The sequence below is a fragment of the Nesoenas mayeri genome (genome assembly GCF_963082525.1).
Source record: "Nesoenas mayeri genome assembly, chromosome: 4".
NCBI lineage: Eukaryota > Metazoa > Chordata > Aves > Columbiformes > Columbidae > Nesoenas > Nesoenas mayeri.
The window spans coordinates 45145402-45289580 of record NC_137540.1 but is presented as its reverse complement, the minus strand read 5'-3'; positions in this window follow the sequence as shown (position 1 = coordinate 45289580).

Sequence of the window (144179 nt, the reverse complement as noted above, 5' to 3'; positions counted from 1 at the left end):
GTTTTTTTATTCACAATTTCTCTTGTACCGTATGTAAAACTATAACTGAAACTTTATAAGCACAGTCAGGTTATATATGCATTAAGAGCCATGATGTAATCAGAGAAGCATAGTTTTGAGTCTCTGTAACAAATGGAGTTTAAATAGCAAAACATAACCTCCAGCAATGAATGGGTTATATATGCTTACCATCAACAAGTTCTCTTTTCTTTGAGTCCTAAACAAAAATGTGAGTTATTGGAATTTGTAACTGTATCTTGAATTTAATTAATCTCAATGTCTTCTTTATAATGTGCATGAAGTCAATTGGAGGCACTGAAAAATAAAGAAAACCTGTTGCTACTCCGAAGCTTCCTGTAGTTTCATCAAATGACACCCTCCTTTTCTTTCAAACAAACACGTCATGTCTTCTTAACTTCAGGCAGGATATTTCATTTTAACACTGTTGTCTAACAAGGGAGCTTCTGCTGGTCTTTGAGAGAAAAGCCAACGTGTAACAGAGGCTTCTAACATTTACACGTGTACAGAACTAGACTTTTTTTTTTTTTTTAATGATGGGAATAATTTATTGATCTTATGATCAATTAAGATGAATATTCTTATTTCCTTTTTATTATTTACAATTTTTAATCCAAATTTTGTCTTGCAAAATGAAGTAAATTATACTGACTAACAGTACCTGTATCCATAATACAAAATTTTACATTGTGACAAAATTGGAGAGGAACTGGAGTGGATAATGCCACAGTTCAGTTGTAATTCATTCACTGAGCCAGTCTTTTACAGTGTGTAGATTAATGACATAGTCTTGGAGAAAGTAATTTTTTATTCTGAAGGAGAAGTCACAGCAAAAAGTAGTGTCTTACTTGAAAGTAACTTTCAAGAGGGACAAAGAAAAAAAGAGTCAGACAGAAGGGCAAGGATATCAATAGGTTTTTCTTATTAAAAATCTTCAGAAACTTGAATCATACAAGAAAATAGGCTGGAAGGGACCCCTGGGGGTCATCTAGTCTAACACCTTGCTCATCAAAGACTAATTGTAAAGATTGACTTGGTTCCTCAGAGCCTGGGCCTATTTGGTATTGAATATTTCCAAGGAGGTGTGTGGCTCAACCTCTCTGAGCACTAGGTGCAGGATACAAGAGGCAACAGTCACCTGTTGCAACAGGGAGAAGTTTGACATGAAAAAAAAACCCAACATAGTATATATATTTCCCAAGTCAATCTTATAGCTCATGAATTTGGATGCACATTTGGATGACAAACAGAACCAAAATTTACTAGTGATGCTTAGGAGACCCAGACTCCATTGCAAATCTAAATCCAATACCTGGACACTGTTGGAAATTAGAGCCTTCAGTCAGTCTTCTTTGTGTCTATGGTTCTGTTATAGGACTAAGGACAGGCATATGCTGAGCTCTGTCTCAACAAATTCTGGTTTACAAAATCTCTCTTCAACTCTCTGCCACACATATTCCAAGGGACCAGCTCTCAACTGATTTAACATCTTACAACAAATGGTGCCTTATGTCATATTCCTCAGTGCATCTCAGCACTTTCACAGCATCATGGAAATTCAAGCATTCCATTTCAGTGTGAATGTAAAAAAGATTCTCTGAAAGAAGAAAGAGAGATCATTACCTGTCCTGACAAGAAATATTGAAAAAAAATATATTTTTTCCTTAATATATATTTACTATATTATTATATTTTTATAGTATTATGTATAGCAATTTAATCATTGTTACTTTAGCAATATTTCAACAAGATACGTTAACCTTCTATACAGTCTTGATTTTCATTTGTGAAACAAAAAGGATGATCAGTTTAATGGAACTACATTTTTGTGTGTGTGTGACGTAAATGACACAGAATAACTGAAGACTCCTGATTCATCTTTCATGTTTGGGTGTTATTCTAGATATGAAGTAATCAGCTTCTTTAAAAGAACAGAAGCGGGCAGGAGTACTAAGCGACTTTTTTTTTTCACTAGAATGAAATGTTGCTAAACCTACATGCCTCTGCCAAATCTGAGCAGGCTATATTTTTTTTTTTTTTTTTTTTTAATTTTCTCCACTATTCTTCTGGCTATATTCTGCATTCTGCATGTTTTTACTCCTGCTACTTTAATTTCCCACGTCTCTATATTTTTGCACTCTACTTCATACTGCCTGTTAAAACGATCATCATTTTAATAATCAGCATTGATACTGAAATGTTATCTTTGGAATTTTAAGCTCAGATACCACGGAGATTAATGGGATAAAGGGGAGCTTGTTGTTTAAAACTGTTCACCATTCATATTTGCAAGCGTCACATGAATGAAATGGTTAAAAAGGTAAGATATTCAGGATAATCTGAACAGATTCCATGGCTAACATAAATATATCTTCAGAATATATTTTTGCCACTTGCCTTAATATTCACCTATCTGATGGTTCATGGAATCATAAACTAATAAACAATGTCTGTAGAACAACAAAAATCGCAATGATTCACTGATTCTTTCTTAGAAACATTATTATCTCTGTGTATTAGAATCACTAAATAACCATTACAATCTGACAAGCTAGTACACATTTTAGATTCCCTTTCATGCCCTTACTTTTCACTGTTTTACTAAAGAAATCAATTTAGGACTAAAATTTTCAGGTAAATAATCCATTTGACTAGCTATGAGAAGACTCTCTTTGGTATGTTGCTGAGGAGCCAGATGGTTTTGTACTCTCATTTTCTAGGATCTGCTAGAGTCCTTGCCCTGAAGATCAAATGCTACTTCAGATATCTACTTTCTGAAGCATTTTTGCAATATTCCACCTACCCACTCAGTCTATACTCTTGTATCTATAAACACTATACATTTACAATTCCATTCAAAAGCTTTAGTACTAAATACATTTTTTTTTCCTGAATTTTACAAAATTATTTGCATTGTTATTTATGAACAGCAAAGTTAGTGCTGATTTCTAGTAAAACTGGCCCTGATGTGACAAACTCAATTTTCACAAAATGCGTTTTCCCACAGTGCCTAATAAACTTTTATCTAAATTCTGGTGTAGACCTTGCAGGAACAAAGTACTACAGGCATGTTTTTCATCGAAATAAAACTTTTTGTTTGTGCATTATCATTTAACACTCTGAAAGAACTGACTCAATTTTAGCCACATTTCTCCTATTGACACTAATGGGAGTTGTGCACCTACTGAAGTTTACAAGCCATTAAATACCCAGAGGAAAAAGTAAAACACTTCTGCTTCCTGCTGCTGTACCCTAATTCAGTAAAATTTGCTGAACTTTAGTTGTGCTGATGTCAGTGGAAGTTTTCCCACTGGTGTCAAAGGGGCCTGAATTTTACTCAGCGTCAACTACCTTTATAGAAACAGTTACTATGTTTTTGGTAAGCTGTTTAGTTCCTTAGAAAGAAATAAATTGAACACAGAGACTTTTGGGCCAGGTGGACCATGAGCTAACCCAGCAGGAGGCAAACTCAGCCTTTCTTCTTTGGCCAGAAAAGTTTTAGCACGGGCATATGCTGAGCTGTCTGAAGGTGCATTGAGTCAACTACATGACATGGGTGAAAACAGAGGTGTTGGTCATCTGTGTAATACCCATTGTTTCCAATGTAGTATGTTATGGCTTCCAGTTACAGCCCCTGAGAGGGAGCTGCTGTGCATTTCACACTAGACAAAATGGCCCTTGTTATTGTTGCTCCTTTGTGGAATATTCACACCTCACAAACAGGCATAATCTTGTTTTCATGCTAAATACTTAGCAATGCTTTCCGGTCAAAATAAAATGCTCTTCCATATTTTGAAAGGGTTTTATTTTCATTTGTTTCTTCAATATGTCTGTGACGCTCTTTCCCATGTCCCATTGAAAGGTACTTACATTCATCTGGACAATAAGGACAATGTGTTCTCATACAGGCCTGAGATTTTGTCTCTTTGCCATCAGCAATAATATCCCACCAAGCTGAAAAAATTGAACAAGTATTGTTTCATCTTGACTTTACATGAAGCCAGATGAAGTAGAGAGGAGTTGAAGGACCAGGGATACTCTTACGGTTTATTCACCAGAAATATCTAAGCCATTTTTGGTGTCATAGGCATACTATATTTGAAGATTAGCAAAATAATTTCTTTTAAGTAATTATAAAGTCAATGTGAATCACTCCAAGCCTCAGAATAAGATACATTTTAGAGTAAGAAAGTATGTATTTGTAAAATAAAGCTGACCGTCATGTAGGATACATGTTAAAATGTGTGTTCTATCATAGTTTTGAACACAAACCGTGTCTTTTATCACCTTTTCTCAATTCAAAATACAAGACATAATCATCCATCAATATACGATGAGGTATACTGACAGAGCCAATTATATTTTAGATCTGTGTAAAGAAAATATTACATGACAGAGAGCCTGCCCAGATACTGGCATAAAAAAATTCTTTTACTTGACCAATTATAGCAATAGCTACTAAATCATTCTCTTGGTTTGTATTTGTATACACATTACTAATAGGTAACCAGTGAAATTCAAAGCTTAGAGATTAGATGAATCTTAAATTAAATCATAAAATCTAATAAAAAATAAATTGTGAACTTTACACAGTACTGTTTTGATTATCCTGGAATATATTTAGTGTTCATTGATTTTGGAGTGGGTGAAATGGAAAGCAAAAGCTGCAAGTGCTGGAACAGCTCAGCAGCTTTCTCAATTTATAAATTGACATTGCATATAATTTACTAACCAACTGAGGCAGTGGTTGATTAATTATTGGGATTTTTTTACACTTTTTCTCTAAGTTTTTATCTTTCTAAAGTATTAACTCCTATTTTTCTTCTGTGCTTTTTTCCTCCTGGTTCAAAGATAAAATTTAAGTGAAACAAGGGGGAGCCGAGAACTTCAGAAATTTTAGGAATATAATCCAGAAACATTTTAATTGCAGTATGAAGTATTAAAATATTTTATTCTGTAATATCCATTATATTTGGTGGTCATGGTGAGGAATTTTTCTTCTAATTTGAAGTCTTTTGAAAGATTTTTTTCCTAGAGGAAATCCGAGATTGCATTGCTTGTGTGCTAGGTCATAGTACTAGGTACACACTCTGCCTTTCCTAACAGTGCCATAGGAATGCAGGGAAGAAATCTAAGACAAAATATTTCTGTTGCAGGCAAGTTTATTGATTGTGTTTTTAAATAGGCCTGGTGATCCATGGAAAATAGACATATTTTAACATTCACATTCTCCATCTGAGCTATGGTGAAATGTCAGCTCTACAAAATGTTACAATATACCACATTTTCAAAAGAAACACCAGGCACTTTTTTTTTTTTTTTAAATTTTTTATTTTTACTTTCAGCATTTGCTCATAAGTAGAGAATTAAAGAGCCTTCTACCCATTGGCTGCCGCAAGGTTTGGGCAAGTAAAAGATTAGTACCAAGCAGTGGCAGTTCTATGGTTTGTCTGGCTCTCTAACAGTTCAAGGCCATGAGCACAGAGAGACCAGGTCCAGGTTAAGTGCATTTTCTCCCTCTTTCCCACACCAAAAGATGAGGAACATGCTGGGATGTTTAACAATCACATTAGTGAAGTCAGATATGAGATCTGTAGGAAGGGAGCCCAAAGAGGGCAATTTATTCTGCTTTTGATTAAGTACAGCCCTGGAACTGTCCCTGTGAAAAAACAGAAGGTAAAACAGAGTTTAAATATACCTGAGTTATGGACTGCCCTTGTCCATATGCCTATATGCTTATTTTCTGACATAGAAATATGACACACTACACTGTTGTCACCAAGTGAAAAACTTAACCAAGACACATTTTAAAATATTATTCTTCTCTTTACAAAAGACACACTGCAAGACCCCACAGCACTGAAAAGTATAAATGTTCAGATGTATTTTTGTACAAATGTAGACATTTTCTCTCTGTTTAGCACCTTTAACCATCATGCAGTCACCAGCCAAGGCTAAAGGCAGTATTACTTGTTTTCTTTTGTTAGGTTTTTGTTATTTAGGGCAGAAAGCAGTTCTATATTGTAATAAATACAAAATATTTTAAATACAGTTCTTTTCCATAACAGGCAGACAATAATAGATCAAATGTGGTTTTCATTCATCCCAATTGAATTCAGTGTAGTTAGCTAAAATTCAGTATCTAAATCACAATACATGAGTAGTTGCATTTTAGGGCCTATTCTGCAATATGGGGTAAATTTGAATTATTCAAGCATATTTGAGTAATGTAAAATCACCTGCAAATATTTGTGTTCTTGCAGTCATTCTAAAAGTTAAACATGCACACATATATCCTATATTTTCCTATACTTATAAAATATCTGTATTCACAGTTATATAGCATGGAATATATGCAATTATGAGTATACCTGGAATATTTATATACACACAAATACAATACATACTAACTACATATTTATATATTTCTACAATCCTTATTTTTATTTTGTACATGTATATGTATGAGCATGTATGACTATACACATATTCAGAAAGAATTTATTGATCTGTAAAGCTGCATGCACACAAACATTATCCAATAGTAAAAAGATCTTTGTAATAATAAGAAAACTGTCTAATTGCATTTCCTAAGTGCTTTGGACTGCTTCTCTTCCACTTGTAGTGACATGCTGGGTTTACCTTTAAGGTTTTAAAGCTGAGAACATGCAAGCATGGACTTAGTTTGTCACTTACTGTATTATTTGGAATATCTTGAAACAGACACATTATTCTGTAGTCCAAGCTTATATTTCAAGAGAATTTATTCATGTGCATACACGTTGTTTTGAAAGTGAAATAAAAATAATTCAAAAATTATATATCCCTTTGTCTATTAGTTTTTTGCCTATTGGAGAAGTATCCTGACACATTGCTGGGTATCTTACATTTGTTCATACTTCTCTTTGCATCCTTCCACTTGAGATCGAGAGTTTGCATGTGTACAGAACAAGAATGAGAGAGAGCTCAGATGAGGCAATTATGCCCATTCTGCAAATGAGAGCTCTAGTCACTCCTTCCCTACATAGGAGAAAATTCAACAATTTTGACTAGAACTCAGTTACAATTTTGTCCCTTCCATGGAGCCAAGGTCATGTAGTGTTTCACAAAGGAATCATAATTATTGAAGAAGCAGTTCCCTCACCACTAAGTTGGTTTGGTTATCAGGAGAAATATAAGAAACTCAACTCTTTCCTGGAAGTGTCTGTGCTTAGCAACTAACTCTGTTAAACTCAGTATGGTCTGCATTTTCCACATACCTTTCATACTTTTCCCTTTTAATATGTTCTGCAGCTCAGAAAAGTCGCTTCCCCTCAGCCTACAGCTACAAGCTACTAGTCTGGAACCAAGATTAAATGTAAAAAATGTCAAATATAATGAAAAAGAGTGGAGGAGGAGACTGGATGGCTTAGTGGAATGAAATGGTTTATGAAGTCTTTCAAATCTAACTCACTGCTCTGATTCTTCTGCACTCAGTAGTCACTGGGATTTTTGAGCATTTGATAGCTGTTCAGTGATCTATGCTTAAATAAGTTGTTAGTCTCAGCTGAGCTCCTGGTGACTGGTGTCCACATTGCAGAAAAATGTAGCAACTGACATCGAGAGAAATTTACATACTCATAGGTGATATTAGTAAAGAACTAAAAGGTCTGAGAATTATGTATGCTTGTCCAAAAGGAATTTATACATCCATTTCACCAGGATGTTATTAGAAATCACTGAAGATTACCAATATTATTTTGAGACCCTTTTCTGCTCTTAACAAATTACCTTAAAATGCCCTTTTACATTTAATCAGATTTCAAGAACTGTGGAAGACGGTGACAAGTATTTATTTGCTTTCCTCTGATTACCTATGTAATTTCAAACAAGACACAAAGATAGAGGTGGCTATCATGCAGAATTTCTGCAATCTAAAGGTCAATCTGTGTAAAATGATTTTTACTATGAAAATTTTTAAAATACCATCATTTACCATTTACCAACCACTAAAATTATTTACACCATTTACTTTAGATACAAATGTAATGTTCTGAAGTGTTTACTGACTCTAACTATTCCAATTTCATTCTTTACAAGCAAATAAGGATTATTGTTGTGAATGGAAGAATAGATTCTTCAGCTTAAAAAGTAATACAGTCTGAAGATTGCCTAAACAGGGGGTTTAAAGTTTTTCCATTTTAAGAAGATATGAGAAGATGCATTTCAATTAAAAAAAAAAATAAAAAAATTAGTAATTCATCCCAACTTTTACCAGAAAGTGCGGAAAATGTCCCTTGATTCTATAATAGTTCCCACTGCATTTGGTTACACTAAAGAATAGGATAGAAAGCTACTATACATGTAACAATTTTTGTACTGCTCTCAGAAATTTTCCAAATACCCAAGGCATGCAAAGATTACCCATTTGTTTCTTTTTATTTTCTGTATTAGTGTCAGCAGTTCTGCCTTTGCTATTACTCTCAGTCTTCTTCCTTTTTTGGTACTTCTCTTAACATGTCAAGATTAATCACTTTCTAAGATTTATAGGCCAGTTAAGATTCACAAGGAAGTTCTTCTAATTCTTTGCTGTATACCCAGGTAAATTTCTTTATTTACTCTGCAATTTTTAGATGAAACATTTAGCAAGACTGTAGCATACAAACAGGAAACATTTTAACAGACAGAGAGGGGTGTACTTTCATCAAAATGACAATGGAGAGAAATTTTTCACTCATGTTTTAAAAAGAACAAATATACTATCTGTATTCATCCACTTCAAAGCCTATTTTTCAGTAACTGAAATAGATCTCTGGATGTTATGATATGTCCAGAGGCTCTCTTTAGGAAATTAACCTTTAAATTGCAGTTCTATCATGTTTTGCTGTCATATTTGGTGTGACAAAGCAGGCAGGAAAATAAATCCAGTTTTCTTATTTATTCATGGTTTCATTTTCATTTAGTTTCTGGCAAAGAACATCTCTCCGTGTCTTGCAACACTTTCCTAGAATTAACACCCCCTACTGGTTTCTCCTGAATCTTTCAGGTACATTGTGTCCATTATCATTATTTGTGGTATTTCTTTGTTTTGATTTTTTTATTTTTTTTTCCTCTCTCTCACTCTTTTTTTTTTTTTTTTTTTTTTTTTTAGGAAAGCCACAGCGTTGTATCTGCTCCTCTACCAATTTTGTTGTTTTATACAATTTTTTGGTCTATTGTGAAAAAGAAAAAAAAAGTTTTGACCTTAAGCAAAAGTAAGAAGTAGAAAAATAAAAAACATTCATCAAAGAATTAACTCCAGTGGACCCAGCACAGCAGAAGCAGGAAATACATTGTATAATGATAATGTAGTATTGAAACATGGTCAGATTTTTTTTCACCCTGGTGAATACTGTGTAGGTGAGTCCCAAGCCCTGACACAGCAAAGACAACATCTTTTCTTGCAGGGCTGGTGATACTGAATGACGATCTGCAGCTTTGTCTTTGTTGTAGGTAGCATTCTATTTTCTATTGTAGATAATAAATATAATTATAACGTATAGAATACATGTACATCAACAGGGCCCTTAAAAATAAGATTCACCTGACCTGAGAAATCTGTGATTTGTGAAGTAATCTTTTTACAACGTGAAATAAACAGGATAAAGCACCACCAATCAAAAATCCATTTCTTCCCCAGATTAAAATAGAGGCAGGACAAAACAGTGACTATGCAAACTAGGCTTAAAGATCAGTTATATCTGACTGCAATGCCAAGGCTGGCCTAGAATACAGAGCAGAGTATGGAAACAAATGGTGGTTGTTTGCATCTGTATTAATACTTTGCCTACTTGTTACTCTGCATTATCTGAAAACTAAAATAATCAAGGAATAGGGAAATAATTTGTTCATATGAACTCCATATGTTCACATTTATATGTGCGAAATTTTTCAGTCTAGTAAATGATCTTTTTAAAATGTATTATGTCATTCTCTTGTGTGTTTCTTCACATCATTTGTTGAGAAAATTTGACTAAGCTTCCTTAAGTAGAATAATCAAGAATCAATTAGCATGACAGCTTTAGAAATAATTCGTGAAATGAAGCATTTCTGCTTCATTTTTGAAAGAAAAATATTATCAATGTTAACCATCAACTCACACTATCTCCCATTCCTTGTGCTTTGCACTGTCTCATCTCTTTTTCTATTCCCTTTGTGCCATCGAAGAATTCAGAGGTTGTCTCAGTATTGTGATCTGGAACATTCAAAGAAAGTACATGATGCTTTGCATACAGGAAACAGAATAATATTAACAAGTATGCAGCATGTGACCCTGCACTGGACCTAGCAAGGAAAATAAACTAGAAAACTACAAGTAAAGCTACAAGTAGAATAAACCAGAAAACTAGAGAATTCAAATCACAGCACTTTGACATTATAGTGTCTTCTCATCATGTAGAAACAGATTGTTGCATGTATAGATGGTTGCCCATGCATCTAGGGCTTTATCTTCAAATTATGTGTTTCAAGCTGATGTATCAGGGCCATCCCTACTCCAGTGCCTAAGAGAAGGAAAAAATTGAAATTCTAGTTCAGTACTGGGTAAACACTTCCATGTGGCCTGACTCCAATACCAGCACTTCATTTTAATGATAACAACAGCTATGGTGTTCATTCTAAAATCCTTAAATGTACTTAACAATCTGTTTATGCCTAGAATGTAGTGAGTTTATGGGGACAGCCAAATGAAACAGATAAGTGTGTTATGTAAAACTGTATTCTGAAATGTTTATTTTAGCAGTTAGTATGCATCTGGAGTAAATTTGCAGACTGTTATCCTCGAGTTTCATGCATTTTAAATAAAGTATATTTATTTTAATTTAGAAGCACACAATTGTGTGGGAAATAGAAAGGGTTTGACATCACAATTGTAAATTGAGCATTGTTTGAAAAGGTGTAGTCATCTTAAAATCATCATTAATATTTCATGCTACTAAATTTCTCTTGCATGCAGGTCGCATGTTGTTTCAGCCATGGATCACCAGCTGCAGCTATCAAAAGTTTATATTCATTCATGTATTAAAACTTAGTTTAGCACAGTGGCACTATTTCTCCCTTTATCCAATAAATCACTTTCTGGAATGAAATCAAGGAATCAGTCTGCCTTATCCTGAAAGTGCATGTGTGTTGCAAGGCATCTATTTATCTTTTTGCCACCATTAGCACTTCCAAAATGTCTATCACGGTTCTACTTACAAATGCTATTTTTAGATGGCTAGTCACTATTAAAGGCACTGTGATTTTTCTAATTGAACTATTTTTTACAAAATTCATAATAATATTTTGTAATGTCATAAAAGAAATAGCTTTTATCTGCAAATGCTTTCTCTATACAGGACATTTACTACACATGGATTGCTATAGTAGATATGAGAGCTAGGTTCCTCTCAGCACTAGTTTTTAATAGTAAAAAAATAGCTAGACTTTTACCAAAATAGTTTTATGAAGAGATATAAGGACAAGAACTTGTATTATTTGTAATACTATTTTCCTAGATAAAATTAACTTATTTGAGGAAAATAAATTGTTTAATTTAATTTGGTTTTGAGACATTCGGATTCAAGCAGGAGATTCTGTACTATATTTCATTATCAAGTCCAGAGTCACGGGGCTGAGATGTACCTTTCACCATGAGTAGTAAATTGGTTTAAAAAAAAAAAAAAACCAAACCAAAAACAGAAACACTCATAGCACAAAAAAGTAAGTCTCCTTTTTCTCGCTTTCATCTTATTGTGCCCATATCTTACTCCTCTTATAATTTATCACTATTTAGTGAAATTTAGTCCAGATAGAATAATTCAAGGTTAGCAGTGTTTTAAAGTTGAGTTAGAATATTATTCTCTTTAAACACTGTTATAAAACAAAACCACTAACCTTTTGTCAGTGTATCCTGTCCTGAAGCAAGTAGAAGGAATTTTGTTGACTAGATTTTTTTATTTTTATTTTTTTCCTAAAGGAAACAGATTTATGACGTTCAATAGGGGTCTGAGAAATGTGAAGAAATTATGGATGCAGGTATATTACCTGGGGCATATATATATTCCATGGTAAATATTGGCAGGAAACAAACACATGAGCTAAACAAGCAGTAAGTGAAGACAATCATGAGAACACAACTTTTGCTTCACAAGTTTTGCTTCCTGGTTACAAGAAAACTGTTTCAGGGCAGAACTAAAACTCTCCAACATTCACTCTCTCTGAAGAATGGAACTTGATTTTACGGTACAGAAGCTGTGACTTTTACCCCTAAGGCACAAACAGCTTTGATACACAAGAGAAAATATGAATGCTTAAGGGGCAGAACAGCAAGTTCCCTTTCATTAAGAAACTGGCATGCATATAATGTAAATCTCCTCTGGGTTTTCACACATCTTGTTCTCAATGGGGAAAAAGTGTGTAAGCTTCTCTGAATGAGGAAAAAGAAAATATCATTTGAGGCTAATAGGTAGCAAACATGGCTCAGCAGTAGCAGTGGTGACTAGATAGATTGAGAAATTTGTATCAACCTGACTTTCCTTTTCAAATGTCAGTATAAGACTGATGGTACTAAATATGCAATTGTACAACACTGAAAATAACAACAACAAACAACAAACCAACAAAATACTTACACTCCTATATATATAACTATAGTCTTTATTTGCAAATAGACCATAGATTTCAATGACATTACTGTTGTTAACATACGATAGCATCTTGTGGGATTGAGACTAACGTAGTTCATCCTGAAGCTAAAAAGAAAAAACAAGTCCTTTTAAAACAAATATATTTTATTTTCAGTTTTAGCTGTATAAATTGATTTCAGTGGACAAATTTAAGAATCATTCTACAAATCAGAGTCTAAACTTATGGAAAATCATAGGGTGGAATTTATGAGACTGAATCAACAAATTTTCAGAAATCTTTTTTTAATGACAGGAATTTTTATTTTGATAGTCTGATCTGGTTGAATAATTTAAACACAAGTCTTTTTTTTTAAGCAATGAAAAAATATGTTAAAACATTATGATTTTGGGGGGGTGTCAAGTGAGCATAAAAGTTTCAAAAGGTCTGGGAACAAAAGCTCTTTAATGTTCAATGTTTTCCAAATGTCACAGATTTAGGAAAAGGTTTTATGAACTCAGAACATGACTTGGAATTTAGTGAATCCTTTCCTTCATGAATAATTCCGTTGTTGTTTTCCAGGGACCTTGAATTACAAAACATGCTTGTCTACCTGGGGTAGTACATGTTATGCAAACAATGAAGAACATCAAGAAAGAAAACTTTCTATGCTGTTGTTGTTCTTTCTAGAAACATAAATAATTCCAGACTATTCACCAGTTACCTTAGAGATTAACTAGTCACTAATATGTCAGGAAAATTAATTATCCTTTCTTCCTAAAAGGGAAGAAAGGGCTAGGGGAAAACGTAACTACAGTATCTCGAGTGGTGAGACAAGTCTCCTACTTGATACATTAAAAGAAAGCAAAACTATTTTCTAGGTATTACTATGTCAGTATAGGATGGTATATTATCTTCATACATTAAGGTCAGGGAATGACTTCTTGCTTTACACAGGAGACATTTACTGTGACTTATTCATACCAACCACCTATAGTGGAACACCACCTACCACTTGATTGGGGTTTCTTATGCAAACAAAAAGTAGAATCCCAAAGAACAAGGGAAGGTCATGCTGTTCCAGAATATATTTGCCTACCCTGATGTTGAGAAAAAGTGGCTTGGAAATGTGAATCACAGGAGGAAAAAAAAAATGAATTGGCAGTTTACCAGGGACAAAGAAAGCAAAACACCAACAATGGAGAAACTAAGCTTCATGGAAATTACTGACATGAATCAACTGTTACTCAGCAAGTACCTCTGTGACTTTAATCAGATGCTAGGAAATGTAAAATCAGACTGGTTCAAAGTTTTTTCTCTAGCCTTAATTTTCATGGGTCTAACTTTGCATTCCTGAAGATAGGCGCACCTAAGGCTCAGAAGCCCCTAAATAAAAATTACAGATAAGTGTATTTGTGCAGCAATACAATATCAAAAGAGATATCTTTATCTAGATTTTAGTGCCATTACAATGAAATAGGTTAAGATTAAACTATAATTAAAAAATTAGTTATATATAATTTTTTTGTTGTTCCTACAGAATGCTACAGTTCCTAAGATTTTTTCCTGCAATCCTTAATCTCTATTTTGAATTACTGGGGGAAAACTTAGTGATTTAAATTACAACAGGGACCCACCAGACTGACCTTTTCCCTTTGTTGTAAAATGAATAAACTCTTAAAAATCTCAAGTTGTTCAGTGAGATAGGGGAAACATTTTGAAGATTATAATTGCTGCAGTCCTTGACTGTATTTGTGATTTCTTGTGCAAACTTTTCAACCTTCCTAAATTGTCAGGAACAGAGCTGCAACTTCAGCACCTGGCAATGGTGCTGCCTTTAGACTTAGCAAAAATAGATGTTTACTTAACACAGCAGAACATGAGGGAGGCATCATGCATCCCCACCTACTTAGTTTTGTGATACAAGATGATACAAAGACTAGGTAATTTTGCTTTCCCTTAGCAGCAGCAATCACCGTTATTGCCCTCATCTTCCCCAGTCACAGCAGAGTCACAGTCTGATTCCCCACCTGATGTCCAGTTTGGCACCAAGCACAAGTCTGTAAGGTGGAAATTCAGGTTCAAGGATAAGAGAAAGCGGGGTAATGGTCTGCATAGTGTTGGGAAGGTATGTTGATTCAGGAAAGGGACCTTGCACCTAGTTATTCAGACCAGCTTAGCAAGGGGGATATAAGGAGGTTATTGTACCTTTATTCCCTCAAAATACAGACCTCTCCCAACTCCTGTCTCAGTGTTCAAAACCCCAACACTTCTTTCCCCCCTCATCAAACTTCAAGGTCTCATTGACTTCCCCCAGTCCCCCTCCCCATATCCCTAAACTACCTGACTTCTCTATGCCTGCCTAGAGGCACACTCCCTCTCAGCTCCATTCTCCATCTCAGATCACTTAGTTTCACAAAATTAGTTTTTTCTATTCCATGGACACCTCATTTTGTCTTGACTCCTGGGATAATGGAATTCAAATTTGGTTACTGCTGAGAAGCTTGAGGCCTTCTCTACTTAGAAAATAGTGAAAGTCACACAGTATTTGGCAGTGAAATTGAAAACTTATGAAAATACAATGAACTCAAAATGGGTAGGGATGTCATGTGGGTGAAACAGGAATTCATTACACAGTGAAGATGGGCCCTCTTCTTTGTCAATACCAGAGCAGTAGAGCTTACCAGCGAAGATTTTGTGAAAGTGAGTTGGAAGCCTGTGAGATGTGATATCTTTGCTCAACAAAGACAATGGTCTAATACGATGGTATGAGACCTTACTCACCATGGGGCAGACCATAAAACTTTATTTTAACTGAGTTCACTGTTTCTAAATATAAAACTATCTGCACCTCTTTGGAAGCCTACTTCAAAGCATGCTGAGTTTAAGGAGCTTTTGATATCCTCCTAGTGTTACTATTATTAGTGATGCTGATACTCCTAAGCAGTAGTGGTAGTAATACACAAACTTTTCTTAACACACCTCCCTAAACTTTATAAATAGTCACTATCTCCATTTTGTGTCAGAGGAAACAGAGGCACAAAAGCTGAATTTCAGCCAGAGGATACATGTTATAGAAGTGGCCTGTCAAGTAGAGTTTTATGGACTAGTATGCAAACAATATATTGTGTTAAACTAGCTGAGCCAAGAAACAGCTAATAGGAACTGACAGTCTGACTGAAAGGTAACTCGAGTCAACCCTGCACAAATAAATTTCTCTGAGGTTCTGTAGGTAAACTCCCTTGGATTTTCTTATTTGCCTGTATTTTTGAATACGTGTTCTAAATGTTCGGAATATGTGTTCTGAATACACGTATTATATATTCTGGAAACTAATCTCTCTTGTGTCTAAGACCACCATGAAAAATCAAAGACATAGTCTTGAACATAAGGGATGATTTTGCCTATTCAATATGAACATGAAATAGTCCACTTTGTTTGTTGTTTTAGTTATTCAGGGAAAATATAATAAGAATCTAGTGTTCCAAATAAAACACTGTAAAATAAACTTTAATCTCTGAGTCATTGGAAAACATTGTTTATAGTTCAGAACACAGAGAACATCCTGAAGTGACCATCCATCATTGCTCTGAATTGCTAGAGGAAATAGAAATAAAATAAGAAATCATTCAATGATTTTATATTAATTGCAACTCCAACAGGGTCCTACCACAATCAAAATAAAAACAGTCTGATGGAATTTATAGATAGGTAGTATGGAAAACATATTTCAAGCTGTATTTTATGTCAAGATACAAAAATCAAATTTCACATCAATGGTGTAATAAAATAGTACAAAGTAGCTGATGAAAGCCTAACTTAGTTCCAACACAAGAATTAATCACAATAAACATATTTCTTATTTCTACATCTGTCATCCATTTTTAAAACCAATAAATCATTTAAATATGGATTTAACTCTTCCTACAAGTTCTTACAGTGTTATGCACTGGACTGAAGGAGAACTTTAACAATAATGCACTTTTCTGAATTCAGAATTATAAAAAATGGATTAGGAAATTAGGTTATGCTTACATAATTGCTGTGCACAAATACAGCTGACAACAAAACAGCTGGTCTTTTTCTGGCTGGCGTTTCTATCTTCCACAGGCTTGTAGTCACCTAATCTTCTGTTTTCCTAGGAATGGGTGAATGGTGCAGATTAAAACCTGCTCAGGTAAGAAAAGTGCTGGAATCTGAGGGCAGAATGTAGATATCTGTGAGTTAAATTGGGCTGCAACTTGAGTGCTGAGGGAAAGGCTGAGATTGGTTGCCTCTTAAGCACAGTCTGAGCCCTACCAGACATGGTGGAGATGTCAAAGGCATGGTCCTTAACGAGGAGCAAAAAATGCCCAGTGGAACGGGCTTAATGACCTCATCAACACCTCCGTGAGAAAACGCTCCCCACTGATTTTTTTTTTTTTTTTCTATGTAATAAAGGGTTTGGAGGAGCGGGAAAGGGCTCTGGAGGAAAGGAAAAAGAGGGGGGCTGGGAGGTGGTGTTGAAAGGCCCATATAATTTTCATCCTTGATCATAACTGAAGGGAAGCCAGGAAAAGTCAGAAGGATCACAAGTCCCAGCAAAAATAATCAGATTATGATTTCATTACTAAGATTTGCATAGCCTTGATAACAGAGGTGATTAGAGAGTCAGCGTTAAACTCACTTTATGGATCTTTATTTCAGAATTTTAATTCATTCACTCTAGCAAATGTTAACCTTTTGTTTTATTATATGTATTTCTAAGGGAAGCCTCTTAAAAGTTCTCTAAATCCTCATTCAAAATTATACTAACTTTTAAAAATATTGTGATTAACTATAAAAGTGGAAACACTTTTCAGTGCTTATATATAAATATTTAATAATTTGGCAATACACTAGCTGTATTTATTTTTAATTTTGTAATGTCTGCATTTTTAACTGTTTAACATGCTATTCTTATGTTGGAATCATGCATTCAGTCTAAGCATTATAAACAACACTGTAGACAGTATTCATCACTGTAAGACCATGTGGAAAAAAATCCTACAATCTCTCTAGTTGTTATAATAATGATGTTGGTTTCCTGTTAACTACAAGGGTAATTAATGAAGAATTTGGCTGAACTGCACATACCAGGCAGCTAAGATAATACTTTATGTACACATTTCGCTACAGCATAACACACAATACAGGGCTTGTGTTCTTATTTCTTACTTTGAAAATCAATCAGGTCACTAGGCAACCAAAATATTGAGCTATAACTATTAGTACTTTGCTGAATAACTATTAGCACTTTGCTGAAGCTGTGTGTAATTTTATTAATTCTTCTGCTAGTGCTGTCTGTCAGAGATAGTGAAAATTTCATTACTGTCTCTGAATACATTTCATGCATTACAAATGAACAATCAATTAAGCATGATTTTTTTCTTATTCTTTTTGTCCCATTTGTCCCTAGACTTTATTAATGTTGTGTCTGGCATTCCCTCTTCCCTTCAATTTTAAGTAAACATCGGTCTTTTAAAGAAATTCAGCTTTTCCTAGTCTAGAACAAGCTGACAAATTAAAAAGAAAGTACTACCTGTTATTCACATAATATTCTGCATAGCTGCTTTGTGATATACTCTGAGATTTAGGAATGAAAGAATCTGTATTTTGTTTTGTTTCTCATATCTGGTTGCACACTTCCAAAAAAGAATCTATTTTAAATGCTAAGACTGGCTATAGTAGAAACAAACCTTCAAAAAGGAGACTAGCAAAAGCTTTGACTGACTCTGGTCAAGATCTAATACGAGTAACTTTGAGTCTTTCTTTCCAAGTGAGAACATATCTAATTTTCATCTTCTATAATGTATTTCCATCTCCATTGTGCAGAAGCAAGGTTTTATCCACACTCCTTGTCATGGCAAGCAGCTCCAGCTGTAAAGAAGGGCTCCAGGAAGCCTTGCACACCTGCAGATTGTTTGATATGGTTGACAAATGCTTCACATTTCACCCTTCTACAACAAAATGCCAGAGACAGTGCAACACCGAGATTTGCTAATCTGGAAATCAAGACTCCTCACTTCAGCAGCCTGATAGTCACTGTAATATCATTCATATAAGTATACTGAGAAAGTCAAATGGAATACAAAGATAGGAAGATTCCTGTTCAGTATTCCAAACATGTTTGGGTTTTTTCTTTAAAAGTACACTATTAATAAGCAAAGCTGCCAGTTAGTCTCAGTATCTGACACTAGCATGGATTTATAACAAAACAAGCAGCCTCCAATGGCATTCAGCCATGGGGTCAAATTAATCATCTTCTCAGAGACAACAGAGAAAGCGAGGATGTACTAAAGGAAGCAAGGTCCAGGTACTGTGGACTTACAAACTACTAATCCTTTGTTAGAGACACTTATAAATTATTACAAAAAACATCTGCTGGTGGCCAGAACAAATCAAATACATGCAATGCAGATGAGTCTGAACAGACCGTCTACCAGCAGAATTCACTCTATTGAAAAAATAACTAAGGCTGTGTAATGTTTGAGTTCAGTCATGCATATACTTTTGCAATATAACTATTATAAAATATGTGCATCTAGAAGAGAAAGGCATAAGCAAATCTTTTCAGTGCAAAACGTTAAACTCTTCCCATGTAACTGTGTAGCTTGTCTGATGTGTATTCTGGTTCAAGTTCCCCGGGCTGTAAACCCCTGGTCTTTGTGAACTACTTTCCATTATTGCTCCAATTCTCATACTGTTTACGATGTGTCATATAGAAAACATGCCTTGAATTAAAAAAAAAAAAAAAAAAAAAAAAGAAAAAAAAGATGTCTGAGCAAGTTCTTCACTATATCAAGCTTCTTCAATATTATAGAGCAAAGTTGCTTCTAAGGACCTGTTGGTGATGAGATTGCTTTACAAATATATATATTCTGTCATTGTGCCAAAACTAGCAGCCCATTTAATTTTCAGCTCCTCTCAACTGCAAATGAACACATTTACAAGCACATCTACGTTGTCTGCGAACTATCCATCCCACATCAAGCAACTCCACTTCACACAAAATTATTCCATTTACTTTTAAGACAGTACAGGTCATGCACAGCCATGATGGAACTACCTCTTTCCTCTTCTTATTTCCCTGTCCAAAGCCCCACCTCTCCACCATCTGGAAGATTTTGCCCAGGGCAAATGGAGCACCTGTAGAAAAGTTGAGACAATGTTTGGCAGAAGCATCCTGCTCCTTGCTGCTACCCAGTGAAGGATAGGCAGCAAGCATTCATCATGCAGAAAGACTTTTCTGGGTGGAGATATAAGGAACACAGTGTTGCAATAGGCATTCGAAGGTCTGAAGTGAGGTAGAGGTGGTAGAGGAGGTGCTTCTGGAACATTGACCTACTTATTATACTTCAGTCTGCCACTTGTTCAGATTCCTTTGTTACTCCATAAAATAGTAGGTGCAGAATACCTTTTTATACCTGTACATCAAAGCCATTATTATATCATGGTACCAACTATATAATCTCTAAAACCTACAAAGAAGAGTCATCTTCAGCCTTCAGACAAAATGTTTCATGAGGGCTATTGTGTCCCATGCCTGCGATTGCCAAAAGGCGTGTGAATAATGAAGTAATTGTTTCACTTCCCAGTGTTTGTTTGTTTTTAATGAAGATAATGTAATTTTAGTTCATAATTTCCTTCCAGAAATTAACTAGTATTCTTTGTGAGCTGTTGCTAAGTGCAGTTTCCATCACTACTATTATCACCACGACTACTTTCTGAATCGCTCTTTGAGTCACTGTTTAAAGAAATGATAACATGTTTTAATCCTATTCTGGTCTAATTTAAGATAACATGAAACACTTCCTTGCAGTAGTAATTTACTATTTAAGGAAAAGAGGATGAGATAGTTTGTTTACTATATCTTACCTTTCTGCTGAAGTGAGGATGTGAAAAAAATGCTATTGATGTGAAAACATCTCATATTTAAATAAGAAGAGATAAAAAATCCATTATGTTGGCCAAGTAAAATGGTGAAAGTGACATAATGCAGCAGGAAAACCCTGAGAACTGGCAGCCCTACACTGCCCTGTCTGTTCTATATTGGTTAAAACATTCAGCTGGCAGATGGGATCAGGGAAAAGGAAGATTTACCATGTAGGTGATGTAAAGTGTAACAATTCCCTATCACAAGAAATTTAAGAGAACTGGGGAAATTTTGTTATTCAGATCTGTGAACAGGGGAAAGAGAGGTTTGGAACATTTAATCAGAAAGCTTGATGAAGTGAAAGATGTAAGCTGTTCCTTAGATATTCAACATTCCCACTGACTTAAATGAGAACTTGGCATGAGCAAGGGATGCAAGCTAAGACATGAATTTACATGCTTAGAGTAAACACAAGGGAGTGGGAAAGCTCCTGTTGTTCCTTGCAACGCAGAACAGTTGGTGAGTCACAGTTCCCTTATTTGCAATGTGCCTCATTTCTATTGTTAAGAATCAACTTGTTCTGAAAGAAGGGACTGGACATTGTTGCATTTCTCCTGTCTCAGACCATGACCAGCTTGCCCCAGCAAGGAAAAGAAACACCACATCTATATCTGGACCAATACATTCATAACATGTGGTTAAATTAGTGCAATATTCAAGTAATATAACTTCTCATTAATCCTTTTTCTTCTACACTGTTTTGCAGATTCACTATGAGAATACGAAATTAAAGTTATACACTCTAATGTGCAATTTTAATCAATTGAAAATAACTTTTATAAAATGCGTGGCTAGCAAAACTTTCACTGCATATATTATACCAATTCTAAAAAGCAGTATAAATTCACAGTATCTTTTAATTCTTTTAGCTGTAATGATTTTGGATGAGACAAAATGTCACATAAGGGGATAAACTATTTATTCCTTTTTCCATCTAGATTTCCACCCCCAAAGGTACTTGAGAGCCGTTACTTTTGTTGTATTCTTCTAAGAATGAAATGGAAGCTCTTCTAAACAGATCAAATGGAAATGATAGAGTAGCAGACCACAGGGAATTAAAATAGCTTTTTCCAGAGGGGGAAATCCCTATGTCTTCTATATTCATACTGTGCTTAATACTTGCTATGAGCAGTATTTTAGGATCCATGGACTAAGGGGACTGTAATTCTTTGCACTCCCTAATCTCACTTTTAATCCCCTTGACAACAAATTTTATTTGCTATATATTAAACACTGAACTCATTAGTGGGAAGATAATCATACCTATATACCCCTGTGTGGTGTTTCATGTTTGTGGGTTTTTTTTTACAGATGTGGAGGTTTTGTTTTGTTTACAGCTCTGATGCCTATTTAAATTCTTCTTACTGTACAAACCCCTGGCTTTACCATGTTTCAAGTCCACTTAGTCCCAGCAACATTTTTCACACAGCTCACCTATTTGATCAGTTCAACTGAAAATATCTACCAGTTAGGATTGCAGCCAGTTTTCTAAGCTGTCTACCAAACCTTTAACAAAAGATTATCCTAAATCTGCTTTAACAGAGAAAATTAATATGGATGTGTAAAGTGACATCATTTGTTCATTAGTAATAATCTGCTAATTTATTATATTTTCTTAGAGACAAACAAGCCATCTTCCCTATCTTTCAAAAGAAATTCTGTGAAGAGAAAGATTTAAGTTTTAAATACAAAGAGGACATCTGACTAACAGAGATACTGAGTGTTATTATGTATATATCTAAGATAAAAACAGATTGTATTTTATGACCCAGGTAGAGGTCTAATTAAAAAAGGTGTAAAGAAATTATTTTTGGAAAGGTTCTGATTGTAGACCTGTTGGTTGGGGCTTGGTTTGATGCTACCCCACTGCAAACCAACTTGAAGTGTGAATATGATGCATGAGCTTCTTCAGAATTCCACAAGTAACATGAGAGGCAGTCAAAACTGCAGAGGTGACAGCTGTGCCAGTGGCATGTCACCTGTGAAAGCTAAAGCCTCCGTGAAGCTGGCTGCTTCAGCCAGGGACTTTGTGCTACTTGGCTAATGCTGAATAAGCTAGTGAAGGCAAGAAATGAGCCAGTAGCTATGCTTGTTAATGTTTCCTGACTCTTTCCATTCTAAAATGCTGATTTTAGTACTTTTCAATTTGCCAGTTGGTAGACATTTGGGCTGAAATGTTCCTCAGTGTCTGCTCAAAGGTGGTTAAAATGTGTTAGAATGTGTTTTTTGCCAAAACAGTCCAGTCATTTCTGAGAATGAGGCTAGAAGTATGTTTCACTCATGATAATAAATCAAAAAGGAGCAGGAGGGAAGAGGATGATAAGGGAAAAATTATTTAAAAAGTTAATATAATTTGAAGCTGTAGAGTGATATTTGGCAGCTGGGGATAACAACATGGGATGAAAATTGAAATTTGGCTTTTGTTGCCATTGTAAATTATAAGGTTCTGGAGAAAAAATATTCAGGCTCAGCAGAGATTTCGTATGTCTTAAGCACAGAATATTAGTCAAGGAAGGAGTGGAGGAGTGGCTACGTAACGTTTTTCTTGTATATGCAACTCTGATATTTTAAAGTCAGGAGTACAATAAGAGAAAGTAAGCAGAGTCTGTTGAGCCTGGTAGCAAGAACAGCTATTTCAGTCATGTAGGGGCAAAGCATGGAGCTGCGGGGAATAGGTGCAGTGAGAAAATGTATCAAAGGGATCAGGCACTGGGACACTTGGACTTTATAAAGTAAAAAGGGCAGAAAAGTTGGGATTTGTGTTGGAGAATGTGTCAGAGGAATTTAAGGAATAAAGATTGTAATTTATATGATGGAGAATATGAGGCTTAGATAAGAACTCAAGCATTTGGAATACAATAAGATCAGCAAGTAAAGTCTTTGAGGAATTGACAGGAGAATCTGTGACAATAAAAATGTACTGTGTCCTTGAAATTGGAAAGGATTCCAGCACTCTGAACTGATCCTTTACTATATTAGCTCAGATTATCGGTAGTCTGTAAAATGATTCAGCTTTTCCATCCATAGATGTAAGTATTACTAATAAATGTGTGTGAAACTTTTCCGGTGGCATACTACAATTAGTCATGTTATAAATCCAAATTTGGTAATACTTGAGTAAAGATTACTTGAGCAACCTTAATTGTACACGCCCTAAGGGCACATACTAAGAAAAAGAAATATTACATAAGAGCATGCTGTTTGTCCTTCAGGAAGCAACCCTCATTCAGTACCCGAGATGGGATGATTTTGGGACAAAGTTGTGCAGTACAGAGGATTGCTGTGACCTAGATGCCCCATTTGCAGCAGAAATTGGAATATGTATAGTGGTGGAAGCAAAGATAGTAGGGCGTGGGGGAAATAAGACGTTAATGAATAATTCAGTGCCACCTTGAAGAACAGAGTAAATCTCTGCTAACTTTTTGCAGGTGGCCACAAGTTATGTCTTTCCCCGTTTCCCATTGCCCTACCTGAGACTGTGGCCTTCTTTGCAGAAGTACTTCTGAACTCGCTCAGTGGCAGGTGAAGGTAATAGAAAATATTTGAATGTAGCAGGAGTCGCACAATACTAATTTTTGTAAAAAATGTGCCTTGGTTGACTTTAAAGGATACTCTCAGTTCATCAGTCCTTTTCCTGTTTATGCCGGGCCCAGACAGGTTGTTAGAGTAACATTATTTATAACTGTGAAGAACTCAGAAGTCAATTTTATAGTCTGTAAGTTTTATATAGTATGATTGTCACAAGGAACATCAAGTAAAATGGCTAAGATATATCTAGTTTTCTTCTTTCATCTTCTTCCTAGCAAGGGAAATGTCTAAGGTGTTTTATTTTGAATTTTTAAACATGACTGAATGTTCACATATGTGGTTATTTGCTTTAAAGAGACAAGATCAAAGACAGAAAGTGGGGAGCTAGGGGTGATTTGGCACATCTGTCCACAGTCCAAAGAAGTTTTTGTTCTCTACAAAGAATAGCATAAGTTTGAAGCATAGACATTTCATGTCTTGTCCACATCTTCACCAAGAACTTCCTGGTGTATTTTATAGGTACAGTATGTACTGCCAGAGGTCTTATAGCCCATATGGCCATATTTTTCCCCATGTAAATTTGACCACTGGAGAGGGAAGGAGATTGAGTTTGATGGTGACAAAAAATTGCAAGGATCTGTAAATCTGAAAGTCCCAAATGCTTAAGACTTCGAGACCACATAATGGCATTACTACAGTTCACCTGGAACAGACAGAACATGATAACTCCAGGACAGGGAAAATACTGAATTATGTGATCTTGAGCGAACTACAGGAATAAAAAAAATAACTGATAACTTTGAAAGCTGCTGCTAGAATGAAAGTTTGTCATTTGAAAAATATTTTCTTGGTGGATTGTTTTTTCTGTTGATATCTTCAGCTATGACCAACATAGGTGATAACAGGATCATAGGACTAGTATCTCAGAGTAGCTAATTTTAACGCCCACCGTTTGTTTTGATAAAGTAGAGTTTTCATAAAACTACAAGTAAAAAAAAAATAAATGTTAAGGTAAATGAGAATGCAAACAACAGATGAAGGGACACGGGAGTGTAAGGAAAAATAAGAAGAGAAAAATATTATCTACCTCTAAAATAACCCCACCCAAAGATACCAGTTAATTAATTGTGATCACTAGAAATGAAAGCGGTTGTCAAATAGATTAAAGTTAAAATTAAATCTTTTGCAACTAAAATATTGGTTGTCTCTATAAAGAAGTGAAATGTTTAAGTTCTGGCATAAGAAATTCAGACAACATGAGGAAACTTACAATACTGATGCAGAGTGTCAAGCTGCATAGCAAAAAAGATAATGAGAATACAGAGAAGAAGAAGAAAACACAAGAGGGACATAAACTGTCAAGATCAGGCGTCTTTTTTTTTAAAAAAAAAAAAAATAATAAAAATGAGTACCACTGTGAGAGTAATGCTGCCCCTTTAGAATGCGATAAATTTAAAGATAAATTTAAAGATGTAAACAGGAATCACATAGATGAATTGTCACCTTGATATTTTAAAAAGGTAGAAAAAAAATTACACGTATCAGAGGGCAAAGCGGAAAACAGTGAATGGGGTCCACTACAGAATTGTGAGCTCATATTTGCATACAGAAAGACATTTGGAAATACTTCTGGAAACTCTGTCACTAGGAGTGACTTTAACTTCTCAGATACGTATTGGAGAACAATTGCTAAAAAGAAATTAATGTTTCAATGGTCTTGGCCTCAGTAACCAACAAATTTATATTTGCCTCATAGAACCATACTTAGTTATTGCAGACTATGTTTGTTTGACCTTAGTAAGTAGCAAGCACATTGCATAAAAAACACCTGTAGAAAATAACCTTGGAAAGATTTATCATGTGATAATTAACTTTAAATTCAATAGAAGGAAAAACACAAACTAGTCTTTAAAGCTTTTGATTCAAAGTGAAGACTTCAATAAAATAGTTTTCTATTTAGTGTAATTAAGCAGAATGAGAAACCCTGTTTTCCATTCACAGTTCACTATCTGAAGAACATTAATTTTTAAGAAGTGAAACAAATCAAATCAAAATACATAGGTGCAGAAACCATGTGGAACTAAATTAGAGGAGTGAATGTACTAAAAAAAAACAAACAAAGAAACAAACAAAACCCCACAAAACACAAACAAGCAAACAACAACAAAAAAACCACCACAACAACAAAAAACAACCAACTGGGAATAACAAAAAAAAAAAAAGGAAAAAAAAGCCTAAATGAATTTAAAATGAAGCTGATTAGAAAATTATGGTTTAAAGGTCATTACTTTTAGGATAAGGAAGAGTTTTCAAAAGTCAAAGTGAGCTAGATTAAAAAAAATATATATATAAAATTCAACATCTTTATACCTCTATAAATAAAAGAGAACTGGAATGAACTGAAAAACAGTGTACAGTGAAGTTTGGACAAAGATTAAGGAAAGTCTGCCTGTGGCCTTATGCTCAAGTAAATTTTCAGTGAGGTCACAGGGAAGATATGAGATACAAATTACCATTTGATATGCAGAAAAAACTTTAAGTGCTTTATGTATGAAAACTGAGAGGGATTGTCATTATTCCAGTATCATGAGAGTACTGGCACAGTATTGCACCTCCTCTAGTAGAGCCACAAAACCCATTAAGTTTCAGGAAATGCCACACAACAGAAAAAATATTAAATGTTACACTTGTCCAGAAAGTAAAAAAGAGTGATCCTTACAACTGTGACTCTGTCAGACTGGTCTGAGCTATGGTTTACAACAGGAAAGAATGAAGGAACAGAGGTATAGAGAAAATGTGATAAAATGCAACCTGGGTTTGACAAAGACAGATTGTGTCAGACTAACCTCATTTCCTTTATTGAGGAGATAATTGCTTTTCTAGACAAGTGAAATAGGTCTGATATAGATTTAACCTACTTGCAAGTCAGGAAAACATTTGACACTTAATAGAAAATTATTAGTTAAGCTACAGAAGATTAGGATAAGAACTGAGAAATGGATGAATAAGAAACGGAAGGATCAGTGACAACACTGTGACACAAAGGAACTACAGTGAAATGCATGATAAATCCCAAGGTTGATACTTGTTTTTTTCCAGTTGTGATCTTGGCTTAAAAATGGGAAAATATTGATGAAATTTGCTAATGGCATGATTCTGAGAAGCTTCATGAGTCCTGAAGAAGAAATGGTCTCAAGTACAAGGTTATCAATACAATATAGACAACTAACTACACAGTAGTGGAGGTGTATTGTTTGATGGCAGATGTCATAAAATAGCTTAGAAAAAACATTAGCAACTGCACTTCAGTCCAATTCATTTTAAAGAGGTGTTTTCTCCTCTTTGTACTGTTGTTTTTACTGTACGACATTTTTTGCCTTGCTTTGGGCTTTTTGTACTTTAAGAAATAGCTTCCCTTTCTTTTTTATATATTTGAATTTGTAAATAAATAATTACACCCTTTCTTCAACCAGGCCAACAGTGGCCTCAAAAGCAGAAAACAGTAATTGGCCTGTAAGAAATGTAACATGATGCTATAAAGAAATGTAGTAGCTACTCTTCCTCTCAGAATCTGATTTTATCACCATTCATCTGGCAGAATGCAAAGCCTCCTGCTAGGAGGGAAGTAGGAGACTGATGTTTGTATGAAACAGGAACACAATTCCACTTAAAGGAACTTCACCATTCCAGGAGACAACTGACCACCTATTTATTCAGCCTCCTTATATTTACCCCAAATATAATTTTTAAATTGTTTCTCTTTCATTTTCATTTATACATGAGATCAGTTTAACTAATTGATCTGATTGTGTTTGACCACTTTGTGTTTTCTTGTTGGTTCTGTATACACTTCTGTTGACTGAGTGATGATTTAATGGCAATACTGTTACTATAAAATACTAATCTGTAATAAATCATCTTGCAAAATAATTTTAGGATTCATGACTAAGTTAAATAAAATCAAGTTCACTATTCAACTGCATATCACATACACATAAATATATTATATAAACATGTGTTTCATTTATTTTGATGCATCTCATTATTCTGAACCCCTACAAATGACAATGTTGTCCTTTTATTCCCAAATAGTTTTAAAATTTTGTATCTCTGCCTTCCAAAGACTTTGAATATTTCTAATCCCCTTAAGAATACTTGAAAAAACCCCAACACAAACAACATTAAACTGGAAAACAAGCCATTATGTAAAAAAGTTTCTGTCAATTTTATGACTATTTTTAATATATACATCTCTCTTTTTAAATTGGATAATCTTTTTCTGCAGCAAAATGGCCATTATCAAGTAATGCAATCTAAAGCACATTTCTTTGATACAGAAGATAAGATACATGCTTATAGATTCTTTGGAGTGCTAATGTAACTAACTGAGATTCATAAGCAGGTCACTCATTTATATAAACTGTAGTAGTGAGTTCCAAAAGACCCTAGTAAAGCTAGATGTCCAGTTAATTTTAATCAGCTTTAAGTTTCCAGCTCCCTTAGGCAGCTTTCAAAATGTCAACCTATAATTACAAACAGGCTGGACCAAAGCCCACTGAATTTAATGGAAAGTCTCCCATTGATTTCAATGAGCTTTTGGATCATTGACTTCGCTCTTTGCACAAGTATTTCTAAAGGATTTGTATGGTAAATACCACATATTTTAGAAACACTGCATCACAAAGAATATATTCACTTTTCAGTGTATTGGACTGTTCACAAAATACAGAAAAAAAAAAAAGGAGTATGGGAAGCTATATCACTGCAGAAATACTATAAACTTTGTTATTAAATATAACACTAAAAATAAATTAAAGCGAGCCAATTGCACTACAGAGCTGGTCAGGAAAGTTTTACAGGATTTTTTCAGCTGAAAAAAAGTAAATAAACTAAACCAGAAACTTTTGCAACGAATGGCTGACTTTGAGGAATGTAGTTATCAGTAAGGAATGTTATTTAAGGATTTGAAAAGGTCAGGATAGTTCCTGTCAACATTTTCTAAGTAACAATATTGGCTTTGGTTTCCTCTGTTTTTGAACTTTAATTATAGAAACACAGGTAATTCAATGGATTTTTTGAAATTATTGAAAGAAAACATTTTTTTCTAACCTGAAAGTAAGACATTTCTGGGTTTTAGTTGATCAGAATGTGTTAAGTTTCAGCTTTGCACAGTAAAGTTTCCCTGCATAGCACTCTTCAAAAGTTTAGCTGTATATATTACTAACCTGTATTTTAACAGCTTATAACTCTACCTTTCATCCCTAGATATTCAGTTATCATTTTGCTGCAGACACACTAAACGCCTTAAGCATGAGTTGTTGGCAAAGTCACAGACAATACAAACAAAGGTGATTATACTGTGGAGCTCCCCGTGAGACAGCAATCCAAGCAGGTGGCTCAGCCCCAGGAACACAAAATGAGAGCATGACACCTGGTTTATCACCATGTTATAATAAAATGCTGGTAGCCAAGTGCAGAGTCCCAGACAAGGAGTTCAAATGCAGGATCAGAGAGGGTTTCACATACTTTTGGAAAACAGAAAGGAGGAAAAAAAAAAAACAGAAGACGAAGTGGAACACCACAAGAAATAAATACAATTAATATAGAAGTAAACTATAGAAGATGAGTCATAAATCTTGTATAGTCACTTTGAAAAAGGACTCAGCTGGAAATTAGCTGACATTAGGAAACAGAATGGTGCAGTGGAAGGGAGCTAAGGAGAGGCAAACTTCTGGCTCTCTTCCCTTGAAATGGGTAATCCTGAGAGTAGATGACAAATAAAAAAAAAAAAAATGTAGCACAGACAAATGCTAATGGCTCTTCTAAAGCTCAGCCTTCTAATTAGCTTTGCCTTATAATTAGCTTATGCAGACATGCACACACACATGCACACACACTGCATCCAAACAAAATTATTGTGATGAGGCAAGTAAAGCTGTCAAACCTGGGAGATTTAACCATCAACTGCCATTTAATGTATCACTTCAGGGTACCCTACACTGTTGGTGGGTTTCTGTTAGATGGAGATTTGTTATTGAACTAGCCAGGCCCAAAGAAATTTCAAGGCCAACTTAGAAAGCTGAAAACAGGACCTGCTGTGGGAGTGAGGCAGTTCTACAATAACAGGGCCTCAACATGACATAAATCAACGGACTTATCAGCAGTGAGACTCCAGCGCGTGGACAGCTCATGAACATAGATGATATCCAATTAGTGAATGCATGCTTGGAACGTGGACGCGTGATCAGAGAATAGTTGCATATATAAGGAGGTTTTTTTCTATAATAAATGGCTTTGTGCGATTCACATTGAATCAGAATGCTGACTCCTTTATTGTTCTAACACTACACAAAATGAAATGCAGATCTGCTGGAATCACATTGGGAGGAGAGAACAGAAGTCAGATATATAGAGAGGAAAAAAAAAAAAAGGAGAGGTGCATTACATAAGATTTAAAGTTGCTCTTAAGATGTCACTGACTGCCAACGTGATCTTTAGTGCTCAGAATGAGTGGGACTAGGTGAAGCCTAAGTATCAGTATACTTTTAACTCAAAGGACAAAGAGACACTACAGTCTTGTCATAGTGGTCTTTTCATAAATGGTGAAACTGTTCAAAAAATATCAGATGAGAGATTTCCTTGAATCTGTGCCTAGCATGATATTCTTTTTTGTTGTTGTTGTTTATAAATAAAACACCTTAACTGGAATAGCCAATAAATGTCCTAAATTCTAGAAAATATGAGATCAAAAGTTAGTGAAGATATACTACAAGATTTTGATAGTCCTCTTCAGGTTTTAGCTTGTTACCATTCTTGAAAAACAAAACCCAAAGTAGGGAAATTACATTTTTTAAGCTTTTTTATTGTTCAAAATAATTTGACTTTGATCCGCAGTATAAATAAATGTTCCTTTAAGAAACTGAAGAAATCGGTTTTTTGAAAGACCTGTTGCAAGCCGAAAAGGTGATTTTAAGAAGCATAAAATGCATAAGAATGCATAAGAAACTTCTCTTGGACTAAACCAAACCAAACAAAAACAAAACAAAATTTTCTTTGTATAAGGAAAGCATAAAGCAAACTAAACAAGATGGTCTGCAACCCACATCACTGATAATTTTTAGCAGTTCAGAGCAGTGATCATTTTTTCTGCTAGGCAGTCAGAAAATAATAAGGATGAATTTTTTGGGGGACTTCTTGAAATTACCTTAGTATGAACAAAGCATATTAACAAATAATTCAAAGCAAAAGTTGAGCTAAAGGATGATTTGGTGGAAGATAGCAGTTGGAAGGTTTCATGGTCATTCAGTAACATACAATCTCACTGCAATCTTGTCATTCCCAGAAGAAACAGCGTTAGCATTTTAATCTGGATCAGGCTTGTGCTTTTGAAGTGAAGCTCCTTAATTTCCTCCACATAGGACATTTTGCTGTGCATTGTGAAGTAGTCTAGGAGTGCTGGAACAGATAAAGCTGACCTGAAAGCTTCTCCCCACGAGTGTGCACAATGAGTTCAAACTGCAAGTGGGTGTTCAGTCCTTGTGATCAGGAGACAGCCAGCCCAAAACCCACCAAAACACAGGCAACTAGATGACAGGTTCTCTGCAGCAGATTTTCCCATCCTCAGACTAGCTCCCATCATGTCACTCCACTCGCTAGTGTAGGCAGAGCCTTAAAAATCCATTGGTACAACCACTAACCCGACTGGCAAAGAATACATATGCGTTATTGCACTGTACTGTGTAAATATCAGTGAAATACCTTTCTGTCTTTGACAGAGATGGTGAAGCTGGTCTTCATTTTAAGGTTTTCACAATGTGTTCATAATGGCTTTGCAGCATGAACAATAAAATAACAAGAAAAAATAACCTAATGTTTCGTTGTTACATTTACTGTTCATTTGAAACAGATTAACTCTGAACATTTAGGCAAGTCAAATACGTCTTCACTGAATTTTGAGTATTTGTCTTATTTGGTCATCTAAGTATTGGTCTTGTTGTTTGTCTTCACCAGCTGTAAAACAAGAAAGTTGCTTTGTCTACACTCTGTGTATGTGTGTGGGTGTGTGTGTATGAGTCAGAAAGAGCAAGATGAGTTTTCCAAGTGATCATTTTCAATTCTTTAGGCAAAGACAGGGGAAACACTAAATTTGATCTCAGATTTATTGTGTAGTATCTCCACTTTTACTATTCAGTCAAGATTATTTTCCCAAAATACAGCAGGTTTCTACCTAATAAAAAGCGGTTAAGGAAATCCAGTATAAAATCACAATGATGCATTTCCAAAGTTTCCACCTATTCACAGTAAATCACAAGTAGGTACATGATTATGGTTTATTAGAGACTATTTTTATTCCAGATAGAATGCTGTGTGTTCTCATAATCACATCTTTGTAGTAGACTGTCAATTTTGACATATTTTTGTTAAAAAAATCAAAACTGTATAAAATCAGACAGTACAAACAACATAAAATGGTATTGTTCTGTTTCTATTGAAATCCTGTTTCAAAATTTATTGCAGATATTAATAATATAAGTAAAATATACAGAGCAGTGATAAAATTTTCATTTACATTAAAAATGTAATATCTGGTTACTTAAAAGTTTTTTTTTGTTTTGTTTTGTTTTTTGTTTTGTTTTTTTCTCCAAATAATTCATTAGTAGGAATTGTTTTATTTTTATGCCAGGTCAGAATAAAACTATATATATAATGGAATTTTTTACAATGCAGAAATGGCAGATTCCCTCAGGCACATATTTTAATTGCTATCCTTTTAAGAATGCATTGTTTTGAAATACTTATATAAGATTATTTTTGTTTCCTGCACTATTATTTAAGGTTTATGCATCAGCATGTTAGTTCTAGATGCAAACTGGCAGCTGACCATCATGACTTCTAATAAATTCATTTGTTCTAAATTGTTCCAGTTCATTTTGATCATAGGCCTGAGAGTGCAGCTTAGCTATAGTACCTTTTTCACTGATTTTCATGGCACTCGATCTCTTTCTACCCACTGAGGACCTACTCTGCCTGGTTAACTGTTTAACGTTGTCATGAAATGGAAATGATTACACTGGATACCTTATTCTACAAGTAACAAACACAGGCTATGGACTAACAGCTTTCACTTCTGCAGTCATTGAAAAAATCACAATGTAATCAACCGATTCAACATCATATCTTTGCTGGCCCTTCACATAGATACATAAAATCCAGTGGAATCACAATGTCCCACATATTCTTTTTAATCTAGCAATCTTATGGAATGTTAGTTATATTGATACTGTCATTCAGTTTATCCAGCTTTTTCTTTCCCCTCTCATTTGTAGAGGGTCATATACTCTTTTGGTCCTGATTGTGCTCCTTATTTACTTGTCCTTCTCAAATGTCATTCTTTTTTGGTTGTTCTTTGCTGCCTTTTGCTGGCTTTTTTATTGCTAACCTAGCCTCTATTTATGTAAAGAAACCCAGAATGGCTTCAAAATTGTGTTATGAGTAGTTTTAAGTAGGCTTTTTTCTTCTCAGTTCCCTATCCTAAGTTTAAGCACTGGTTCCACCTTGTATCTTACAGCTGTCCCTCACTGTGCAGGCTCCATTTATTCCAAATAGTGTCTGTCTAATACAAAAAGTTTAAGCCCTTAGTCCCTTGCAAGGATTTTCTTTCCCTTTAATATTAGTATCATGAAGAAAACACCATGAAGATTCAACTTTCTCATCACCTATGAAAAAGGTTTATTATGCTCCTCCCTTGACCTGGTCTTTCTTCTGTTATTAGTAACTGTGTGTAAATAATCATTATTATCTTCTCAAGTACTCCCTAGAGATTATCTAGGTATCATAAGAGCTCTCTCTTTTGCTCCTAACAGATTGTATCGCTACATGCTTAATGTTTCCTGGTATCTTAAACTCAGTTATTCATGTACCTGGTAGTCACCTTTCTGGGCTACCCTTTTCTATCATCACAGTTATTAAGATCTTGACATCTCTATCATATACTACTGCTTGTGAGATTCATTGTATATTACAAATCAAGAATCCAGTACTCTGTATGTGTTGCAAAATGTGTGCAGTGGGTTCATAAAGGCTGGCTGTGAACTAGTTGACCAATGTCATAGTTAGGAAGTGCATTGTTCTTGATATTAGTTTCAATATTTTGCTAGAGTTGTCTTTGCTTTTACTTTTTAACTTTTGTCTTTTTCTTTTGGTCTACCTGTGTTACGAACTCATTTCCTTACACAAGTGCCAGTAGTTATAATTTTTTAGAATTTATATTATTTTCATCTTCTTCTCCAATCAGGCTGATTGTTTCTGGAAAATCTATTCCTAGTGTAACATAAAATGCTAAAACCATGCCTGAAGATTTTACATAAGAGGTGACTCTACTTTTTCATGGTATTCACAGAGATTAATGTCCTGAGGCGACTTATGAAACATTGCTATTCCTTATTCCTAAAATTTGTAATCTATTCCCAAGATACGCAATGCATATGTATTGTCTTACTGATGTCAAACCAATGAGAGTTTACTATTTTTTCTTTATTATAAGCCCTCTCAGTTTACCAGGCCTTTGTCTCAGTAATTCAGTGTCTCTATTTAGTTGTCTGTTAGTGCATATAAAAATCTCTATTCTTCATTAAAAATTCACAAATGAGGATACAGTTACATGTAACTTAGAGGAGCAAAAGACCACAATGTATCTAGTTGTTTACTTTTAGTATTCAGGGTCACAAAGGAAAAATATTCTTGATATAAGTCAAATTAAATATCTGTAACAAGGGAAAGAAAAGCCTTTCTCAGTGCTGTTTCACTGATGGAAATTTTGTGTCTACTCATGAAGCTACAACAGGAAATTTAGACAGTCCAGCGGAATATAAAACAAAACTAGTGCCATAGTACAACAAATAAGTATATAACCAAAACACCACCATTTCATGAATAAACAAATTACTGATATACTCTTCAAGTGCAACATTTTTAGAGCTGGTCTTTACTCTAGTTTTGTGTATTAAATACACCTTACATAATTTGTTTTATTATAACTATATCCATATAGTGTTGTCATTATTTATGAAAATACTCCTTCTATAAAACTTTCAGTACCACATAGCACGAATTTTCTACAAACCTGAGAGACAATCCTGCTTCAGTTGCTACTTCCCAGTCCAAAATAACTGAAAAGCAATGACAATCAAGCTCCAAGGCATGACATCTGGTAACAACCTGGATTCTGAACTGCTGAGCTTCAAAGAGAGATAAAGAAGAGAAGTCAGTCTAATAACACTGCTTGGTGGCCATGATGGCAACAGATATAAGCCACATTTCAATACTCTGTGCAAACTTAATTTAATATTCCTACTAAATCAGCTGTTTCATATAGTGAGAATAATGAAATTTCACCATGTTGTTTACAATTTATACACCATGTGATCTAAATGATAATGAGGATTTACAGTTATTATTTTGCAAAAAAAAAACCTGGGGAAACTGGCCATTTTGTCCAGCGCACATTCAGAACAAAAAGGTGATAACCCGGGAATACAAGAAGACACTCTGGATGTCATTGTGCTTCCACCTTCCAATCAGGTAGTCGTAGTAAGTCATATTTCTCAAGGGAATAATCTACATTAATTTCATAATTCATAGATTTAGTTTAAGTAAATCCAAATGACTTGGGATATATACAGCTCTGGAGCAGTGAGGAGAAAGAGAATTTAGACATGACTTCAATTTTTCATCAGAGGAATCTGCTATATTGCTTGTTAAAATTGAGTTCTGCCTCAAAGCCTGCAGAAATGCATCTGCTGAGTATATATCATTTAATAAAGCCAACCAATCTGGCCATGGCAGTTTAAGAAGTTCTACTTCTAGTAACACAGTCAGTCCTTTGGACAGAGTTTACTTCCCTGAGAACAGAGCAGAGGAACTGAACATGTTCCTGTACTCAGCTGCTTTGAAGACACTTCTCATGTCTCATCACAAAGGGGCAGGGAAGGCAGGTTTGCAATTAAGATACAAGCTTTTTCATTGAAGTTGTTTTGCAATTGTATCGAGATATGTGAGACACATGTTACAGTCTTGTTATCCTTTTGATCCTGACTGGTGTTTGGCAGTGGCAAAACTTGACATGGTAACTGCATGACCTTTGGGTCAGCTTAAGATTCACAGAGTCTGTCTATCAAAACCTTTATGTTCAGCGATGCAACATTTAACTACACTTGACTGTATCCAAAACATCAGGTGTACAAGGTACAAAGGAACGAAGGGAGCTATATTCAGTTCAGCAGAGAGGAAGAGACAATTTTCACTCCACAGACTGCTGGAGAGTCCATCACCTGTGAGAACCAGATTCTTCACCCTGCTACAGACAGATGTGGAGGATTAGACTATGAGACTGTAAGACAATTAGCTACGCAGCACTGTACCATCTGAATCCACTTGTGCAAGTGACTCAAAAGAATAGATGCACTGGAAATTTTACAGATGCTACCCTAACTGCCAGTATTGTTCATCACATTCTGGACATTTACATTGTGACGGCAGAAGCCTTTGGAAAACCTGTCTTTAACCTTCATTGTTGAGCAGCATCACTGATCAAAACTCAAAACAATAAAGTACCACTTTTAGTTGATGACTTATATTAAGATTAGTGCTAAACATCTCATCATTCTCAGCTCAATCCCAGTTGCACTTCCCTTATCATTTTAAAGTCTGCAGTGTGTCAGGACCCAGATTTTCATCCACAATTTGATTGTACCAGTATTCACATGTGTAGGATGAAGTATGTTGTAGAAGTTCACCTAGAAAATTACATCTAGGTCAAATTATTTCAGAGTCTGATGTTGCCCTCTATAACTCACTAAGACAATTCCTTGAAAAAAGTACTTTCCACTGACTTAAATGAAGAGGGGGCAGAATAATGCTATAAAAATATATGTCAGGAAGTGAGAAGTGCATCTGACTATATTCAACTTCTCCAATGAGAGGTGTTAGGAGTAGGATTTCCAGAACAGTGTAGGTTAGCATTTTGAATTAATCAAGGTCTGGAGCTCATTGTGGTTCTTTTGAAAATCTTAGCTATGTAAATTAGGAATTATCAAAACCTAAGATACATTCATATACTGTATTTTTTGCATTTTCTTCATACTATCAAATGGACTTTATGGATAAAAGTTATAAAAAGCTTTAAAAACTGATAAAATTGAGTACGCTTTCTCAGTTTAAGAAATCAACTACACAAAATGTCAAACTGAAGTACTGAACAGTTTGAAAGTGAACAGAAGTGCTCTGACAGCTCTTGATCATCTGTCAAAGATTCAGTCAGGTTGTGCAAGGATTGTACACATGCTTTGGATACAGAAATAATGGAGTGAGCTATGGGTAACAAAATTGTAAAGTTAGTCAGCCTTTCGTAAGTCACACACTGCTCTACATAGACACACTTATACTGTATTTAGTGTCAATTGAATCCAAAAGTTGACACTTCTTCAAAGTCTTGGCTTTTAAGAACTCCAGGTTCCTGGAATTTCTCTCCAGTTGCCCTACAATTGGACTTTGGGTATGCTATATTTGCACTAATTTTAGAGTAGAATTACATCTTACACGGAAGATTCTTGTGAGTCCTCCTGATTCCAGGCTTCTTTTATGAGAGTTACCTGGAAATTTCTGACAGCATCTTTCTTATATCTTGGAGTAGATAACATATCCATTATCTGATTCATCCCAATTTCCCATTATCTTCAAAAAGTAGCAGCCTGTATTCATGCAGGTATTTGATGGGCACTATCATGTGTTTTTGGACCCCTTACAACAGAGAACCCTTAGCCAGGAAGCAAAAGTAATGAAATAGCATACTATTTTTTGAATAGGGATGGGATAGAATGAAAATAGTCTAATAAACAATTTGTGGTCAAAGTGATAAGAAATTCTTGAAAGAGTGAATTAAGGGTTAACAACAAAGCTGCTTCTCAACTAACACTGAAAATAAATCTAGTATCATCTGTAAATCAAGTTCTTGTAGATAAACAGACTAATCTACTGATTTGAAAGAAAGTAGGATAAGCCCCAGGAATCTGAACAATCCAAATACGTATTACAGAAAGTTAATAAATAATGTAAGTTTCAATATCTCTACTGTTGTTTGCAGGTGCATGTCAGGCCCTGTGTTAAACAGAAGAAAATACTCTTTGAATATCCCATAACCCAGAGCTTCCAGGCAATGATCGTTCCTGACAGGCTGGAAGTCCAAGGTCAGCTTATGCACATTGCAGTACAGTAAATCCCGACCATGTTGATTTAAAAGAGCTATCTTACTTGGCACTCTCTTAGAGATAATTTAAGATAAAAGGCCAGCTCTGCTCTCAATTATGTAACTGTAAATCAGAGGAGTCTCACAGCCCTGAGGTAGTCTTACAACATGAGCCAACTTTTGTCAAACTCCTTGGATTTATTTTTTGATTTATCTAAGGAGCTTTTTTAAGGACCAGAATAAATCAGTTTTCACAACAATGAAGCAGATATTCTGTGAAATGAAGTTAATTTTCATTTCCCTCATTAAGAAATTAGTGGTTAGAAGAATGCCTGCTGACATTACAACATTCCAGTTCACTACAAGACATTACTTCAGTAGTATTTTCAGTTTGACTGTCATGGGAATAATCCCATGAACAAAGTATGTGCTTAAGTGTCTTCTTGGGCATCAGTTTTGGCCAAAACTCATTAAAAGCAGCTGGAATTTTTTCACTGACATAAAAAAGATTTAGCACCAAGATCCACTTAGGGCAACAAGCATTGTATCCATCAAGGAAAATATAAAGTTAACATGTACTGAAATAACTCAAAAGTCAAATCTTCAAGTCACCTGGCCACCTGCATTTTGAATTGGATATTAGGAAAAAGTTCTTCACTGAGAGGGTGATCAAGCACTGGAATAAGCTTCCCAGAGAAGCAGTCATGGCACCAAGCCAGCCCACAGTCAGAACGCATTTGGACAACACCCTTAGATATATGGTTTAACTTTTAGGTTGCCTTGTGTAGACTCAACAGTTAGACTCAATGTCCCTCCCAAGTGAGGATATTTTGTGATTCTATGAAAAGATTTCCAAAATCGTTCAATTTTGAAAAGCTTGTCAGCTTCTTTGCAGATCATATATATTGATAACTATTTATTGGTTTTGTTTTAAAGATTAAACTCTTATTTCTAGTATTGTTTGTTGGTTGACAAATCAGATATCCAGACTATTTGCTAGCTTAATGCTCAGCTCTTTTAAAGGTTGATATTCCATAGCAATGTGCCTGTTGTTTCAGTGTAGAGGAAGACAGGCAGAAAATTAGAGTAAACTTGTAGAACAGAGTCAGCATACTCTAATAGAAACTAATAATTCAATTGCTAAGATTAATGCGACCATTCTTTAATACTTTGTTTTGGATACTGATAAAGTGCCTTTGGCCTGGAAGATTTGACAATGGAAGGAAAGAAGATACAGAATAACTGCTTAACCAGATGAAACACCATCTCATCATTTCCTTCTCACAGGAAAAGTCAGAGGCACAATAAAACCCTGTCACTGGACAAACGGAGAGCTATATTTGTGTGTTCACAGCATGCTAGTTACTGATATAAAAAACTGAACAGAGATCACTTTTTTTAAAAAAAGTCCTTTTTTTTTTTTTAATTTCCATTTCAAAGTCAGAGGGAAACTGGACCAGTTTTTGAGATAAATTCACTGAACTGAGGAAAAATTTCAGACATACCAATCTTTGAAGTTCCCAGTCCTGGAATGTAGTTGTAGTGTTTATTTTTCAAATGAATCGTTTTGTTATCTAAGGCCCAATAGCCTGTTATCTACTGGATCAAATAACATTGGTATTTATTGTAGACTTCTTCCTCTCTGACCTAGTGGACATGACTTCGCTCTTCTCACAAACACACTATTGTGTGGCACTTGCTGAAGTGCTGCAGAGACTATCAGTACCGCCCTGTTTCTGTCTGCTTTCCTACAAACACTGATTTTTGCAAAATGGACTGCAGACTAGAGAATATATTTGTACATGTACTCAATTCATTTTGTCAGAACAAGTAAACCAATTAAAATCTCCTTGAAATAAAAATCATACTAGAACAGATGGACACCATTCATATTGTTTTCCTACTTACAAAGAAGTGTGGGAAAGCACTTAACAAAGAATGAAAACTATGTTAAAAGGGATTTGAATAATGGTTATGAAATAAGTTTTCATATTTGCATGAGCTGAAATTCACACATTTGACAATTGACATTCAAAATACAAGCCATTTCCAGGATGTATACGGCTCATGGAAAATAAACACAAACACACACGTAATCTGCAATGGGTATGATTTACAATGTCAGCTTCTCATTGAAAATATCATCTGTCCACTGGGACTTTTGCCATTTTATTGCTCAGACTACTCTCATATCATATAACTTCTGCAAAAAACTAAATATGATTTTCTCCTGGGCACAAATATGTTAAGATGTTCACATATTTAATTTTATTGGCAGTGTGTGTACATCTTCTCCATAGAAAACTGTAAGGCCTTTTTATTTTTAAGACAGTGTTATACTAGGCAGCATGTGTCATCTGCTGACAACTTCTGCTTTTTCCTGCAGACTATTTGTTTACACCTCAGCCATTTCTTACCTGGATGAAGAATTTTCTCGTAAACTTTTGTGTCCTATTTTTTGCTAGCATAATCCTAGAATTTTTCATGCTACATATAAATAACAACAAAAATAATGGAAACTGCATTTATTTTCTGAAAGAGTGGTGAATTTCAATATCTAGGCTGTGTGTAGTGGAGAATCATTGAATTTACGAGACTTGTGAAGTTCTTTTAATGTATAATTGGATAAAGATGACCTGATACTACAGAAATTTGTGATTCCTATTTCATAGCCATAGAATAATAAAAGCTAGAAAACATTGATGTAATCTATCTGCTTGAATATACTGGAATAATTACAAGGCATAGAGTTCTGATTTACAGAATCACAGAATGTTAGGGATTGGAAGGGACCTCAAAAGATCACCTAGTCCAACCCACCTGCCAGAGCAGGAACACCTAGATGAGGTTACACAGGAAGGTGGCTAGGAGGGCTTAGAATGTTTCCAGAGAAGGAGACTCCACAACCTCCCTGGGCAGCCTGTTCCAGTGCTCTGTCACCCTCACTTTGAAGAAGTTTCTTCTCATATTTAAGTGGAACATCCTGTGTTTCAGTTTGTATCCATTGCCCCTTGTCCAGTCATTGGTTGTCACCGAGAAGAGCCTGGCTCCATCCTTGTGACACTCACCCTTTACACATTTATAAACATTAATGATTTCACCCCTTAGTCTCCTCTTCTCCAAACTAAAGAGACCAAGCTCCCTCAGCCTTTCCTCAAAAGGGAGATGCTCAACTCCCTTAATCATCTTCGTGGCTCTGAGCTGGACTCTGTCAAGCAGTTCTCTGTCCTTCTTGAACTGAGGGTCCCAGGACTGGACACAATATTCCACTTTTCTATTTGTTGTTACACATTTAATGGAACCATGTACCTAATACTAGTTCTAAGTTATTTTTTTCTTTAGACAATTGCAACTCGGGATTCTGTTATAAATATTTTTACTATCTATGAATCTTAAAAACCTGCCTTTCTTTCATCTCCATTCACCCATATCTTTATAGTCCAATGTTGCAATCATTAGTCTGCAGGTTGACCCTCATGTCTGTGAAGGACATTATTGACCTCAATGATTCTGCTTGCATAAGAATCTGCCTACTGGGACATCATTATGAAACCAGTGCCATAAACTGCCTGTATAGATGTCACTAATTATTAACTAGTCATTAACAAGCTAATGACATTAATAGATGTGATTAACTAGTTCCATTAACAGCCTGAATGATTTCATGATTCACATTTTACTATGAACTTGTGGTACAATAGTGATAACCTATGTGCCCTATAAATTATAACTATTTTATCGATATCCACAAAGAAATTACGGCCTTAATCAAAGCAATGGTTGTTATCAGAGTCATAAAAATAACCCAAGATTATCATCAGTAAGGAACTCTAGTCCTTGCCCAGAAACCTTGTACCTATATCTAACAAATTTCATTAGTGAATAGAAAGGTATAAAACCAGTATTGTTGTCAGAAATATTAAAAAGGAGAATACTTGTAAATAACACAGTGTTTCAGAGCCTGAACATATATTAGCTAATAAAGGCATGGGGAAAAATTGCAAAATTGCAAATTGGAAAGGAGTTACTTCTCAGTTAAAATAAACTCCATAATAAAACCACAAACATTCTCGCTATTTCTTTAAAGATTTGGTAAAATTAAACAGTGACAAGAGTCTCTAAATAGTGAGAGATGTTTGTGAATTCTGTTATTTGCTTGTTACATCAGTGAACTGGCACCTTTTTATAGTTTCATATTTATATGTGATGCATTGCTGGATGTAAGATAGGCAAGAGACACTCAGGAATGAAATGGGAAGTGTTTAAAAGAGCAAATCCCTGGTAGGCAGAAACTACAGTGCAGTTTGAATGACAAAAGTGTAACCAGGCATCAAAACATTCCTTAATTGTTTATTTATACTACAAATGTTAATTGCCTTATGCCTTACATGAACTGTACAATAGGACAGGTTAATTGGGCTAAGAAATGCCTAGCTCTAAAGGTGCAAACTCAGAATAATTAGAACTCCTGCATCATGTTAGCAGAACTCTCCTGTTGTTTGGGCTCAGAGCATATTGCTTTGCATTTTCTTTTATTTCTGTTTCTGTTAAATAGTATGTGATTTCTACCATAAATTAAGAAATCCAAGGACAGAGCTTTGGCTCGCTACCGATATCATGTGAGACATATTTTCATGTGGATTTGAATGTATTGTGGGGAATGAAAGCCCTGCATCGGTCTGAATGACTAACAGTGATCCTTTCAATGCCTTTTTTGCATCTGCCAGTACTGAAACAGACAGCAGGAGTCCTTAGTACTGCCAGGAAATAAAGTGGCCTCTAATTGCTTGTATGTTGACTGCAAGCTTTTCAGAAAGAAAACCATCACATAAAATATCTCCTAGGTCACTGAGCAATGCAATGGTCACATGCCTACTTTTAAGAAGGGCAGACTAAGAGAAAGAAAGATGAGGGCTTATCGGGGTGGCTAGGCAGGACAAAAATATTTTTAGAAGTGGCATCTAATTCTCACTGGTCTTTATTCACACCAAGGTGGTGTAAATTACAGTTATAACTACAGTGTGGTAATACAGTAGTGTCAAAGCAACATAAAAGACCTTTATTGCAGGCAAGGATTTGATGACCGTTCTTCTTGCAGTTGTACCTGAGCAACCCTGAAACTATCTGCAGCAAAACAGAGCTCAGGGAGGCTAACACTGGTCACTTACCAGGCAGCACTTTGTTAGCACTATTTTTAACAATTCACCTCCAGGTTGCCCCAGCAAGCTTGTTCAAAGCCAATACAAGCTGCATTGCATAAGCTCCAATAATTATTATTTTTTTTCTTTTCCCTCCCAAAAGTGAGATTGCATTTGCTGTGTGTAAGGACCAGGCCCATTAAGTGGCAAAAAAACCCACATTTGAGCTGAAGAGGCATGAAGAAATTTAAGTGAAGAGAAAAGAAGTTTGGGATCAAAAAGTAAAGGAAAAAAACCCAACTAACCAACCAACCAACCAAACACCACACAAAAAAAAAAACCCTAAAACAAACCTTAGAGTAGTGGAGTACACAGTTCTCACAAAGAAGAGCTGTGGATCAGTTAACTGATAGGTTAACACATAAGACTTTCCCTATCCTTGATGGGATAACCTTATCTTGATTAACATGGGAATTCCTCTAATTCTCTGAAAGTTTCATTCTCTCAGAGGCTGAATGGAAACACTTTGGAGAGGTTAGGTGGCATAAGGAATTTAATTAGGAGATTTCAAACCTTTCCTGTCCAGTTTTTCCACAAGACAGAGCATTTGATTCTGGTTGAACTTACATCAAAAAATATCTTCATTCTGGAAATGACAGAGAGAGAAGCCAGTTTTATAAGCTTCTGAGAAAACTACATTTTCTCTTGTTGCATTAAGGCTAAGACAAACTCATTGTGTTCATATATTTTTCTTTCTTCCTGCTACTGAAGGACAGTTACACAGCATTTTCTGCTTAATTTTGCTAATTAACTCACTGTTTTCCAGATTTCTTCTCAAAAGGCAAAACAGCACAAGGAACCACTGTGTCCAATGTGCAATTCTGTACATAGTAATGTCCCATACACAAAACTGTGAACTATGTATTTGCTGATTTGATGTGTTGACTGTATTCAGAATAATCACTTTCTCAATTTTATATTATCTCCATGGAGACAATATTCATGTATTTTCATTTGCAACTTTTGATCAAGGAAGATTTCTGGTAGGTGTACAGAGATCCTTCTGGACAATGCTCTTCTTAGTGTAAGTGATCTGGTGATCATTAAAAGTTTGTCATTGTTTTATGCAAATAGTTTAAAGAAGTTTAAAGAATCAAGATAGAGTAAACCCCAGACTTTCTCTCAGCTCCTAACTCAGTAAAAACAGAGGATAAACTACACACCTTCTTCCTCACTTTCTACAACCCAGCATTTATCTTCTGCATTCACGTATGATCTTGCTGGATTTCCTTCTTCAGGTGTGTTTATGGTGTGTTCATTCACTAACATTGTCTTGGACTTCCTATCCCTTCATCAAACAGATTAGAAGTGGCATCTTTGTTGTGAATTCACTTAGTTATGCAGAGAGGAGTTCTCTCCCCATGAAAATCACAACATGAGAGAAAGGATACTGTTTGACTGCTTTTTTCCAGTGCAGCATTGTGATCAGGCTAGGGTGTTGGGTTTTTTTCACTCAGGTAATACTGGCAAACGTAAATATGAAGTATCAGACATTACGTTCAGGGTCTTGGAGATGGCTCTTCTTCTATTCAAGATTCAAAGTAATTTAGAAGTAAACTTTTTTTTTTTTTTTTTTTTTTTTTCCTGCACATACTTGTGGTCACTGGGAGGTTTTGGTAGAAACATAGGTATTTTATTAACATTTTCAATGTAGAATTCAATTTCTTTCTGTTTATGCTAGTCAATTAAACAAAGACTCCATTGACTGTTCAGCAATGCAGCAGCTATATACTACCTTTGCCTCTGTGGTTGGGAGGTGTGAGCTACTTGTTTTCCACAGAAGCTCCAGACAATCTGTTAAAGAAGTAGTACAGATTATGACTTCAAATCATCATGTACACACAGATATTCCAGAAAGACTGAGCTTTCTGTGCACAAAGATCTAATTCTGGGGTAAAAGAATTGCTTCCACGTAAAAAGGTTGACTGAAAGCTTCATCTATGCTTGTGTCAGAGGTAACACCCTGATAATAAGTTACCCTTAGAGTTTTGTTATATTATTACTGCTATTGTGTTTTTAATCATTCTTCAGTCAGTTAGAAAGCCTTTCTGATTCTTGCTTACATTTTTTCCATGTTTTCCTGGGTGTCTGTGAGATACAACTTAGAAGTTGTATCAGCCGCTCAGCCGCTTCCAACCCACATAGAGACAATAACCTGGAGAAGTCAATATCTCGCTTACCCACTCATAGGAAGAAGAAAAGAGAAGAAAGAGGTATTTTCAAGGCAAAATCCTCACAAACAGAATTTAAATCGCAGACAAAGCATTTTGTCACTTTTCAAATAATGGTGAGGGCTTTTCTTGTTTAGTACCAGTAGCTATTTCTGAAATAAAATGTGAAGTGGGTTAGAAATAGAGGATTATATAAACACAAGGTTAGTTACTACATGTATTAAAATGCTGAAATCAGAAGTGCTAAATTAGAAATGTAACAGATAATTTCAAATAGATATAAATCCTGGCTTTTAAAGATCTCACTCATTTTGCTTACTGTCACAAAATCAGGCTAATATTGCGGAGTTTAGAGAACTGAATGGCAAGAATTTGATGGCAAGAAGGTACCACTCTTCAAGCAGATACATTCTTTTACTAGGAAAATCCACACTGTGCTTTGCTTTCTGAAGCAGTTGCTTAAAAGTACTTGTGTGAGATTTCATTGGATTTACTATTTATTCTGTTTTAATGCAATCTACGGAAATGAATTATATATTTGCATGAGGAAAATCATCATTTGATACTATATTCCAGGAAATAAAAGTGAATAATCTGTGTGGAAAGACCATGGTTCCTGTTGTCACATCACTGTTCTGTCTTTTTTTCACGTTGTGCAGCAGAGAGAAAAAGAGCAGAAATAAATTCCATGATTTTTCAGCACTGGTTACATTAATTGACACTTCACTGCATGCCCTACAATGCACCCCCACACATGCTCCTGTGTCTCATTACTTCCATTTTCTAGCATTCATTTAGACTTCATAACATTGCATACAAAGATTACAATGTTAATTTTTAAATGAAACCCAAAGGCAAGTTTAATTTTAAACAGCATTAATTTTCATGGTGAAAGACTTCAGTGACTTGTCTTATTCAAGGATGTTGATATTAAATTTTCTATTTAATAAAGACTAATGAACAAATGGAGGGAAGTTTGTCAATGAGGGTTTGTCAGTTTTGCTTCCTTTCCTCACAAGTTAATGACATTTGCTTCATAGACCGTCACTAATGATGCAAAGGAGGCCTGGCATTGCACAAGTTGCTGCTGCTGTCTTAGTTCAGCGGTATTAGGCAATCATACAAGTGTGGCACATTAGAAAGAGACAAGCAAGACTTACTGAACTAAAATACAAAGTTGGCAACTTTTTAAATAAGATGAAAGGATGCTTATGTCCATATTTTTTTTTCCTTTTGAGAATGAGTTACACTTCAGAAAATTTCCACATTTTAGAGACAGCACAAAAAAACAGGAAAGATCACAAAGGGTCGCAATGATTCTCCTGCTCCTATCCCATTAGCCCTCCAGTACTAATTTTGTATTAAAATACAGAGTAATGAAAAAAACCTTTGGCTTATTTGGTTTAGGCCTTTGGCAAGGCCAATGATAAGAAGACTATACTGTGGTAACTTTGCTTTAGCTGCCTCACCCCCAAAAAATCATCACTATTTAGGGCCTATATCCAGAAGCAAAAGGAAGATGTTTTACTATTTGACCGTACTCTGTATACCTCCAAATCAACTATCAGTAGGGAAAAAAGGATAACTTTTCCCATGTGAACTTAATCCTAGCTAGCTGAAACCTCATATGAATTTATTTCATTGAACATATCCAGTTTTGGCAATAACTCCATGAACAACACTTGTGAGTCTCTGATGCTCTCAAATACAGACTAAAACCATATCTGTAATGTTGCTTGGGACAGCCTAAAACTTATTTTGGAGTTCATTTGATTGATCTTCAATGAAGCTAAAATTCTGCCTATGTGTACTATACATACTTTGATTGTCATTACTTTCTTCTAGGTAGGTAAGATAAGTTATCCTAGCAAGCCTTTGAATTGATACTGTATTATAAAGTAAATGTTTCAGAAGTAATCATATTACTTCAGCTATTCTTTCAGGAGGGCCTAGTAAAAAACACATCTAGTGCTAAAAATAGACAGCAAGGTATTGCAAACACTCCAAGTGCCATTACAAGATCATATTTTGGTCCTTAAAAAAACATTTTCGCACAGACACATGACTGAGATTTCACCAATGACAGTGGGAATTATTCACTGGTGTCAGTGTCTGAAATGTGGGTCACTGCTAGCATAATATTTGCTTTCATGTTGTTTCCAAAAATGGAGGGAATACTGCAGGGGTTTTTTTTGTGGTTTAGTTTTTTATTTATTTATTTATTTATTTTTACATCAGGCTTTACTATAGGATGGCTGTCTATTAAATTAACTTAGTTACTCTGATCGTATGAACTGCCTATTTTTCATAACTTCTTTAAAAAGTCAGTCGCTATAATTTGTCTCTAGTAAGATCAGAGGCTCTGTAAATAAGGTGCAATATGGCATTTTCTTTCTGTAAGAGACAGTTTATGACAGATCATAAAGTCAGAATAAAGTGAACCTCTCATCTGAAATGACAGAAATGTTGATGCTTGTTTTCCCACCCTTAATTATACACGCACTGTCAACTCAATCCAGCCTTTATGTGATACACTAAGTCTTTTCAGACCCTTTCAGAATTAAGATGTTCAAGTAATCAGAAGAAAATAGACTAATTTACCCCTGTTTAGACTGTTCTCATCCTATTGGAACCCCATACATTTTGTGAATGTGAGATAGCTAGTGCACGTGAGCCTCAGATAGTGGCTATGTGCTAGAGATGTGGACAGAGAGCAACGCTTTAAGCTCTTGGGTGGCAGAGATAATAACCAGACAGGTCTTATACTATGGAGAAAAAAATGACAGAGGATTGTTGTACAACTTCTGAATAATAGGACACTAAGGTATGCAGATACCTTACATAAAGAAAAAAAAAAAAAAAAAAAAGATAGATAGATGAAAGAGTTCAAAAAAAGGAAATAGACTTTTTTCCTTCCTATATGAAAGGAAAGCTCCCTGATGCTGTGATTCATTACACCAGGATAGAAGCAATTTGTTTAAATATAGCTCAGGTAGTGTCAGCAATTGCATTATAAATCTGTTTCTAAGAGGTCTAAAGCCTGACTGTGATAATATTTTCAGGTCTGAAACATTTTGTTAAAGGTCTGACCCTGAGCATCAAAAAATATCATGACTTATGTGTACTTATTTCTCTCATTTTCTGGTTTTTTATATATATATATATATATATGAATTTTAATTATAGTGCTTTGCAAGATCTAGACTGTTTCCTTCACTCTTTTATATTTGTTTCAGCTGACACAAGTCTTTCCTTACTGGGCTGCCGAAAGACTGTATTTTGTGAGACATATTTGGAAGCAGTAAGGAGCAGCTGAACTGTCCTCTGATCAGTCCTGCTGCTTTCTTTCCTCTCTCCATCCTCTCCACTGCAATGTTAGGCTCTTGCAAGCAGGTAGCTTTAACGACTTTTTGGCTCCATAATCTGTGTGGCCACTGAGTTTCTGCTGCTAAAAATTCATAAGCAGTTTACTCTAGTAACAACTTGTAGTTTCCTGAGGTTAATTTCAAAGTTATGTTTGAAAAGCTGCCTGTGTATTTTGTCCCTTCTGCCACAGCACTGAATCTAAAAGATAGTAGAGGCTGGTAGTAATAAGTCTTCCCACAGCTTTAACATTTGCAGTCCTTAATATTTTTTTTTCATCATTTTTTTTGGACCTAGACTAATGAAGAATTCTGCACATCTAGAAAAGCTGATGGACATTATTCCTAATCTTCCTATAGTCGCCCTTTCTTTATTCTGCAGATTTTATCTAAAATCTTCCCCAGATATGTTTGTTATCTGAGTTTGTCTCACATGTTTAAAGAAATATCGGACACAGTTTTAACACCCTCTCAGGTAACTGTGTAGCCCATGGGTATCAATAGGTAACTTGCTGGTTTTCAGCTGAGGTAGATGTATTCATATATTCTATTTTTCATCATCTTGCTGAAAAGCAACCATAATAACATTTCACAGAACATTACCAAAAAGAATGCACCAGTGTAAAGGGTAGAAGGGTAGGTCTTAAAAACTTCTGTCAGCATAGTAGCCCAGTGGACTATTTTTTTATCTTGCTATAGTTCCTGTGACAAATGAATCCTGCATTACAGTACTGCAAAATAATTTTTTCTATGGTACATTTCCATTATTTCCATTTCTGGTGAGTTTTCCTTTTTTTTTTTTTTTTTTTTTTTTCTTTACATGCTTTCTTTCTATTTTTGTACTTTTGTCACCTAATGGAAACCGAGATTATGTGCATTAATAGAACACATAGTTTGGTGATGTTAAAAGTGCAGGTATTGCTTTCTGGAACTTTAAATTAAAATTTTTCCACTGCAATTACTTTCAACAGATTATTACTTTAACTTGTATAATAGTTAAACAGATTTAAAATTAATTAGTTCCCAAGCAGCTCAGAAATTAGTGTGGGATTTTTCAGTCAATGAAGTAAAATGGCACAGAAACATGATCTATTTAAGCAGAGACATTCTAGTTAAAGTTATTTAAATTATAGAGCCACTCAGTATCACTTGATGATATAGTAGAGCAGAACGCTCTGTGCATTCTTCCATAGAAATGTTAACATAAAATAAATTCTATCTCTCCAAATAGCCCACACAGAAATAATTGGTCATTAGCATCACTTCATAGCATTGGGCAATGCAGAATGGTAGAGGAAAACTTCAGATAATATACCACAGGTCTTATATTTGAAATTAGTATAAGATGAATGTAATTTCTTCCTTCCTTTAAGAGCCACAAACCATCAGCAAGTAGTACTATAAGACCAGACATACTGATAGTGTACTGCAGTATCTTCTGAATATGCTGACCCCTAGCTACTTTTCCAATGAAGTAGACTTTGCTTCTCTTTGTTTCAAACTCCCTGAAGCTCACATATCTTTCAAAAATTAATTTACTTCTTTGCTTTACAAACTGAATTTCTTCCAAAAGGTCATTAAAAAATGTCTTGCCTCCGCTGCAGTTCATAAAAATCTTATTCTGTACCTCAGAAGCATAGCAAAACTTGCAAGTAATTAAGTCCCCCCTCCCTGTTTTTAATTGATGGTATTTTAAAACCAGAGGCATGAACTGTGTCAGTTGCTGATGCATTGAAGGGTTTGGCTAGTGTGCAGATTACCTCCACAGCATTAAACTCCCATAGCAGTGCCAAGTATAGCATTAGAAAATTCCAGCGTGGGATCAGATTGGGATTCCTTACTTGTCCTGTCTGGAAGCTGAAGGCAAAGTGCCTTTTTCTGTTTGCTTGTTTTCAAAAAACACAGCTCTTATGAGTCATTACAAAACTGTGGCTGACATGATTTTGTGATTTTTCAGGTGCTTTTAAACAGCTACCTAGTTTGTAGTAGAAAAGGAGTATCTTGGTGTAGTTACTTTGCAAAGTGAGTATAAGTGCTCGTGCGCATTTCAGAGAGGTGAAGTTCTGCAGATTTCACAGAGTTTCCTGCTGGACCACAAACCTGGTCGGCAGTATCCATTCACCCACTTTTCTTTGGGATGAGTTGTTTCGGTACCAATCCCAGCATGAAACACAACTGAAGTGATTGTCTCTTACCTACTTTGTATATTGTAAATTTGTGCAACTGTGAATGTCAGGTGGTTTCAAAACAGTAGCTCAGGCTCATTTTTTTTTATAAACAAAGTCTGGGATTGAAATTTATGAGAAAGCACAAAGGAATCTGATTGCTTCTAGTCTATATACTAATATTGTTCTGTGTGCAGATGTTGGATCAGATTCACTATGTCAGTTACTTCTGTCAGCAAGTCCCAGTGATAACTCTGTGCTGTGTTCCTTTAGCTTACCTCATATTTCCTCTTGGAAAAACTTTAACTCCTTTAACTCCTTGTTCCAGCTTCAGCTTAGACAGTTCTACTTGCTTTGACACATTCTAATGAAGCCAATAGCAAATATTGTTTCGCTTGTTGGGGTGTTGACTTGTTTCTTACAAGAACAAGACAGAATAAAAACTAATGATTGCTGATCATTATGCTTAGATGGAGACTGTGAGTGCTGCCAAACTTTTATCATGTTAGGACATTTTATCGCACTAAAATATTTTATCATGCTATCCATGGCCAACTTTCCACTGTCATGCAAGTGCAATCCCAGTCTACTGAATATGTGACAGCAACAATGATTTGCTGAAATACCTTTCAGATGACTCTCTTTCTCTTTTCTATGACAGTTATCTTATTGTGTGATTTCATTATAGCAAAGGACACTTGTGTCTCTTTGAAAGAATGTAATTCATCTATATAATTGTCCTGGTTTAAAGCTTGTCCTTGTTAAAAACAAGTTTCTCTTTCAGTGAATTTTGCCTGTCAGCTAAAGCCTTCATATAAACTGCATTTTCCTCGAGAACCAGACACATGTTTTGGTAAACCTAGCAATGGAATGCAAAGTTATTGATAAGCATGGATGGACATCTCGAGGGGCGACGAGAAACCGGTGACCAAGAAACTGACCAACTGTGTATAACATTCCATTCATGTGAATACTTCATATAAAAGTGGGAGGTCATGAGGATCTCGCCCCTTTTGCCTTTGCTTTTTCCTTTCTGCTTATGGCCGACATTAGGAGAGGACCTTGCTAGTCGTCCATGCGAACTGAGGCCTAATGACAGACTGAATCCAGCTCTGGTTGGCTGCAGAATCTAATCCAGGACTTTGGTTGCCAGCTCTGCAATTGCTGAGACTTTCAAGATTGGTTTTGTATATTTTGTATTATTTTCTCTAATCTTATTAGTAGCATTAGTAAAACACCTTTAATTTTTTCCAACTCTCTTCTCTCTATCCTTCTTTCCCTCCCGATCGCCTGTCCTGAGTGGGAAGGGGGGAGAGGGAGGGGCAAAAGGGGGAAGTGGGGGGGGAAAGGGGGTTAACAATACATCTGCCAGGGTTTTATTGTCACCCCGCAACCTAAACACTCAACAGATAATTGGCACCCAACGTGGGGCGAGAGAAAGGTGTAAATTTGAAGATTTTTGGCTTTTCTACTGCTCTGACGTACATTTCAATTTTCTTGGCACGGTGTCAACTCATAGAGTTGTGATACTCGTGCGTCTGTTGGCTTTGGATATTATTTAGTTGTATTAAGGCAAAGTGAATTACACTGATTTAAAGATGTTATGGCATAAGTTGTATCAGTTATTTTCTACATTGTGCTCACTGATTCCATATCTGTATTGGGCCTTCTTTTTAAATCGAAGTATTCTTTATATAACAACAAGGAACTGGACAATGGTCATGATGATACTGTGTGGTTTGTCACTGGTTTATTTCATTATACTGCAGCCGCTAATGAATTTCTACTCACTTCTGCTTTACCTTGAAAAGCCTCCAGGAGAGATTAAAGAGCAGTATGGCTCTGTGTTTGCTAATTGGTCAAGTGAATCTTTAGAAAGGCTGACTAACAATACTTTCGTTTTTTCGCTAGGACAGTTTGCAAATGTTTTAGAGAGCTTTGAATATCCTTGGGGTTTTGATAGAACTGTGATGGTGTTATCTGTTTTGCTGAATGTGTGTCAGTTTCTGTTACTGTTAAGAGAAATGGGGTTCAACAGAAGGTTTGCATCTCTTTTTTGTCCTCAGATTTGCGGTGTGTCTTCGGAAGCTTTAGCAAAAAGCACTCCTGGCCGCTCGAGAAAGAGCAAAACAGCGAAAGCTGCCACTGCAGCCACTGCCCCCCCAACCGCGGCTTCGCAGGCTGAAGGTACAGCTCCTCCGCAGAGTTCCTCTGCCAAGGTCGCTGCAGATAACATTACTTCTCCAGCCTCAAAGGCTAACAAGGCAGCCCCCTCTTCCTCACGCACTGTTTACTGTTGCTGCTGTAACCACAGCAATCACTGTGACAGTCATTAAGACTCTGGAAATGAATCAAATGATGGTGAACCCATATCAGCATCAGTTACTGGTTGTAAGAAAGTCACTAGAAAGACTACCCGTGTAGCAGATGATGGCACAGGGCCAACGTCAACCCAAGGGGCACCATCAGGACAGGGAGGAGATGAAGTGACAGGAGGGGGGAGAGGGAGGGGCAAAAAGGGGAAGTGGGGGGGAAGAGGGGGTTAACAATACATCTGCCAGGGTTTTATTGTCACCCCGCAATCTTAACCCTTGACAATAATTAAAAAATTTATCTTACTGTCTGATTTTATTTTAATATTTTATAAAAAATTCCATATGTGCACAAGTTAGGAAGAAGAAAAAAATATGTGTCATCACCTGTTAACATACAACAAAGGAATTTCTGCAATTTATAATCCAATATAATCTTATTAATAGCAATCCAGGCAATGAGAAAGGTCAATGGAAAGCTACTATCTTAATTTGTAGGAAACAAGAGACAAAATTTAAAAAAAAATAAAGTACAGTTAAAGGAAAGAGTAATAAACAGGATTTAAGAGAATAGATGAACCACTACCAAGCTATAATATGCACAAAGAGGCCTCTAAGTTAACTATATATTGTAAGTATTTCTGCAAGCATTAATTACTGTACTAAAAAAAAAACCAAAACCAAAACCAAAAACACAAACAAACAAATAAACAAAAAACGAACAAACAGACAAACAAACAAACAAACCCCAAAAACAAAAAGGAAGAAAAATGAAAGGGACAACCAGTATTAGATGGCAAAAAAGGAAAAGTCCAACCTCTTGTAACTGTCTTCAACTGTGAATGAACAACAGGTTTAACATTCCTTCAGTTCTTTCTCTTTCTTGTTTCCATTGTCTCTTCTTAGTCTACCATTCTGCCAATACCTTTACTAAACAAACTCTAGAGAAAAAGAGTGCATGAATACGAAGTGGGAAACAGCTGGATTAGGTAGTAATAATCAATGAAGCCTAAGTATGATTAATCAAACCTGAATGAAACTAACTAATAAATGAGAAAAATAGGTCACCTGGATTGGATTTCCTTGTATTGGTTTTAAGGAACCGTCTGAGATACCAGAGAGAGGAAGGTTGACATATGTATCTACACTGTCATTTGTGTACATATATTTTGCTGAGTCTTGAGCTATGCAGTTATTTAGCCTGTTTTGTTATTTTATCTTCTGCAACAAATAATAGTCTTACTATTCTAGTGTGGTAACACCCTTGAGAAACACAAGTCACTGAAAATAATGAATTAGTTCTTCATAAATCAATAGTTTGGTTGACAGTAAACAGAAATTATTAAAAAAATACATCATTGTCTCAATTTACCTGTTGGTTTTCAAGTTTTTTTGCCCTCATTCATGGGACTACTTTCTTCTTCTTCTTTTTTTTTTTTTTTTTTTTTCGTAGCAGGAATAGTATAAACTCTGTCTTTTTAGTGAAGGTTAAGATTTATGCTTAATCACAAGTCTATAGGAGTAAGGATTTTAAAACAAATATCGCAAAACACATAGCAATCACAATAGTTGGAATGTTTTTATCACTTTTCTTTCTAACAAAAATAGTAGAACACTATAGAGAATTTCTCTTCAGATTTTCTGTTGGCTTAACCTGATATTTTTTTCCACATATACAAGCCACATGAATCTGATTGTCATCTGTACTTAAGGCCCCTTTTAGACCTCTTGTGAAGTGTGTACAAGGACCTAGAGGTAAGTAGACTTTTTTTTTTACGACCAGTTTAATAATTCTTTTCTCTGTCAAGATGAGATAAAGGGTTTATAAGGGGAACTTCAGTTCCCAAAGAAGGAAATACACTATTCTTAGCACTATTATACTTGCTCCAGTGGCTTAGGGAAAAAGTGGAAAGGAATTTGTGGGACTTTCCCACTACTTTTCCCATCTAGAGATAGTGTGTTGTGAGTGGTTTTCTGAGACTTTTTTTTTTTCTGTTTCCCAAAATAAAAATAAACAAACAAAATAAATCAAGATTTTTCCAAAGATATTAATAGCTGACAAGAGTATCTTCTTTCCTAGGATTGTCCACAGCTTTTTTGAATAATTATTTATTTTTTCAAATATAGATTAATTCTTGCTACTTCTCAACATTCTCTTATCTGTCATACTATTTTCTAGATCATATGTCATAAGATGCATATATTGTATGTAAATCTTAAGTGCTGTGTCTTTTTCTTGTTTTTCACTTTTCCATAAGGACTGAAAAAACACGCATGTCGTATTAGTAAGTGACAGACTTGACATTTAGGATGCTTTTTCTAAGTGTATATGCTTTCATTTTATTTTTTTTTAGTTTGATTCCATTTCTGGTTTTACAGCAGAATAAGTAATTTTTCTGAATGAAATACTTCGTAGCTAATAGTTTAAACTTCCTGATGGTATCCAAAATATTTCAAGATGTTAAGATGAAAGGATTTATAATTAATACATATTTTCTTTTAATTTTAGTTTAGATTGACAGGATTGACAGAAGTTATTACGTCCTGTGCTGGAGAATTAGAATTAATTACAGTTTCTTCTTTTGTAAAGTTGAAACCTTCAGTTTCCCAGGTTTATCTAAGTACTTCAAACTGTATTTTCCATTCCATTTACAAATGTGTAAGTGTTGCAAGACACTGAAACACATTATTTTTCTGGTTTTTGCAAAGGAGTTTAGAGCCCATGACACTGTGGTGACTCCAGAGCTGCTTTCTCAAAGACAGAAGACAAATTGTGTTAATTATAAAAAATGTCAGTTGTTGACATGATTTATTGCAAGAACAATCATTGGTTGCTTATGCACAGTAGAGTGGAGGCCATGTAAGACTGTTTCGTTTGAATGTAAGCACACTCTATTCAAAATCCCAGAAACAAAGTTAGCTATAATAGCTCTGTAGACCAACTGATATAGTAGTACAGGTATTTAATTAACATAATGCTATTGTAAGCACAATGTCTATTTAGGTAAAGCAAATGGGAAACAGAGAGACACGTGGCTGTGACCATAAATTTTAAGGAAGTTTTCAAGTTTTAAATACATGTACTTACTGTGTTTCATTTCAGTGAAAGAAAAAGGCCTATTTTAAAAGATACATATATAACTGATATGTAAAAATGTACTTTAGAAAAATCAATAAGAACATATTTGATCCGTTTATAGTTTTTATTTGTAAACTGTGGAATTTTTTCAAAGGAAAAACAATTTGCTTGACCGGCTTTTAGACGGTAATAATAAAGGATTAATTGGGTTTTACTCAGAAAAGAGGAAAATTTAGATGAAGTATGTTTGAAGCTATTGTATTTACAGTTGTTTGAGGTTAATCTTATCTCCTTGAAGACAAAACGTGATAAAGTTACATACAGAAAAGCAAAAGAACAATCTATAATGACATAAAAAGTAGCTTTGTGGGTTTTTTTGTTTGTTTGTGTGGGGTTTTCTGTTGTTGTTGGATTTTGTTTTGTTTTTTAGTTAGTTACTATACAGCCATAGTGCTGAAGAAAAACAGAATCAAAGCATTGTCAAAACATATCTACTGCTCGGAGGCAAAGAACATTTGTACTAACATCAGATTTCCTAAATCATTGTTTTTAGCTACCTTTTCACTCCTAATCTCTCAGAGTTGCTGAAAAATAAAGCATTAGCTACCCAAGCAAGTTATTTCAAAGAGAAAGTAAGGGTAGTAAAGATTGGGAGGAAAAGGGAGAAAAAAAAATAGTGAGGAAGAGAAAGTGAGAAAGATGAATAAGGATGTAAACAGATGCAAATGTACATTAGTGCCCAAAATTGTTTCCCACAGGAGACAAGGAACCTTTCTTTCAGTGTATTCAGAATACCTTGCAGAAAGCGGATGACAAATACCCAGTTACAGCCAGATTGATATTAATGCCCCATGCAATTAAGGACATGACAACTATAAAAAGGAACTCATTGTTTCAATTCATTTGAGCTTCCAGTACCAATATCACATTATGAACCTCTGTGAGATCTCTCTTGTTATTTTACCTGTCACTCAGACGCAATTTACAGCACCTAGTGCCCACCTAAACATCAGGATCCAGGACATATGTGATACCATAACCTATCCAGGTACTTCTCAAGAAAAGCACAGATTTTCTGCAGGCCCTGTTATCAAATCACACAACACGGAAGCATCAGATAGCTCTAAAATGGCACTAGATTCCTCTGTTTTGATGTCTGAATGTCTCCCATGATTTCCATTCTTTCATAGGCATAAGTGACACACAGTGTTTCAGTTGATTAGTTTAGCTTCAGTAGATTCATATTTTCTATGTCCATCTTTGCTGATTTCTATGAACAGCATTTTATAGCAAGGTCACTTGTTCCTTCATTAGGCTGAAAGGTACTAAGTGCAAGCCTGTGTATGGCCTTCACTTGCAGGGTCTACTAATTCTGGCTATAAGTTTAATACCCGAACTGGCAACACAGGTTCAGGATTTTTGTGAACTATTCTGAGAGCTCTAAAAGAGAAAAACATGATGCATAAGCTATGGACTTTATTCACAGACTTTAATAAACTGAAGCTGATTAGTCCCTCTGCTCACACAAATGAAAAGGTACAGTTTGGATGGCTTTGTCTGACATCAAAAGCAACTTCTCCCCTTTACTTAATCTTACAGAAATATCTTCAAATACTGTTTTGGGAGAGGAGGTTAAGGGAGAAGAGCAGAACAAAGAGAAATTTATCACATCTACAGCCTGAAAGGCAGAAAATTTGTTTTGGTTTTATCAGTTGGTCCCTCTTTTCTTTGTGGATATTGGAGTAGACAAAGAGGGTTTTGGGTTACTAGGTAGATTACTTACAGGTAGTATTCATACTTTGCCAAAAATAGCCTAAGCAAAGGAAATTTTGACCTTGAAATTTATTTTCTTAAATATTTAATGAATATTGATGGGAATTAAAATGATATTCATTTTTATAGGGTTTAAGATAATTGAGGGATATGACATAGTTTCTCTTTTTTCCACTGTGGTCTGTTGACCCTGGCTGGATGCCAGGTGCCCACTAAAGGCACTGTATCACTCCTCTCCTCAGCTGGACAGGGAAAAGAGAATATAACAGAATGCTCATGAGTTAAAGACAGGGACATCACTCAGTCATGAGTAAAACAGACTCAACTTGGGGAAATCAAGTTAATTTATTGCCAATCAAATCAGAGTAGGGTCATGAGAAAATAATAACAAACAGATTTTAAAATACATTCCCCCCAACCCCCGCCTTCTTCCTGGTCTTAACTTTACTCCTGAGTTTTCGACCTCCTCCTCAGGGGCACAGGGAGACAGAGAAGGAGGGTTGTGGTCACTTCATCACACATTGTCTCTACCACTCCTTCCTCCTCAGGGAGAGGATTCCTCTCACTCCTAGCCTCTTCCAGCATGAGTCCTTACCACAGACTGCAGTTCTTTATGAACTTCGCCAGCGTGGGTCTCCCATGGAGTCACAAGTCCTGCTGACACACCTGCTCAACCATGGGCTACTCTCTCCATGAGGCTACAGGTCCTGTCAGGTGTCTGCTCCAGCGTGGGCTTCCCACAGTGTCACAGTCTCCTTCAGGCATTCACCTGCTCCACTGTGGGTTCATCCATGGGCTGCAGGTGGAGATCTACTCTACCATGGACCTCTGTAGGTTACAAGGGAACAGCCAGAATCACCATGGTCTGCCCCATGGTCTGCAGGAGAAACTTGAGAGCACCTCTCTCCACTCCTTCTTCATATATTCTTACCCCTCTCTTTATTTGCAGCTACTGTTGTGTAGCAGTTTTTTCCCCTTTTTAACTATGTTATCCCAGAGGTACTACCACTATCGCTGATGGGCTCAGCCTTGGCCACCATTTGGTCAGTCTGCAGCTGGCTGGCATTTGCTCTATCAGACATGAGGGAAGCTTCTGGCAGCTTCTGACAGAAGACAACCCCATGGCCCCCATGCTACCAAAACCTTGCCGTGCAAACCTGATACATCCACAGTGACAGGAATATTTAGAATAAAGAAGCAGCAAAAATTGTCTTTCCAGCACCTGAATTCATGTTTGCCCCTTTTTTTCCAAAAAGGCTTTAGATGACCATTAGCATTTCACAGAATTCACCTTCTCTGCTGAGATAATTTATTTCTTGTTAGGATGGTAACTCATACTAATTAAGATAAACTGTTTCTAATTAATTGAAACCTGGCATTTGTAAACTGAATTCTAAATGTCTGCAAAGAACACAGGAATCAGAGTCAGATAAATGTTATTGATTTTGCAAGTATCTGATTTAAATTCCTGGATATGCATTACTCACATGCATATTTATGTAAAAAGGTCTCAGAAATCCAGCAGTAAGTGAAAAAAATCACTAACCTTCAGCGTGGTTGAAAACTAGAGATTAGTGGGACTATACACACTAAGAAGAACTATCAGTTATGCAAACATTCTTGAGTAAGGTTCATTTTCAGTTGATATTAGCTATTTATTGGACTATAAAAGAGAGGAGACAGCTACTGCCACATGCAGAAAAGTGTCACAATAAGTGGATGGAGCTGACACTGAAATAACTTATTATTGTTTCCCCTTTGACCATTTGAAGCTTAATGTGGTTTTTCAAGCTGAAGAACATATTTTGTGGTCAGTCAGAAAGGTCTATTTTAACTCCACTTGATCCAAGTAATATTTTGCTAGAGCTCTCTGTCATGTAATTGAGATTCCTAAATGCTAACCCATGAAATCAACACTGTTGAGGATGGGGCATGGAGATTTCAGAAAACAATGGCTAATCATTATTTACCTTACACATATCACTGTGATAACAAAAGGATGTGCACTTTTTCAAATCCCATGGCTCAATTTTTTTCAAACCATGAGATGGTATAATAGGGAAGTGCAGTTTCTGCCTTTTTCTCACAAGGCAAAGTAGAGACAGGAATTAATCCGCAGCATGCTTGTTAACTTATTCACTTTCAAAAGCAGGGTGGTAAACAAGAAACACTTAGCAACCGAAGTCATACACAGTGAGACTCTGACTCATGAAAATACATACCACAACCTCCCACTATTAATATTAGTATCCCATTTCATGGTGTTTTTTTCAGGAATGCCTTCAGCATTCCAATGCTTCATATAATTACAGTGACCTAGATGACAAATTCTAGGTTTAGTGATGCTCTGTTGACATAAAACACTTTACGGTGGCACTCAGCACCTCTTTATCTGTATTTCTTACTACGCTTAGTCCTAGCTGACCCAGTGAGTTAAAAACACCAAACTATGTCGGCCCTTCAATTAGTGAGATTGATAGGGCTAAGCAAACATAAGGGAAATGCATGTTTGTATTCAAAAAGGCAGCCTTAATTTCCTTTTCTAAAACAAAGAATTAAAGAAAACCATTTGCCTGCCTGTGACACAGTTTCTTCTCTGAGTCTCTTCTGAGGCAGGCACAAACGGTTAAATCCATCATGATATTTAAGGTTCTCTTTCAACTTGGACTCAAATCTGTAAATGCCATTTCTCTGCTGCAGTACCTTACTTTTATAACCTGTCATCAGTCTGGATCATCCCTAGAGATTACTGAGGCTGCCAGACTGACCCTGCATTCAACGACCTCCCAAGTATGTTGCGTGTTTGAGAACATGCCCAGGCTGGCATGACTCAATCACAGAAGGTGGCCTGGTGGCACTTCCCAGGACCTCAGGTCCTCCTTTGCCTGCTACTTCGATGTTAAGGTAGACAGGGAGGCAGAGAACATGTAACTAAACTCCAAGAAGGGCCCTAGTTCAGAGAGAACAAGGGAACATTGCTATTAAGTAGCGCCATAACTGAAACATACCTTGGGTGTGATTTTTTAAGTGAGTTTCAAGTTGCAGTGTAGGCAGAGGAAGGGTTACTGGAGTACAGTGATCATCTCAAAATCAACACTGGAATGAAAAATTTTAACTTGGTCTATTTCCTAAGAAAATGATGGGTTTGTTGATACAGTTCATGAATTACTAGGAACCTGTACTTTTTGAAGAATAACAGGATTGTCATTGTGGGTCTGATGAAGCCACTGAGCTCTGATGTTACAAGAGGCACTTTCTCCCAATTTCCTTTGTTATAGAGGTTTAAGGAAAGGATATAACCAATATCTGTTTCATCCACTTCAAATGAAGCTGAGCTCATTCATGCTAGCATTTAGACTGCTGAGCTCAGTACGTAGCATATGTGTTTCTTCATTTTACTCTTCTCCAAAGTGCTTCCTTTTTCAGGAATATGTTGTAGGGGCACTTGTTTACCCTAGGTCAATTCAGCTTTTTCACTCCATGGAATAGTTTGTTTTCTTAAAGAGCCACATAATTAGTTATTTTACAAGTTAGATAAGGATGAACGAAAAAGAGAAACTAAAGAAATCCTTGCTTGAACAGAGATGTACAGTGTTTTAAGCTGTTACTACAAATGGATATGAGCTAAGTCACCCTGGTAGTTAATGTCCATTATGATAACTTTCAGAAAGAACTATACTTGTTTATGGCAGCAGTCTAGCAATCCTTCTGTGAACAAAGCCCCCCAAATATTAATGGAAGATTGCCTGAATAGTGACTCCAGCAACTAACCCCATATAAACAGCAAAATCAAGTAAAACACCAAAGACACACAACGCACAACATTTCTCTAAACACATTCCAGATAAATAAATAATCCAAAACAGATCTGAAAGTTTCTTACAGTCATAACTCGGGTTTACAATTCAACTGTGTGTATCATAAGTTATTTATTACATCACAAAACAAATTATGTTTATTTCAGACATCAGTTTACAAAGGAGATAAATGTGGACACAACAACCTTTCATTATGCCAGGATACAATTAATAATGAGGTGAGGTCTTTCATAAAACAAATACAAAGCCAGTGCCCCAAATCAAGGTCCGCAGGAGAAATAAGAGAATGTCACTAATATCTCATTCTGAATATACTGTAAATCTTTCATCTCATAACATGGAATTGTTCCACTTTCTGGCATGTAACACTTAGGCACATCAAAACAACAACAACAACAACAACAACAACAACAAACCACGGCCAAACAAAACCAATCAACCAACCAACCAAAACCACAGACAAAAAAAAACAACCAACAAAATGAACAAAATAAAAAAATCAACTTCCACTCATCTTCTTTTCTGCACAGTTGAAGTATTTTTCTGTAGTTTGTTTGATTTTGGTTTTTAACTCAAGGGTGGACATGATGGACTCTAATGGACTCTGAGTGCAATGAAAATCCATTAAAGCAGACTAACCCATTCAGGGATCAGTACAGGCTTTCTGGAATCTATTGTTAGTGTGGCAAAGTGTTTACCCTGCTGAAGGTAAGACATCTAAGTGAGAAACGGTGGAAAAATGAGAATCTAAAGGAATTTTATTTAGCATAAACTGTACATAAGATTCAGTCAGTCAGTAAGGAACTATCAGATGACCTCATGCAGTGATGTAAGACATTGTATACTTTCCTTTACATCCTTGGGGCTCTTTTCAATGATGAATAACTCCCATTTTTGCAGATGGCAAAATAATTGTTCTTCCTTTAGTGTCCGCAGTTGGATTTATGAATATATTACAAAAATACCTAATTAAAGAGCAATTTGAAGAACTACGACTAGGCACTTTAAATTCTTAAACACTCAGAGTAAGCATATGCCTTTAACTTAATGGTTCAAGAAACTGGAATACATATAGTCAAGCCCCAAATCCAGTTGCAATTTTTGTACTTACAGGATGCAGCGCCCCTGGGGTCATTTGCTACCAGTATCTCAGAAAGAGCAGTAACAACACAGGAAATTTGTGGTTCTCCTTTAGCCCTTGTACCCTAGCTAGCTAAATATCTGTCCACAGGTGCAAGAAGTTACTCTGCTCTGTGGAGGTGGCATAATACCATCCTGAGAGGATCTAAGGGTGTAGGTGACACTTGTGGGAGACCCCAGTTTGATTTGCTCCCACTAGTTTGAATCAGCATCAGTTAAATCCTGTTTTTCTGTAATTTTGTTGTAATTCTAAAATCCTCTTATTAATGGGTTTGTACAATGTAACATAGTAAATTACACATGCAGCAGAAATTGGAAACATAGTAATGTGACTTTTTTTTTTTTTAAAAAAAAAAAAGGCAGTATATTTTTATGGATTCAAAGTATTGTCATATTTTTCACCTTAGCAGACTTTCAAATGTAGGAACTCTATAGCAACATATCTATGTTTTAAACTGTTGTGTAATGTATAAATAACTTCTCTTTAAAACAATTATAAATCTTTAAGTGATACTTTAAATCTACATAGCAAATATAAACCATAGGAATGACATAAACTCTTGCTATTTTCTCTGACTCAAAAGAATATTCTCCTGCAAATGCACTAGCAGTGAAACTAGTTGCCTAAAATGGGAACATGGAAGGACCACAGAATACCAGGTAGTCAGAGAAACAATTGCTCCAAAAAGTACTCCTCTTATTAGATAAGATCTAAATTATTTCTGCCAACAAAGTTTTGATCTTCTCAAGATAAGAAGTAAATTGGTAAAAAGCAGAGCTAAAACTATAACCCAAGCCTAAATGGAACAAAACAATTATCAAAGAACTTAGTTTCTTGTTTCCTGAGATAATCTAATTTTAATTTTTAAAATTTCACCTCTTCTTCTAAATATTAATTTTATCTTTATTCTTTTTTCTTATTCAAATATTAAGCAAATATGCATCTTACACAATTTACTACAGACTAAAACACATATCACTGGTAGCTCAGTTCTAAAATACTAAAATAAGTAGGTACTCCAAATCTCTACAGTGTGTGAGTTAAAACTCCATAAGCAGCCATTTTATAAATGCCTTTCTACCTCAGTACAATATAAACTGTATTTAAGAGTTTGCAGTGCATCAAACTACCATTCTTACTCAGAAGATTACTTTGATTTCTGAGATTTCCATAAGAATTTTTTAATAAAAAATGTACTATACATATATGTTAGTCCTGATGCTGTCTAATTATGAGGATTCTGAATGAAACTTTGTGTCATTATCATGATGGATCCCTTTTTAACAGATCTATGGGAGCTGAAAGATTGTGGTGTTCACAGACTTGAAAATGACACAGGGTTCTCAAATTAGCTACGGTCATTTGGCACATCTTTAGAGGTGACTTGCTATTTTCAGTACTCAGGTGCCTGGCAGCAAACGATGAACAAAAGTAAGCAGTGTCTAGAACATTTATCATTATAAAACAGTCCTGAGACAGCTTTTCGGAAGGTATATTTTTATTAATGGATATTCAAAGTCACAAAGAATAATCAGAAGTAAAATCAGCAGGCTCTGAAGTAGAAGCAGAAACTTGCAGATACATGTTTATTATTTATTAAAATTTAATTTTTAAGGTCACTCTATTTAAAAAAAAAAAAAAGCAAAAAAAAAAAAAAAAGCATAATAAATACTTCAAGAAGGTATCCATTCAGTAATACTTGTTTTTTCTAATAATCAGAAGTGAACTACTATCACTCTTTATCAAAAAATTACTGCTCTGCCTGTTTTTCATAAATAAAGGTGATGGCTTAATTCCAAGGAACCCTTTTAGGCCTCAGTCTACCAAAGATGATTATCTTTCTAGACTTCTAGAGTTATGGGGATTTAGGATATTCTTGTGAAATGTTCTTATGTTAGTAGTCATGCTTTTTGTCTCACTAGAATTGCAATCTACTGGGCATGTTTCAGAGGGTCAAAATGTGTGTGACCTTCACATTATTAATTTCCATCATAAAAGTAACAAACGTCAGTGGTAAGGTAGAATTAATTCACCTGTTTCACTTTTATTCCTAGTGTAGGATTACTCACAACAAATCTGTCAGAAAATCTCCCACTATTTGTGGGATAGTGCCTTGGAGAATAACAAGGAATAGTTTTATCTTTTACAACCTTTTGCTGGAATGCATCAGAAGCTAGGCCTAAAAAATAAAACGTAAGTAGTACACAAACACACACACACCTATATATCTATATCTATATCTATATCTATATCTATATCTATATCTATATCTATATAGATATAGATATAGATATAGATATAGATATAGATATAGATATAGATATAGATATAGATATAGATATAGATATAGATATATATCTTTTTTGTTTTAAATGTAGGTCCAGCATGGGAAATTAAGGGAAACTTTGGCAGGCTCTCAAGTGAAATTTTAAAGTACTATCTCTAGGTTTTCAAGTGTTTTGAAATGTCAATAACCTGCTCTTGTGTTAGAGACACCAAGAACATTTTTCTGTTTTGATTCAACCAAAACTAATATTCCAGCTGTACATACAAAGAAAGTATACTTATGTGTGTACATTAAACCCATTTGTAGACTGTAAAATATACATTAATCCTTGTTTTTTATGTAATTGGTTAAGTGCTGAATTTTTTAAAAAAAGAAAGTAATGCCTTTGAATACATGTTGAATGACAATGTCAACATTCTTTCCTCAAAGACTGTTGTATATTATTAAAACAATATTTTTGCCTGAGCTGGCCTCTTTCCACATACACTTTTAACTGGAAACAAGGAATGTAAAATCTCAATTATGCAATTTACCTTTATGTCATTTATTATAAATGTGTTTTTCAACTGAGAAGAAAATAATCTCTTCATAATTGCTCTTATATAATTGCTTTTCTTTATTTTTAATATAATATACATAAGCATGATAGCACAAAGCAAAAACTGTCAGAGTCTATTGGTAGCTCTTGTTACTCTTTTGGGGTAGATGAAGTCACACAGGTCTTTTGCCTAGCCGTAATAAATCCAAAATTTGAAGTAATTCAGCAGAACAACCCTGATATTTATCTTTTTTTCTTTTACTTAGTTCATCAGATTTTTATTGCACAAACAGCAAAATCCAAACACAATTATCTTACATATTGTGCCCTGAATTTAAGACATTATTTTCTAGAATGTTAGCAATAACAGCCACCTCTACAGATATTGTTCTCAGTCATGTAGTGTTAAAGCTAGGAAGATCTATGCAGTCAGGCCTTTTAAATGGCAATTATTGCAAATAAGATATGGTGTTTAGATTTCCTTTCAACATACTTAGCCTTTGGCAAAAAATAAAAGAAAATTATAAAGCTCTCTTAGATCAGGATTGTCAGATTTCTAATGAATAGTACATTTTGTAACTGAAGATATTTGCAGTCATTCTATATAATATGTTAAATACCTGCGAGTTTTATTCTGTTTGTGAGTAAATAAAGTAAACAATTAATTATCAATAGCATTGTATTCCATTTGTTTCTGGATTTTTCATTTCTGTCAGAAATTTAAAATTGCTAGGCAAACATTTGTCAACCACATTAATTTGAAAGTGAGTAAAAGACCTCTCTTTTCTGACTGAGAAAAGACAAAGTGTTTACATATCCTGCTGCATACTCCATGAGTTTGCCTTGGAGTTTCAAATTGCTAAAATAACTGTATAATATAGTAAAAAATCAACATAACATTAACAATTACAACGAATTCTACTCACAGATTAAAACAAATTCTAAAAGCAAAGTCAGTAAATGCCTTCTATTTTCTTATGATGTCTGAGGCACTGGACTATACAGAAAAAAAGGGTGAAAATTTGATTCCAGAAGAAAAGACTGAAAGTACTTCATAATCAGTACTAGTACCAGAATTATTGTTCAGATGCCACCTTTCCAAAACAACCCAAACAGAGTTTTTTACATCCATCAAAAGTCTTCTGTCTGCCAGACCTGAGAAATGTGTGTTTTAAGATATGTTATGATATGCCCAGAGTGATGCTTTGTTAGTGTACACATTGATCTCTGAAGATGTCGGTGATTGATGCTGAAGTTGCGCATGCTGAAAGAGAAACACTTCATACAGAACAATGATAACAATACTATGTATATTGAAATAACCATGATTAACAGAATAATTCTGAAAATATTTAATGTTTTAAGTATTCAAAAACTGTGGATCAGTTAAATTAAATTACTTTTGTTCTAACTGGAACTTAAATTGTCTAAATATGCGATACAGTTTTCTAGTTGTTTGGTAGTTTGGAAGTTATCATGAAAACCTTAGAAATAGTTTGACCAAGCTAACAAAATCCACATTTGTTATGCCTATGAGCATGGTTAGTGTGAAAAAGATGGTGTTATAAAGCAGAGTCTAGTTGCACACTCAGTACATTTTACAAAACTTTGCTAATATATCACTTGGAAACCTAATTATTTTGGTGCCCATATCACAAATGATTTTTTCTAGTTTCTGTTTGTTCGTGAAACGCCTGGCAAGTGCATAACTCAATAACAATACTTCAATAAATTCTGTTCCTCCAGTGTGATTTTTTTAAAGGGCATGGTTGCAGGAGTTGAAAATAGCCAGCCTGAGTTCGGAGTCTGCCCAGGGCCTATTGTCAATGTGATTCAAAACTGAAGTAAATCCTGCATGCTGATTAAAATCATGTATCCACAAAGTGCTAAGAATAGAATCATAGAACAGTTTGGGTTGGTACGGACCTTCAAAGGTCATCTAGTCTACCCCCCTGCAATGAGAAGGGACATCAATACTGTATTCATTGTAAAGTAAACAGTTTTACTTTCATACTGAAATTATTTTAAATATAGATTTTTTTGCAAAAGGTTTAAAAAGTACCAATTGAGACATTCACATTCTTTCTATTAATCTTACATACCCACTTTTTGAGGAAAGAATCTTTTAAACTTAGCTGGTATTTACCTGGTCTGTGCAAACCAGATAGTGGAACCACCCTGGGCAGGAGTGGTTCCCCAGGCAACATCTGTGCAGGCTCCTCATGAGACATGAAATACTGGTCTGGCAAAAAATTAGTGTGAATGCTCACAAAAGTTTTGTTTCCTGAAACTCGCCACCTGCTGAAGATTCTCTCCTTGCTCTCTGCTAAATTAGTGTTAAATCCTCTTCCTTAAAATTAGAAGCCAGAAATTTTCATTTGAATTTTGATACTATCTTAGCACAATTTGAAATAAACTAGTGAACTTATTCATGACTATTTCTGTTTGTTGAGTATTTTAGCATTTCCATTTATGAAGATGACAAAAAGACAATATTTTCTTCAGTCATTTGAGATATTATATGGATACTCAGTTGCTGTTATAATACTTTTCACCTCTAGATGTTTACATCTCCCTCTTTTTGTGTGTACGTAAATGAGCTCTTGCTGTCTCTGTAGGATTTGCATGCACGCAATATATACAGCCTTCATTTTGTTGCAAATGTTTTAGCTCTGTGAAATTCTCACAAGACTGCAAGAGTTAACATCCAGTTAACATCTTCTTAAACTTGTAGCAAGCATTAAAAATGTCCACAAGTCCATAATTAGCATAATGATAATGTTTACAAAAAAAAAAAAAAAAGAAAACACATGCCCAATTGTCAGGTATTGAAATTAAATTTGAAAGTCACGTTCAAAGGCAAAATGACACATAATAGAGGCTGTCAAAATGCCTTCATACAGTAAAAATTGGCTAAATAAAAAGGTAGAAGCTGTTAATAGATTTTTCTTCCTCAATATTTGTATGACAAGCCATACTGATAAATATTATGGCGTGCTCATGGAATTGATCATACAAATAAGAGAGTCTAATAAAGAATCTCCTTTCATCTTTGACACCCAGCTCTTCTAGTCATGACTTTTTGTATCTGCTATCGTTATTACTCGTGTGGCAGGAGTTCTGCATTCACCTCTGAATTGAACAGGTATTTATGCAGATATTGACTAACAATTAGGGCACTAAATTACCCCACTCTGTATATGTAGCCCTAAATAAATTCTGTTAATTTCTTTAATATTATTTAAAACTTATTTAAATAATTTTAAACCTAAAACTATTGAAAACATTGATTTTTTTTTTTTTCCCCAAAAAATACGGGAAAATATTTTTTTGAGAAAATAGAATTTAACACAGTCAAGACCAATTTCATGACAGTTCCAGATAAAAATTTTGTACCTAAGTGGATAATGCTTCTTGGAACTAAAAAAATAAATTCATTTTTAAAAGTACTTTAATCTTTGTAGATGTGACTGCAAAGTCTGAAATTATCTTTGTGTGCACATTACTTAGAATCACAGAAAAGTCAGATCATTAGTCATAGGTTAGATATAGAGCTTATTCATATTCAGCTAACATCTGTGCTACTATTTGATTCTGATAGTCTTAAATAATGTAGTATGCTCTACTACTATCAGTGCACATTTATCTGGAAGAAAACACAAGTTCATTTGTAAACCAGTGGTCTTCATGTAGGGTATATGGCCACTGAAGAAAATAAGTTATAACATTTTGTGTTAGATCAGAGTTAGAACTTATTCTATAGGGACTCCCTTTTTCATATTATATTTATAGAGATAAATTGCAGTATGGTTACTCACTGATACAAGATTCATTGTCTTAATGCATCTGATACAGCCTCCTGAAAGTAGTCAGTTTGATGATTGGATGGACAATTTCCTGAGATTGTATGGAAGCACATCTACATATTTCAGTAATGAGAATATTATTTAGCATTGAGAAAATGCTAAATAATATTTTTGAGTCTGCAAACATGTGAGGTAACAAAATCAAACACAAAACTAGAAATAAATGGAAATACATTATAAGTAATGGAATAATCCAGGTTATAAAATACGTGCTGAAACTAGCATCTCTATGAATTTCAGTATAGTTAAAAAAAAATCGATGTGTTCAAATATAATGCTAATTCACTTAATTTCTATAGTCTGAGCTTATGAAAACATGGATTATTTCTGTCAAGTATTTGTTCACCAGAAGGTTAAATGAAACAAAATATTGATTTTATTTCATTTCACAAATTTACATCTGTGAACTCCATATATACCTGTTATACATAATACAAATTGACACACTTAAAGCCAAGAACTGAAATGAATCTGAAATTGTGTTAACAAGAACCAGTGGGCACAGCACTGTAACTGTAACTTTTCTAAATTTTTCCATTGTGTACTTAGGGGTATAGAGTAGTCGTGTCTGTACCACAAATGATTGATGTTTCTGAAAGTAAAAAAATCCTGTTACTGTGGATTTCTGCAGTTCCATGAGCCACAGTCAAAAAAGAAACAGAATGGGATTGCTGATGTGCTAAGTAACAGCCTTAATAAGGTGCTTATTATTGGCTGTTCTGGTGTGTCCATTGCTCTTTGCAGCCAGAAATTGAGACATGCCCAAGCAAAGGCTTTCTTAAAACCCTATATATTTATATGAAGAGTCTTGATTTTGGAGAACTGTTGTTTCTCCTCATGCTTCTCATTCCATCTTTCAAATAACTAATACAAATACAATACTGAAAATAATGGTAGAAAAAAAAAATTCTGGCTGTAATATTACTATACTAAGTCCAGATTATGAAGATTTTATTAGCATAACAAGCAAATAATCCTGGTTTTAGGTGGTAAAATAGGTGTAGTTTGCTCTGGCTTATCTCTTTTAACATGAAAAGTAAATCTAACAAGTAGGGCAGCAAGGCAACCTCACACTCCACATTTCCACTTCTACCTTTTTTTGTAAAGTTATCCTAAAGCCTCGAAGATAGGAGTCTGTCATTGCCAAAACACCCCCCCAATATTATACATATGTATATATACACATATATGTATCAGCATTTGTTTGTAAGATGTATTTGTAAGATGTTCTATCACTTTGAGAAACTAAATAACTGCTGAAAAATCTGTTCCCTTCACCTTTTCAGGAACCAGTTATTCAATGTCACTCAGCTATATAACTTAACCTGATACTGAATTTATCACGTGTTTCTTTACTCAGGGTAGCTGTAGAGAACAAGCATAATATGCATGGGTGATCCAACAGCAAAGAGGACTAAAGATTCAGTGGTTTGATTGAAAAAAAAATGGTGTATCTAGGTTTCAACGAGATCTTTAATACCCACAATGACTTATTAATTAAACTGGAGAGAATAGGGATTAATTGAATTGAAAGGAGATAAGATGTCAAAAAAACTTACAGGACAATTCAGTAGATAGTTTTGGAGTGACAATTCTAGACAAGTTGCTCCAAGGATTAGGATTGCTTTAGGATTAGTTTTACGTAATATCCATTATCTTGCAACAAAGAGGAAAAAGTTTGTATTGACATTTCATAATGATATATGGTGTTGAAGGATCAAAAAATGTACAAAAGAAACACTAGATGATCTAAAGACTAAGATAAAAAATACAAGGAAATATTAGTTATGTAACAAGAAATTTGGATATCAACAAATATTTTAAATAACAAGATTTAAAAGATCTCATTACTGCAGTCAATTATAAAATGTTTGCCTCCCAAAAATATGATGAAACCATAAGGAAAAAAAAAATTAGATAAAGTAAAATAAAAAATGCAAATAATATGTCATGTTTAAATTTGGGGAATTAGGGAAATTGTTTCTAGGCAATTAAGAAATTAAGTTCAAGAACAGCTTTCAAACTTCAGAGGCAGAAAGCTCAACTTTCAGGTTAGCATTGTTTGAAAAGTTTATGAATTTTAGCTTTAAAATAGCAACCTCCAGTACTGGGAACCTGGGTTTGATTAGCTAGGAGTTTCTCTTCAGTTCCAGATTCCCATGTATGGTGCTTGTAACATCCACCCATGTGATAACAGCGAGTCTCACATGCTATTTACATATACACACATATTCTGCTGCTCACCTTGCCCTTCCCACTTATGTTAATTAGATCCTCTGGCTAGAACTTTTTAAACGGCATTTTTCTTACAGCCTGCACAGTTTTAAACATCTGACAGTTTAAAAGGAAGAAAATATCTGCTGAAGAACATCCTGTCTTTTGATCTTCAGCACATTCAACAGCAGAATTGCCCTTTTGTCCTCATGGATCACCGTCAGCTTTATTTCTACAGTCAAACACATTCTTTGACCTGTGAAAAAATTCATTTTGGCATATTACCATGAGAGTGACAGTTCCTCAAACTATACTTTATATAGCTATGCAGGAAGCAGAGAATACACTGTCTAATTGTATATCCATGAACATTTTTACTTCATTAATTATTTATTTTATTTTTCTAAATATTGCGGTGCAAATGGAGTGCATTCTTCCATGTGAATTATCTTTCTGAGAATAGTCTTCATTACTTTTATTTGAAGTATTTTCTCATTTGTCTGCTGGAATTACCTTCATTTTTCTGCAGCAGTCTGTGTTTTCTTTTGCTTATTGTTACTATGTTATTTATAACCTAAACCTGACTAATTTGACCCGTCTCTTGACATTTGTGATGTCTCACAGTTTTATAACAGCATAGGGCTTTACAAAATAGATCATTCAGTGTTATATTTGTTTTCAAAAAGAATGGGATGGCAGATATTCTTTTTCCAACTTCAGAATTAATAGCATGAATTGGATCTGAGGATGCTGGTTGACAGCAGGTTCAGTATGAGTCAGCAGTGAGCCCTGGCAGCCAAGAAGGTCAATCGTGTCCTGGAGTGCCTCAAATACATTATAACCAGACAGTCAAAGGAGGTGGTCATCCCACTGTATTTAGTATTAGTGTGGCCTCTTCTTGAGTACTGTGCGCAGTTCTGAGCTCCACAATTTAGGAAGGATGTTAAGGTCCTTGAACACATTCAGAGGAGAGAAACAAAGCTGCTGAATGGGCTAGAAGGACTGTCCTATAAGGAGTGGCTAAAGATTTTGGGCTTGTCTAGTCTGGAGAAAAAAGACTGAGAGGAGACCTCATTGCTCTCTATGGCTTTGTGAGGAGGGGAAGTGCAGAGGGACGTGCTGACTTCTTCTCCTTGTGACAGGACACAGAGGAATGGTTCCAAGCTGCACCACAGAAGGTTTAGGCTGGACATTAGAAAGCATTTATTTACCAAGAAGGTGGTCAAGCACTGGAGGAGGCTTGCTAGAGAGGTGGTTGATGCCCGAAGCCTGTCAGTGTTTAAGAGGCATTTGGACAATATCCTTAAGACTATACTTAAGCTTTTGGTCAGCCCTGAATTGGTCTGGCAATTGGACTAGATGACCATTTTAGGTCCCTTCTAACTGAAATATTCTATTATCCCATCCCATCCCATCCCAGTCTGTTTTCTTTTCTTTTTCTTTCTTTTCTTTTTTTTCTTTTCTTTTTTTCTTTTCTTTTCTTTTCTTTTCTTTTCTTTTCTTTTCTTCTCTTTTCTTCTCTTTTCTTCTCTTTTCTTCTCTTTTCTTCTCTTTTCTTCTCTTCTCTTTTCTTCTCTTTTCTTCTCTTTTCTTCTCTTTTCTTCTCTTTTCTTCTCTTTTCTTCTCCTTTCTTCTCCTTTCTTCTCTTTTCTTCTCTTTTCTTCTCCTTTCTTCTCTTTTCTTCTCCTTTCTTCTCTTTTCTTCTCTTTTCTTCTCCTTTCTTCTCTTTTCTTTTCTTTTTTTCTTTTCTTTTCTTTTCTTTCTTCTTCTCTTCTCTTCTCTTCTCTTCTTTTTTCTTCTCTTCTCTTCTCTTCTCTTCTCTTCTCTTCTCTTCTCTTCTCTCTCTTCTCTTCTCTCCTCTCTCTTCTCTTCTCTTCTCTTCTCTTCTCTTCTCTTCTCTTCTCTTCTCTTCTCTTCTCTTCTCTTCTCTTCTCTTCTCTTCTCTATTCCTTAACACTTTTTTTTGAGTAATGAGTGAGTTCACATGCTTCACAGGGTCTCCTGCTGCCACAATGAGCAGAGCCTGCCACATGTCCACTTTCACTGCAGTGATGTACAGCAACAAGTTTTCTTCAATTTCCAGAATTTCCTTTTGGAACTTCACTCATTCACCATCCCAGTTCTTTTATTTTTTGCACATTTTCCAACAGGCCCTATGAAGTCACAAAACCACCTACCAGCTTTCTGTTAACAATATACTATCTGGTGTCACCCCAGGAGAAGTGAGCTCTCTAGTGTGGTTCTGCTGACTATAAAGCCTAATTTTATTCCTTGATATCTCACATACCCAGATAAATGTAAATGCAGCAAGGTAGCATCCAATGACTCCTCAGGCTCCTATAAATCATCAAGACTTTTCTAAAGATGTTTGCATGCTAGTTCCACTTCCTTGGTTTACATTTCAAATACTTTTTTTTCTTAATTTGTCATTTGTTTTGCCTTATTGGTACTTTAATTTCTACCTGCCACTTGGTACTTGGTAGAGGAAAACCTTTCATTCTGAGGGGTCACATCAGCACTACAGTAATATTAAATAGGCCAATCTCATGCTCAGTTTAAACTGATGTAACTTAAGAAAACAAAACAAAATCCTAATTTCTCTTGAGAAGGAGAAAAATCAGAGAATATATTAGTCTTTAGAGGTTTAACTGTCCTAACTTCACTAAATAGAAGTAGTTTTTTAAGGTTAATACAGCTGACAAAAGTGATGAAGAAAACCTCCTGACCTTACTGAAAAGGGAACACAGAGCTCTTTAAGAGCATTGCAGTTAATACTCTTTCTTTCAGTGTGTCAAAACCCTAAAAAAACTGCAGTCTGTGTTATTGCACATGACTAGTAATGAGAGGAAAGATTATACTCTTACCTGCAGACAGTCTTGAAAGACAGCAGAGCTATCATGGTTTCATGTAAGTTGCTAGGCTCATCAGACATAGCAAGGAGTGTAAAGCATCTGCTGCAAAGCATTTACAAAATAATTGGGTTTAAAAAATTATCTCCTTGCTGCAGTCTCTGGGAAGAAATCACATGCCTCTTCATAATCACAGGATTTGAATTTCTGATTAGGATGGGAAATATATATATATATACATATATATTTAAACCTTTATATCCAGTTGAAGTAAACAGATATTCTCATTCCAGAAGAAAGAAACTCTCTTTTCTGGGGAATTCAGATTGAAAAGACAAGAAAATGAATTTTGACAGTTAGGGTGATATAGTGATAGCTGTGATTTTCTACCTTTTTTAACCTGCCGGTAGCTGTTGTTGAATCTGACTATGAGACCTAGAAGGCTTGGTTATATATTCAGAGTAATTACTTACAGTTTCACCTAAGCTATTTGGATTACTTTACATTATTATTATAGAATCATAGAATATCTTGAGATGGAAGGGACCCACAAGGATCATCGAGTCCAACTCTTGTCCCTGCATATGACAAGCCCACAGTTCACACTATGTGTCTGAAGGCATTGTCCAGTCTCCTTTTGAATATTGACAGGGTTGGGGCCATGACTGCCTCCCTGAGGAGCTTGTTCCAGTGCTCCACCACCCTCTGGGTGAAGAACCTTTTCCTAATGTCCAACCTAAACCTCCTCTGGAACATCTTCCTGCCATTCCCTTGAGTTCTGTCATTGGTCATGAGACAGAAGAGATCAGTGCCTGACCCTTCTCTTCCCCTTGTGAGGAAGCTGCGGTCTGTGGTGAGGTCTCCCCTCAGTCTCTTCTTCTCCAGGCTGAACAAACCAACTATATCCAATACCATACTTAGGAAAGAGGCTCTGTACCTACTGCGTTCTTAGGGGTTTCAAGGCTGGCTGTATATTTATGCAAGGGCAAAGAGAAGACAAATGGACATTATGGTAACATTTCTACAAGAATACATCTGTGACCACAAAATTATGAAATTATTTAATGCCTCTAACTAACCAGCTGACCTGGAAAAGCTGTAAGATATCCATAGTCTGTGCTCAGAGAGCATAAATGACATACAGAGTTATATGGACTGTCCTTGGAAATGTATGTATTATAAAAATCTTCCTTTTCCATGTCAATTGGTTTAGTTTAGCAAAAGAGTATTCATTTTTTGAGTTAAGTTCACTCCAGGACCTCTAGAAGAGAAACTATAATTGGCTGTACAAAGTGATTAGGGTTGTGTTTATTGTTTAGTAAAGTTATACACCTGTGAGCCAGTTTTTACTTCAGCTTCCTATGGTCTGATTCTTCATTATAGTACAGTGCTCTTTATTTTTATTTATTGTTACAAATAGTTTTAAAAGAGACATTTGCTTTTCTTCCTCAATATCCAAATCGTAGGATATAGACACTTAAGTACATCTGGACCTAACCTGTAATTATGAATAGATTTCAATAAAAAACTTCTTTTGAGATGGGTTTGTTTCTCTCTGATTCCAGATTTTCTTCCTTATTTTCAGCACCATCTGAAATTCAGATCTAAAATGTATTATGTCAGTGGAAGAATAGCGCATTCTGAACAATGACCTTAGTATACATTAGGAAATAATAATAAAGTAATGAGACTAAAATATCAAACATTTTTGTTTATAAACATAGTACACTAACATACCTCAATCTAGACTTGGAGGAAGCCTTTGGAAGAGAGACACCTTGTTTCTATATCTATGTGATCTGTGATAACACTGCTAACAGAAGTGCTACGTAAAAATAACTCGCACATTTGTTTCTGAGATGTGATATCTCTGACCTTTGTAATATTTTAAGATATACATGGTTATTATATGGTAACTGTAATCTTTCCATTCCAAATCACTTTCTTCAGACAGTTTTCACCGTTCTGCAGGACACTCTGTAAACAGAATATAAACAACTGAAGATGTGAAGTGCGCAGTGCGAAGATAATTATTGACCAAGGCAGATGTTAAATCACAGGGGCTAGCAAACTCCGAAGCTAAGAATTAATATGCTTATCATGTTTGATGGATGTCTGCAGGCCAGGCAGCCAGAGTCAGGTAAGAAAATCAGGGTCTCTGACCTCCTGTCTCCTGATTCTCTGACCTTTTCCTTGGAATTTTTGTCAAGTTTCACATCAATATTTTTCCCTGTGAATCCCTGAGTTGCTAATACTGTCTCAGCAATTATACTTCTGTCTCTGCTTTTATTTGTTTTGCGTATCTTCTTTTCACAGACTTTCTCACAGGTTAACATCTATTAGTAAAATCGAGTCAAGGTCACAGAGCCATGTGTTACCAAACTAGGGCATAAATGACAGATATCAGAGCCCTAGGGAGAAGGACTACAGAAAAATGGGACACCTCTAAACCAATTTTCTGAAAGGAAGCATATTGCCAGCTCTTGGATCACTGTACAAGTTATGGATAATTATGAATAATATGTTGTCTAATTAAAAAAATCTAAAAGTGTGGTGGCAAAATTCTATCCAAAAATTTGAAATACTTTATGATGTTCTTAGTAGGATACTATAGTTTAATTTAGAGGAAAAACTTGAATATATATTTAACACTGCTTCAGAAAGTGGGAAACACAAGGATTACATATTTAAATTCTAGAAAAATAAAAATATTTATTTAAATTCTCACCTAACTCATAAACTAAAAGCATGAGTATCTTGATAGGGAATACTTCAAAAAATATAGTGTTTCTGTGGGTTTCATCAAGATCTATCAAATTAGCTAATGGTACATGAAATCACAAAGATTGACTCAAACTGCCACATGAAAGCAAATAAGAAGCTTGATTATTGAAGGGATGAGAAAGGATAGCATTGGTTAGCAGTCTTGCGATGTTCTGTTTAATGATAAAATTTTACTTATTTGCTCTTAATGACTGATCTAAAATCTATCCAATGCGTTGATTAACTTAATTCCTTATTTTGGAATGGAAAAACATATATTCTTACCTGTGCTGTGGACACTACTTTCCTTCATCCTTGAAGGATACCAACACTAGTGATAATTACTAGTCCAGACAGATTCCTTTGCTTACTTGTCACTACAGTTCCAAACAAGTTGTTTTCTAGAATTAGGAAATACAAAAATAAGAAAGATTTTGGCCATGTAGCAATGCATTGAAAAAAACATGGCAGTTCTGAGCTTTTTTTCTTTTTGTACAAACTCTCCTGATAACTCTTTCTTTTCCGATGTTGGAGTCAACCTAGTAAAATTTATTATTAAAATTTTCATTTTGTGTCCTTTGGATCAGAGCTTACCTTACCTGAGCACTGCCATTTTTATAGGGAGAGGTAATACATTTTTTAGACCAATAGGTATATAACTACTCCTTACTTTTTTTTTTTCTTTTTTTTTCATGTTTATATCTTAAAAATTAGTAAAATTCTAGAACAAATCAATAAAGGTTTGCGACAGCCTTTTGGAAAAAGACCCTCACTGGCTTAATTTCTAAGTATGGAGTGTCATCTTGTGACACATTCCCTGCTCTTTTGCATCATTTTTGTCCCCAAAGCAGTATTTAAATAATGGTCACTGACTTGTGCATTCTCATTTTATTGAAATAGAGATATAAATGGGAAAAACGGAACTTATTTTTCACAGGGACCCAAACATAGAGTGGATGTTCAGATTACTGGTCCTCCAGGCCATGCCTTTCTCTGTCAATTCTACTGAAAACACGGGATTCAGACTGCCTAACTACATTTACTCTACAGAAATCCACCTGAGAAATAGGTTCCAGTTGTAGTCAAGGTCATGTTATAGGCAGTTCATCTGATATGTGTTAAACATTTATTTTAGGATGGTATGAATCTCATCTAATGTTTACCTAATTGTTTCCATTACCTATACAAGATATAAATACAAAAGCTAAAGTAATAAATATTTATATAAAGTAAGATATTACAGTTTTCTATAAATTGATATAATTATATACCTTTCAGATTCCTTTGATGTCTTGTTTCTCACCATGTCTCTTTTTAACCTTTATTACAGAAATTTAATCCTGATATCTACAAATAACTGTACTAGATAAAAAATATAGAGTATCATTTCCTCTCTCTTCTTCCTAGTTTACAGAACTTATAAAAAAATTTATGTATTCCATAAGTTCCCAGTTCAGCAATGCTTTCTAAACTTAATACATAGCACATGCTTAAGTGTAATCAAAATGCAGTTAACAATAATCTCAAATTAAAAAATTAGGTATATGACTATGTTTCCTCTTGACACGTGAGACTATATTATCATAATTGTCTGTTGATGGGAAATCATGCAGGGATTTTAAGAATTTTTATTTCAGTAGTAATTCTTCTGGCTTGATTTCAAACTAGTTAAGTCATTTTATCTATACTTGCATATAAAACATGAAATAACAACAAAGAAAGAAATCTGTCACACAAGCATAAAATTTCATAAGTGCAACAAAAAAGCTAAATATTTTTCATTATATATCTGATTTTCCTGGAGTATGCAGAATCACGTCTTAAGCTGATGTCAATACGTATCTTGAAATGAGCATATTATGGAGAAAATGAACATAATTAAAAAGTGGTTTGGTCTTGTAGAGAATTAAAATCCAACTGGCAGTTCAGGTAGTACTAGAAAATTAGAAAAAAAAAATCATGTTCTTACACTTCTTCAAAATGTGCTTTTATTACAGCACAAGAGATTGAGATTATAACATCAGGGAAAACCTGGTGACTACAGTGATATCTGCTTCAGTTTTAGATTTACTTTTGGTAATTTTTATTTACTACTGCTTTCTGCCCGTGGACATGTTGTACTTTCTTGGGTGTGTGCAACTCCAAACTGGCTGGAATCAGAATAATATATTAAGAAGTCCACAGCTATATGAGGTATTAAGGTATATGAGATGATGATAAATGAGGTTTCATTGCCTAATCGTTCTGAAAGGCTATGTTATAGCGAACAACTATCTGTCTGGCTCATGAAACTGCAAATTCTTGAAAAGACTCTGAGAACCTTAGTGTTCCTTTCTGATCTATCACTACTTCTATCAACAACTGTTTTTATGCACCTTAGAATTTACATGTTCCCCATTGATAAGCAAGTAGATTAGTTCCTGATGAGGTGGGAATTGATGGTGCTGCACTCCAGCAATTGTCATGGCAATGTTACTGAATACCTTTCACAGTGATAAAGAAGAAAGGTTTTCTGATTTGATCTGAAGAGACGACAGCGTGCTTATTCACATGGTGTCACACAACAATGAAGTGGCACCAAGAATACTGGCAGATTGCTGCTTTGATGCACTTTCTCCCGTTTATTCATTTTCTTTTAGTCCTTATCCTTCTATTCTGCAGTATCCCCACTGCCAATACAGAGCCACAAAGCAATCCTTCCCACCACATAGACTGAAAGCTCAGCTCTGCTTTAAACTGGTGGAAGAAATAGGGAGTTTCATTGTGGTTTTCTCCTCCCAAAAGAGTCAGTAGGACACTTATCAAAACAGTGGACATTTTAGATCTCATTCTGTGGAAAAAAAATATAATGTAATAAACTCTTATTTGGAACTAGGATACATTAAGTTCCACAGCCGTGACTGCTGTCCCCATTGTTTCCAGGTTCTGAACTAAGTTCAGGTATCTGCAAGTACACTTCAGTGCAGAGCAAAGATATTTGATGTCCACATAATGAGTGCACTGGCTTTTTGCTACTCTGCAGTCTTTCTCTGTCTGCAGATGCTATTATAAATACATGAGAAACCTTTTCCAAACAAATATATTTTTCTCACCAAAACTAATTTAAAAAAATTTTAACAACATTAAACTGTGATTTGGTTTTGCAAGGTTATATGCCCTTCAGTTAACCTCCGTAAGGCTATGTGAGGATAATTTTTGTCTCATTACCACTAAGCTACTTACCATATATATCATGAGGGGTTGCACATACCAAAGCAACTGTTTTAAGAAACCAAGTCATACATGTATATGCAGACATGCATGTACATATACACACGCAGCAAATACTTTTTTTTTTTTTTTTTTTTTTTTCCCAAAAAATAACCCAAAATTACAATGCTATCGTCTTCTCACAGGTGAAAATCAGGTAAGTCATCTCTCATTTGAACATGCAGTCCTCTTATATAAACATGCTGTTCAGTGTTCATTTCTGTGTTTTAAGCATTTTAATAAGTAAGGATTTGTACATGGTGTTGACCATTGGGTGAATTAGAAAGGCTGTTCTCTAATTTTGAGCCGGAAAGTGCACAAATTAACTAGTGCCTTTGTTTCCAAGCAATGAATATTTGTAGCAAAATATAAATACTTGAACAGTCTCCTGAATTCAAGTGCCATAGCAGTGTCCTGAACATAAGGGCCGTAGCTAACTAAATACGAGTAAATACTCCACTCAAACACTTAGGCACCTAGCTCTTGCCTAAGCTCCATCACAATTCACAAATCAACTGGTAAAAGAGCAAATGACACCTAAATTCATGGTAGCTACAATACAGTAGTCGTGCTCAAAGCATGGATGAGCTTTGAGTTTTCTCTGAGTCACAACATTTGCATTGGTTTCATACAAAAACTTCCTGGGGAAAAATTAGTCCAAGACCCAGATTCATTACTCTTCTTAGTACCAGAGGATTCAAAAGGATAAAATAATGTAACATAAACTGCAGACTAACCTGGAACAAGGACATGCCTCACTCTCCTGAAAAACAAACAAAGTTATCTAAGGGGTTCACAAACGATATAGTTTTCACCATAGAAAATTTATTTCTGCTGGCTGATGCTGTATGGAGAGTAGATATATTTGTACTTAGAAAAAGTAGGAAATAAGGTTCTTACACTTCAGAATCTTCTGAAGAGCAAAAGTGAATACATCTTGTACACAGAGATAAGAATTTGTTGTTTGTTATTCCAATTAATGTTTTTAAAGGTTAATGGTCCAGACTATTTAATGCAGAAAAGACTAATTAACAATATAACTAAAATTGTTATTGCAAAAAATGCTAAGACACTCCTGCTAGCTTTCCCTGTTCTCTGGTATGGTGCTCACATCTAAGAAATGTCCCTTGGGATCTGAAACTCTACACTTAGTACTTCCTCGAGAAGAGGAGAAGGAAAAGAAGGTTGTGACGAGCTGACAGTGCCTTGCCGTCTCTGCTGAGAGGAGTACAAAGTCAAAGGTGAAGGTTTCTTCCTCTCATTAGGAGAAATGTGATGCTGATGTCAATGCTTTCTCTCTCTTTAATCTTGGAGTCTGCTTGTGGTTATTTTTCTGTTTTCATGACATATTTTGCGTTCTTTTCATTGATTCCAAGTCGAAGTTAGAAAGTTGCCCCCAGTCTCCCCCAGCCCTGTTACCCAAGGTGCTGTTGTTTGTTGCACACTGGTTCCTGGGACTGTTGGGCCTTTGTCACACAGGATATTCCCACAGCTCAAGTTAAAACAGGTCAGGCAGCAGTCACTGACCACTGCACAACTGTTAAACTAAACCCAAACCAGCTCATGCTGAGGCAACTGCAGACAGGTCCTGAGAACCTGCACTGCCAAGTCAGTGCAAAGTCTGACTCCTTCTCCAGGTAATGGCAAAAATCATGTGTATAGGGCTCAAGGATGAGGAAAAACTGTTCAGACATACACCTAGTGTTAATCATCCAGTCCCATAAATAAGCATCTAAATTCCTTACAGATACCAGTGATTTTGAACTTACCATCTGGGAGATGGGCAAGAGATGTCAAAGTGTTCTGTAACTCTGTTATATCATTCGTTTTGGGATATTTGAAAATGAAAATCTAATTCCAACATGGAAAGGGAAAGTCAAGGTTCCACAGTTTACATTGTAGAGGGTGCTGGCAACTTGAGGATAGGTTTAGGTCTTTATTCAGGTTGCAGGTTAGTGCAGAATAGACTTAAAACTCTGATTTCTGGAGAGGTCATTTTGAAAATATGTGTACAAAATATGTTAAAAAAATCTTTTACCCGCAGTATGTTATTGAAAACCTTGAATTCAAGGTGTTGAACAGAAAAAAAAAAAATAGTATAGGTAAAATATCTACATTCAGGGTAACATGACATTTGCCATATTTAGATAGCACATAAATAAAGTTCCATTATGTTGCCTTTTTGGTGGTAATCCAGAATGATTCACAGCATATTTGTATTTGCACTGAAAGTCAAAAAATGGGGTTTTTATTATGTGCTTTATTTCAGTTCTAGAAAGTCTAGAAGGAGACAATCCTTGCCGTGGTCAGGAGGCAGCTCTTCCATTCACAGACTGATAATTCTCTCTTACCCGCCTGGTGGTTACTATAATTTTACGAAGATTCAAATTTAGTTTCATTCACTTTCTTCTAAGACATCAACTTAAAGCTTTATTTCTGATTCTAATTCTACCGAAGTAAAAGCAGTAGAAGATAACTCCAGATCTCACTAAAATAAAAGAGCTTTTTGGTAAGCAGGATAATCCTCTCCTCCCACCACTCACTACCCCCACTGTCAACCTATTTTTTTTTTAGCTGCCAGTTATTTAGAACTGGAGTCCTTCCAAAACTGAGAGTCATAGATGCATTATGCTAAATTCAGCTGCAGCACACATTTCATCTTACTTTTCCCTATATCCTAAGCTCTCATTTGAGGAAGAATAAGAAGTTTAATTAAATATGTATTGAGACTCTCTTCCACAGTGTCAGCCCAGGATGATGATAAATGCGAGTGGCTTGCCAGCAATATAGCTACTCCTTTAATCTCTCTGTTTTTTCAAATGCCAAGAAAAAGAGTCCCTCAATCTAATGTTTATAGACACTGTGCTCAGTGTATATAGACATTTCAGGTTTGAAAAGATTAAAAAGGTAAGCTAGATGATGAAAAAAATGTACTGAAACAGTATTAACATGCAATAATACCGCATAAATCATGTTCTTCTGCTCTACAAATCGAAAATTATACATATATGTGATGCAGATGAAACAGATCTGTTCCCATGAATGTTTATTCCTATATTTTACTGGGGAAAGACCCCACCAAAAGTAGTGTTGAAACAAACAGGAAAGTCATGTTATTATAGCAAGTGTCAGAAGACAGTGCTTTCTCTGTATTTATGAATTTGGGAGTATGGTTTTACTTTGAGTTATTGTTTGTTTGTTTCTTTTCGTGTGTGTGCACACGGTTAATTTTATGTTTTATAGGGTCTTTAACAATTTGAGTAACATATATCTCAAAGTTAAAGGTTCTTCGCTCACTGTTTCTGATTTGGACCAATGTTTAATTTCCTTAGTGTTTTAACTAAAATAGTTCCCACATCTCAAATCAGAAGTTGGATTTCACTGGAGAAGTTATTCTACAGATGACTCTGTAGGTCCATATGAGATACACAGATTACTTACTTGACTATTAATATAAAAAAAAAGACATAGGATCTGATGATCTAGATGGTCTTTTCCAACACCATGTGTGTCACTGTAGGAACACAAGGTCTTTACCTTGAAGAATTTATAGTTAAATACATCATTCCAACACAATTAACCATCTGGGTAGACCAACTGAATCTGAGACACACATGGCAAATTTCCCCATTTGGATTACTTTGGCTACTACCATGCCATTCACAGGTGTGTATTTACAGCATGTGTAATACCTGCCAGGGAAATGTCTAGTAGAAAATGAAATACAGTAACTACATAGTGACAAACAATGGGAAAAAGAGATATTTTGAACAAAACAGTAGTAACTGTATTATGTGATCTAGGTATGGCATCTGTTCATAGATATAAAGCTATGTCATTTATTGCATTTGGATATTTTAGTCTAATACAATTTAATACAGTTGTTGTCATAAAAACTTTGTGGTTTAGATGCTGTAACTGATGATGAAATGAAGATAAAATCCATGTCTCCAGTCCCTGAAGGTTTGCATGTTCCTAAGCATGGGAACATATTATGTCAAAGGAAATAATTTTGCATAACCAAATGCTTAGATACAAAGACATCTTAATTTGAAGACATAGGCCAAAGGCCATTGCTAAATTTATGTGAATTTTTATTTTTTATTTATTAATTCAATTTTATATGAATTTAAAATACGAAAATCATGAAATCTCTGCAGATTTGTAAGATTACTTACAAGTAATCTTGTAAGTACTAAGTACTTTGTGCAAAACCATGTCTGGGACATCTGGGAGGAAAGCATGATCTGCCTCATGTTCATATCATCAGTATCTGCTGATACTAAACTAAAAGCCTACCTGGAACTAATGTTTGGAAACTTGGCCTATGTATTTACCTAGCCATGTAGTAGAGCAAATAGAAAAAAAAATCTGCTTTTCATACACAAACTGTCTGTGTGAAAATGTCTGCATGTAATTAAATATACTAGCACTAGAAGGGGTCAGCAACCAAGTATAATTAAACCACCTTATGACTTATGTACCTTTAAAATTGTATATACTTCTACACATAATTATTGATGTGTATGTGTATATTGAAATATAAATTTGTATATATTTATATGTAAATATATCTAAGCCTATGGGAGATTTGTTCGCTTGAAAATCTGAAAACCTCTTTGTAACAGCCTTGAATACAATGAAATGTCTGTCCAGTAGCAGAGAAACTGGCAACAAACTATTTTCAGTAAAGAAAAGCTCAATTTACAGTTCAGTCACTGGGAGTGGAGGGTTGTGTGTACAAAAGGAATAAAGAATTTCAGATCATACGTTTTCTGTAATGTGCTTTAACCTCTCTAACTTTATATTGTTTAAAAGTTTGAGTATTTATTAATTTTGTTTGGGATTCTTACCTACAATTAATCCATTGGAAAGTTCAAATTCAGCATTCTAGTCTATCTTTGTAATCACTGAAACAGCAATACCCTGCCATTAGACCAACTGCTGTTTCAAATATGGTTCTCACCCTGAAAGGGTAGGAGAAAGGAAACTGCAAGCTCATGGATGACTTTTGCCATGCCTCTGTCTCCCCTTCTCACTCTTTCTTCTCCCGCCATCAAAGAAGTGATAAATCAGTCTCCAGAACAGATTCAACTACTCTCTTTCTGCTCTTATGACTGAAAGGAACCTAAGTAACCAGTATAAATTAAATGCATACTTTTTAGATGATATACACAAGAACTAGCTGATTAAATAGCACAAACTGCAAGAACCTGGGACACGAAGAAAGGAAACTTGTGTCAAAACACCTGAAAAATAAGCTGCATTATTAATTAAACTTTGCAAAAACTACTATGGGGGTTTTACTGAAAGGAGATTTTACATGTTATACTTCAGTCCAAAATTCTAGTTTCAGCCTCACCAGCACTGAACTTTGCAACCCATTACAGAATCACAGAATGGTTGAGATTGGAAGTGACCTCTGGAGATCATCTGGTGTAACTCCTCTGCTCAAACAGGGTTGCCTGAAGTAGGCTACCCAGGACCTTCTCCAGATGGCTTTTAAATTACTCCAAGGAAATATTTGTGTTCAACACATATTCAACTTGTACCTTCCAGGGGGGTAGCCTCCAACATACACTGGTAGAGGGGGTTGTTCCTCCACAGGGGCAAGACTTTGCATCTCTCCTTGTTGAACTTCATGAGGTTTCTGTCACCCATTTCTCCAGCCTGCTGAGGTCCCTCTGAATGGAAGCACAATCTCTTGGCTTATCAGCCACTCCTCCCAGTTTTGTATCATCAGAAAACCTGCTGAGAGAGTAGTCTGTCCCATCATCCAGATCATTAGTTAAGATATTGAATAGAATTGTGCTCAGTATTGAACCCCGAGCTATACTACTAGTTACTCACTTCCAGCTAGACAGCTTACCACTGGTCACAATCCTCTAGGCTCAGCTGTTGAGCCAGTTTTCAGTCCACCTCATTGTCTGCTCATTCAGACATTTTTCATCAGCTTCTCTATGAGGAAGTTAGGAGAGACATTGTTAAAAGCCTTACTGTGGTATAGGTGGGTAATATATAGTGCTCTCACCTAATCTGCCTAGCCAGTCATTTCATTGGAGAAGGTCATCAGGTTAGTCAAGCATGACTTTGCCTTGGTGAATCCATGCTGACTTCTCATAGGGACTTTCTTATCCTTCATTTGTCTGGAAATAGTTTCCAGGATTAAGTGCTTCTGGACCTTACCAGAGATCAAGGTTAGGTTGATCAGTTTGTAGTTTTCTAGGTCCTCCTCCTTGACCACTTTGGAGATAGGAGTGATTTTGCTTTCCTCCGCTCCTCATTCAGCCCTTCCAGTTGCAACGACTGTTAAAAGATAATGAAAAATGCCCCCTCGATATCTGCCAGCTCATTCAGTACCCGCAAAGACATCCCATCAGGCCCCACGGACTTATATATGTCCAGTCAGCTTAAATATTCTCTGATCTGATCATCTCTCACAAAGTGCAAATTTTCCTTTCTCCAGACTTCCCTGCTGTTCTCCAGGGCTTTGGATTCCTCAAGGCTAGTCTTCCCAGTGAAGACTAACATGAAGAAGGCATTCAGTACCTCAGCCTTTTCCATGTTTTGTGTCATCAGAGACCCTGCTGCAGTCATCAGTGGGCCTACATTTTCCCTAGTCTTCCTTGCTACTAAGGTACTTATGGAAGCCCTTCTTGTCGCTCTCTGCATCTGTTGCCAGATCCAATTCCAGGTGAGCTTTGGCTTTCCTAACTGTAACAATGCATACTTGAACAGTCTCTATATTCCCCCATCTCACCTGTCCCTGCTTTCACATTCTGTATACTCTCTTTTTATATTTGGGTTTCACCAGGAACATTTTGTTCATCTGTGTAGGCCTCTTTGTATTTTTGCTTGACTTCCTGATTGTTGAGATGGACAGTTCTTGAGCTGGGAGGAGATGACCTTTAAATATCAACCAACTTTCTTGGACAGGTCAGGTCAGGTGTCTCTGTCCCCTGCAGTGGGGAGTCATCCACTACTATCAGTTGCCACTTCCTCCTGGTGCTCCTTTGTGGCTCAGAGTCAGTTGGCCCCAATGCTCTGCATCAAAGCACACCCAACTCTTCCTCGGCTTTCAGGGCAGTGAATCTGTTCAGTAGCTGCAAATGTTCAGGTGCAGGGAGAGCCGCCTTCTTTGTGCCAGGAGGACCTGATTCCAGTCTTTGCCTTGCTCAATGTTTTCACTTGCCATTCCTCTAGGGACATGATCCATAAGGAACACTGTGTGATGCCAGGCACACAACTTTTTACCATAGATAGGTCTGCTCAGATATTTGCATATCAATAGAAATGCTGCCCACCTTTACTGGCAAACTTACATTAGGACATAGCGCAATAGACCATATTGTTCCTATTATGTTCCCAGCTTTAACATTTAAAGGTATTCTAAATGCCATTAAAAGTAAAAGAAACAATAGGCCCATTTTAAACTCACTTATTTTATAGGTAACTCCATTTTCACACAGGTACAACTAAAATAATACCTAAAGCTTCAAATCAGAAAATTTAGTAAGTAAACAGGTAGCAAAGGTAAGAATACTTTCAATTATTCCAGATCAGTAATGTCCTGCAAGACAACAGAAAAAGACCAGGCATTAAGTGTCCTTAGTAGCATATTTGTTTTCACACTTCTTATTTAACTAATGTACACTGAATGACTGATTGGCAAGTATTTCCTGTACATATGGATTTGAACTGCACCAAGTGCAAAACTAATGGCTCCAGTTTATCCCTGGAGCTGAACTGAAGCAAAGTCTCCCCACTATGCTAAACACTTTCCAAACAGAATGGATTAGTTCCCTACTTTCCATAATTAAAAAGTCACTGTATTTATACCAAGTGGAATACGAATGCACAAAAAAAGCGATAATTCCAACATCAATGTATTTATTATTCCATATCCCTTTACATCATCTTTGCTGATCGTCCAGGCCACAGTGTCTCTTTCCATTCTAAATATACAGGCAAATCCTCATGGGCACACTTGTGTTCAAGTTTCAGAAAGAATAAGGATCACACATATCAAAGCTCTATATATGGAAATATTTCTTGTCACACAAAATGGATCTTTTCACTGTCTGACTGTCAACTCCTTCCTGATCAAACCAGACAACACCAGCTTCTGCTGACTTTCCAGACTCTTGGCAGGCACTCCTCACATCTGCACATATTGCATTTACAAGCACATAGATTCCAAAGTTGTCAGAGGATGGAAATAATTTTGAAATCCAGAGTGAATACAAATGGATTCCCTGTAAAAGGTTTTTATTTCTGTGTCAAGTGGTAGAGTTGCTAGTACAGAAGCTTCCATTTTACACTTCTCCACTTCCAACAACATCACAGAAGACTAATAATGTCCCAACAGTAGATTAATGTATTATAAGATTTTTTTTTTTAATTGCTTAGTGTACCAAATAAGTAAGTGAAAAAAAAAATCCACATTTTTTTCCTCAGGATATTTCGTTATACTCAAATAAATGTAATAGAAGAAAAAAAAATCTCTTGCACTGTTTTTTCTTTCCTCTTTTTCAAAGAAAATTTCAAACAAAAAACTGTTTCTGGTTTGTTCATAATGTACTGTCATATGGAAGTGCTTTCAGTAGCTACGGTTTACAGTATACAGTATTGGCAATGTAATACAATCTATCTACTCATTATTATATCTCACTCTCCCAAAAAAATTTACAGCTTTAAAGTTCAGTAATAGTTTGGTTTGGAACTCATTAACCTGGACTGGTTGTTTATTCTGGGCGCTGCAAAACTGTGATCTCACATTTGTGATGTGTGATGTGAGATTGACATCTTGACAACTGCACAGAATTTCATAACATTTCCACCACAATTGGACTTTTTAAATAAAACCAGATTGCCTATAGAACAAATTTATTTTGGGCAAAATTTAATAGTTTCCAAATTTTTCCACAGAAGAATAAGCAAAATTGTTAGACTTTTAACTACTACCTTAAAAAAAAAAAATAAAATAACAACAAAAAATTAAATCCAAATTACTAGAAAGTGATAAATATTTTCTGGTTTCACCAGCGTCAGGAAAAACACAATATTCTGCAATAATTTTTGCAGGACAAAAAGCATTCTAGGAGAGGAAAAAGTCACTGCTGCTGGATCATTTGGAGTAAAGCCCAACTAACAGCTGAATGTATGAGTGAAGGTCTTCTGAAGCAGTGCTTGGCCAAAGAGCAGCCATCCAGGCAGTCAGATGCAAAGGAGCCCTTTAAATGATGAGCAAACAGACTGGTAGCACATTGACGTTGACCTCAGTGATGAAACCTGAGCAATTTGTTTAGATGTGAGGCAGCCTGGAATGAAATGCCAAAGCATTACACATGTTGAGTATGAAAATCACTTGCTACTTTAGGATAGAGCATTAGATAGAGAGTTTAGGTCAGCAACACAACTCAAAAGAAGAGAGCATTTTTGGTTCATGCATTTTGCTGAAGGAAGAACAAGTGTATTCATTGATGAGGAGGCATTACAGGACTGTGAGAAAAAGTGTCAACAAAACTCAACTGGTTTTTGCTTAAAGCCTTGAGAAAGGCAAGTGCCAGCCAAACCCTCACCCCAGGATGAACTACTGAATGCTGCCTGCATGAAAAAAAGACTGCCTGACCTACTTTTATCTTCTGGATGAAAAATAGAGGTTTCTGTCTGCTGTTGGCTGTTACACTTGCAAAATAGCAGGAATCAAGTGACTTTTATTTCTTCTAAAAATAACTGTTGAATCTGTCCTAGACGATGGAGGCTAAATTATAACATATACTAAGGGTTTTCCATTAACTATTGATTCACAAAAGCCACAAGTTACTTAGCCACCATGTGGCATAATGCAAGCCTGAACAATAAAGACAACAAATGTATTCACTGGGGCACCCATATCTACGGATGTAAGAAAATATTTGCAAAACTTTGTAGAAACTGCATATTAAGCATTTGATGACATTTTCTCTTTTAATTTAGGATGCAGTGTGAGCGGCAATTAGTGCTGGGAACATCCCGTGTAAACGGCAGGTAGCCTCAAACGGAGTTCAGTTGTAAAATACTTCATTTATGACTTGGCCTCTGTAGCTATTCTTAGTTTTCTTAATTGCCCTTCGCATTCCATATAAGGAGTTTTTGGTTTGGTTTTGGTTTGGTTTTGAGGGTTTTTTGTGTTTTTTATGCTCTTTTTGACATACAAAGCAAATTATCATGTTACAGTAGTAAAGGCATAACACAACAAACTATGTTCTTAAGAGCATGATATCATTCAGATGTTTCTTCCTGCATGACTTCATTCAAGCATCAATACAACAGCATGAAAGCTTCAAGACTATTTAAGAGTCTTTGACATGCCATGGTGCTCATTGATGGAAATGGTACTGTTCAAAACTGGGGGTTTTACTGAGGTACTCAATCGAAGAGACAAACTGACGTAATGTTAGACTGCAGATGAACTCCTATAAGCATTGAAAGAAACACTTGAAAGTCACATTTCATTTCAACTTCCAGTCCAACACAGAAAAAGCTCATCTGGAAATAATATTGTCATTTATATTGTTTAATATACTGTCGGGTTTTTTTTAATAATTTCTACAATACTATTCCTTGGAGACTCCAACAATGAGCTGGTAAAGTTTTACAAAAAACCTTACTGTCTTCAGAAGAAGGTGAGTCATATTGTGAAACAAAATTAAAAGAGAGAAGAAGGGATAGGCTGAAAAAAGGAAAGGAGGAGAACACAATCAAAATAATAGCACCAGTAACACCATAAATGTATGGAATACCATTCCTCGGCAATGAGTTTTAAACTATTTTTTTTTGACTTTGTGTTGTTTTACTTGAAGCCTCCCAGCACAGCAGGATATTAACTATTTATTGAGGTTAAACATCAAATCTTTCAGGTGGCTAAGTAAAAGACATATATATATATATATAAGTAAAGGTAAACTCTTTCCTCTGCTGGTCAGTGTGTATCATGCTTAATTACCTTTATTAACATGGTGAAATGAGCACATGATTTGAAAGTAGTTTAGGGAAAATTACACTGTTACACAACTGCAGATCTCTACCCACTGACAGAGATCCAAGAATAGTTTTGCTGAAGGTCATCAGCATTAGAAGAGAAAAGAATGAGTTTAGAATTAATTCAGTATAATTCCTGGATTTGAGTCTATTACTTCATTCCTAGAGAGAGATTAAGATTACTATAGAAATTCAAGGTTTTATCTAGCTCTTAGTAGCAGACTTTCTGTATGGTGTCTCCTAACTTTAAAAGTACATCATGGAAAATCAGAAAAGCGTAATTGAGCTATCTGCAGGAATTGCAGAAGATACTGCAAGGCTATCTGTCTATTCCTACAACTCTGTGTATGAGAATGATTTCTGATTCACAACTAAAAAGGCTCTTTTCTTTCATCATACACTTCAGGGGATTGTTGTATATAAAAATAAAACTATAATTGTAGCCTCTCCCAATTCAGCAGACAAAAGAGAAGTTCAGATGGAAAGGTTGAGCTCAGATCCTTCAGAGTTGTTGGTTTTTTTTTTTTTTCTGGACCAAATAGGTTACCAGTTTTTACCTTTGGGCATAGACTTTCTTTCCTCATAGACTTTGCTCCTCAAAAAACTGCGTGATAAAACTATAATATAGTTCCTCCTTGCCAAGGGATTTGGCACATTATCTCACAATTAAAAAATACAATAAAACCATGAAGCAATAAAAATGCCATAGAAGCTTCTATAAACTAAGCTAACAAGCAATAAAACAAATAGAGTTTAAGTGTAAGAAAGGGGTTTTGCTGCCAATAGAGGAAGAATTTTATTGAGAAGTATATATAGTCATCTGCACATTCGTATTGTTGAAATAGTAAATGTTATTTAAAGGGCAGTACTGCTGTTTAATTCAATGTTTGAGATCAGCACATATATTGGAAGGATTTTTGAACCACAGGTAACTAACACAGCTGCCCTTAGGCAGCAAAAAATATTCCCAGATAAGTGTAATTATTTGGTTAGAAGCTGTACTGATTCTTTTCCTTAACACATCAAGAAACCACTCTAATAGCGAACAGAGCTAGGATTACATAAACAAATACTTTAGAAGTCTCATTTCAAAAAGAAAGCAAGCACACACACAAAAAGGGTACTTCAATGATCCTTTAAGCTTTAAAATGATCATCCCATTTGGAACATTTATACCAATGCTAATGCTTCTGCTTATCCTTCTTTCTCTTGGACTTATGAAACAGTGAGAAATGTGTGGGCTTCCTTTCATGATGCTCACATTTCACATTGGGATAAACTGAAGTCAATGTCAGGATTTAGAAATGCTTGTCACCAGCTTGAGTGTGGCATTGGGCCATGCTGGTCTGACAGAGCCTCTGAGATCAAATCCACTCCCTCATGTGCTTCCAGTTCTTCAACCACAAGCAGACTGCTGGCAACACCAACAACTCACCCTATGGGCTATAAATTGACACATTTGGCTGAGAATAGGCTACTGTGCACAAAGGAATGAAGGCGAAGGGCATCAAACTTATTTTTTGCTATTGGTTGACACTCCCCTTTCAGCCTAGATAAAGATTTATGTAACTGCATAGATCATTGCTTTGGTACTGGAGAAATGGCATGCAATTTCCCCCACAGCTATTTCTCTTGGACTTACTTCTATATTAAAGGATAATGGTTATTTAAAAACACACAAGTAATACCTAAGATTCTAAATACTGTTCACTATTTATGATCTACCTTTTTTTTTTAAGGTAATATCTAAAAATTACTGTCATCAATGACATTGAATAAGACCTGGAAACACATAACATTACATGAAAAATGGGGAAACAAAGACATTGGAGAATATCTGTGTATTTGAGAGTATTTGTTCTTTCAGGTTTGTTTGAGAAAATATCAAATAAAGCTGCTGTTTCTATGCATTGTTGTGGTCTTTTATTTAAAAGTCAAAACAATACTTCTGTTCATGTGGGCCGTCTCCTGAGTTTGATTCAGTTCATTAGTGTTTTTAACATCTTAATATTATAGTTATGTAATTTATCTTCCTTTTATGCCTTTTGAGCATTTTGAAATAGCTTTGTTTGCTCTGGCTTAATTGGGTGGATGCCCAGTTCCTCTATTAGTGCAGTGAGTACTGTTCCTGCTGTCACTTTACATCTGGAACACCCCTGCACATCTCACATCGCCTTCAGAAGCACAAACCATCCTTGCAAGGTAGGAACTGTCTACACCAGAGAAATAAATCCTGTTACCTTTAGGAGCTGAAAACTTTTGCAAGTAAACTTGACTAACTCCCACTTAATAAAAAACAGAATTGATTTTGTTTTTTCTTTCCTACCTCTGTTGACAGTGAAAATGTGCTGTAAGTGCATGCTTTGCCAGAAATGCTGTAAATACTCCTACTTGGGCAAGGGTCTGAGCAAGGACTATAGGTAGCCAGCTTTCCTCCCTGTCATTCAGTGCCAATATGATGAAAGATAAACTTTGAGAAAACAGTCTCCACACCCGCAGAGATAGTTCTGAGATGCTTTGAATTTTGTGTCACCTTATGCAGGAGGGAAGTTCTTCTATGCATCCATGACCATCCTGTTGAGCAAAACCAACCTAACTCCAGACTGCATGACACTGTGCTGTTATCTGCTTCTGTGATTCCACATATGTGCTTGCCAATGTGTTTACAGGCATACCTACATATATAATGTTACTTTACCACCAAGTCGTATTCCTAAGAAAACTCATGATCATCTACAGTTACCAGGTCAAGATGAGCTCATCTAACTACTGCAGTAGTAGTAAATATGTAAAGAATTACATGATCATGATGGCAATCCTGTATCTTCAATCACAGTGCTACTGTAGCATCCAGGGTTTCCTGTGGTAGCTGGCTGCCTTTTTCAAATAGATTTACAAAGGTGCTGAAGAAAATTGCAGACTGTTGAATCTGATTGGTCCTGATGAAAAAGAGTAATTATCTTTTCAATTTTTTAAAATGCTGTGTCTTCAGCATTTTGGTATGTAGAGCTAAATTACAAAACCAAGAAGAGTATTGAAAGATAACCTCAGTTCAGTGTCTTCAGGAACTCAAGTACAATTTTCTGATGTGATTAAGGAACAGGCAAACTAACAAGTTACCCTCAGATACAGTAATGTGAACATTAACTCATGCCAGCTGCTGTCATTTCTATGTATGTGCTTCTACCTGATGGTAAATGAGAAATGCTTCCAGGTACTTAAGTAATAACAGAAAACTAGGAATCCTTACATTTATCAGATAGGTTAAGTGAAAGAAACTCACACTGAAGCTTTTCTTTCAGAGGCTCATTCATCCACTTATGCCCCTTTGATGTGTGTGTGCTAAGGTTATTTTAAGATCTGTGCATGCTTTCAGTCTAGTGACTAAGTTTGTGAAAGGCAAAATTCAGATGCCTAAAGGCCATCTGAGTTAGAGATCTGACTGACAAATCAGGATTGTGAATGTGTTTTGAGCAGAGATTAATTGTTGCTGATTTTATTTAATTTTTCAAAAATTACACTAACTGCACTGACAGCATTTGAAGACTACAGCCAAAATAATTTCAGCAGCATCATTTGGCAATTCACTAGATGCATTTGTAGTTGTTTGGTTGACTTTACTAAGTTTGCAAAGTTTATTAATAGTTGCTATGATACAAATCTGAAGACTTCTACCTAAAGAACACTTTAAACTTCATTGAAATAGTGTTTCAGCCAGAAATTCAGGACGTCTCCACAGCTTCTTTCATGGAGTAATAGGAGGCTATGTTTCTGGACTATAAATTATTTTTGTTACTTAGTTTTCTTCTGCTTGTAATGTGTGTGCTTTAATTTAGCCTTACTATTTGGAAGATGCTTGCCAACAGATGTGCCCTGAAAAGCTTTGAAAAATAACTTTGCAAAATACCATTTCCATTGAACAGCAAAGGGAATAAAGCAACTTTTCATATTCGTAGATTTGCATTTCAAACCACTTGACAGATTGAAGCAATAGTATTTAAACAGTTTGACAGGAAATGCATCAGATTTTCTACCTTCCCTTTTCTTGATTCCCTTTTAAGGACTCAGCTTTTTTTTTTTTTGGTAATTTGGTTTTGAGGAGGTAATATAACAACATTAATATGTGGCTGAAAAATAGTTAAATTAATTTTAATTTAACATGCAATATTTATATTTTTACATCACTGAGTGCTAAAAATGACTGAAAAACAAGATAATATTGTATTCTCAGAACATTTCCCACCCCCCCACCCCCCATCCCTAAAAAACAACAACAAGAACAACAACCAGACTATTTAATCTTGGACAGTCTTTCATTAATGCTGCAGCCTTTCTGCAAAAGGACACAGATTCTGGTTTACAGACACTCAGCTCATCTCAAGAGTATGAGGTTATTGAATTTAGGACAGTATCATGTGAGCTAACACTATATATTAGAACTGTCCTCTATTCAGCACTAATTTTAGTGGATCTTTATCATTACCTAGTAAAACTATTCTTGAGAATGACAGTCAGATCAAGAAGTAGGAGATGAACAACAACAACAAAAAAATGAAGTGAATAAATGCTAGAGCAAATACCCTGAAGAGGAGAAAGGAAAGTGACAAAGGAAATGCATTAGTGAATTGGATATTGAGGGAAAAACCATAACAATGAATAGATTAATTCATTGTACTCTTGAAGAAAGAATAGGCAAAGATAAGCAGTCAGATTTAGTAGTGGGAATATTGGGAAGAAGTGGCCTGTGATGGGAAGACCAAGAGATTGCAGGAAAGTGGGTAAAGGAGAAACGTGTTAGAGAAGCTTCATCAGCACAAGGAAGGGAGATTGGGAGAATGTGCAGAGTGTGAAACTGCTCACATCAAAAGCCTTCATAATCTTTTGATCTGAGAGCAGTCTTAGAAGGTCAATAAAGAATTATGCTGGAATGAAGGGATTAATAACTAGAACTTGCTCTGTTATGAAATTGTGAGCATCCTTTCATACAAAAAAATTTATAGACTTCCTCACTTTTGACCAGAGGCCATTATGATTTTCTGAACCATATTTTTAGGATAAAAAATGAGATCATAATATACGATCAATAAAATCCTGCTTTTACAACTAGTTTTTTTTTTTTTTTCTTTTTAATTCAGAGGGGTTAAATAAATACGGTGTCTTTTTCTCTCTAGAAGCATTATAATTAAGGGCAGTGGAAAAAATTTCCTTTTCCCAGTTCCCTAATTTCCATCTGTTATGATCTCATTTTTCTAAGCAGTCCCTGCATGTGGAAGGCTTTGGTACTGCAAGTGCTGCATATTTTTTGTGGATAAGCAGGACTATTTCTTCCTCCAGGTCTTTCACGCTGGTACATTTGACAAGGAACTGAAATCTAGAAATCGAATTGGTCATGTTAGCTAGAATACTTGGATATCTTCAGTGGTAATTTTTTATGCCTTAAGGCTGGTGAGGCTGGTGCATGGGAGTATTTGGTGTCTGGTACTGCCATAGCCCTTCAATAATAATTATCTTAAATTATTCTCAGTGATTTTTTTCTTAACTCATCAAGGCTAATAGTTCTGTTAAAGAGTTCTGTTATTATTCAGCTGGCATTTTTTCCTGATAGTGAAGCTCTCTTAAGCTGCAAGGTGGTGGGAGATAAGTCTTCTTGGGTTTTGTGTGCAGGTGGATTTAATTGTGATAAAAACACCTTTGGTATTTATACAGGTCATATATAGTAATATTTTCTTTCTTTAATTGATCATGAGAAGTCAGTCCTTATCTGCGTTCATTTTCAATTTTGTTTTCATTTTTTTCCATGTGTTTTGGTGCTTCCCAATTTCTGTAAATTGCAGGGTCACAGAATCACAGAATGGTTAGGGTTGGAAGGAGGCTCCAGAGATCCAATCCACCTGCTAAAGCAAGTTCACCTGGAGTAGATAGCACAGGAATGTGTCCAGGTGGGCCTTGAATGTCTCCAGAGAAGGAGACTTCACAGCCCCTCTGGGCAGCCTGTTCCAGGGCTCTGTCACCCTCAAAGTAACGAAGTTTCTCTTCATATTCAGAAGGAACTTCCTTTCCTTCAGTCTGTGCCCATTGCCCCTCATCCTATTGCTGGGCACCACTGAAAGGAGTCTGGTCCCATCCTCTTGACATCCACCCTTGAGATATTTATAAACATTGATAAGATCCCCTCCCAGCCTTCCCTTCTCCAGGCTGAGCAGACCCAGCTCTCTCAGTCTCTCCTCACAAGAAAGGTGCTCTAAGCCCCTAATCTTCTTCATAGTCCAACACTGGACTCCCTCCAGTAATTCCTTATCCTTCTTAAACTGGGGAGCACAGAACTAGATGCAGTACTCCAGATGCAGCCTCACCAAAGCAGAATAGAGGGGGAGGATAACCTCCCTCAACATGCTGGTCACACTCTTCTTAATGCACCCCAGGATACCGTTGGCCTTATTGGCCACAAAGGCACATTTTTATCTCATGGTCAGCCTGTTGTTGACCAGAACTCCCAAGTCTTTCTCTGCAGTGCTGCTTTCTAGCAGGTCTGCCCCTAACCTGTAGTGGTCCCTGGGGTTATTCCTCCCCATGTGAAGGACCCTGAACTTGCCCTTGTTAAACTTCATCAGATTCTTCTCTACCCAGTCCTCCAGCCTGTCCAGGTCTCACTGAATGGCAGCACAGCCTCATAGTGTGCCAGCCCTTCCTCCCAGTTTGGTATCATCTGCAAACTCAGTCTTTTCATCCAGGTCGTTGATGAACAGATTGAACAGGACTGGACCTAATACTGACCCCTGGGGATCCCTACTACCTACAGGCCTCCAACCACCAGACTTTGCACCAGTGATCACAACCCTCTGAGCTCTGCCATCCAGCCAGTTCATGATCCATCTCACTGTGCATTCATCCAGCCTGCACTTCCTGAGCTTGTCTTTGAGGAGGTTGTAAGGAACAGTGTCAAAAGCCTTACTGAAGTCAAGGTAGATAATGTCCACTGCTTTTCCCTTGTCTAGCCAGTCAGTCATACCATCATAGAAGGCTATCAGGTTGGTCAAACATTATTTGCTTTTGGTAAACCCATTATGACTACTCCTGATAACCTTCTTTTCCTCCACGTGCTTGGAGATGACATCCAGAATGAGCATTTCCAGGGATGGAGGTGAGGCTGACTGGCCTGTAGTTTCCTGGGTAATCCTTCTTGCCTTTTTTGAAAACTAGAGTGATGTTGGCTTTCCTCCAGTCATCAGGCACCTCTCCCATTCTCCAAGACCTTTCAAAGATGATGGAGAGTGCCTTTGCAATAATATCTGCCAACTCTCTCAGCACTTGTGGGTGCATCTCATTGGGGCCAATGGATTTGTGGATGTCCAGTTTGTGTAAACAATCTCTAACCTGATCTTCCTCAACCAAGGAAAAGTCTTCCTTTTCCCAGACTTTCTCTTGTATCTCTGGGGTCTGAGGTACCTGAGGGCCAGTTTTAGTAGCAAAGACGGAAGCAAAGAAGGCATTCAGTAACTCTGTCTTCACCAGGCAGTAACTCTGCCTATCATCCATCACCAGGGCACCCTCCTCATTCAACAGTGGACCTACATTTTCCCTAACATTCATTTTGCTACTGATACACTTGAAGAAGCCCTTCTTGTTGCCCTTGACATCCCTGGCCAGGTTTGCTTCCAAGTGGAGCTTGGCCTTCCTCACCGCATCCCTGCATACTCTAACAGCCTCCTTGCATACAGAAATTTTTCAGAAACCTTAGTAGACTTATCTGATTCTTCTTGCTTTATGTGATGACTCCGCTTTGCTTTTTGGAACTTCTTTTAAAACTATCATTTAAGGATTTTCATCTTAGATCTTTTGCAGTTCTGTCTCCTGATATGGTTGTTGACTGTTACCAATTGCATAGTCACATAAGCAGTGACTCAGATGTTCAACTGCCCTACAATATAAGAAAGAACTTTGAAACAAAGGGCTCTTTTGCTGTTTATGAAAACACCAGCCAGCCCAAATCTTCTCTTTGTTTTTACAATGATATCTACAGTCTCTGAGGAACAACTGATTCCTTTCAGAATGGATTCGTGTATGTATAATATGTAGTATCAGAAAGCTGGAAACCAACCAACCAACCAACCAAAAAGGTAAAAATAAAGTAAAAAAAAAAAAAAAAAGAAAAGAAAAAGAAAGAACCTTGAAGCAGAACAACATTTTTCTCATGAGACAAAAATATGTATTTTAGTATGTCTGCAATAAAGCTTTCAAAAATTCAGTCTATGATATCATCAGTTCTTGAATCTAAATACCATGTACAACATATTAGCAGACACTGCAAATACTAATTGTATCTAGAAGTCTGACTAAAATTATCTAAAAAAATAGAGAAAATCAGCACAGTACTGTAGTAATGTAGAATCAATCACAGATAATTTGCAATAGATCTTTTTCTGGAAAAGACAGGAAGATAGTTCATTAAGCCACCAAGAATGTAGACTCACTGATTTCTTGGAATAATTAACATTTAAAAGAAAATTTTTGGTTAAAATGAACGTGTTGAAGAGCTGAATGTTAGTGCTTCCTGAAATGTAAACAAACAAAAAAAAACCCCTAAACATATACCAGTGTTCAGATTGGAACTGCATGTCACAGGTCTATAGATATGCAAAGTGTCTCATAAAAGGCTGTGGAGGTAAAAAGTGATGGCAGATCCATACTTGACCATCAGCCAAAGGATATATTCAGCACATAATTTTGGGACCTTTCTTTCATAGGACCAAATTAATATAAAATATAGGACCATATTGCAGACCTTCATTTTCCACTTTGAAGTCACCTTCTCTTCCTAAAAGCTTTAAGAAAGTTTGCAGAAATCCAGAATAAGGAAGCCAGGCCTGCGTAATTTAGGAAAGTCTGTACTCATTTTACCAGGTATGTATTCCTATATTGCAAATGTGCCTAACAGAAACAGGCTTTGAGCGTCCAAGCAGTTTGTAATAATACTCCTGAGCAAAGTGAACTCTCTCTTTCATATAAATGTGATCTTTATCTCCAAGAACCTGCTGCCAGATGTTTTGCTAACATCACCCCACCAGCAGATTCTACAGGAGGAAAGAGGCTGGTTAGACATTCCTAATTCGAAAGATCCATATGATTTGTTCTCTGCATGCCCAGAATATTTTCCAGATTCCAAAAACATGAAGTGAAAACAGCAAATACTATGGGTAAACTCACTATTTTTGTGTATAAAAGAATTAGGCAAAGTTTTTATTTTCTATATTGGAAGTTAGTCTTCACTTATAAACCAAAAGAGAACTCTGCTAAAAATGTTGGCAGTAAGAAATACATGTAATCATGTTCTGTGTTAAATCCTGATCATACACTCCTGACAGAGGTGAAACAGCGGAATTTGAAAGGTGTAAGCTACTATTTCTGGACAGTATTTTATGATAATGTGGTTAAGAGCTCCTCACCTTCACACATTCTTAAAATATATGTATATTGTGCCAAGCAGCTCACATCTTATTAAATTATATCAGAAAGAAGCTGCAGCATGACAGAAGTGATTTTCTCACATATACTGTTTAATCAGATATCATGCACTCAACAAAGTATTGTCACCCTCCTAGGTCTGATGTATTAACAAATTTTTAAGGCTAGATTAATTCAAATGGCTATGATACAACATAGTCTCTCTGGCCCATGTTGATATTTCCCCCTAAATGAGAGGGCTCTGTTGGTTTTTCAGGAAGCTGCTGCAAAGATTATTACTTTGACCATTTTATTAGTGAGTGAGCATCCCTTCACTGGCTCCTGCTCCTTTATCATGTCGAGCTTAAAACTACTAAATTTCACTCTCAATGATTCTCATAGCTATCTTAACTATTTCCTCTCACTCAACTTGGAAAGGCTGAGTTGTTTCAGACTGACTTGAGATTTCAACCACTCTCAAACACTTCAGTTTTTCAGAGAAATTTTGTGCTTTCTCATGCAAACCCTCAAGTAGATGTGTAGTATATAAATAAGGGCAATCTTTATCTCCTTCCCTTCTCTGAAATCTCTTCTTAAAAGCACAACATATTTAATAAATTTGACAGCTGTGCATCTTCTACTAACCATGTAAACAGTATTCTTAATGATTTCCCTCATTCTTGTCAGTCTGTCCTTGTCAAATCTTTTGTTCAAACCATACACTCATTCAGGCAGGAAGTGTCATATTTTCCTGTATTTGCACATTTTGGTTTGTCTTGAACTCACACAAGGATTAATAAATGCTAAAAAATTAATAAACTGTACCATTAGTCTTACAGAGACAGGCTGTAAGAGGGGTGGTTTGAATTTTAACACAAGAGAAATTCCTTAGCATTATTGTCTCTCTGAGAAAGTTATAAATATCCTGGTATTTTAGAGGCCAACTCTGTCAGCAGCACTGACATTAAAAAGTCCCAAACAATAGATATTAAAATATAAAAAGTCTCTTGTAGCAGCTAAAATTCAAACTCAGTAGAAATAACCGCTCCTGGGGAACTAATGCCCGTGCCATTTGAGTCAAGACTTGCAGTACTAAAATTGTGCGTAAAAAGCAATGAAGCATTTAGAATAATGGAGCAGTCATCCAGTAATGATGGAAGTTTACACCCAAAACCAGATCCTGACAGACTACCAGTACTTTATTAGAAAGGAAGAACATGTCTGGAGATCTTCAGTTAGAAAACATTGTGAATTGCTATGATTATTGGAATTATATTTTGAATTTTATTTTAAGTGCATGTACATACATGTACATTACTTTAGATTACAGAATTTTTCAGGACTTGCTGATGTTAATACACATTGTATCACTACAATTTGAAGTAATCTAAGTTACATTTTTTCAGACAGCTGAGGAAGGGTACCAAATATGTTTGTCTCATCTAGCCCATCTTTCTCCTCCTCTTCTTCCCACATGACTCTACATTATTTCAAACTTTGCATCATTGCTTGTCTGTATTGCATTTAGCCATGAAGTTTTGATTTATCTTATTTTATTACAATCGAATCCTAAGATGACTCATATGCTGAACAGTTGCATTTCTATGCTAAAATAGTAAGATTACATTTCTATTATTTCTTTTTGTCTCATTTTTTTTTCCTCTGGTTGAAAAGTAAAAACAAACAATTGCAGAATAGCAGAAATTTCTCTACAGAATGATATGCTTTGTAGAAGTAACATCCCTTGTTTGTACAAAATATTACCAGGGTAAGCAATGACAATTGCTCAGAGATGCTGTCAATAATAAATTACTAGTCTGTTTCTCTGACCAAATACAGACATGACTACTGATTAATTTGATCTTACAAATCATGGAGTTTTTGATGCAGCAACTAATTAAGGATTCAGAAACAAGTTAGAAAGTTAATTACTGAAGTCTCTAAGATCTTTCCAGTGCTAGCTGTAAATTCCTTGCAGTTTAGTACATCACATTTCAGGTTAAAAATATATTTCATTTGATAACATTAAGATTGTGTTTAGGTGCTTGTCACTCACAGGTGTGCTTCAGCACTACTTAAATGCTTTTCCGAAGCTGGGTCCAAATGAACCCTATTACATGGAAACTCACTTCAGGAGTAGAGAATGCCAACTTGCAAGCTCGCCTGAAACACCAGTTGAAAAACAATACCTTGTTACAGTGAACTTCTTTTCTGAATTATTTTCCTGGAGACAGAATTAAGTCAGTTTGTGGGATTTCTTGAAGATTTATTTCAAGGAGATCTGGCTGATAGTTTACCATTCTGCACATATTGACATTCCAATACCAAAAGGAGTGAAAATAAAGTTGCTAGGTGACAGCAGCATATTTACTAGAACTCTGCAGAAGCTGGGAAACACAAAAGCTGAAAAGGTAGAAAGTTCCATGGGATGTACATTTTCTAATGAAGTTTTGTTTCAGGGGAAAAAAATGGAAAATTGTATACATTTCTAGAAAGGGAGGCAGAGGTGCTAGAAAGTTGGTTAAGTGTGTTACCACCAGTAGCACAGAATCAGTGAAAAGGACACCTGATGTGAGGGTCCAGTGATCAGCCTAAATGTTTGTTTGTTTACGAAATAAGACAGCTTAAACAGCTGTAGGAGAGAGAGTAAGATGGCTACTTTGGAGTTATCTCCATAAGAAACTCACAACGCCAGAGAATTGTATGGTTTCTCCTGAGACAAGTTGTCCTGGAACTCAAAGGACTCCTTTGGAAAACTAACTATGCTAACCACATTGGCTGCAGAAAACAAGCATTTATACTAATGGGTTCAAATCATAAAAAGCATTTCCAAACATTTTCCTTGAGAAAGAATAAAGATGGTTAGGTCTGGGTCACTCTATTTTTTGTCATTAAATTACAGAAAGATTATTAACAATAGAATTGGTTCATAACTTAGATGTTAATTTATAAGATAGGTTAGGACATCACTTAATAAAAGATCAGTAGCCCTAATTTTAAGTGATTGCTGTGATCAATTAAAGAAAATCACATTACTTATCAAAGTCAGAGGAAGGTTCATTTTAGCTTTTTCTTGAGACTGAGAGTCTAATGTTTTCTAGAAGGAAAAAGGATAAAGTATGAAATGAATATGAAATGTCTGAAGCATGTTTTGTGCAGTACTAGTCCTGTGCCTTTATGGAAATTTCTGCCTGCAAATGTAACAATTATCAAACTGAAAAGACACAGAATGGACGTAGATACATATTCCTTTTAAGCAGGCATACAGAGGGCTAGACAGGAGCAATTTACAGAAAAACCACTGTTTTACCTTTTTTATTGCTTGCAAAATTCCAGGAGAGAATAGGAAATAAAATAAATGTTTTGGCTCAGAAAAGGTCCAATTTAAAAAGTCTTCACCTTTTCAACCTGATACACGAGACTTCTGTATGCTTTAGCACTACAAAATGTGTATTTATTTATATTTTTATTTATTTATGAAAGCTAGGGTGTTTTTGAGATTCTAAAAGTCACATGGCAAGATATTAATTTTTTTCTCTTTTAAAATTGCTTTGAGTTTTCATATTCAGCTATGACACACTTTGTTATGTGTACACTTGAGGTTATTTTTCATAGAAGTTGGTTCAATACTTAAAAATTTTTTCCATGGTTCAGTGTTCCCTTCATTACTTTTTTGATCAAAAGTTCATTTCTCTTTCAAATGGTTGGTGTTGTTTATGAAGTGGTGTAAACAGGGTTTCTACATTTTGACAGCTTGAAGAGTTAAAAATAGAGCAAAAAAATCCCATTCAAGGCATCTTTTTTGATAGGAAAAAAAAAAAAACAAACCAACAACAAACAAACAAACCTTAAGTCAACATTTTAAAAGTTTTAATGCATTAATTATTGTGCTTTGCAAGATGTGGGGTTTGGAAGAATTGGAGTGTCAATAGACTGCAAAATCCATTTCTTGTGATGTTGCCAGCAAATATTGAACTTTCTTACCTGAAAAAGATAAGACTTTATGAGATTTCCATATTTGTAACAAAAGAGTAGCTTATACTTACTTAAAACAGAAGTTAGATAAACTAATGGGATATGGGCTGGCCAGGAAACAGCAAGAGTAATATATTCAGGTTCCACTCAGGACTATAAAATATCCTTCAAGTAGCAAGCAGGCCTTTGGCCTCTTTTGAACTATTCACATCTCTAGTATGTATATTGACTGAATGCGCAATCCAGTGAGCCTTGAGCCACCTCGCAGTGTACTTCCCATCACACTGTGCAAGGAGAGATGCAGGGCTGCAGATCCTGAGCTCTTCCTCTGACAGCTGTCCACCTCCCTAGTCCACAACCCACATCCTTCCATTGCCTCCTTTTCCTATTCCTAGCCCTTTACCCCTGGCGTGTACGGGATCCTGAGCACAGAGGCACTGGAGACTCCTAATTCCCACAAACCAAACACACCTATGATCTGCACAGCCTGGTTTGCCTTGTGGCAGAGAGCAGCTGCAGCAGGTAAGTCTCAGAGCCAGGAGTTGCTGCCACACCTTACATCCTTTGATCTCCCAGGTTTTCCACCGTCTCCTCTACCAGACGCAGCTTGTTGGCAGGACTCACAATCTGCCTGCCAGCTGCACCTGGCCCATCAGGGCAGAGTGCGGAGGAGATTCTGCTGCACTGCACTGCAGATGGGGAAGGGGGTCTGCCAGCCAGGGCCTCCCCATTGAGGAGCCTGGATGAGCCCTTTTCATGGCTGCCGCTTTGAACTCGCATCGTGTTGCTGCCTCCCACATCTGGAGCCTGAGGTGAAGGAAGATGAAAGCGGGCTGGGGAATGCAGAGGCTTGTGAGGCACGTTGGGAATGCTCGCAGTCTGCGAGGAGTGCTCACAACTTGGCCATTGCCCAAGACGGGCTGTTACAGCTCATGGCTTGAGGAACTATTCCTTGAGCCTATGTTTTGCATGATACTGGGGGTGAATTTGAGGTGGAGTGTTTGTACATGTTCAAAGTCCTGCACCTGAGTTGAGACAACTCTTGGTATCAATACAGGCTGGTAGATGAAGGGATTGAGAGCAGCCCTGCTGAGAACTGTTTGGGGGTACTGGTGGATGAAAAATTGGACATGAGACAGCAATGTATGCTTGCAGCTCAGAAGGCCAGTTGTAACTTGAGGTGCATGAAAAGCACTATGGCCAACAGGCCAAGGGAGGTGATTTTACCCCTCTACTCTGCTCTAGGGAAACCCCACCTAGAATACTGTGTCCAGCTCTGGAGCCATCAGTACAGGAATGACATGGACCTGTTGGAGAGTGTCCAGAGGAGGCCACCAAGATGATCAGAAGGCTAGAAGACCTCTCCTCTGAGGAAAGGCTGAAACAGATGTGGTTGTTCAGCTTGGAGAAGAGAAGGCTCTGGGGAGACCTTATTACAGCCTTTCAGTACTTAAAAGGGCCCTGTAAGAAAGATGGGGACAGACTTTTTATAATAGTAGGGCCTGTTACGATAAGGCAAGGAGTAATGGTTTTGGACTAAAGGAGGGGAGATTCAGGCCAGACATGAGGAAGAAATTTTGTGCAGTGAGGGTGGTGAGACACTGACACAGGTTGCCCAGGGAGATGGTAAATACCTCATATTGGAAACATTCAAGGCCAGGCTGGACAGGACTCTGAGCAGCCTGACCTACCTAAAGATGTTACAAGGGGGCTGAAGGGGGGTTGCACTAGATGACCATTGAAGATTCCTTCCTATCCAAACTATTCTATGACTCTACATAAACCAAAGGTTTTTAATACGTGCTTACATTAATTATTACAAACACCAGTTCTGGCAATATTCAAGGATCACGCCTGCATCGATCTGAATAGTTTTCAGAGATACTGGTGGTGCCCCAATGCTATAAGAGTTAAAGGCATTTAACATTTTCAAAACTTGTCTGATAACTTCCCCATTGTATGTTTTCATTGATTTCAACAAGCTTTGAATCAAGCCTTTAAAATATCAAAAATTAAAAAAAAAAAAAAGGAGGAAAATTTCCAGTAAATACTGCTTTCCAATTCTGCCAGGCTTCATAGTCAATCTATTAAAAGAAAGGGCAAGTCAATGTGAAATGCACCACCTGGCCTGTTATGCTGAAGACTTGACTGCTGTCTCCAGCTCAGGCAAGCCTATAAGCATGAGTATTAGTTTCATTGTGTTCAGCAAAACTTGAGCACTTGCTGGACTGAATTTTCAAAAAAGGATAATTTTCTGAATGGAAACCTTTAGGCACATATTGTACATTAATATTAAAGTATAAATTATAAAGTCTATTTTCTTCTGACCTGTGAATTTTATTGCCTTTATGGTTTGTGACATTGTAATGTTCCCTGAACGTTAATGTTAGAGGATACAGAGAAAACTGCTTTTGCAAATATATTATCGTGTAAATCTTAGTCTCCCTGGTCTTTTTTTCAAATAACAACTATACATAATTAATTGTAATTTTGCTAGAAGAAGTGACATTATCACCATACTCATAAATACCCACAAGGCAGGGAGTGGCCCAGGGGGAGAAAACTTCCTTTCAATGGTGTGATAAAATGTTCTCATCACAGACAGTATTTATTGCCCGTGTCTCTTGAGAGATGATTAAAACAGGAGAAGAGCAAATAAGCAGACACAAAGCATCTCCATTATGCTTGTTTCATAGGTTTGCTTCCATTAGTTTAAAACACAGTGTATTACTATAGGATCTAAAATGATTATTTTTTGTAGTTCTGTTTCATTACTGGTTTATTATTGTTATTATTCTTGCTGTTGTTGTTGTTTTGGAACAAAATTATTAAAGAAATAATAAAAACCTTAATCTCTTTCAAAAACTTCAACACTAAGCTACACCACCTGTCACAGTAAACTGTGTACAACCTAAATTATCACTTAGCCTCCTTTAGCCAGCTTTTGTGCCCCTTTCTTTGTGAGCACGAACTGAAATGCAGTTCTTTACCGTTCCTTTTCTTACAAGCTAATCCAGCGGAAGTTAAAATAAGATACTAAGAAGGAAATATTTCACACATTATTTACTTTGCCGGTTAAATAAAGAATAACAACTATGGTACAGTCATTTTTTTAGATGAATAAAAGGTCTTTTATGACTTATTGTTATTTTTTCAGAAGGGCAGATGACATATCCTGCAACACTGACTTCAGTTTGTAATCCCCTTTTGGCAAGCCAAGAAGAGTTACAGTTTGAACAATTTCCACAGACACTCTGCTAGGATGAAACACTGTGAATAGATTCGCTTTAGCCAAATTGGTGAAAACCTCTCATTGCCAATCTTTTCTTTGTTTTTTGAAGTTGGTCTCTCAGCATAAATTTGATTCATACCACCTAAAAATAAATCTGGTTTCTGTAAAGTAGAAAACCTATCTGTGTTGTCATGGTATCAGTATTTCCGTTTTTATGTTCAGAGATAAGTTAAGATCATAAAATGAGCTTCAGTTTCTTGTTTCCTTATTAAAAGACCTTGAGGTTTTGCCGTTTTTTGTTTGTTTGTTTCAAATGTAGACATCTTTTTGCATTCATAAAGTAAGAAATTGTTTAGTAGATATTTTTATTATTTTGTTTTAAACTTCCATGAGTAGCATCAAATACTTGCTCCAGAAAATATGCTGCAAAGTTATATGGAAGTATTAAAATACCACTGGCTGTGAAACTATGACAGTGCATTCAAGGTTCAGTTTTAGCATACATTAGTGTGCCCTCAAATGAAATCAGTGATAAGCTATACCACTCCTTACACTATTACAGTATTTTAGAATCTGTAGTACAGTATTTTAGTATTTTAGTATCTATAGTAATATGATGCTGAAAATTGAAATTTTAGTTTCAATTTAGGAGAGTTGGAACTTCATTCTTATTCTACTGTACTATTTAGTATCTTATATAAAGAGTTTGTGGTCAATGAGGCCCAGCAAGGCCAAGTGCAAAGACCTGGAGTCATGTTCTCACACCCCAAGTGTCAATACAGGCTGGGGGATGGAGGGATTGAGAGCAGCCCTGCCAAGAAGGACTTGGGGGTACTGGTGGATGAAAAATTGGACATGAGCTGGCAATTTCCACTGGCAGCCTGAAAAGTCAACTAGATCTTGGTCTGCACCAAAAAATGCTTGGCCAACAGGTCAAGGGAAGTGATTCTGCCCCTCTATTCCACCCTGGTGAGACCCCACCTAGAGTACTGTATCCATCTCTGGAGCCATCAGTACAGGAATAACATGGACCTGTTGGAGAGTGTCCAGAGGAGGCCACCAAGATGATCAGAAGGCTAGAAGACCTCTCCTCTGAGGAAAGGCTGAAACAGATGTGGTTGTTCAGCTTGGAGAAGAGAAGGCTCTGGGGAGACCTTATTACAGCCTTTCAGTACTTAAAAGGGCCCTGTAAGAAAGATGGGGACAGACTTTTTATAATAGTAGGGCCTGTTACTATAAGGCAAGGAGTAATGATTTTAGACTAAAAGAGAGGAGATTCAGGCCAGACATGAGGAAGAAATTTTGTGCAGTGAGGGTGGTGAAACACTGACATAGGTTGCCCAGAGAGGTGATAAATGCCTCATCCTTGGAAACATTCAAGGCCAGGCTGGACGGGGCTCTTAGCAGCCTGACCTACCTAACGATGTCTCTGCTCATTGCAGGAGGGTTAGACTAGATGATCTTTAACAGGCCAGTCCAACACAAACTATTCTATGATTCTAATGTTTTAGCTAATTTCTGGCTAATGGGAAATAGTTAAGAAACTATTTTAATATTAGTGAACTGTATGAAATGGAAAACAAAACAAAACAAAACAAAACAAAACAAATAAAATAAAATAAAAAATAAAATAATAAAATAAAATAAAATAAATAAAATAAAATAAAATAAAATAAAATAAAATAAAATAAAATAAAATAAAATAAAATAAAATAAAATAAAATAATTTTCAAGTAAATTTCTGTATTGGAGGAAGAAACTTTTCAGTAGCAAAAATACACAGGATCACTTGAGATTAACTCTCCAAGTTTCAGGTGAATATCTTGCTAGGTTTTGGGCTGCAAATATTAGCACACAAGAATACTTTCACCCCCACAAGTATCATCCAGGGATGTGGAGATGAAAAGACATTTAGATAAAGGAAGACATCATACTTATACTTCAGAACTGCAAGATATATTTTTATTTGGTTTACAGTTTTGCTTACATTTAAGGTTTTAATTTTTATACTTTCTTCAGCACCATAAATAATTTTCTAACAGAGATAATATGATGATCATTTTCTATTCCCTGATTCTTATAATTAAAAAAAAAAAACTCAAACAATTAGCATCTCCTATCAGTTCGATTTAATTGAATTTATTTTTTAAGAATAAATTCCTTAATTCCTGCAGTCTTTAAAATTCATGGCAAAAAATCATTTTCCCCCTTGTTTTACACAAGACAACTACAGCTTGCTGCTTCTCCACACCATAAATATGTTTCAATATGCATTATATGGCAGTGATTGGGTACATTATGACTCATAATACCTTGAATTCTAGCATTAAATGGAAAGGAGTTTTTTTAGCATAAACATTTGAGGAATCGACCAACAAATAAGGTAATTGTGGTGCAAGTAGTGATGCCACTTAAAACAGAATTTAATTTCCTATGCATAATCTGTGGAATATGAATAGTCCTGTAAATACTTAATGGTATCTTAACTCCAGAATGATCTAACATCTGCTTAGTTTTAGGTGAAAAAAAGTATTGTAGATTATTTATGTTCTTTTCCTTTGTTACTTTGCTTGCCTTTTTTTTTTTTTTTCTCTAAATGATGGGAATTTTTCATAATAAAGTCCTACTTTTCCCTTAACTGCAGCAATACTTTCACTACTCAGCCCTCTAACTGTTTCGTAGGATAAATATTATATATTTGTGCGATTTTTTCATCAGTGTTTGATTTCAAGCTATGATTGACATTAACTTATTATATCTGTGCAATTGTATTAGGAAATCACTTGTAACTGCACTCAAATTGAGTCAGGAAAACAATAAAGATTTTTTTTGGCTTATGAGAGAGGACTTTCACTTATGAAGACACAGAATGACCATAAAATGAAAAAGCCACAAAAAAGAAAATAATATTCCTTATGATTAGAATGATTAGACATATACCTAGACTATGAACTCTAAGTCTTATTTAAGCAGGTTTCAAGGATCTTGAATTCTAGGTTTTGATTCCGTTTTTTGATTCTGAAATTTTCCATGTTTCCTTACAATGCAAACTAAACCATAATGAATTGTATCATATTATATTTTGAAGCCGTTGGTTAGATGTAATGATTCTCCAAATATTTTAAATGTTATTTGACATTTTCAGTAATCTTTTCTACTTCATTTTACAACTAATATTTTCATATGCAGGCAATTGACCCATACTCTTTATCTCCCACCAGCCAGGTAACAATGGTAAAAATCAATCTCACCCCCATGGGTAGGTGGCATCATCTATTTGCTATTCTTGAATTCCTCCTTGCTGTTTCCTGGAAAATGCTGTCAAGACTTGGGTTTGATTTGTGAGAAATAAGATGGTTTCTGAAATCTCAGAACTTCATGCAAGCTCAGGAGAACATTGGCTGTCCAATGATATCCTAAATAGCCTTTCGTCAACCCAAATTCAAGAATTAAAGTACCATGCCACAACTCCTCATTTTTCATTTGACTTTCAATCAAAACACATTCCTGAAGGGAGAATCATCAAAGTCAGAATAAAAATTTTGGAGAAAATTTTGAGAAAGAGAGAGGTAATGTGGTCATATGAGAGAATAAGAATAAATAACTGCAAGTTTTTAGGTGAGATTGGCTGCATGTTGCATTACAATTATTTTCTCTTTTTTCTAATGATGTTTTTCAAAAGTATTCTTTCACCATTTTTTTTTTTAATGAGGCTGTATGATTTATATACATTTTAGGTACCAGACTTTCACATGTGGAAGCTACTGATGTCCAAACACAATAGGACTTGCTATGTGATAGGAGTTCACATACGGGCTGGCCAATGCAACCCAGACCTAATGGGGACCAAGACTTAATGGGGAGGTTGCAAAAGGCGGCTCAGCGTACAACAGACACAAGAGTCATCATTGAAAGGATATAATTACAGTCACGTGACAGTGGAAGTTGTTCCAGTTTGTGCTGTGACCATGCCAAACAAGGCAGGACAATATCATTTACATAAAGAATAAGCAGCTCTTCGAACTAGTCCTGAAGGAACCTTTCCTAAGAGAGCTGGGTTTTTTTCTGTCTTCCCTTCTTTTAATTTTCAATCTTCTCTCTCAGATTCATACTCCTAACAGCAGCTTTACTCTAGAGTGAATGTTAGGCAATGCTGGTTTTAAGTTACAGGGCATAAAAAAGAAACATTAAAAATTTTGCTCCTTCCTGTACCATCACACGCTGCATAAATGGAAGGTTTTGAGCTTTCATATCTCTTATCCTGTAAACACTGGGTTTAGTTTTCAAGTATTTTTCAGGAGTTTTTTTTGTTTTGTTTTTTGTTGGGTTTTTTTTTTTTCCTGTTAAACTGGTATTGAGTTAACTTCACAAAAAAGTCTCAAAATCCTTTTAGTATGCTGCAAGTTCTCTTTGAAGTGTATTCCCTACATAAGTATATTAAAAATACAATACTTGATTGTGAGAACTTTCATGCCAAGTTCCAGTCTGGAGTGAATTTTACAGCTAAGTTATAAACCCCAGAAATTACAAGTTTATAATGGAAATGTTGACAGACTTCTAACTTTGTCCACTGAACTGAGGCTGGAATGATTTTTTACACTGTGTAAAGTTCACTTTAAAGTTTTATATTTTCCCCCATAAAGACAACAGGAGCCATTTCAGAAAGTGGAATATTTGAATAAAAATAGAATTGTTCTTAGAGTATTTCCTACTGTTAAATGAAATTCAGTTTATTCAGCTATTAATTTCCTTCTCGTAATCAAGCTACCCTTCATTTTGCCAGTTGAAACTGGCAATAAGCAAAGTAAAGGCTTTATTAATAGGATAGAATGCCACTGATAATCAGGAATCACAGAATCACAGAATGTTAGTATCAATGTGTTTCCTAATACATAAACTATGTGATCTCAAAGATAATGCAATGTTCCTTTTATAAGTAGGCTAATAAACCATCTTGCAGAATTTTTCTCTCTTCTTCTTTTTTCTTTTTTTTTTTTTTCCTTTCAATTTGATTGAGAGCAGAGGTAACCAGTTATTTATCAGAGTTCATGATGTATTTTGCCCTTTTTCTTAAAGGAAGGTTCCTGCATAGAGTTGGGGAATCTGTGATAGTGAAAGCAATGACACTTTGCTAATAATAAGTTAAATTCATTTCAAGAACATTCATCAAATTCCTGTTGGTTTGGGGTTTTTTAACTTTTCTTCAGCACATAAGGTATTTATAGAGAGCATACAGTGGTTTAATGTGCAAGGCCTGTACATTTTCAGTTTCTCACTGTTTCTGTTAATCTAAGAATCTCTTTAATGTCTCAACTCTGTAGCTGGGTCCTGACTACAGTTTTTAACAACTTTAATTTTCTGGAGAACTATGTGTTCCACAAAAACAGCATTAGAGATAATAACTCAAAATAGAACACATTGGAATGTAATTCTCCAAACCACTTATTAAAATCTGATTCATGAAATATATGGGATAAAATTTCTATATTTTCAGACTGAAATTGTAATAAGTAATTCTAGCCTTTCCTGTTTATCCACAGATTAATATTTACATTTTTCTATATGATGGCTACAAATATTTTAGATTTCATAGGGCAGATGCACATTCCAGCAATTCCTTTGATCACCAAATATGTAAGCAGTGATGAAAATACGTGATTTTTCAGAACAACTCACCATTGGCCTGCTCTTCAAGTTGAAATCAATATGTGTTTTACCAACTAGATTAATAATCTTTTTATCACTAGTTTGATAGAAACATAGATAGATAGGCTGGTGCTACAGACTTTGCTTCATTTCTTGCGTTCCTAATAGGTGTGGAAGTCATTTCAATGCATCAAATACCTCCTATACAAGGATGATGTAAATTATAGCATGGGATACTGAGATACAACACATTAATCATCTCAAAGTTTGGTAAATTCTATAGCCTAGCCTTTTGTGCTATTTCTGTAATGTAAAATTGGACTTGTATTCCAAGTATACTTTTCCTTAAATTTCATAGTTTCTGTTAACTTCATTGTAATTTGACTTCGGAGTTAAGCCTACAGTTTTTTCACATTCTGAACTTAGTTTCTCATTGAATGTTTTGAAAAAAAACTAAAATATTCTGAAGCCTTACTTTACTGACTGTTATTAAGGGAATGTTTTGACTAACCAGTATACACTAAAGAAGGAAAAATAAAATGTTGCCTGTTTGTTCAACTACAAGCACATCTCGATCTGAGTGTCTTTTTCATTCTCTTTGTTACATGTTTTAATTCTATTGAAGTCAGTAAGGGGAGGATGAATCTCTTTTTCTAGTTCAAGGATTAAGAGTACTGTTTTATATACTTATTTGGAACCAGAGCTAGAAAACAACACAGTGCAAGTGCTATTCTTGTATGAATGTTAGTTTCAGATTTCATATTAGACTAAAATCAGTGTCTTTATTCTGCAAAAACAGTACCCTAGGTAGCTCAAAATGTCTCATAAGTTTATTAAAATCTTCATCATTTTTGCTTAAACGTTAATACAAAGTTGCAGTTTCTTGTAGTGGACTTCTTTGTTCTGGAAGCTGCCCTTTTTATATTCTCTGTTAATAGCATAAGGCTAAACTAGGAGTTAGTTGTTAGTAATCACACAGTCCTTTCTTTAAGAACAACAGAGAAAATGGCAGTTTTCCAGGAGCTGGAGGGCTCTGTCAATATTTCTTCAAGGATTTCCTCCATGACTGTGGGCAAATTTGCTTCCCATTTCCTTATAGAGTTGTCCTTTACAAACTACTAACCAGTGTAGTTGTTTGTACTGCATATCTTAGGTTGTATAGGCACATGAGAGTGGTCAGATGCAGATAATCATATTCCCTGATTGTGAGCCAGGATCCTGCCTGAAGGTTTAGTGACATGTAGCTTCTGAACTGCTGTTGGGGGAAGGGTAACTTTATGCAAGATGAGTCACGTATGAATGGGGTTTTGGGACCTAACTTGGCTTGTGTTCTAAAGACAGAGGGCCAGGGTATATCTGCTCTCATCTTGCACCAGAAAAACCTTTCAGGTCACAGAAGGCAGGCTGGTCCTGTTCCTTTGTGTGCAGGACAATTGACACAAATGTAGTTTCAATATTCAAATTTAGTAGGTAACATATTGCATACTTTGGCTGCCATTTTATTTTTATTGTTAATTTTTGTATCTTGAAACCTTCTTAAGTTTCTGAGAAGAAAATAAGTTCCATGAACTTACTCTATCCATCATGGAAGTTTGCTTATTTTATTAAAAACCAACCAAATTATCTTAAATTTATTCACTGTGCCAATACTCATAATTCAATTCTGGATTAAACGTGTTAAAAAAATTGTCCAATTTTCTCTTTATATTTCACTTAGTTTGAAAAAGTGGTTAATTTTTTAATTGAGCTCCAAATGAGGGAAAAAGTAAAAAAAAATTAGCTGGACTCGACCTGAATATGTGAGAAGCCTGTTTATGGGGCCTGTAGCTCCCGTGCTTCTTTACTGTCCAGTGTATCAGTAACAAAAGACTATGCAGGACTTCTCACTGTCTTCAGTTTGTTTTACTTACCATTTGACAGGACAGTCACATTAATTGGATGTGATTAATAACATGTTTCATTTTATTTCCAGTTATTTTCCATCTGACAACAAATTTATCTTCTGATTAGTAACGTCACTTCTAATACTTCGGTAAAGATCTCTCAGCAGAAACACAGACCTAGTGACACACCATATCGTGTATGAAACTAAAGTTCGATTTTGTTTAATAGTACTAGCTTATCATTGTCTTTTAGGTTTCCAACAGAGACCAAAGATAAGTGCTTCTTCTAGTCCTCTTTGCTTTCTTCATCTGACGTTAAAGCTTTAGTATTGATTTGACCAGAATTCACTGTGCAGAAATCAACCACCTGTAAGCATTTTTGTTGAGCTCACCCCTACAATCAAGCCTGAGACATCTCCAGAAAAAGTACAGAATTGCCTTAAAACCCTCATTTGCACTGCCATCATCACAGTACTGCACTGTGAAAGTCTTCCATAATGCACAGTGTTTGAATTGCTTGAGGGCTCTTCTAAATTGCTCTGGCTTATGGTAACAATAAAGTTCAGGAAATCTAACCTTACTGTCATGAACTTCTTTTTTAAAAAACTATACCTGTTATTTGGGCTATTTTACCCTTCTGCTTGGATTTTGCTACTCAAAGATTTGATGGTCTATCATAAAGTTCATAGTATGAAGAGCATGTGGCCTCAGAACACTTGAAAGTTGAATATTAGTTTTTCACATCTAAACACCAGTGGTTTCAGTAGTGGGCTTTACCTTTCATTGTTTATTTTAAATCTTCCCTTAACTACAATATTTGTCACTCACAGCTGAACTTATTCACTGAATGTACTATAATAATATCAGCAAAACAATTCAAATATCACTGTAACATTTATAGTAATATGTTCCCAGGATGATACTGTGCAAGTGAAGCCCTTCAGGAAACACTACTGAGTGACACTTTCCTAGTCTACGCGATCAAAGGAGAGAAATAAAATCATAAACTACAATCTTGTCATGAGGGTTGCCTAATGCTTCCACAGTGTGTGTGGAACTCCTCAAAGGTAAACATGGACTTTTACTAACCAGAAGGTAATGATTGGTATAAAGGTAACTACTCTGCTCCTTGTTGAAAATCCCAAGAGAAAGTTTTTCTAATGAGCTCTTAGGAATTTCACTTCTAGTTCAGCAATGAGACTGCTGTACTGTCCAACAGCTTGTTTGTCTGCCATTCTCAGTTACTTCTAACAGTGATGCACTCCTGACTAGCGATACAGTCAGGATATGCTTCTCTCTCCTTTACATCTCTGTCCTTATATATAGTCTTGCTTGTGAAGTGTATTTGATTTCTGAGTAGCTGTCAGTTTGACCATATGCATGCCTTTCTATTACTCAAGATCTTTTGGATGAACATCATTTAATAGCATTTTGCTGCTTGTGAGAATAAAAAGAATGTCTGTGCCGCACAGTGTTATCTCTCTGCAAGCATGCACATTGCACAGGGATATTTGTTACCTTTGTAGCAGTCTTTATCCTTCTGTGGATGACTGTGGACAGTCATTTGATAAATATAAAAGTGACAGATCAAAAGTATTGTGAAGCAAGTTGTCAAAATTAACAATTCTGATTTGCCAGCATTACAGCCACACCTTCTGACATAAATGAATGGGAAACATGGAAGATTATTAGGCAGGAAAGAGTTGTATTTGCTATTTACTTCGAATGTCAAATAATATATCCATCATTGTAATCCTGACTGATTTGCTAAATAAACAAAGAGGACAAACTGTACTGAAGATGTTCAAAGGGGAGACATACTGATGTGTCTTTATTCACAGCTACAGCAGAGGAAGAAGTAAAATATTGTCTTCTGCAGAAAAATCAACTGATAGTTTGGAAAAAAATGCATACATAATCTCAGCACAATCTCAGATTTCCACAGGGGGAAAAAAGAAAACAACAACAACAACAACACAGGAACAGAAGAATACAAATAACCATGCAGCTGTAGATTAGATAGTAAATATCACCTTTAAGGAAGAGGAAGAACCTCATAGAATTTGTGACATAATTTTTTTCACATCTTCAACTTACATAAAGTCGGGCTAGCAGCAAGTCACACTAGAAATTACAAAATCTCGAATGCAGTAACGGTAGAAAGCAACTACTCTGGGGTTCATAATACACCCCATTACTTTTATAAGTTCCATCCAAGGAATAAGATGTTGGAAATTTTTTTTCTTTAAAATTACTGAGCTGAAGAACATGCTCCATAATTCTCAATTTTGTAGTCACCAAGAGAAAATGTTGTAGTGGTTTAATATGACAGGTAGACCAATGGTACAGAGACTTTCATTAAATATTCTTTAATTCATTGACAAGAGTACATTAGAAGTCATGGTTGTGGGTCTCAAATTTTCCATACATAAATGATCGATCACTAAACTCCACTAAGAGAAACAGGGACAGAGTGTTTGATTTCGAACCTAACTTGTCATCTCACTAGACAAACATGGCTACAAGAGCAAAGAATATGAGAAATACACATTTGATATAGAACTTAATGCTGTTCTGAGATTTGATCCAGATATTAGAACAAACCCAAACAGTGTTTATGTAGCCTGTTAAAATTTAATAAATATTTATGCTATACACTTTTTTTAAATTATGATTCACAAGAACACAAACGTAGCTAATATATCATTTTATCAACCTTTAATCAAACATTGGAATAAAAGGCAACATTATCAGGCTACAACATAAAAAACTTATTTTCAAATTGCCTGCTGTTTGAATTTCAGCATTCTGAAATTGGCCACATGAGCAAAGCAAACCAGAGAATGTTGTTAGAGTGTTTACATACTATTAATGTGTTCAGGACACTAGAATGTAAGTAAGGATTTCCACCAGTTCTTTTCACCATTCATCATTACTTATTAAATTGTGTTTAAGTGAAAACTAGCCCGTCTCTTCTAAACAAAACAAAACCAATGAACATCAAAGAAACCACCAACAAGCAAACTACCAAACAAGAAAACAATGCAAAACACTGACAGATAGTTGTAGCTCTGTGGAAACAAAGTCACAGTTCAGTTTACAGTGGTAGGACAGGAGGCAGCATTGAAAAATATTATAGCAAATCTTTTGGGCCTCTCAATCTGGAGACTAAAAAGGGACCATCAGTTTGGTGCTACCACTATGATCAAGTAAAACACTTAAATACATAATTTTAAAGACAAGAGTGTTTAATAGTCAAACACTTTACAACCAATAAAACTACTCGATTATTTAAATCGATGCACATATTTGTTACCTTTGCTGATTAGAGTCAGAAAAGTGTGACTAATATGTGTGAAAGACTTTGGTTTCTGGGATTCTCTGTCAATGTTGTTGAAAAAAAAATTCATTTTTTTAAATATTAATTTCATGTTTATTTTCAAAATGAAAATACTATCTACTTACCAGTAAACTTCTTGAGTACTCTAGCTACATGCATAGCAATCACAATGGTTGATGACTGACCCATCCTATCAAATGAACATGTACGTTTACCATTTGCAAATATTGAATCTAAACATTTAATTAAGATTGTAGATTAGGTTTCATCATTGTGTTATTAATTACTAGCATATTAACAACTCGCATTTGGATATTTATAAAAATGTCAAAAGTCTCAGAATGCTCATAAACATATACATTTAGCTAAAATACCCTTCTTTATTTCATTGTCAATATTCCAGTCATTTAGAAAGAGCAAGCAACACTGAGGTGGTAATCATAGATGAGGTATTGAAGTAACAGACAAGAGCAAATTACTTATTTTATGAAAAGAGTTTACTGATACCCAGTAGAGATTCACAAATAATGAATGCAGTCAAACAATATAATTTAAGAAGCCCAAACAATTTACCAACACAAGTGGACTTCTTACAGAAGTAATTGCATGCCTGTAAACAGCAACATAAATTTTGTTTCATTTTATACAACATATAATTTTGGTTCTTTCATTTTTATTCAACTATCTGTGAGTAAAACTTGGCCATTCTATGATTGTGCAAGGGGAAATGGTAATTTTTGCATTGTGTGGCAAAACTGTGGCAAGCTAGCTTGAGATGATTTGGGCTGATAGTTGCTTGAGTGATTCTATTTGAACATGAGAAAAATGTGGAGACTAGAAAAATTTAAAAAAAAAAACAAGCTAAAGAACATAAATTGTTCCAGCATATCTTCAAAGGCCAAAGTAGTCCAATGTTTCAGACGGATGTATGAGGCTGATTTTTTTATGAGAGCATATATGAGTTTTAGAGGAATATACAGGAATACATATGTTCTTATTTTCGAATACTCAGCAAAACATCTAAAAATATTTTTAAAAAAATCATTAAAGTTACTATTTTTTTTAAAGTGAAAATAACAAACATTATTCAGCCTCTCACAGCTGTGTTTTCTTTATACCATACAGAAAGTCAGAGAAATAACTGCAAAATACTTATGAGAAATTATGTGCTGAATATAAGATTTCATTGTTTTTCTAAATATTTCTGAACACACATAAGAACAATACATTCACCCCAAGACACAGAAACAAAGTATTTTTTAATATTTTGTTTTGACAGGAAGAACATTGCAAGCTGTTTGCCATGGACTGATAATCTGTACTAAGAGACATACGTGCTGGCTTATTGAATGCAATAAATGTACCTATGCCAAAATTTTAAAGTATCTCTCAAGAAAGTCAATACAGAAATATTTCTGCTGCTCTTACAATTACTGTCTCTTCTAAACTGTCTTGCATGGTGTCCTGACAAGGAGTCCCAGGGTAGTTCTCTTAGAAGAAGCATTATTTCTGATTACCTTTACTTTCAGCGGGGTAGGAAGTGAGAAAATGTGCGAAGAAATACTTGAAACAGGCAGAATCCAGAAACAGATTGGTGATTTGCATCTCCTTGAGGTGTGTATAATTTGTTAAGAACTATTTATTTCTATTAGCTTGTTACCTTTATTACTTTATATTTATTCATCACTTCTGATAGACAGAAATCCTTACAGGTTATGAAACTATCAGATATGAGAGTACTTCCAAAATTCCAGATACATGTTCATACCTTGACTGTACGCCATGTCCATATTCCTTTTCTCTTTTGCTACCTTCTGAAGTAACGAATGTGCACACACATACACACATATGCACACACATTGCCCTCTACAACTTTGTTCTTTATTGCTTTTAATGGGTAAAAGCTTGAGGTCATAAGTGGTTTTCTATATTCTCTTCTTCTGACCACACAAATATTTGTAACTGTAATGTAAACTCTATGTATTTAAAATAAGAGAAATTAATTGCCTTAGTATAATTTATAAATCTGTACAGTTTTACATTATGCAATACTATTAATTAAAAAATACAAAAACAAAAACACAGCCTTCTATATTTATTGCAAATCTATTTCTTGATGGAGAATTTGAAATACACATTCTATCTCACATGCCTATATGTTTGGCTGACATGTCAGGATGTGTTAACTTAGTATGCATCTGCAACAAAAATAGCATGCTAATAACAAAAAGAAAAAAAAGATTTTACCATTAAATCCCTAATACATGTCACAGGATGAGCAAATATCCAGTAAGCATTAACGTGTAGAACAGGAAATTTTAATAATTAATAATACTATTATTTAAGCTTAGCATTTAAAAGTAGAAATAGAAAATAATGTCTTGGAGTTTTCCTGTTTATTTTATATTTGACCATAGACAGACTTGCATTTGATTGAAGTACAAATCACTCAATGACTTTGCAAAAACACATCCTGAAATTTTTTCAGAACTTCCATCCATCCGACAGCACATAACATTAGCATGTAGTTGATATTTTTAAATCCATTTAACACGGTAATGTATCTTTTGTTTTCAGGGGAAAAAGAAAAAAAAATTGTAAATCCTACTTTTCAGCTATTCCTGAGAGAGATCCAGTAGAAACAGGCAGATTCAGCCAGTGAGGCATTTGCAGTACACTGGAATGCAAGACACTCTTTAACTCATATTAACCTAAATGTCTAGGTGGCCAGAGATCATGGAGATGAGGAAACCTTTGTGAATTTGGAAACATTTTAAAAATCCACACAGATATTGAGTGGAATTTCTCAGCTGCATGACTGCAGCAGTGCTACATAACTCTGCCTGCAGTGCTAAATGAAAATAACTTTTCAGGCTGAAACTACTAGCAAAATTTGTTTCTTGGTGCTACTGTGTGACCTTGGAAAATCATTAAGGTCTAGACTGGAAAAAAAAAAAAAAAAAGGTTTAGATCATCTGTTTCCCTGTAGAGAATTATAAACCTGAGTTAAGTGCCTAGAATTGGAATGTGTTAGATTTGTCTCCATACAACCAGACAGACTTCTTAGATGGATATTAATTTGATTATCCAGTAAGATGCAAAAGATGGCAGAATTTCTTAACCTTCACCTGAAGACTGAGAAAACCTTACTAAGAAAATTCTTTCACACATTATCAAGAATTGCCGATCATTATCTTATAAAAGTACATGTCTGCACATACTTTAAGAAAAACTTTACCATGTGTTTCCACTTTTTTCCCCCATAATTTTAAGAAAAAATGCATTTTAAGGAAAAATATCTTGTTATTAGTTGTACTGGCCTCCCTACTATTCCTTTTGAAGTTGTCTCACTACATAAAAAACAAGCAAGCGAACAAGAGCTTCTTCCAAAAGAGTCAGAAAGAAAGAGCATGGCATTGAAGTATAGAGATTAGGAGTCTCACCTGGATGGCAGAGGTGAAGATCTCTTCATGTATTTTCACCATATGAGGGACTAGACTGAAAGTTCCCCCCTCTCCATTATTTCCAAGACAAAACTTGGCTTTGGATTTGAACTGCGTATCAGTCTGCTTTTCCTCAATATCCAGTATGAGCTTTCTGTACCTTGCTCAGAAGCAACTTTAATATTCCAAACCAAGGTACAAAACAAGTTTAGGTATCCTGTGAGTTTAGTGCTGGTTTAAAGCCTGGAGTTTTAGTTATACGGGCCTCGATCCTGCTTAAATACTGCCAAAGCCTTTAAATCATTTTAGAGTAGCTAGATCTTCTACCATGTGCCTGAGTGTTTCATCCCCATTCAGTACAGTTCTGTGTTTGGAAGCCACGATAAGGATGATTACATCAAAATCTACATTCAGCACATGACTTCTTTGAATGTTGGAGGAGAAATCACATTTGAACAGCATCTGGGCTACTTTGACTGAAAAGTGTCTTTTTGACCTATAAAGAATGTCATCTTGTTGGAGGAAGCAGACAGGAAAAAAAAAGCCTTACAAATCTTACGGTACTCATGTTAATTGTTATGGGGTTTTTGTTAAACAAAAAGGTTAAAGTCAAGTGTCCTTACATGAAGAACCACTTTCTGGTTTGGCATTTATAACACGATGAAAAATATGGACATGCTGAACAATATTTGATAGCAAAAATGACATTCCTAAAGACAGTGTAATGAAGTATAAAGGATAAGACTCAGTAGGGGTTTGCATCTGCCTTGTGAGCAGCAGATAAAATATCCTTTTCTTGCAAGTGTTCTCATCCTTTCCACTCTCCAAGTTCTTTAGCTACAAAAGCTGTAGTCTTATTTAATAGCTTTTCTTGCAACTGAAAATAAGTGTTTTAAGTCTTCAAGATGCATCTCAGAACTGCTATTTTGTTTCTGTCATTTAGTCATGTCAAGTTCTTCGCATCCTGACAGCAAGACCAAACAGGCAACTGCTTGCTAACTTTTCATATGAAGAAAAAGAATACAATTCTATTCTTTGCACTAGGAAAAAAAGAAAAATCTATCACTGTAGAGAAATGCAAAGATTTAAAAATAAGCAGGGTAGATTCCTCTCTGAGTACGAGCTGACAAGCTTTCTTCCTTACTCTGGATATTACGCCAGACTAGCATTTAACATAATCCACAATTTCCATCATGCAGTAATTTGGATGTCAAATCACTGCCCACCTCAGGCCTTTTAGGTTAAGGTGGAGTGTAATTGCCAGTGAGTGCAAAATTATTGCAAAGTTATTGCTTGGCCGTGGAAGAAAGGAAAAGGAAGCAACAATTGTACAGCACAAAATGCAAAGTTAAGCTCTCTCACTCTGCTGATGGAGACACTCACTACCCTTATGTGAAGCATCTAAATATGTTATCTAATTGCTAAATTATTTTATTTTATTTAAGATCTTTAAGATCTTTGTGTGTAGAGCTATTACTGAGGAACTACTTCTGTTTGGAGTAACCAACTAAAGCCAACAGAAGTGGAAGAGTTAGCTTTCATTTCAATAGCTCAAGAATTTGAGGAGTAGGCATGCCTTTCTGTCTTTTGAGACTTACGATAGTTTGGTGACATGGTACTTTTCTAAAAATTATTTCATCTTTTTTTACTGTTTGATTATATCGTAACAAAAGATGCTCACACATATAATTATGTAAAGCATGTGCACTCCATTAGGAGCAATGCAATCATTTGTTTCAGCATACCAACCTAACATGCATGCATATCACCACAATCATTAATTGCTAATCCTGCACCTGTTGTAGTTAAAAGCAAGAGGAGAAAAAGGTAGCATCTCTGACCCTATTATCAATAGTATCCCCTGAGTACAGGGATCTTATTTACCACATGTACCTTCATAATGCTACATCACCAGGGACCAAGGTAATAATACCAAACTATCTGCCCACTGTACAGTTTCTCAAGCAGCCAGAATGTGAATGGAACTGGCTGTAAATACAGCACTGACTAAAAGATAGGCATAGATTTATTTTCTCTGACTGTGCATGAAGGTAAACGAATCTGTGTATCCCTATCTTGAACATGACATCTGTGTTTTAGAGCTGTATCAAGAATATAACTACAGTACTAGCCGCTATGTTTACTGTCAGTTAAGAGGAACTACTGTCTCAGATATGGTTTCGTTACCTTATTAATTAAAACGGTTCAAACAACAGCTGATTTAACTTTCAGCTAATGAATAGAAACTGTGTCAAAATTAACCTGTCAGTCTGGGAGCTGTCAATTCTTTGAATCAGGAAATGAAAATAGAAAAGCTAACTAGAAAGTACAAAGCACAGCAGCCATTGTATGCAGCATGAAAGTAAAGTATTTTCAGATTTCAATAAATAGAATTTGCTACCATATTTTACCCCACATATGAGTCTGGGATCAGTGAAGCAAGAATGTTTGTATCCAAATGAACACATTGATATGAGCAAGAATGATTAAAATCTAATAACATTTTAAAGAAAACAAAATTGAAATTATGTTTGATTTTAGAGAATTTCTATGCAGAACTTGCACCTTGCAAATCTACCCAGATTTTCGTAAAGTGTGTTAGCTTAGGTTCCAAAAGCATCATATATGTGTCATCTAAAACTCCTAAGGACTGATTTAGTTCTCTTTTCAGTTTTTCTGTAAGACAAAGCAGATCATGCTGTGTTCCATATTGCTAGATCTCTTCCAGTGCTCAAGATTACATATGTAGCAGTATGTTTTTCTAACACCGTGAATTGTGAGGTAGTAATTTTACTAATCACTGAAAAAGTGGCCAAAATGATCCCTTCGTATTCAGAGGGTAGAGACCTTCCATAAATACAACCAAAATATTACTTTTTACTGCTTCTACTATTGCAAAGGCATTTGCACAAAGTAAGCCAGAATCTTTCATGGCTTATTCATCATTCTCAGAATTAAGCTCTGTTGCCAAAATCCATACAGCTGGTTCTTATTTCAGAAAATCAGAGGTTTGCATTAAAGTTTAGCTTCCATATTTTGTCTGTAGAGGCATATGGTTACAAAAAAAAATCTATATCTATATCTATATCTATATCTATATCTATATCTATATCTATATCTATATCTATATCTATATCTATATCTATATCAAGTTTTACCTGTAAATTAACAAATTTAAGATAGTTTTAAAGACATTAGCATTGTACTTCCACAGGTACCTCAGCTACTTAAAAACTGTTTCTAAAAATTTTCATTCATTTGTATTTGTTCTTAAATAGTCAAATACTTGTTCAATAAATTGTTTCATCATTTAGCATTATTTAGAGTATCCACTTTTAGTTATTTTTGTTGTGTTTTGTTTTAACTCCCCTCCACATGCAAGTTTTGTTAATTTCATATAATCTTTTAATATTTTGTTCAACAAGGGAAACAAACAGAGATCAGTGTACTCAAGTCCAGTCCAGAGTTCAACAGAGTCAAGGCACAAAATGCCACTGTATACCTTTATTTTCCCTAGAGAAATGTGCTCTTAGAAAGTAGCAGTAGCCTTGACTTTATTTAGTTATACTGTTCAAGTAAATTTTGATATTACTTCCTCATGTTGTTTTTTATTCTTTTATTTTAGATCTAAATGAGGGAAATGAATCCCTTAAATTCACATGAACTTCAGGCATGCAAGTAACATTTCTGAATACGTGTCATACAGAGGATACCTCTTCTGCAGTGCCTGCAGAGATATCCTAGGAGTTTCCAAGTTCCAAAATCAGGGACTGCTGGGACTATAAACACAGCAGAATAAAATTCACCTTGCAGGAAGACTGTTTAGGACTTTACTAAAGTTTTGCAGCTTTTATTGTGTTCTGTTTTGACATGATTTTGCTGCTGGCATGAAAATACCCTGGTGAGTTTTAAATAGTTTAGATAAGTCTACATGAACTAAAGGTATCTCAGTGGCTTTCATGTAGTTTCTTGTATGAAATTAAAAAAAAAAAAAAAGAAAAAAGAAAAAAGAAAAAAAAAGATAGTGGTGCCTTTCTAAATGTTTTCATTATTTTATGTGAATACATTACGAAACAGATTCAGTTAAGTGCCTTTTATATTCAAGGGATCAAAAGGAACATTATACTATTTGTGCAGACACAGAAATCACAGAAAGAATAGACTTGTGGGAGGAGAACTTTTCAAAATTATAAAAGACAACATTAACTCATAAAGTGCGACTATATCAGTGCACTGTAGAGCTGAAATGACCTTATGAGGCTGATTTATAGACCAGTGAAAAAGGACTTCATAATAGGAGTGCTGACAGAGAAGTAGTAAGTGTGAACCAAGTGTTATTGTCATGAGGAAACACTCCTGGAAGTGCCAGATAATGTTTTGTAATAATACTAGCAACATATCACTTAACACATCTAAATTCCTCCACACCTCAGCCCATCCTCTATGTATCCCTCCTATACATAGTGGAAAAACATTCATTGTTTGTGATATTTTTACATGTGTTCAGTTGCTGAATTAATCCCATATTCATTTGTAAAGTCCATCAATGGACTGTTTCCAGTCTTTCTGCAGATGCATTAAGAGTAGCAGATCAGAATGACTGGGAACAGCAGAGGCATATAGTATATTACATATTTAGTTTTAAGACATATCTATTGGATGAGACCACTTTGGGCTCTTCCTGATTCTCCTGGCTCCATTGTTTTTTGAGAACTGCTGTGCTTCACCCTGTCATGTTATTTGACCACTATGGTCTGAAATAAAAGAATTTTAAATTATGTCTGTCTGTCTGTCTGTCTATCTATCTCTTTCAAAGGTCAGCACTCCACAACATTCTGTGTCTGAAAAAAAATGACAGAATTCTTTCAAAGTACATATCACTTTGCAAGCTTCCATCAAAATCAGGTAATTTTTACTCTTTGGTTTCTATCTTTTGTGTTTTATCCACTTTCTGTATCTTCCTTTGCAATTAGATTATAAGATTCTTAAATGAAGACACGTATTGTTTGTTGTGTATTTGTACCTAACAAGAGGCTTTTGAGAGCTCAGTACTGGTGTGATATTGTACAAGACATAGGAGATCAAACACAATTATCAAATGCCTATTTTAATGATGGCAAGGATAATGAAGTGAGCTCTATCTGGCAGACATGTTGGAACCTGTTCATACTTACACCACTCAGACAATGACAAAGAAGACCTGCTCATGGCTCTGAAGACCATGTTCTGGCTGTCTATTTGGATTCTTAATACCATCCTATTTCCATTTTAATATCTAAAATAATAATGAGACTCTCTTTAATAAAGAGATTTCTAACAGCAGAGAGAAGAAAGTGCAGCACTTGAAAGAGGTTGTGCAACAGGAGGTTATTTCCATTGTCTCAGATAAAGCTGCTCAAGGCAGACTTGCTAAATGAGCAGGCTTTAATATGTGTTACCATTAAAAAAGGGAACCAATAATCCAGTTTTATTGAAATAGTTGAACTCTCTGAAAGGAGTGAAAACCCAGTCTTCACTTAACAGGCCAAGATATATATGTGAATATTCATTAATGCAACAAAAGGATCATCACACACTATAATTAAATCTCATGAGTACAGAGGAAAAAAATATACTTAATCCATGTATGCGATCTCAGAAAAGAGTAATTAAAGTAATCTGTTTCAGGGAATATGAATGGCTCACTTATGGTTATTGGAAAAGGCTGAAATAGGATGAGATATTCCAATGCAGAGCCTAAATTCTTTTTCTTACCTCACAAAAGCAAGAAAAGTAAAAATCTACTGGTCAGAGGCATGGTAAAAGAAAGAGAGCCCTAGATGAAGACTTCTAATAAACAACCCATAGTGTTGTAATCCATAAAGCAATCCAAGATTTTGTTTATAATTATATATATTTCAGTATCTATCAGTAAAAAATGAAACCAACACTGAAAACAACCCTTACTTATCTTAATGCTATATGTCACATTAATATGAAACTACTGTAATGACAAAGCTAGACAGAAATTTCCACTTGAAATTGTATGAAGGTGAGACCTGTTCAAAGTGGATTATTAGTTCATTCCTGGTTCAGGTTAGATCAAGGCAACAATCAAGAGTACAAAACATTAATCATGAAAGTCACAAAATAAGGTACAGTTTTGTTATTGAAAGTGTATTTTTTTTCAAATGAGAAACTAACAGATTACAAAAAAAATATTTACATTAAAAATCTAAAGCTGAAATATGAGAAAAAGATAAATAAAACTTCATATTTCAGATTTTGACATTTTAAGATCAACCTGAAACTGTTTTGCAATAATCTGGGATTGCAGAAAATGAAGATTTTCCATTTAGTATCTTCAGAAATAATAATTTTAAAATGTTTAAAAACACAGTGTTAGATTTTGTTTTCTAACTTTGCGATATGACACTCATTCTAATTTGCTTGACATTGTCATTTTGCTTTAAAAACAGCTATAATGTAATATCTGTGCACAATGAACATTAGTAATTTGCACAGTTATATTTTAAGTTTCCCTCCTGAATGAGAAAATTTGAATTAAATAACCTCACTCCTGCTAAACCAAATTTAAAAACTATTTCATCAAGTATCCCTGGTCACACTCTCAGACCATCTCTGTAATTCATAAATATTATCTATTTGTATATATAAAATCCATCTCTTTTTATATGTATGCATATCAAACTACGAAAATTAGTTCAGAACTCTTCAACCATCCCTTAGAGTTTCGGATTTTAGCTCAAAGAAATGAATGTGCTCACACAGATTTCCAGATGCAGCAAAGAGTATTTGGTGAAAACATGGTTTTCACAGATAGCACTTTCTATCTCAGTACTAGATGTGCACAGTATAAGAAGTAAAACCAAGCAAAAATAAGAGATTATAACCATTTACATTCCTCATGTGGTATCCCATTACACTTCCAAAAGGAAAGCGAGACAAAATAATGACATATGCACTCACACAATGTGCAAAGTTTTTACAAAATACACAGTGTAGTAGTTTAATTTTAAAAAGTAAGAAGAATCATCTGGTTGCTAATAATCTAGATGCTTCCCAGCAGATTAAATGTATTTGCCACCTAAAATGTCTCAATTAAAAATTCTATGTTTTCATATGCATTAATTATTTGTAGCAGTAATACTTCTCAGACCCTTCTATTGTATTATTATTACAATCCAAATGTCTAAGAAAATGTTCTTTATGCTTTTATATATATCCTGTGTTTTTTCTCCTCAGCTTTTGTGCCAGATGATTGTAACATTAATGTGCATTCTTCATAACCAGAGACAATGACAGAACTGTTAAGAGAAAGAGGTTGACCTAAGTTCCTAGAAAGCTTTCCCTCAAATATTTTTATTTTATATTATTTCTGGTGCAATACTGTATCTTCACTGGTACACAGCTCTTTCAGTAAGACAAATTTCAAGCAAATGTAATGAAAGTCTTTTCACAGTAGAAATGTCTGCCAGAAAAAAATGAAAGAAACCCTTAAACTTATTCAACAAAATTATTTACAGATAAGTGGGTATGGTTTTATAGAGTAGAACAGGAGGTTAACAACCAAACTCACTTTTAAACTTACCTATTTAAATTGATCTATTGAATTAAATAAATATATCTTTTTTAAAAACAAATTCATCCTGTAGATTATGAACTATATTCTCTTCTATCTGCTATGAGTCTTGCCTAAAGGGAGCTGATAGTATTGGTTGAGTCTTAGTTAAGAAATGGCTCTATAATACCTGCTGAAATCACAGCTCATAATAATTTTGATGCTCTCAGTGGGGAAGCCAAAGGCAGATTTATCATGGCAAGATGAGCCATTTTTGCAGAGTTTGATTCCCTTAGAAGAAGACCACACAAAAAAGCCAGAAGGATTCTGCACTGATGCATTTACATGAACTGAACTGTAAATTTGTGATATGTCTGTCATGAGGAGTGGCACATAGCTGTGACATCTCAGGAGCAGAAAATGACTCAGAGCATCACTGCTCTTTCCTCCTCTGTGGGAGGTATAAGTTATTATGAACCTTCTCTTGGATAACAGCTAACTTGTCTTGCATTTCTGTCCAGATGCTCTAGTTAATCCTCAGAGGAGAAAAAGTCTGCCTGCTTTAAACTCAATTCCTAATTGCTTACGTTAAGGTGTCAGTACAGGCCTACGTGAATGAAGACAGATAGCCTTTGAAGACAGGTTTATTAATGTCAGTCCTTTCACAAGCACTAAAGGATGGAGTTTGAAATGCTTCCTCTCGTTGAGTAGCACTCCATTTCAGGAATAATTCTGGATTAATTTTAAACACAAAAAATCATATCTACTGATGTTATTTCTCCCTCTGTTCTGTGAATTTATGTATTGTGCCCATTTATAACCAGTCTTGCAAACTGTTAAGGTTCTCTTGTATTATACAACTCTCCGTATGTATGACTAATTTTAATGTATTAATCATTCATTGTAATGGTAAATTTAACTTTGAGGATCAAGAAATGTATAAGCATCCTTTCAAATTGTGTCCTTATTTGCTTCTTTATAGAGAAAGTAAAGGTATCTTTACATTAGTTTTGTAAAACACCACAACTAGCAAACAGTAACAGCTTCCTTGAATTTGGCTTAATGTTCTGTATTGAACTGGTCAGCTATGTTAAATTGCTGTCCCTAGACCAAAAAAAAGAAAAAAAAAAAAAAGGCATTTAGTTCTAGCCAAAAATATATCTGAGCTAAAGAGAGTATTAATGAATAGGTATGAAGGATTACAGGAAAACTCTCTAGGAGCATCTGTGCTTGGAAATTAATGTAATCAAGTATTGGTTCACATGTTTTTTGTCAATAAATATAGAAAAAAGTATTCCATCTCACAAACTGGTGGCAACATTTTTCTGAAAAAAAAAAAAAGGGAAAGCCAAGGAGACTGACTGGATGATGAACCAATCCCTTGGAAATTGTGTATATTGCAACCCAATTGTTACAGCAACTTCTAAAAAGTCAATGGCTACATCAGATTTAAAATCAGATGTGTCACAATGTCACCTATTCTTACACTGGGATCACAGAATAAATCAGAGACCTTACCTGTCCCATTTACGCTATATGGTGTGTAGTAAAGGAATCCTAAGCTTTCTTCTTGCTCCTGTTTACTGATGACATCATGCAGGTCCTTGAATAAAGATACTGATAATGACCTTGGGCTGGTGCAGGAAATCTAATTTTAAAGGACCTTAACAGATAACTTAGATTAGATATTCAGGTCATATTCTTTAGGGATATATTTTCATGACTAGTGTTTACCAGAATATTCAATTTGTTGAAGCTTGAGATACTTAAAGCATAAAAAATCTAGTGGGCCTTTAGAAAATTGAAAATGCTGTACATACACAGGGTAAACTGGCATTTAAAAGTCTGTTTGAAGTAGTGAAACTATATATTGCCAGCTATACATTCATGTTGGCAGAACTGTTAACAGTAGAGAGAGGGATTCTGTAGGGCTGAGCTGTCAAAGAGAAAATCAAAGCTATCCATATCCTGAAATGTTAAAGAGTCATTTAAACAGATCAGAGAGAGAAGAAAGGTATCTCTAATAGTGAAACTATAAAGGAGAGTCTTATGACCTGATCTACCAATAATCTCACTTTGTGAGCTTGTCTGGAGAAATTTTATTAATACAAATGACTCAGAAGGCATCCCAAGCAGTGCTCACAAATGCGTGACTTTAAATGTAAGAAATATCCATAAATATTAATATTTTCTAAATAAATGTCTTTTAAGTTATACTCAAATATATGAGAGTATACTAGCTAAGGTTTGAGAGTATTAAGCAGTATTCAAAATTAGATGAACTGAACTGAAATGAAAAAAATAACCTTCCATAACTTTTAATTTTGCTTAATACAGCAGAAGATGCTCCTTTTCTCAAGTTCATTTGTTCAGGTTAGGGGTTTTTCTTTTTTTTTTTTTTAATTTTATTTAAGAAAGGTTTAACTTTTGTTTGTTTGTTTGTTTGTTTGTCTTCATCAGCTGATGTGTTCATTCTCCACAGTCTTGTGGATGCACAGTTTAGTTGTATGATCATGTCTGTGATTAGATATATATTAAGTTGCATCCATCCTTATATATTTCCCAAATATGAGATAGTGTAAGAAAATATCCGTCTTACAGACTGGTGTCATAATTTGCAAGCTAGAAAGGATACCTACAACAGATGGCATATCTCAGTCTAGGAGTGAGGCTGGCCCAAAAAATGAAGCATGGTGTGCAAGAGAAATAATATGAGGCAGAGGTTTTAATAACACATATGATCTACACTGTAAAGCCCAGGATGAATCAATTTAGTAGTTATTGACATGTGAAGCAGATGTACTTTGTAATGTCAGTCCTGTTGTTCTACCTTTATTTTCTTTCCTTTTTTAATATACTTTTTTAAGTATCTTCCTCATAATTGCCACCAGCTAGTTTTTATCATGTCCTGTTCTACCACATAGCCTATAACTGCAGGGTTCCCACAGTAAAAAACATGATCAGAGTCTGTTTTATATCTTGCCTCATTTGTGCTGGTATTACAGACCTGCAGAAAAGAGGTAAAGGTGGGGATTGCCAAGACCATACCCAGTCACACTTTCACTGACAAAGGTAAGTAGGCATAATATTTCAACATCCCCTGAGGTATGTGCCAGGGCCTGCAATTGGTTCTCAGTTTTTAATCATTCAAAGCACAATGTATTTTCATAAGTTAGTGTAATACATTCAAGTTAGGAGTTTGAAAACACACCTTTTTAGGGAAAGTGCAGGGTTTTCCAAGTTTGCATCATGTTACAAAAACATAAATGCCCTTTACAAGTGCACAGAGCACATTTAATTGCCTCCTTTTATTCAGGTACAGTCTTCTTTTATAATTCTAGTCTTCAATCATTTTTAAGAGAACTGAACATTTTCAAGCAGTGCACAGAAAGATAGACAGGAAATTGTCTATATGACTCTTTAGATGTGTTTCAGAGTAACATGAATTTTCATTATATTATTTACAATCACAGAACTTATGTGATTCACATTATACAGACTTTTCTGAAAGAATACAAACAAAAAGCCCAAAACATGACAAAAGGAAGACAAACAAAACATATTTTGCTGCTAAATAACAGCCTGACTCCCCCAATATTGTAGATAAATTGCTGAGGTTCAAAGTAAAGCAGATTTTGTCTGAAACTTTGTTTTCTTTTCACAGCTACTGTTCCACAATTATTTAATAGGGATTCTAAAGATTTCAGGGAATATATCCTCTCTTCCATAGTTCTCATTTCTATTTTCCTCTTTAAACCTATTGTTCTCCAATACTACAACATAGCTAGGTCATTTTTTTGGTATTCAAATACTGGAACCACTGAACTGAACAGAAAAAGGAGATCAATTAATTTAATATAATTTGTATTAAAGGAGTATTCCCTTTCATAAGACTATTGCTAGGCTGAATAATAAAAACTCTTTTGATTTAAAGTTTTCCCTCATGTTTATTTTCCTTTATTCTCAAGTTCTTAATATTTTTCATGTCTTATTAGTGTCTGATATTACAGTTCTACTTGTGATTGAAAATACTAAAATTTGCTTATATAAATTAAAGGGTTAACTAGACGATATTGGTGTTGACTGTTACTTTTAGTATGTTGCACTTCTTGATACTTCATGGATCAACACAAAGACAAGGGAATTTTGAGCTCCAGGCCCAAAAGAAACTTTGAATTACAACTAGATTTTATAAACAAGCTGTAAAATTTGTAACTGGCAATGCAGAATGACACCAATTCAGAGGAAATCACATGCTGCAACAGGTAATGGAGGTCCACAGAGAAAAGTCAGAACTAGAGACCAGTTTGCTAAATTCTGTGACTTGATTTGCATTCTTATCTTTCCACAACATGCATAGAAGAATAGATCCTAGTGAAGGCTAAAAGCCATAGTTTGTGCACAGGGAGCATGCTAGGGATTAAAATCTCCCTTTTGACCACTCCTATGCATCAAATGAAGGAAGATGTTCCTCCAGCTGAGAACTGTTCACAGATACCTAAGTGCACCACTGAGCGGAATTTGCTTGACGTGGTACAGCTTCGGTACCCAACTTGACTTCAAAACAGTTATGGTCTAGAAAGTATCCAAAACTTGAGCTCAGATCCAGTTTGCTTTAATAAGGTAGTAACATAGTTATTCTAAGAGCTACATGGCCATTGAGGTTGTAGTTTGAAAAATAACAATTGAATTTTCCTGTTTTGTTTTTGATCTGTACTGAAATAGAGGTTCGTTATATTTCCACTGCTCCTACCAAGAAAAATAAGGAAGAAAAATAAGGTTTGAATTAATTTTCTGTGTTAATCTGGACAACGATGCTCGTGTACCTCTCCAGTGAATGCTTAGTGATCTACATAAATGAAGCAGTGTTGCAGGAAGATCGTGATAGGTTCTCATTTAGAATGCCTAAGTAAAGAGGCTAAGGTGTCATTTTACCAGGTCAAGAGAGGATATTTGAATCACTTCAAGCAAGGTTTGAATTGGAAATTAATGTAAGCATGTTTTGTGACAGTCTTAAGTTTCAGGTAACAGGAAGAAAGACTACTGATGCTGTTTATTTTGCAAATGCCTTGAAATTTGAGACAGGACTTTTTCATTCAGCATATATCAAGGGGTTTTTCCAGTGAAAAAGTGGGGGTTTTTGGTTGTTGAGGCTTTTTTACAAATTAGATGTCAACACAAATCCACTTCATTTGGTGTGACAAAAGGAAAGCAAGCTAGCACTTCTTTTGTTGTAGAGTTGCAAAAAAAATAATTATTTGCAATCTCTGGCTTCTCTTACAGAAGTAACCACAAACTTGTTAAGTAAACCTACAGAAGTCATTTGACTTCCCAGTTTCCATTTTTGCTATTGTAAAATAGGAATGAAATACTGTTCTGGCTCAAAAAAAAAGAACTATTAGGAGACTTGGAATTTTATCATGAAGAGATCTATGAAAAAACATTGATTTTATGTGCTTATTCTCATGGAAGAAAATTTAGAATGTTGGCAAAAAGCAATTATAAAAGGGACAGAGACATGGACAAGAACACTTGCAGATACACAGTTTGTTGTTCACTTCACTACAACAAATTTCTGATTTTACAATGTATTTTATACAGTCATATCAATGGAACATGCTTGTGCTGGACTTTTCCTAGTGTAAAGATCCGTTTTCCCTGGATTGCAATGTTTTTCTGTGGTAGTCAGAACTCGATTACCTAGAAATACTTTTTGCTTATGCAAAAGGGTTATTTTCCTATTCTTCATAATGTTTAGGTAAGTTTGAGTTTCTGATACAAGGTTTATTATCTTAACTTAAATGAAAATCTGTGTTTTCACATGTGAATTCTGTATCCATCAAAATTGTCTCTGGTCATTAAAAACTGCCCTTATAAAACACTGACAATATCATTGCAGCAAGTAATTATATCCTTTTCCTTATCTTCTGTAACACAAGCCTGCTTGGTGCTTTCTTAAAAACAAAACAAAATAAAACAAAAACAAACACAAACAAACAAACAAAATATTAAAAAAAATGAAAAAATCGAAGATACTAATAGAGTTATTTCAATCAATTCAACACATATCTAGGACTGAATTAAGTATTGACTGAGTCTGTGATCCTGTTAAAAATTTGTATACTAGTTTGAACAGAAGGAAATGGTACCATTGAGGATAAATATTTATAAAAATATGTATTTAAAGAAGAAGAATAGGTAATACTTAAATGACTTTTCCTATATTTTTTTTTTAAACATTTAAGGATATATATTTTTAAAACCTGGCTCTGCACCTTTTAATTATGTGCTAATCACTTGACTCCACCATATTTTAGAAGCTTTCTTCTAAGGAAAATATGTTCTACATAAGAAATCATCGAATCATATAATCATTTCAGTCAGAAGAGAGCCTCAGGATTGTTGAGTCCAACCAAACCTAACTCTAGCACTAAACCATGTCCCTAAGAGTCTTGTCTAAATACCTTTTTAACACCTCCAGGGATGGTGACTCCACCACTTCCCTGGATAGCCTGTTCCACTGCTTCACAACCCTTTCCGTGAAGAAGTTTTTCCTAATGTCCAATCTAAACCTCGTCTGGTGCAACTTGGGGCCATTTCCTCTTGTTCTATCACTTGCTGCTTTGGAGAAGAGACCAACACCCTCCATACTACAACCTCCTTTCAGGTGGTGGTAGACAACGATAAGGTCTCCCCTCAGCCTGCTTTTCTCCAGGCTAGACAGCTCCAGCTCCCTCAGCCACTCCTCATCAGACTCGTGCTCCAGACACTTCACCAGCTTCATCACCTTCCTCTGCACTCTCTCTAGTACCTCAGTGTCTCTCTTACGATGAGGGGCCCAAAACTGAACACAGAATTCAAGGTGGGGCCTCACAAGTGCCGAGAACAGTGACAAATGAGCATTTCTTCTTTAAATGAGCACTCTCCGTGCATAAATTTGCAAGTTTAGATAATAACAGAGAATTTTATTTTATTTAAAAAAAAAAAAAAGTAAATTTGTAAATTTAATGCTTATCTTTGTAGTGTGATATCTGAGATGATTACTACAGTTTCTTGGAAAATTTTACCTCCTCAAATGCTAAAAACCTGAAATTGATTTATTGCTTGGATGAGAAAGCTCACTTCTAAATGGAATACAGTTAGTTTGTTTCCCACAAACATAATGTATCTTCTAATGTGATGAATAGGCTTCTAGTATTCAAATTGATTACTCAGTTTAGCAGAAAACTATAAGTTTAATGAGACATTGAACAACAATGCTCAAGAAAAACTTCCAATTTTCTTCTACTGTATGACAAATGTTCTACAAACACAATGTAAACAGCAAGTTCTTCAGATCTACAGTGCTGATCAATTTAGCAATTTCTGTATTTGCTGGATATGTGGAACCATGTCACTGGTGGTAATTTAGTTATTTGTCTTAGTACTATATAAAAGAGATCACGAAGAAGAATGAAGAACTAACCTTTTTTTAGGGAATTTATTATTCATCAGGATTTTGGTAAGAGGGAATAGAGTGCACTATCAACAAATTTGCTGATGACACCAAGCTGGGAGGAGTAGCTGACATGCCAGAAAGCTGTGCTGCCACCCAGTGAGACCTGGACAGGCTGGGGAGTTGGGTGGGGAAAAATTTAATGAAATATAACAAGGGCAAGTGTAGAGTATTGCATCTGGGTAGGAACAACCCCAGGTTCCAGTAGAAGTTGGGGAACGACGTATTAGAGAGCAGTGTAGGGGAAAGAGATCTGGGGATCCTGGTGGACAGCAGGATGACCATGAGCCAGCACTGTGCCCTTGTGGCCAAGAAGGTCAATGGCTTCCTGGGGTGTATTAGAAGGGGGGTAGTTAGTAGGTCAAGAGAGGTTCTCCTTCCCCTCTACTCTGCCCTGGTGAGACCACATCTGGAATATTGTGTCTAGTTCTGGGCCCCTCAGTTCAAGGACAGGGAACTGCTGGAGAGACTCCAGTGCAGAGCCACAAAGATGATTAAGGGAGTCAAGCATCTACCTTTTGAGGAAAGGCTGAAGGAGCTGGGTCTCTTTAGCTTGGAGAATAGGAGGCTGACAGGTGGCCTCATTAAAGTTTATAAATATGTAAAGGGTGAGCATCACAAGGATGGAGCCAGGGTCTTCTCGGTGACAACCAATGATAGGACAAGGGGGAATGGATACAAACTGGAACACAAGAGGTTTCACTTAAATATGAGATTAAACTTCTTCACAGTGAGGGTGAAAGAACACTGAAACAGGCCACCTAGGGAGGCTGTGGAGTCTCCTTCTCTGGAGACATTCAAAACCCACCTGGACACATTCCTGTGTAACCTCATCTAGGTGTTACTGTTCCACCAGGGGGATTGGACCAGATGATCTTTTGAAGTCCCTTCCAATCCCTAACATTCTGTGATTCTATGTGATTCCCTGAGGGCTAATCTTCCTTCTGCTAGGCATATGGTGAGAGACCCTCTAGCAAATGGTTGAAAATTTTACTACCTCCAGAAACTAGCCACTTCTAGAGGCTGCACAGATCTCAGGTGGTAAAGTAGAAAATATGTTTTTCTTGATCACCTTCCATGCAAAGTCAGTCACATCCATGCAGACTATTGGCTTAAGGTAAGCGGCCTGCCTTCGTACTAAAACAGGTCAGATATATCCACTTGTTCTGCTCTGTGAGGAATAACCTTACCCACATTAGGGAATAACAAGAAAGACAGGTGTACCATTTTTTGTGTCATCAAGCACAGATCAAAAAAGGAGACTCTAGACTTGAAAACTACCAGTTCTCCTAGTTGGGTATAAAGACCAACTCCTGAGCAACACAATTCTGTTTCTGGAGATGATGTTTATCACCTGATCTTTGTCATTCTCTATTTTTTAAAGGCTGAATCTTGGGACTGCTGGGAAAAAGTTTTTCCTACTGAAGTTGTACAGAAATTTTCTTAAGAGGAATTCTGACCTTTTCTATATGCAGTACCCAGTAAACAGTCAAGATAACAAACATACATAAATAAAAAACAGCTCATAAAAAAGAGGGAAAGAGTCAAATTAATAGCAATTTTTTTATTTTATTTTTTATTTATTTACTGATTTGCCTCTTTTCTCCTTTTCTGCACCTGATACGTTCCTGCAACCATGTGGGGCTCTACAGCCATCAGTGTGATTAAACCTATGCAGAACTCCTTCTCAAGAGGCGTTCTGACCTTCTTTCTTTGTACTTCACAGCCTGCCAACAATGGTGGTGCCTAACAGAAACCTAAGATTAATTGCCTGCCTCCCATACTGGGAATGTCTGTCACCTTTTACTCCCCAAGAATAAATAAATCTCTGTTTTGCTTTGTGGTTTGTTTGGTTGTTTTGTTTGTTTGTTTTATAAAAAAAATAAAAAATAAAATCCTGGCATTGACCTCTTCACAAGCTACTGACTGTTTAAGTTTTCCCTCGTTCTTATCTGAATACATTTCCTGTGGCAACACTATTTCAACATCTCACTTGTAGCATCATTTATTCTCCTGTTGTTCTATAACTCTTTCTGAAATAAAGTTCTCCTCAGCTTTCATCTGCTTAGCACAGGCCAAAGTGTCAGCCTTGCCAGCCTCATTAGGAGTACCTGATTATCCTCTCAGTGAGCCCAAGGTCATATACCCTGACCTCAGAGTTTGGTCTTCTGAATTGCACCATATCTCATTCACCTTTAAGTCCAAGATAAGAGTTTTAACTTCCTTGTGGAGGATGAAGATGGAAGATCATTGTTTAAACTCAAAAAGACCTGTATTTTCTTGTCTTACTCAGATAAATTTGATCACTAGCTGTTGCAATTTCTATCGGCTTTAGTAAGAGCTTGTTTCTTCTTTCTGTTTAACTCTTGCCCAGTAAAGTTTCTGACTCAAGTGCTATGAAAAGCAAATAGATTTCATGAGAGACAGCAGAAGAAAAAATCTATAACAAACAGGAGATCTTAAATGTGTGTTGAATTCGACTTTCAGCTTAAAAGAATTGTAGTGAAAGCCATTTTATAGGATTCAACCAGCTCTAAATGAATTCCTTTCTAAAAAACATTGAAAAATAATCAACAATATCAAAATGTCTTCACCATAAGAGGCAGTAGGAAGAAGGGTGTTATATTTTACTTTTAACCCCACAATTTATGGGAAATATATGTTTAATCTTGTCTATCGCTCTTTACTCTAAAAACTTCTGATGCAATCATGCAAGCAAAACTACAGCTGTATTAGAAAGACATTTTGTGAAACCATATGGTTTAGTTTGATTTCACAGCTTAAGTCTATAAATAATCAATGTTCATCTTGAAAAACAGATGTTAGCATCAGCTGAATTCTGCTCGGCTATGTAACAATTGCAAGGCAAAGTACCAGGATGAAAGTGCAATTTGTCCATGTTCTTTCTCTGAGTGTCATCATCTATGTACATACAAAAGCAAAGCTCCATAGGGAAGAATTCTATAAAATAAAATTACATTAGGTTTTTTTTAGGCCAGTAATTTTATAAATAATCTATTTTCTCTTATTACTTTCTTCAACATACTTGCCAAAAAATCCTATATAAATTTTAAAATTACATGATTTCCCAAAAGAACTCATAGTTCAATGGACAAAATGTGAATTTCAGAAATAAAGATAATGTTATTTTTAAATTTTGTTTCATTGTATAGAATTTACATGCTATATTTCTCTTCATTAGAGATGGGCAAATATCACAAAAGATTTTCCATTACTATTTTTTGGAACATGTCTATGACTTTCTGTGTAACACATGTTGCTACATTGCAGTGGAGAGTACCTTGAATGGTATGAAGTCTTGAAGTCAAGCACCAGGGCAATACTTACATTAGTTCAATACTGCACTAAAGGAAGCAGCAATACTTTCAACAAAGGACTGATAGTCTTAGGACTTGATCATGCAAAACCAAACTTCCGTTCATACTGGATGTCTTTCAAGTTTCCCTCCCTAAAGTCTGTTGCTAGTCCTTCATATGAAGAGTTTTATGTTAGGTACTGTATGTACCAATCTTTAAAAAACACCCAGATTTTACAGAATAAAAATATTCACTAATAAACTTCTATATTAAGTTGTGTAAAAAATGTGTTTTCCTTCAAAAAATTGGAATTCATTTTCAAAAGAAACTCTACATTTGCTTTGCATCATCTTTCAGCTTATACTGGAAGGAATACAATGTAGCTTCTTCTCAGCTGTTTCTGATATGAGCCAATAACTGATGTCAATATGCTCCTTTGGCTACCGTATCATGTCTGTTGTCTTAGGAACTTTCCAAATAGGTTCTCTGAGCTATTAAAGACCAGTGACTTTCACCTGTCCTGGCAATTTTGAGAAGGTACACTTGTCAAAGTTTCAGCTTGAAAAAATGTCTAATAAAAATGTAGTATAACAGGCTATAAATAACAGAAAACTAGAGACGTTTCACACAGATTTTGTTTGCATTAAGAAAGACAAGAAAATATATGCTTAAATGCAGATAAATAGTATTACTGATAGATCAATCAAGTAGTTGCTTGTGAAGACATGATAGAATAGATTACACATTGCAAATGTGTGTATGTATATTACTATATTAATCATAGAATATACTATTTATTCTGCATCTGTATTTTTAAAGTGTACTTATGAATATTTATAAACATTTATGTATCCTGTATGTATTAATGATCACAAGTTATAAGTAGAACATCATTTATGAAAGTGAAAATATGAACCAGGTGGACTGACAATGCCTCTTCATATCAGGTCTCACAACTCTCCTCTGAAAGTTCAGGTACCAAGGTCACTTTCCAGACCAGTTTTCAGCAGTCCCAGGGTTACTTTTCAGATAGTAAAAGGAAAATATGGATTTCAGATCAGAAAGGGTAATTTAAAGTGGCTGTCAGTGCTGATAGAATGTTTATTACAGAAAGAGACAGTCTTATTTTTCTTTTCAAATTTCTCTGCATCTTGGTTACATCTACTTTGTGTCCAAAAGTTATAAATAAAATCCATGGAAAATCTTCCTATATGTGTTGCAAGCCAAAAATAGACAAGAAATTAAATTACTACAGATAATTAAACAAGAAAACATGAATGTAAGTTACTGCATTTTTTTTGGCAATGTCACAAAAATAAATATGAGCAGCTTCCTATTTTAGGCATCAAAATTTTTGACAACTAGCAATTTAAATTTTCTGCTGAATTTACTGTTGATAGTTTGTGATATTTTCCTTCTTACATCCTTATTTTTTCCTTCTATTGTTCAGAATAAGAAAATAAGCTGAATTAATTGCTCCAGTGCTCTAGAGTTTTGGAAACCATCTCTGTTTTCATTACTGAAACTTGCAAGTTCATTGCTCCAGGCCCTAGGCAGAAGAGTCTGTTCCAGTGGTCTCTCTTTTTCTCCATGTAGAATTTATCAGGTATGAAGAGCTATGTCTCGAGCGGATCCATGCTTTGTTTAACTTTCTTAGGCATATGTGAAACTATGAACATGGAATGTTTATAAGCCCCAGGCCTGTAAGGATTAGACAAATATTATTTTTTTGTTTTCTTATCTGCTTCAAAAGCAGTTATGTTTTATGCATACTAGTTTCACAAAGTACCTCATTCAGACGTAGATTTAGGTGCTTAAGTTCAAAAGAGAGGAAAAATTTCCTGAGTATCTCTCTTCAGAGTTTTCCATTGTCTGTTTAGCCTGAGGTATTGTAAACCTCATACCCAGATGTGTTGACAGAATGTACCTGCTTCCTAGAGACATCTAAGTTATGAATTACAGTTCTGGAAATAGGTACCATGCCATAATTCTCAAATTTCTAGCTTGAGGATTTCACTCATGATCCCTACTAAAACTGAAGGAAATATTTCTCTTGCAGTAGAAGCAGGTATCATAAGCAGCACAGTTACTATTTTACTTAACTTAGATCTATGTTTGTCATTCTGTATGGACCATTATACAGAACGCATATTCCTCAGAATACAATTTTGAAACAAAATAATCTGGAAGAAATTGACATTTGTGTTGATGTTAACTTCAAATGAATTTAGGGAAAGTGATTGAATTTAAAATCAGATGACACTTGACCCAACTCTCAATATAATCTGTAGAACATGAAAAATATTCAGAACGTCTTCAGCCAAGGGAAAAAAAAAGCTACAGGTTAATTTAATTAGAATCTTATAATTACTCAATTTTTCAGCATTTCCAAAGACCTTACTAAAATATTTTCATTACTAAGTAGAAAATCAATATGCGAAACACTCACTGATATATTTTCCAGAGGTGAGTAAAATGAAGCTAAAATTCATACACTGTTGATATGGTTGCTTCTAGACATTCATTATAATAATCATTGTGAGATGACCAATCTGAAGTGCCTTTTTTTGAAAATGTTTGTAAACTCTGACACAAAATACAATTTTATTTATGTAGATTCAAAACTATCGCCATAAATTTAAGCATTGGTCAAAAGCATGCACTTACAAAAAACAC